Below are 144,179 nucleotides of genomic sequence, written 5' to 3'. Positions count from 1 at the left end.
GTAATGATCTGTTGGGATGGAAATCAAACAGTGCATCTGTGATCCAAAATGCTGTATATTATATCTCCGTTCAATGATTGAAAAATAAGCGGAAGGGGGGCTTTACTTGCAAAATGGAGGATAAGTCCTTCCTGGTAAGGATAGGTAACTAGAGATCTAAATAGAGCCCGGATATGAGCTATTGTACTTGTATTGCTTAGTCAAAGGGGTAAGGCCAGCCGTCACAGACATCTAAATAGCATTACCCGAGAGATAGACATATTACAGGGTTAAAAAAGAACCCATCTATCATCTGATAACAGGTACGCCATTGTAGTTCTAAGTATCTTACCCGCGTGGGACCGCCATGTCCGCACACACCAGTTCCTAAGTGACTGAATGAGACGTTTCATCCCCCTAATATGGCCCTCAACCCGGCACCACGCCGCGCATGACGTCACGCGCAACGTGGGCGGGTCAGGTCCTCAACTGCGCGCGCATCCGAAGAGGCGCATGCGCAGTGTCGCTCAGACCGGGCCGCAAAGGACAGCCCGGAAAGCGGCCACATCAACGCCAGACGGACAATGAGCATCCGGCCAGCGATGTGTGAGAGGACCACACATCCGCTGGGACGTCTGGATAGCACGCCACCCAGTGGCAGGAGGAAAGACCACACGCATGGATAGCGCCCCGGATGCACTTTGATCGCCAAAGGAATAATAGCATGCATGTAAACAAATATGACAATGGACGTGATAAAGAAATAAAATAATGGCAAAAAAACACCTATTAATATTTGTGTAAAGTATAGGGTTACAATCCTCAATGTAAATGATTGTTGTAGAAGAAACTTATAGGAAACAATAGGTTCCCCATAGTTTCTACAAAAAGATACCATGTTATGGAGTACTGAGATCCTCCAACACACGGGAAATTTAACATCACAAAAAATAGGACATATCATAGTATTAACTACTACAGCAATTGGAGATATAAAATCCCAGAGAGACATCAACTCAGAAGTTGAGTATAGAAAGGGGATAATGTTTTCAGTAATGAGAATAATTGGCAAACTCACCATTCTCCAGAGTCACATCTGCGGTGCCACAGGGGGTGGATGGTCCAGAGATGAATTGTGGGCAAATAAAGGGCATGAACGTCCAGCAACTTACATCGACCGGGCTCAAGGGCAATCCAGAAATGTATATAAAAAGGGGAGAAAAAATGGAGGAATAGACCATTGGGGAAAAGACCTTTTTAACCCAAGAAAGGTTTGTAAGTCAGAACCTCATTGATCCCAGGGGGTATGGTAGCCTCTAGGGATTCTATCCAATACGATTCCCTTTGTAGAATCCGTTTGTCCCAGTTTCCCCCACGGGGATCCTGGGGGATCACTTCCAAAGCAAAAAACGAGACCATGGAGTTATCGTACTTGTGGCAGAAAGCTATGTGACGTGTGACGCTCGTTTGTATGGTACCTCCCTCAGAATGATAGATATGATCACCTATACGCTTGCTCAATTTCTGAATGGTCTTGCCGATATAAAATGCCCCACAGCGACAGCTCATGAGGTAAATGACCCCCTGAGTGTCGCAGTCGGCATAATGTCTGGACTGAAACCACTTCCCACTGGGCAAGTGAATACCAGTACCGACTTTTATCCAAGGGCATTTGTCACAAGACCCACAGCGGTATGTACCTTTTGGGAGACCTACTTTGGTAAATTCTTTGGTATAATGACTTTTAGTTAAACAGTCTCTAAGGGACATTGATCGTCTAAATACCAGACTGGGTCTGGCACTTAGATATTTGTGAAGGGTAAAGTCTTGAGTAAGAATCGGCCAATGGCGCTTCAGGATCTTTCGCAAAACATCATCGTGAGCAGAGTATGTGGTAATACATCTAACACTTTTATCATCTTTTTTGGAGGTGGTTTTATAGAGCAAATCAGCTCTCGAATAGGTAATGGCTCTATTGTAAGCCTTCCTGAGCAGCGTCTTAGAATATCCTCTGGCAAGGAGTCGCTCACGAAGCAGGCCAGCCTGGACATAAAACTTGGCTTCCATGGAACAGTTTCTACGGAGCCTTAAATATTGGGCATAAGGGATACTTGCAATCAAGGGGGCGGGATGGGCACTTGCTGCGCTGAGAATGGTATTACCCGCATTAGGTTTGCGGTAAAGGTCCGTGTCAATGAGGCCATCCGGGGAGAGGCTGATGTTCAGATCAAGGAATGAAATCACGCGCCTGTCAAACGTATAAGTAAATTTGAGATTTAGATTGTTATGATCAATGGCTTTCAAAAAAAGTGAAAGTTCATCTACTGTACCTGTCCATATGATCAACAGATCATCAATGAACCTGTACCAAATTAAAATGTGAGACATCCACTGTTCCATTCTCTCGTCTGAAAAGACCAGCCTCTCCCAGGCACCCAGATATAGATTCGCATAAGAGGGAGCGCAGCAAGTGCCCATAGCTACCCCCTGGAGCTGCAAGTATGTTTGTTCCAAAAAGGTAAAATAATTTCTCGTGAGAATGAATCTTAATAAGTCCCACCAGCCCTCCCATTTTTCTTCTCATCTCCATTTGTTTTTCCTTTCTTTTTCCCCATTCTTCCTAGCTCCCCACCCTTTTCTTTCCCCTTTTTTGTCCCCTTCCCCCATCCCTTTCCTCTCCTCACTTTTGCTTTTCCCCCTCCCCTCTTTTCTTCCCCTTTTTTTCCCCCTTTCCCCTCCCCCTCTTTCTTTTCCCTCTCTCTCTCCCTTCCCCCTCACTCATATGTCTCTCTTCTTTCTCATGTCTTCTTACCCCAGCACCTACCTGTACACCTCGGGTTCCAGCTGTGGGTTTCACTCTTTGGGATACCTTTCCCAGTATAGATCCTATACAGATTAGGGATGTGGTACCTTTCGCTTATAATTCTATAAAACAAACACACTCTTTTAATTCTTTCATATCTTGTCACAATACCACTGATCTGTTCTGCTTGTTCTGACTGTGCCCCACTCTCATGCTGTCATTTAAAAAAAAGTAATAATAATAATTAAAAAAGCATCATCTGTAGCTGGCTTCTTCTTCTTTGTTTCCTGTGCTGGTCCACCAATGGCATCTGCACCAAATCCAATGCTTATGCAGTATACAAACAGAACTTTTAATGAGTTATCAAAATCTGTCTGGATTTGGTTAATGCATGCATAGCTCTGCATCTACCTCCTTGCCACTGGTGACACTAGATGTCATCTGAGGAAAGAAGAAAATGCCTTTGCCAGGAGATCCCTTGACATTTTGCAAAATCTTGTGAATATTCACAATGTATACATGAGATTTCCCTGGAGACACTGGTAAAGTAGCCTTTTCAGGGGGCAGCTATGATACGCTGTCGCTGTCATCAGTGGCAGTGCCCCTTGAAACCAGGAAGTGTAATCTAATTACATGTAGGTAACGGCCAAAAAACTTTTTTTTTTTTTTTTACACAACACACTAAAATGTTTTTATATAACCACCAAAATGTTATACTATTCTTTGTCACCATTAGTCACCATCAAGAGGGCTAAAAGTGGGCAAAATGCTAAATTGTAAGTTTTTAGCAGAAAAAAAAATAGTTTTAACCATTCCCCAGTCCCCACTTTATTAAAAAAAATGTTATGGGGTATTAAACAAATTGCTCTGACTTTAATTATCATCTCCATTTTTGAATTCCTTTTGGTTTTTACATTTTAAAACAGATTTTAAAACAGTTTTATATATGTTTGTTATTTATAAAATCTTTGTTTTACAAATAAATATTTAATACAGCATGTATCAATAACACAGGATTCAAAGAGTTGAATGGGTTTTCTAAAGACAGACTACAGAAGAAACTGCTTGCCTTTTGACTATCTCTTTCTCTTAAAGAAGCAACACATGGCCCGTCTGAACACAGAGAGAAGAATGAGTTACTTTTTAATTATTCACTTGCATGTTTAAGAGTTTGAACTATTGCTCTATGGAAACAGCAGGGCTTTTTTCAATGATCATATTAAGAATAGATAATATATTGAGCTTAGAGCTCCATGTGCAGCTTGACATTGAAGATACAAGATACTTTGCTGTATTTTATGAAGCCCTGGCCAGATTTTAGTCTCATCCACTGGTATCAGGAAGTATCCTCATTACAGGATGACAATGAAAGACAAGCACAGATCTCCAGCAAAATGGCCACCTCCTGTAATGAGGATGTAAAGGAACACAGCTGGGCACCCAGTTAGTGTGGTCTAAAAACACAAAACTTTAATCAGTGGCACACTTACAGTACATGGAAATATCCTATGAGCTGATCATGTAGTGGAAGCGGCAAGCAGGAGCAGCTGCAGGGTATAGGCAGGGACCCACTGTTATATAGAAGTACACAGTACAATAACAAGTCCACAGATGGTCTCAAGGTTTGGGTGGTTAAATCTATTCCTCTTTGCCACTCTTTGGCCAAGAGATTCTAGAGGCTTTGCCGTAGGGAGACCTTCTGGATATTCACACTTATTACTTTGGCACTGAAAGGGTAAATGAGGAACTTGAAATTAAAAACATTATTTAATAATTTCTTGATGTATTATACCATTTCTGGTAGCACTTCCACATTTTGGACATCTTGTTAGTGGTATTTTTGCCTATACATACACCTTACTAGTCTAACTGCACAGTTCTGTTATTATTTTGTTTTATTTCTGTTTCAGTATTTACAGGAAGCTTCCATATAAGTGTGCCATTGATTAAAGTTTTGTGTTTTTACTCCGCACTAACTGGGCACCCTGCTATGTTCTTTTACATCCTCATTACAGGAGATGACCATTTTGCTGGAGACCAGAAGAGAGCAGGACTAGTATTGGCTGCCTTTCTGAGGCTGGACTTTAGCCCCACACATTGATGCAAGCAAGAGAGTAGAAAAAAGAGGATCACAAGGCTGCATGGGGCAAACAGGGCAACTCAAGGGGGTGGAGGTAATTTAAGAAGGAGAGACTATACTTCATGAGTGCCTAGTGGTACAGGCTACAAATGTTAGAATGGGAGTGCCTGTAGAGGTTTTGCGGCGGGCTGAGTAGTCAGAGGAGAGAGAGCTGCAGAGAGTCAGGAAAGGAAACCAGGCTGCAGGGAGTGCTGCTGCTGCTGTGTGTGTGTGTGTGTGTGTGTGTGTGTGTGTGTGTGTGTGTGTGCGTGTGTGTGTGTGTGTCAGAGAACCACAGTAAACGCCAGATTTAAGAGCAGCCTTGGGAGGGGAGCCCCAAAATGCAGTGTTACTACTCACCTAGCCCCCCAGGATTGCTGACCCAAGGACACCCACACAGTACTGTTAAGATGTTGGGCACCTGTACTTGTGCTAAGGCTTGTTTGCTGTTTTAGAACTTTGGAACATTTCCTTGTGGATTACAAATATTCTCAATTTGAGAATAAGTGTTCCCACTATAGTTTAAGCCCTTGCCTATTGAGCACTTTCACCCCCTTCCTGCCCAGGCCAATTTTCAGCTTTCAGCGCTGTTGTACTTTAAATGACTCATATCAAATTTGTATCATATTTTTCACACAAATAGAGATTTCTTTTTGTAGTATTTAATCACCACTAGGTTTTTTATTTTTTGCAAAAAAAAAAAGAAAAAAAGACCAACAATTTTGGGAAAAAAGTTTTCTTAGTTCCTGTTATAAAATTTTGCAAACAAGAAATGTTTCTTTTTTTTCATAAACGTTTTTATTGAATAATAAAGAAAAAGTGCATTTTACAGAGATGAATAGAACAAACAAGAAAAAAAATAAACAACCAATAGTCTTTAACAATGTTATCAAGCAACAGTGAAATGGCATGGAATTGATCCTTAAATGCAAGAGTATACTCTCATTACCTATGCAAGTTATTGACAAAAATCCTAGTGTATAGGATAGGGGAGCTGGGTACAAGTAATTTTTCATGTGCGCTGATAAAGCTGCACTGATTGAAACTGAAAGGCATCAGTGATGGGCACTGAAAGGCAGCACTGATGGGAACTGAAAGGCAGCTCTGATGGGGTGGCACTGCTGGGCACTGATGAGGAGGCACTGATGAGGCTGCACCGATATGGGGCACTGAAGGACACTGATAGGCTGCATTGATGGGCACTAATAGGCAGCACTGATAGGTGGCACTGATTGGAAGCACTGATAGGTACTGATTGACACTGTTGAGGCTGCAGTGATCATCAGAACACCGATTATCAGTGCATTGATTATCAGTGTAGATGTACCATTTCACACTGGCCAAAACTGGCAAGTGTGATTGGATACAACTGATTACATGGTAAAGGGACACTGTGATTGGCCCTTTACCCCAATCTGTGATCAGCTGTGTCTAAAGAGAAATAAGCAATTAATAAATATCTATGTACCAATGTACACATTTACAGGCTGTACATGGAATCAAAGTTTTTAGGATATATACATGCACTGATACAATTATTTGCCTTAAAGTGGCTTATTAAATAAAGGGTTAATACTTACTGTAGTGCAGGCATTGGGACAGGTAAGCATTAACCCTTTACTTCACAAGCAGTAACAATCTGTGCTCTACTGCAAAGTTACACTGGCTGAAGAACCTTCAGTGTCCATCATTTCCAGGAATATCGGCTGCCTGTTTTCATTTTTAAGTTGGATCATAGTTGGATCAAAATGTGTCCGGTTCAGCAGGGACTGGTAGAATTTAGATCCATTTATGGCCATTCTCATTAAAGATGAGTCTTCCTAGTGACCAACTCCTCTTAAACAGGACTGTTGGAAAATTTGTGTTCGATTAGCACATGTAGCCAATCAGCAACAGCACTAATTATTGTATTCGAGCATTGGGAGTCCCACTGTCAGAATACAATAGCACAGCAGGGGGATTCCTTCATTCATCTTGAATGTGTGGATGAGGAAACATTTTTTTTTAATTAGCCAGCTGGCTGATCAAAAACAACAAAATCATGTATGGAAATTGTTAGTGTTCAGACAGGCAGTAAGCTTACAGCGGTTCACTTTTCACAGGGCGGTATAGCAGCTCCTGATACTGCCATCTCTTGATGTCTGTTTTTTTAACTTTTATTTAAATTCCTAAACATCAGTTTTACATTTGGAGACTGCGCTGCAACTGCAAGTCAAGTGTTTGCTTCATTAATGCAGTACAACCTTATTGATCTCAATGGGCTCATTGACAAGCATATTGCCTGTAAAACTCTGCAGGCAGAATTATAAAGGCTCACCAATATTACCAATTTAACATCAGTAACAAACAAATAGCCCCTGTCCCACCTATAACTGGCCTTCACAGCAAGGAGCACATGGAAAGGCAATGCATGCAAACCAAAACCATTGAAATTCCCAGCAACCATAGAAATTCCCAGCTCAACTCGCCAACCAGTCTGCTTAGCAATCTAAATAACCTGTCAAATAATTTGCATTAAAAGCAGGGGTTTAGTTAACACACATTTGCAAATACATGTGTAAGCTGCAGAGCCACTTCACGGCATCAGACTGGTTGGCGAGTTGATACTGGAAAAGAGAAATGGACAGAGGGCGCATCAGCCTAGCGCATTATCTTTAAAACAATTTATTGTAATAGACATATATACACATTATACTCACAAAACGATTATGAAACACGGGCAATAAGCAATGAGCAATGAGGGACCACCAGGGGTCTCCACTGGGCATCCTCAGCTGCCGCAGGCCGTGGAAGGATGTAGACCTCAAAAAAACCTCTTATGCGTTTCAGGGTGTTCCCCCTTCATTAGTGCTCTTTGTACATTTTTGGTTGGCGAGTTGAGCTGGAAATTTTCTTTGGTTTTGTTTTGCATGCGTTGCCCTTCCATGTGGTCCTTGCTGTGAAGGCCAGTTACAGGTGGGGGCAGGGGCCATTTGTTTGTTATCGATGTAATATCAGTGAGGGGACAAACTGGGCACCTTTGCTGCCATTGTGCTATGTGCTGGGTGTCCAGTGTACCCCTGTGCCTTTAAGGAGGGATGAGCTACCTCCAGGCTCACCTGCCCTCTATCTATCCATTAGAATGCATGTGCTTCAACTGTGGAGGCACTCATAAATTTTCAAGAGATAGGACTGAAGATAATACTGGGGTGCCGTGAAGTGGCTCTACAGCTTACGCATGTATTTGCAAATGTGTGCTAGCTTAACCACTATTTTTAACTCAAACTGTTAGACAGGTTAATTTGTTGGCAAGCAGACTGGTTGGTCAGTTGAGCTGGGAATTTCTTTGGTTTTGTTTAGAATTAAAAATGCCACAGCATTTGTACATGTGCCCTGTCAGGCTGACATTTTAAAATTGTGTAGTAAAACCGCAACTTAACCTCCTGTTTTTTTACCATGCCAGCCACCCATGTGATACAGTCCCTATTGCTGTGGTTTCATCCACCCACTCCTATGTCACTAGAGGGCATATTAGTAACATAAGGGCCAGTAGATGAAGCCCAGTGCACAGAAGGGGACTAGGTATCTGACACACCCAGAGGTGTGTGAAATGCTGATGTTTTTCAGCCAGCATAGCTCTGAAGATCTATATAAAAAGTTCAAACAAGCACCAGACCAAAACGATAAAAAAAAAAATTAAAAACAGCCAATGCATTTTGGGGGTTCAAAGGTATCCCCCTTCCTCTGGGCTTAAATATTGTAGAAACCTGGTAGGACCCAAAATGGCAGAATCACCATAATGTTTGATAAAAAAAACATGACAGCAAGACAAATATGACAATGTCCCCATTGGAGGATTTTCCATCACTTATTACTCGGGTGCCAACTTAAAATTTTAGGTGGAATTCCTGTCTTGGTCACTATGGTTTTCAGGACAAACAGAAAAAGTAATATCCCTTTTTTGGGACACAAACAACAATAGAAACTTGTAAAAGGTTCTAATTTTTCCCTACTGTATACAAAAAAAAAATAATTTACAGTACATACACTTTAGATAAAAAAAGGTACAACAGCTCTAGATTCTCTTTAAAATACCTCTAAGAGCTGAAACAGGAGAATAGGATTACAACAGCATATATGATATTAAAAGACATCTTGCCTTTCTAAGTGTAAGATGAAAAACTTGCTGCCCTTTTCCTGTCTCTAATGACATTTAGCAATGTAAGGGATATATTTTTTATCCTTGTTTACTGCGCTGTCATATTTTCTCTGCATATAATTGGTCAGCTCTATGGCATTTCATTTATCTCTCTTATCTACACCAGTCATTTCTCAGAGCTGTCGATTATTCTCAAATGTTCACAAGACCCGGATTTCATCAATCTTTTGGATGCAATACATTGTAGCCACAGGATATTTAAGTACCACTGAGAACAGAATTACCTGTGGCCTACAGCACAGTGTGACATCCAGTGCAACAACACAGAGGCTCTTGAGAAAGATGTTATTTTTGCACATTAACTACTTTCTCGATATTCTGTATCTTATCACTTTTCACATAATAAAGAAGTAAATGTCATCTACCTAAGGAAACTATGAATCCCTGTATGTCATGTGTCTGTTAATATTATGTATTGCATATAGATAAACAAGTCATCATCGTACTGTCAGTCATTTTTACTCCAGCAAAAGAAGGCAAACGTCTGATCTATGGGCTATATCACTCCTTTACTCGCTAATACGTCTTGTGTTCTGAGTTTTATTGTGTTTGGTCATAGATATATCAATTGGATTAGGTCAGTATTACAAAGCTGTCCTTAAAAAATACAATAAATATTAAAACATGTAACTGCTGAATCTTCTAATGTATGGTATTATTAGTTGTTGGAATCCAGTTAGTCAATCACTATCTGTCGCTGCAAATAAAAACAGTGTTAAATTAGGTGATGCTTTTGAAAATTGTGCTTTTTTCTGTAAATATTGGAACTATTTGTATTATAATTTATATTATAGCTACAAATATTAATAATAGCTCCTAAAATTAGATCTATTACCCATGGATTTATTTTGTTATATGTTACATGTGTATTGAAATATACTTTTTTTTCTGATCTTTTTTTTATCTATGTTTGTCCCAAGCCATTTACTGTTGACTGGCTCACTACCTGGCATCAACTACCCTTTCAGTAAAATAATACTCTCTAAGATTAGTTTTGAACTTTCCACAAGTTTGAGGTCATGTCCCTGTGTTCTTGATTTTGGTTTCATATTGAAAATACTGCCCTCCTGAACCTTATTAACCCCCTTGATGTATTCAAAGGTTTCATTCATGTGTCCCCTTTCCCTTCCTTCCTCCAGAATGGACATATTTTGTTCTTGAAGTTGCTCTTGTTATCTTGTTGTCTTGTTTATTGATATGTTTTATCCCCTAGACCTTTCACCATTTTTGTTACCCGTCTCTTTACTCATTCTATCTTATCAATATCTTTTTGTAAGTACTCAATATCTTTTTGTTAGTACGGTCTCCATAACTTAGAAAAGTATTCTAAAGAAACATAGAACAATTATAAAATGGTGCCCTAGAAATGCACCAAAAATAAATAGATATACAGTACATCAATAGAAAACCATACACAATCCAATATAAATCAGTGCAAAAACATAACAATGTCCAATAGTGTATAATCCCAAATTGTCCTCTATAAGTCCAATAAAATGTAATATTTTAAATGTGAAAATATAATAAAGTTCAATGCTGTATGGTCCAAAATTTTCCTCCCCCTTGTGAACGATTAAAAAAAAATCTCTTAGCACCACTGTGCTCCCTCCACCAGACTACAGGAATGCACTCACCAGACAAGTATGCCTATATTGCAACAAATTAGGCAAACTGAGCTCATATTAGATAATCAAGCTGGTATACCCTGCACATTCCCCCTTCTTTTCACCATTTCTCCACAGATCCCTCAGAAGGACACGTCTACCACGTCTACCAAGAAAAATCTTCAATAGAGTAATATCATCCACATAATTTTCACACAAAAACCACTCACATTAGTCAATATGCAAGCAGGCACAGCTACTAGGCTTGGAGCTTCCAATGGTAAGCATGTGTGGCATAGGGCTACGGCGATCCATCAGCTATAGACCGCCAAGCCCCAACACCTTCCCTCCTGCTTCCAAAGCTAGATGGACACAATCAGATGCTCCTCTCAGCATTAGGTTCCACTCCCTAAACCTTCTAGAGGTTGACTTTCTCTCTCTTGATCCTTCTTCAGAAAGTCAAGAGCAAGAAACACATAAGGGTTGGAGCCATAAAGCAGATAAAGCAAACAAAAAGAAACTATGAAGGAAAAACTATGAGTATAATGCATTAAAATAACAAAATCTGAGTAAAAATAACAAGTTAGTGTATCACGACCTGTGAACCAATGACACATTTTTGTATATTGCAGTGGAGGTAAGTGTTACCTGCACACACACCATCCCCCTGCTGTCTTCTTCCTCCGGTCTTTTCCCCCTGCTGTCTTCTTCCTCCGGTGATGTCTTCTCCATTCGCCAATTTCTTTTTATTCTTCTTTCTCTGACACCGTCACTGAAAACCCGCTCAGAGAAAAAAAAGGATGCTGCTCTGACGCTGGCTCCCACGGTTATGTCAGCCGCAGTGTCTGACAGCTCTTATATAGCTATGGAGCATGGCCATCTGGTGACATCACACAGAAACCCTGTCCCCTTGTGTCGTTACCGCCCCATCATGCCGCATTGCACCGAAGGAAGAAGACACTTTGGATCTACCACGGGGGGGGGGGGGCATTATTCCATTAATAAAGGACTTGTCAAAAACTGTCTTTTTGTTTTTTGTAACACTACACTTCTTTTTTTGGGTGAATAGACAAAATATGTATCGCATACTCATTCACATGGGGAGGCGAGATCTGGGAGCCCCTTTTTAAAAGGGGCTTCCAGATTATGGTAAGCTCTCTGTCTGCAGACGCCCACAACCAACGCCCAAAGTTGTCAAAAAGAGGCCCTTGTCCCCATCAACATGGAGACAAGGTGATTTGGGGTGGGGGGGGGGTGTAGAGCTCCCCTGCCCCAAAGCACCCACCCCCCCACATTGAGGGCATGTGGCCTGGTATGGTCAAGGAGGGGGGGAGTGCTCCCCCCATTTTCCTGACCTTCTGAGCTGCGTACTTGGATAAGGGTCTAGTATGGATTTTAGGGGGAACCCCACAGCATTTTTTTTTTGGGTGCGGGGCTTTACCTTAAAATACATACCAGATTTAAAGGGCCTGGTATGGATCTGGAAGGGGGGCAATGACATTTTTTTTTATTTTTTATTTTTTTTTATGAATTCGGCATGAGGTTGCCAAGATAACAAAAGCAAAGAAATTTTTTGATTGGTCAAAGAACAAATGCCAATCATATCAAAGTTGGATTCCCATTCATTGAAGTCACATGGAAGTCGAACATGAATTAGCAGGGCAAAGTCAGATCGGAAGTAGTACTACTTTTGTGTCGGATCAGTGTAAACATAGCCTTGAGCTGTATGTGGTGTTGCAAAATTACAATTTTCAAAAAAGTGTTAGCAACAGCATATTTTAGCATCATGAATTATTAATACAGTATATGATCAAGGGTTTTTTTTTTATCCATTTAAAATGCTTTATTAGGTAGTTTTGCCTCTGAAATCTCCAGCAGTAATGGGCTTGAGTTGACCATTAAAAGTAGCAGCCACAATATATTTTAACACTTCCCACCCGCCATATAGCAGAATGATGGATGCAAAGTGGTTAAGTTATGCTGACTGGGCATCATATGACGTCCAGCAGTATAAGCCACTTGTGGTCACCCACGAGGGCACGCAGAGCGGCAATCGGTGGTGCAGTGTGTCACTCTGACACACCGCATCTCCGATCCCAGTAAGGGGTCTATGGCATATGCTCTTTACCATGTGATCAGCTGTGACCAATCACAGCTGGTCACATTGTAACCAGGAAGTGCCATTTATCTGCTTTCCTCCATTCTCTTTGACTAGGAGCGAGTAGAGGAGAGCCGATCGGGGACTCTCCTGACAAGGGGGGTCTGCACTGATAATCAGCGCATTGATTATCTGTGCAGACCCATCAGGGATGGCCACTAGAGCCCAACAGGAATGCCCACTAGAGCCCACCAGGGATTCCAACCCATGCTACTAGGGATGCCAACCCGTAGCCACCAGGGATGCTGATCAGTGTTAAATTAAAATGCCAATCATTGTCTATTAGAGATTCCAATCAGTGCCAATTAGTAATGTCAGTGTATCATCAGTGCTGCCTATTAGTGCCATCATCAGTGCTGCCCATCAGTGCCGCCTATCAGTGCCCATCAGTGTCGATTATCAGTGCCGCCTATCAGTGCTCATCAGTGCCACCTATCAGTGCCCATCAATGTTGCATATTGATACCACCTATCAGTGCCGCCTATTAGTGCCATCATCAGTGCTGCCCATCAGTGCCACCCACCAGTGCCACCCATCAGTGCCACCTATCAGTGTCCATAAGTGTCACCTATCAGTGCCGCCTATCAGTGCTCATCAGTGCCACCTATAAGTGTCCATCAGTGCTGCCTATCAGTGCCACCAACAGTGCCCATTAGTACTGTCTATGAGTGCCCATCAGTGCGCCTATCAGTGCCCATCAATGTTGCATATTGATACCACCTATCAGTGCCGCATATCAGTGTGGCCTATGAGTGCCCATCAGTGTTACATATTAGTACCTCATCATCAGTGACTATCAGTGCCACCTCATTAGTGTCCCTCAGTGCGGCCTCATCAGTGCTCGTCAGTGCAGGAGAAAGCTTTCTTATTAACTAAATTTCTATCATAAAAAAAGAAAAACATTTTTTCTCAATATTTTCGGTCTTTTTTTATTTGTTTAGCAAAAAAGAAAGTACCCAGAGATGACCAAAAGAAAGCTCTATTTGTAGGAAAAAAATTATAAAAATTTTGTTTGGATACAGAGTTGCATAGCCGTGCAATTATCATTCAAAATGTTGACCTTGGCGGGCACCCAGCGCTCTAGGATCATTTCAGCCCTCCCTGGACATTAGCTTGCAGCAAGCTTTGGAGCGGTGTATACCATTCCCCTCCCCCCTTCTGCTTGTCTTGGTCATTCAAAATGTGACAGCGCTAAAAGCTGAAAATTGGCCAGGGCGGGAAGGGGGTGAAAGTGCCCTATATTGAAGTGGTTAAAGGCAATAAAAATGTTTTCCTCTCAAAAAATAAAACTGAAGTCCCCAAATTGCTACAATTTGACCAGTGGAACAACAGTTTAAAGTGACTGTAAAGCAGTGGCGGAGCTAGACTTTTAAAACAGGGGTGGCAAATGGGTGGCAAGGTATTATTTTGGGGGGTCAATATACATGCGTGTGTGTGTGTATATATATATATATATATATATATATATATATATATATATACATACACACACACACATATACACACATATACACACACACACTTTTATAAATAAATGTAAACAAACATCCTTAGTGCCGGTTCACACTAGGGCGACCTGTGAGGCGACCTGGTCGCCTCACAGGTCGCCGCAGGTCGCCTCCCATAGGGAAGCTGCGGACCCGTTCTAATAGGAGCGACACAAGTCGCTCCGACCTAGAAAAAGGGTCCGGAGCTTCTTTGGGGCGACCAGGAGGCGACCACCATAGACTTCAATGTTATGAAGTCCGTGGCGGCCGCTCCGAGGTCGCGGTGCGAAGTAGCGTCGCTGCAATGTGAACCGGCGCTAAGTGGTATTAAAACATTTTTAATTAAATAAACAATTATCAAAGTAAACATTATTCTTTTAAGGCCGCACACCGATCACAGGGCTCTGCTCTAAAGGGGATCTATGGGGACCCTGCTCTAAAGGGGATCTATGGGGACCCTGCTCTAAAGGGGATCTATGGGGACCCTGCTCTAAAGGGGGATCTATGGGGACCCTGCTCTAAAGGGGGATCTATGGGGACCCTGCTCTAAAGGGGGATCTATGGGGACCCTGCTCTAAAGGGGGATCTATGGCATAGATCCCCTTTAGAGCAGGATCCCCATATATCCCCCTTTAGAGCAGGCTAGGGCAGGTCCCCCAAAGATCCTCCTTTACAGCAGGCCAGGGTGAGGTGAGGTCCCCTATATAGATGCCCCCTTACAGCAGGCCAGGGTCCTCCCCCAGACAGTCCCTCTCAGTCTCCGCACCGACAGGATTGGGTTCGGGAGCTGAGTAGCCAGGGGCAGAGAGCAGCAGACACAGCGGCGGTGGCCATGGCAGAAGCACTGCATGGGGGTGATTAGGGTGTGCCTAGGCACACCCAGCACACCCCGTGCGCATGCCTATGAGTAGGGCTGCACAATATTGCCCCCCATCAATGTAGTGACCAGCATGCCCCCCCCATCAATTGACAATGTAGTAACCAGCGTACCAACCCATCAATGTAGTGACCGCCAGTGTACCAACCCATCAATGTAGTGACCGCCAGCGTACCAACCCATCAATGTAGTGACCGCCAGCGTACCAACCCATCAATGTAGTGACCGCCAGCGTAGCAACCCATCAATGTAGTGACCACCAGCGTACCAACCCATCAATGTAGTGACCAGCATGATTTCCAACCTATCAATGTAGTGACCAGTGTGATTTCCAACCTATCAATGTAGTGACCAGTGTGATTGCCAACATATCAATGTAGTGACCAGCGTGATTGCCAACATATCAATGTAGTGACCAGCATGATTGCCAACATATCAATGTAGTGACCAGCATGATTGCCAACATATCAATGTAGTGACCAGCATGAATGCCAACATATCAATGTAGTGACCAGCATGATTGCCAACATATCAATGTAGTGACCAGCGTGATTGCCAACATATCAATGTAGTGACCAGCGTGATTGCCAACATATCAATGTAGTGACCAGCGTGATTGCCAACATATCAATGTAGTGACCAGCATGATTGCCAACATATCAATGTAGTGACCAGCATGATTGCCAACATATCAATGTAGTGACCAGCGTGCCGTGCCCCCTTCAATCATGCAGAGACCAGAGAGAGAGAGACTTACCTAAGGTTACAGGTAGAAGAAGTGAACGAGAGGGCCCCTGTGTAGCTAGTTCTCTGTGACTGTCTGTGACTGAGCGCGGTGAGCAGCAGCGGTGCCGTGATTTGCTGCACAGCTAACCAATCACGCGTGCCTGCACACCTGATTGGTTCGCTGTGCCGCCACTCACTGTGAGTAGTGGCACAGCGAAGCAATCAGGTGTGCAGGCACGCGTGATTGGTTAGCTGTGCAGCGAATCATGGCGCCGCTCCTGCTCAGCTCACCGCGCTCAGTCAGAGTCACAGAGAACAAGCTACACAGGGGCCCTCTCGTTCAGGTTCAGCTATGCTATGTAATGTTATAAGCATAAGCGAGCGTGAGCGGCAGGGGCATTGCTAGGTGGTAAAAAGACCACTCTCGTGACCAAGCAAACGAGCCAAAAAACAATCCCATCCACCTGGACAGATGACACGAGCGATGGATGTGCTACTAAGATGTGAGTGCAACATTATTAAATGTGGATGTGAATAAAGTTGTTTAAACGTTATCACACTAGTGAAGCTCTTTTTTCTTCCACATGATTTGGAGCACTGTGAGATCACACATCATTTTGGCTACCCAGGATCTGTCCAGGTGGATGTGATTGTTTTTTGGCTCGTTTGCTTGGTCACGAGAGTGGCTAAGCCAGTAGTGTTTGCACTTTTACTCCCCCTCTGAGCATAGTGGTGGCATGCATTGGTGATCCAGTACTACATCTGCACGTTTAGTCATCATCCCAGGACTCTTTAGCAGTTATGGACTTTTAAGCTAATTCTGCTGTTTTGGTGGATTTTATTTATTTTATAATTCATTTTATGATATTTTAATGACAAGCTTTGTTCATATGAGAGACTTATGTGGACAGATTATGCTATAGACTGTGAGTTTATACACATGTGTATGCATTCCTGGTGGTGAGAGGAGTGGGGTAGTGAGAGAGAGGGGGGAGGGGGTGGTGGTGAGGGGGGGGTGGTGAGGGGGGGGGGTAGTAGTGAGAGAGGGGGGAGGGGGGCAGAGCCAGTAACACTTACCAAGTCCAGGAACCGGCGCTGACATCATCCATCCATCCTGTGGCTGAATCCTTCCTGCCCCATCCAGCTTCAGTCAGTTTCTCTCTCTGATTGCAGGGAGGTGGGTGCAGGACTGGCCCAAGATATTATGCTAACTGGGTCCAAGAATTTGATGCTGCCCCCCCCCCCCCCAAAAAAAAAACAAAAATGGAAACTAAAATAAATTTATCAGGAAGCAACCCTACTTCACATCAGGAGTCCCCCCTTAACATCAGGAGCTCCAAACGTAGCATGCCTACATCACCTCCTGTCTCCAGCATCTTCTGTCTCCATCACCTCTTGTCTGCATCCCTCCATCACCTCCTTCACCCATCACCTGTCTCCATCAATCTATCCAATTGTCCATCCTACCATCCCTCTGTTGTAGGTCCCTCCAACCTCTTCACCCTCCATCACTCTCATCCCTCTGTTACTCTATCCCTCCCTCCATAACTCCATCACAACACCCTTTTAGCTCTTACTCCATCCCTCCACCATACCATCCATCCAATAATCCTTGTGCCCCATTTCCCTCCACCCTTTCTATTCTCCATTACTTTCATCCGTATATTATTCTGTCTCCTTCACCCCATCCCTCTATCCCTTTCTCCATCACCCCATCCCTTTCTCCATAACCCCATCCCTCTATCCCTTTCTCCATCACCCCATCCCTCTATCCTTTGCTCCATCACCCCATCCCTCTATCCCTTTCCCCATCACCCCATCCCTCTATCCCTTTTTCCATCACCCCATCCCTTTCTCCATAACCCCATCCCTCTATCCCTTTCTCCATCCCCCCATCCCTTTCTCCATAACCCCATCCCTCTATCCCTTTCTCCTTCACCCCATCCCTCTATCCTTTTCTCCTTCACCCCATCCCTCTATCCCTTTCTCCATCACCCCATCCCTCTATCCCTTTCTCCATCACCCCATCCCTTTCTCCATAACCCCATCCCTCTATCCTTTTCTCCTTCACACCATCCCTCTATCCCTTTCTCCATCTCCTCATCCCTCTATCCCTTTCTCCATCACCCCATCCCTTTCTCCTTCACCCCATCCCTCTATCCTTTTCTCCTTCACACCATCCCTCTATCCCTTTCTCCTTCACCCCATCCCTCTATCCTTTTCTCCTTCACCCCATCCCTCTATCCCTTTCTCCATCACCCCATCCCTTTCTCCATAACCCCATACCTCTATCCCTTTCTCCATCACCCCATCCCTTTCTCCATAACCCCATACCTCTATCCCTTTCTCCTTCACCCCATCCCTTTCTCCATAAGCCCATCCCTCTATCCCTTTCTCCTTCACCCCATCCCTTTCTCCTTCACCCCATCCCTCTATCCCTTTCTCCTTCACCCCATCCCTCTATCCTTCGCTCCATCACCCCATCCCTCTATCCTTCGCTCCATCACGCCATCCCTCTATCCTTTTCTCCTTCACCCCATCCCTCTATCCCTTTCTCCATCACCCCATCCCTCTATCCCTTTCTCCATCACCCCATCCCTTTCTCCATAACCCCATCCCTCTATCCTTTTCTCCTTCACACCATCCCTCTATCCCTTTCTCCATCACCTCATCCCTCTATCCCTTTCTCCATCACCCCATCCCTTTATCCATCACCCCATCCTTTGCTCCATCACCCCATCCCTCTATCCCTTTCCCCATCACCCCATCCCTCTATCCCTTTTTCCATCACCCCATCCCTTTCTCCATAACCCCATCCCTCTATCCCTTTCTCCATCCCCCCATCCCTTTCTCCATAACCCCATCCCTCTATCCCTTTCTCCTTCACCCCATCCCTCTATCCTTCGCTCCATCACCCCATCCCTCTATCCCTTTCTCCATAACCCCATACCTCTATCCCTTTCTCCATCACCCCATCCCTTTCTCCATAACCCCATACCTCTATCCCTTTCTCCTTCACCCCATCCCTTTCTCCATAAGCCCATCCCTCTATCCCTTTCTCCTTCACCCCATCCCTCTATCCCTTTCTCCTTCACCCCATCCCTCTATCCTTCGCTCCATCACCCCATCCCTCTATCCTTCGCTCCATCACCCCATCCCTCTATCCTTCGCTCCATCACCCCATCCCTCTATCCTTCGCTCCATCACTCACAAATACTATACACCAGCACTTTTCATCTAACAATCAGCCTGATCTGTCATATTGCTGCTGCCTCTCCTCACCTGGCATGCTTGGATTTGTAGTGCCCCAGCCCCAGACACATGAGGCGGTCATACAGGAGAGGAGAATGTGCCTGTGTACTGGACTGGTTAGCAGGTAGTGGGAAGGGACTCTAGGAAGGTGTAATAGAGATTTGGGGAGATCTTAGAAAACCTCTTCTCTTCAGAAGCAGACAGACACACAAAACAAAAAAAAACGATCTTACAGCATCAGTGAAGTCTGCTACAGAGAGGCCCCCCTCCTCCCCCTCTTCCTGCCCACTAAGACAAGCCACCGACATCACTACTACATTCAGCCCAGAGGCAGCTTACCTTGTGCTAGGCTGAACTTCTTCCTCCACTCACTGCAGGCTCCACTCCTCCCCCTCCTGGCATCTGCTGTGATGAAATCAAAAGAGGCGCGCTGGGCAAGGGGGAGGGAACAAATAGCAGCAGAAGCACAAGAAATGTTCATTGGAGACTCCACCTCCCTTCCCAGCCAGCTTCTGTTTCTCCACGAGCAAGGGGGCGGACCCCCGCCTCCCGCATACGGCCCCGCCCACACCCGACATCAATGCCTAAATTTGACAGCTGCAATCACTCTCCTTGCAGCTGCCCCCCCCCCCCAATCGCTCACTTATCACTGGCTTGAATGTTAAAATGCTGATATGTAGCCCGAGTTCCCGGCCAAACCCCCCTGCCACTGGTGAGCGGGGTGGCAACAGGGGTGGCAAGGATTTCGTCTGGGGTGGCAACTGCCACCCCAGCTAGCCCTCTGGCTCCGCCACTGCTGTAAAGTCTTGTTTATTGTTCTATTAAAATAACAAACATGTTATACTTACCTGCTCTATGCAGTGGTTTTGCACAGGGCAGCCCAGGTCCTCCTTTCTCGGGTCCCTGGCTGGAGCTCCTGGCCCCTCCTTCCTGTTGAGGGGGGCTGCTACACACAGAAGGCTTTTTATCTTAATGCACAGAAGGCATTAAGATAAAAAAAATAAAAAACTTTCTGACTTTACAACTCCTTTAATAGTATGTTTGTGAACCCTTTTTCTTCACAGTACAACACTGCATTTTCTTAAACAATGTCAAAACAACTCCGTATCCATGCTTTATGGACCCACTCCAGGTGTATGGTTGGTAAAATTTGGCTAGTGACAGGACAGTATGTAAACACTTAAATAGGAAGCAAATAAAGAGTGAACATGTGGGTTTTATCTTGCAAAAAATTAAAAGTGCAGTAACGGAGAGACAATGTTGCAGAATTGACCTAAATGTTAACCTAGGTAGGAATCATTTTCCCACAACAATGTTTTCGTTGGCCGGACATTATGTAAACTGGTTGGTTATGAAAGGGATAGATGAGGCAGATTTTATCTTGATATAAACATTGGAGTGTATTATTTATATGACAAGCACCACAAACATTGTACAGTAAATGCTAAACGAACATCATGTAAGCAGCTTGGCTAGGCTGCAGTATAAGAGGTAAAGAAGTAGCAGATTTGATCCTGAAATAAACATTGGAGTGTATTTTTGGAAGACAAATGTCACACATGTTGTTCAGTGACAGTATAAAAACAGCATGGTACAGCTTTAATATAAAAGGTAGATATGAGGCAGGTTTTATCTTGAAATAAACATTAGAGTGCTGGAGCACCAGAATAATCCACAAAGTTCAAGGGGCAATGCAGATTGATTCTGTTCAGAAAAAGAGTGGTCATCATTGGGTCTCTCTCTCTCTCTGCCTATTGTGGTTGGAATCACTCAGTGTGCGAGTCCACAAGCCAGGAGGATCCTGGACAGCACGCAATGGCAAATTCATTCTTGTGTTTTTAAAGATGTGGTACAGGTCTATGTGGTCTATCTATACATAGGTTAGTACATATGCTTATATGCAATATATTTTTTTTATGTGTACAGGCATAACAATTCTCTGTTTTTGATGTATAACTGTCAATGTTCTACATTTGTAGAAAGCATTTTCACTTTGACCATTCGCCCCTGAAAAAGAAAAAAGGTTTGTTTTCGAAACCCGTCGGGCCATCTTTTGTCACACAACTTTTGACAGTCAATGTATGGTTATCTATGTACCAGTCCACAATGCTGTTGTTTACCACATACATTTTAATTATGTATTTTCTTGTCTTTACAATTTTGAATAACATTTTGTCATAATTTTCTTTTTTCATGATTATTCTTATGCACTTGAAAATCCCTTTAGAGGGTAATCTTGGCCCATATTATTTAGTCATTTTGTTGGGAGTGAACCTGTCCATTTTTCGTGGATTCGCCTCTCCATAACAAAAACTCATGGTGCACTGAAGACTTTTTCAGATAGCTCAATGATTGAAAGGGAAAGTCAAAAGTTTCAGCGCATACTGTGCATACTCAGGCCAATAGTTCAACCTAGACACTCAATAGTTCATGGTGCCCCCATTTATAAGTCTGTATCATCCCTGGACCTGAGGCAGCAACCATGTGGTTCAGGCACTATTTGTGAGTGCTGTCTGAAGTCAGGCCTGGTCACTGTGGTTAAAAAAAACTCTTAAAAGTGGTGCAGAGGCAGCCACTACCCCTGCACCTCCTTTCAGGGATCAGAGGATTGGAGGAATGTTGGTCATCAGAGAGGATTCTGCCACCAATGGCAAATGCAGCAAACAATTCTTATGCAATACCTACTTAAAGTGCCACATCTTGAGATTCCTCTTGCATGCACCCTTGTATAGGGGATCCAATAGGGTGGAAACCCAATTGTGTTTCCTCTCCTTCATGACCAAATCCTGGGGTCCTTGCACAGGAATTTGATCACAAAAGACCCCATTCACTGCACATTGTCTGCAACAAAGGATCCCAAAGCCCTCAGAGTCCTTGAGGACAGCACTGTCCTCAACAATCTCACCCCACCCATGTACAACTGCTAGGATTTGGAAGGGATAAAACGTCTCTCTTTAAAAACTTTACTTTGAGCCTCACTATCTATTTATATAACCACTGATGCAATATCCTGTGTAATTTACACGTATATTCTAATATATTTGATCATATGTTTTTTAATGGATATCTGGCACAGTTGAGACCTCTTCTATCCCCCTTAACTATCTTCTAGCTTCATTTCTTTCTCTTCTTCAGTATGAATATACTTGACGTGACAAAACAGGGTAGTGTAAATCTTAACTAAGCTTTAGTGTTCTTTTTTCTACATTTCACAATCTAAAACAGATGAGTATATTGTGGCAGGACGAGACAATGCCACTGTGTAAAATTGCAGTCAAGGCCAGGATTTGCAGAAAATATGCACACTGATGGCACAGATGTGTTCTGGATTTATAGTAGTGCCAGAATCAGAGTTCAGGCCTCCACCCTGTGTGTGTTCCAAGGGAGCTATGAGTTGCATGGCTCCACCAAGACAGACAAAGGCCCAAGCCTGAGTGAAAAATAGAGCAGGATGGAGCTGCAGGTAAAGGAAAGAGGCAAGCTGACAGAGGTACAGCATCTGTGTATGAGCACTGGGCATTTGTGTTTAGGAGGACCAAAGCATGGGGCCTGAGTGACAGGATTACCAAACAGAGTGAGTTGTGAAGCTGAAATATTTTTGTTGTACAAGTTACAATGATAGTGGACAACTCTGTGTAGGCTACTGATGTCTTCTGTTTAACTTTTGGTGTTTTAAGTAAAAGTGGGCAGAAAGTGCCCTGAAAAGAGTTGCTGAATTGGACTGGACTCACTCTTATGCACTACAATTGAGTTAAACAACACCCAAGTTGTCACAATCAGTGGAAGATGTAGGCAAAAGAGAGTGGAGTTCTGGATCCTAGCACAACAGAACAGTGAATTGCCAGAAACTGATTTGCTCTGCAATGTGTACAGCATATGGTGTGCCTGCAAAGAAATTTGGATTGTGTTGCATCCTTAAAGAGACAAGGCTCTAAAAAAAGATTTCTTATCCATGCAATGAACTGTTGTGTGCCTGAATGCAGGGATGTGGTAGCGGAAATGCAGAGAGGAAGCAAGGTATGCTTAAATGAGAGGAAAGGTATCATCTGAATGGTGGAGCTGCTGTGGAGAGGTGGTTCAGCATCCCCACAAAGAGGGCTCAGATGCCCAAGAGTCTGTTGTGTCTGGATGATGAAGCTACTGTGGAGAGGTGGCCCAAAGTCCCTACAAAGAGGGCTGGAATGCCTGAGAGTCTGTTGTTTCACCCTGTGAATACATAGGGAAGTGTGCCAGGGAAAGTGCGGCAGAGAAATGGCGGCGAAGCATGCAAATCAACATTGCAACACCTGCCAAGAGGAATGATAAGACTGTTGCTGTTACAAATATGAGGCAGCCTGATTATGCAAATAATTCTGGTGATGTGTGAGTAAGTCTGGTGAGGAAATCTACTTCCATTGTAAAAAGAGACTTTCTGCTATGTGATACCCTGTGTAGTAGGCAAGCACAGGTTAAAGCTGAGTACTGAGAAGGATTTGTCTACATGCAGTGCACTGAGTAGCAGGGAGGCAAGTGTTAAATTGAAATATGTGTTGCTTACAAATAGGTCTGAAAATGCAAAAGTGTATGAAGTTAATGAAGTGCCACCAGAGCAAAGTGGTGAAAATGTGATATTGCAACCAGTTATGTCTGAATATATGGTTTTGCAATGTAGTGGTTAAAAACAGGTTGAAAGTTTCTGATGCTGTTGAGCCCTTTGGTCAGTCTATGCCTTCATGGGCAGATGCAGTGCTGCAAAGCACATTCAATTGGAATGGTTGGGCCAAGAGGCTAATAGCAATACTGAGAGAGGGTTCTTTAGGTAATAGTAAGGTGGACACTATTATTACTGTGCCAAGATAAAGGTCTGCTAAACAGCCTGTAGTCAAGGGCATGTTGGCTGCTACAGAGGTTAACCCTCTCAAGACAGAAGGTCCAAGTGAGCACAAACACACAGCAGGAGTTATGCTCACAGGAAAAAAATAAGTTAGGGGTGTTGTGTGCCTTGTGATTAGAGATATCCCAAACTATTCGCCGGCGAACAGTTCCCGGCGAACATCGCTTGTTCGCGTTTGCCGCGGCGGACGAACATATGCGATGTTCGGTCCACCCCCTATACGTCATCATTGAGCAAACTTTGACGCTGTACCTCACAGTCAGCAGAAACATTCCAGCCAATCAGCATACCCTCCCTCCTTGACCCTCCCACCTGCTATAAAAAAGCAAGGACAGCATCCATCTTAGATTCATTCTGAAGCTGCAGGGTTAGTTAGAGCAGGGGGAGTGCTGCTGCTGCTGAATTAATAGCTAGGCCAGTGTTCTGTGTCCACTCCAGTCCTCAAAGACGCATCTGCTGTAAGGACAGTGTGCTGACAGCACCCCAAAAAGACCTTTTTAGGGCTGGTACATCAGTCTGCTTCTTTTTCTATATATATATATATATATATATATATATATTGCAGTTGCCTGCCCGTGTGTGAGAGGCCACAGGCCCACAGACTGTACTGTGTGCACACCACTCATATAGGGTGGCACAGTACATTGCATGGCGCACGCGCAGTGCCCAAATTGGAAGTAAGAGGACCGACCAACCATCTTTTTCCATCTCCCGGTTCCTAAAATCTATTCCATACACCGGCCCCTGATAGGGGACATAACAGGGATTAAACTGATAGGAATAGTACTACTTAACACACCACTCATATAGGGTGGCACAGTACATTGCACGGCGCACGCACAGTGCCCCAAATTGGAAGTAAGAGGACCGACCAACCATCTTTTTCCATCTCCCGGTTCCTAAAATCTATTTCATACACTGGCCCCTGATAGGGGACGTAACAGGGATTAAACTGATAAGAATAGTACTACTTAACACACCACTCATATAGGGTGGCACAGTACATTGCACGGTGCACGCGCAGTGCCCCAAATTGGAAGTAAGAGGATGGACCAACCATCTTTTTCCATCTCCCGGTTCCTAAAATCTATTTCATACACCGGCCCCTGATAGGGGACGTAACAGGGATTAAACTGATAAGAATAGTACTACTTAACACACCACTCATATAGGGTGGCACAGTACATTGCACGGCGCGGGCGCAGTGCCCCAAATTGGAAGTAAGAGGACCGACCAACCATCTTTTTCCATCTCCCGGTTCCTAAAATCTATTTCATACACTGGCCCCTGATAGGGGACATAACAGGGATTAAACTGATAGGAATAGTACTACTTAACACACCACTCATATAGGGTGGCACAGTACATTGCACGGCGCACGCACAGTGCCCCAAATTGGAAGTAAGAGGACCGACCAACCATCTTTTTCCATCTCCCGGTTCCTAAAATCTATTTCATACACTGGCCCCTGATAGGGGACGTAACAGGGATTAAACTGATAAGAATAGTACTACTTAACACACCACTCATATAGGGTGGCACAGTACATTGCACGGTGCACGCGCAGTGCCCCAAATTGGAAGTAAGAGGATGGACCAACCATCTTTTTCCATCTCCCGGTTCCTAAAATCTATTTCATACACCGGCCCCTGATAGGGGACGTAACAGGGATTAAACTGATAAGAATAGTACTACTTAACACACCACTCATATAGGGTGGCACAGTACATTGCACGGCGCGGGCGCAGTGCCCCAAATTGGAAGTAAGAGGACCGACCAACCATCTTTTTCCATCTCCCGGTTCCTAAAATCTATTTCATACACTGGCCCCTGATAGGGGACGTAACAGGGATTAAACTGATAAGAATAGTACTACTTAACACACCACTCATATAGGGTGGCACAGTACATTGCACGGCGCACGCGCAGTGCCCCAAATTGTAAGTAAGAGGGCCGACCAACCATCTTTTTCCATCTCCCGGTTGCTAAAATCTATTCCATACACCGGCCCCAGATAGGGGACAAAACAGAGATTAAGCTGGTAAGAACAGATTTTTTAAATTTACAAAAAAGAGGACAGCCTCTGCAGAGCTGGGTATTTTTTGGCCGCGTTACTGAACGCTCATGCACAATGGCTGTAGGCTCATGCGTCCTTTTGCGGAGGTGACAAACCTGGTCAGTCAAACCCAAAGCAACATCATCGACCTCATCCCATATGCATTTTTTCTGGAGCGTGCCGTGCGAAGAGTGCTGGATGAGGCCGTAGATGAGCATAAAGAGGAAGAGTTGTGGTCACCATCACCACCAGAAGCAGCCTTGTCGTCGTCGACTGCTGGACCTGCGGCAACGCAGAGAGAGGAGTCTGAAGAAGAGGAGTCAGAGGAGGAAGGTGGCTTTGAGGAAGTTGAAGACCAACCACCGCAGGCGTCCCAGGGGGCTTGTTGTCACCTTTTGGGGACCCTTGGTGTTGTACGTGGCTGGGTGGAGGAAGAGCTAGCTTGGTATCCGGTGCATTAAATGGGGAGTTTTGTCTGTCAGAGTTTGGTCTGTCACTGCGAAGCGGGTGTAACCCTTACACTATCTGATCGATACAACATCATATCTGATCATATACACACACTGGATGTTTTAAAGCACGTTATTAAAACCCGACTCTGCGTCAACTACATAATTTTCCATGGGAATTTTGCCATGGATCCCCCTCCGGCATGCCATAGTCCAGGTGTTAGTCCCCTTGAAACAACTTTTCCATCACTATTGTGGCCAGAAAGAGTCCCTGTGGGTTTTAAAATTCGCCTGCCCATTGAAGTCTATAGCGGTTCGCCCGTTCGCCCATTCGCGAACATTTGCGGAAATTCGCGTTCGCCGTTCGTGAACGGAAAATTTTATGTTCACAAAATCTCTACTTGTGATTAGACATGTGCAAAATGGAAACATTTGTTTTGCTTCGGATAGATTCGTTATGTTACTTATTTTGTTTTGTGGATTCGTTTTGGAATTCATTTATTTTGTTTTGTTTTGTTAAATTTCATTTTGTTTATTCATTTTCTAAAAAACTTGACTTTTTTGGAACTATTTAAATTTGGATTGGTCAAAAAATGATTGATCAGTTTGAATTCTGTGTGAAGAATAGCTGGTTGTTACGGAGCGTGCCGGGAAGCCGGCCACTGCGTCCTTAACAAACGATGACGCATTAGCTGTCAGCGGGCTTCCCCGCTGAGAGCTAAGATATAAACAACAGAATGCAAGCAACAGAAAATTCTAAAAAAAAAAAAAAAAAAACAGCGTGGGATCCCCCCAAGGGGTCTGGTATGGATTTTTAGGGTAACCCCACACCAAAATAAAAAAAAAACACGTGGAGTCCCCCCAAAATTCGTAAAAGAGGGGAGTGCTTTGGGGAAGAGGTGCGCTGCCCCCCCACTCCAAAGCTCCTTGTCTCCATGTTGATGGTAACAAGAGCCTCTTCCCCACAACCCTGGGTGGTGGTTGTGGGAGTCTGCAGGTGGGGGGCAAATACACATTATGTGTAATAATTTTCAATATAGCAACTCAATATGACTGATTTCCTCATGAGGTTGTTTTTGGAAAGGCAACTGCATTTTATGTAGCATCAAAAGGTCAGAATTCAGTGGAAGAAGTAGCAGACACTATTGGGACAAAAAATTAACCAAAATAAAAATATGTTCTCAAATAATACACCCAGCCTACTAGCAGCTGAACATATAATAGATAATAAGATAATAATATAATATTATAGATATTAAATAACCTGCTAAAATACATACGGTGTATCACCTTTACACAAACCAAACCATACAATAAACCCTGTGATAATATATGCAGCATATATGCAAGTATTACCACATATGCAAAAAAACATACATACAGTATCTCACAAAAGTGAGTACACCCCTCACATTTTTGTAAATATTTTATTGAATCTTTTCATGTGACAACACTGAAAAAATGACACTTTTCTACAATGTAAAGTAGTGAGTGTACAGCTTGTATAACAGTGTACATTTGTTGTCTCCTCAAAATAACTCAACACACAGCCATTATTGTCAAAACTGCTGGCAACAAAAGTGAGTATACCCCCTAAGTGAAATGTCCAAATTGGGCCCAAAGTGTCAATATTTTGTGTGGCCACCATTATTTCCCAGCACTGCCTTAACCCTCTTGGGCATGGAGTTCACCAAAGCTTCACAGGTTGCCACTGGAGTCCTCTTCCACTCCTCCATGACATCATGGAGCTGGTGGATGTTAGAGACCTTGCCCTCCTCCACCATCCATTTGAGGATGCCCCACAGATGCTCAATAGTGTTTAGGTCTGGAGACATGCTTGGCCAGTCCATCACCTTTACCCTCAGCTTCTTTAGCAAGGGTTGTCTTGGAGGTGTGTTTGGGTTCATTATCATTTTGGTTTTGGGTTCGTTACCTGTAGCCCAGTCTTCGTAGGGAGGGGATCATGCTCTGCTTCAGTATGTCACAGTACATGTTTGCATTCATGGTTCCCTAAATAAACTGTAGCTCCCCAGTGCTGGCAGCACTCATGCAGCCCCAGATCATGACACTGCCACCACCATGCCTGACTGTAGGCAAGACACACATGTCTTTGTACTCCTTACCTGGTTGCCGCCACACACACCTGACACCATCTGAAATAAATATGTTTATCTTGGTCTCATCAGACCACAGGACATGGTTCCAGTAATCCATGTCCTTAGTCTGCTTGTCTTTAGCAAACTGTTTGCGGGCTTTCTTTTGCATCATCTTTAGAAGAGGCTTTGTTCTGGGATGACAGCCATGCATACCAATTTGATGCAGTGTGCGGCGTATTGTCTGGGCACTGACAGGCTGACCCCCCCACCCCTTCAACCTCTGCAGCAATGCTGGCAGCACTCATAAGTCTATTGATAACAACCTCTGGATATGTGAGCATGTGCATGTGCCTGTTCTGAGTGCCACCTGTCCTGTTAAACCACTGTATGGTCTTGGCCACCGTGCTGCGGCTCAGTTTCAGGGTCTTGGCAATCTTCTTACAGCCTAGGCCATCTTTATGTAGAGCAACAATTGTTTTTTTTTTTCAAATCCTCAGAGAGTTATTTCCCATAAGGGGCCATGTTGAACTTCCAGTGACCAGTATGAGAGAGTGAGAGCGATAACACCAAATTTAATATGCCTGCTCCCCATTCACACCTGAGACCTTGTAGCACTAACTAGTCACATGATACCGGGGAGGGAAAATGGCTAATTGGGCCCAATTGGACTTGTTCACTTAGGAGTGTACTTACTTTTGTTGCCAGAGGTTTAGAGACATTAATGGCTGTGTTGAGTTATTTTGAGGGGACATAAAATTTACACAAGCTGTTATACAAGCTGTACACTCACTACTTTACATTGTAACAAAGTGTCATTTCTTCAGTGTTGTCACATGAAAAGATAGAATAACATATTTACAAAAATGTGAGGGGTGTACTCACTTTTGTGAGATACTGTATGTGTTTATATTTATGTATCAACACAGGGTGCACAGCAGAACCTAAAAGTGCCAGGGGAAATAAAGAGATTGGCTAAACCCCTTCCCACCTAGGCAGCCTAGAGAACTAACTAACCAACCTGTAAGTCCCTGCTTACATACTGGTCATATTTGGGCAATGACAATGACCAAATATGGCCATTGCCTAAAATTATCCAGATATTGCCTTTGGATGGGTCTGAGTGTTTTTTTTGTTTTTTTTTTTATAGAAGCCACAAGGGAAATGTCATTTGCTGACAATTTAAAACCATTTTTTCTTTTTCCAAAATATAAATACTTTTAAAAATCACTGCTCCCAGTGAAATGGAATTGTTTAAAAATATTTTTTGCACTAATATATTTTCTCCAAACCATTGCCCACCCTACTATGTTATTTTTTACAACTCTTTACCTATAGCCCAGAAAATGGTCATTTCTGATTTGATAGATTAATGTCCCATTGATTTCAAAAGGGGATTTGGCATCTCAACTTCTTTGAAGCTTTGCAAACCCCACTCGAACTGAGCAAAGTGTATTTGTAATTGTAGCAAAGTGTAATTTCTTCAGTGTTGTCACATGAAAAGATATAATAAAATATTTACAAAAATATGAGGGGTGTACTCACTTTTGTGAGATACCTGTGTGTGTGTGTGTATGTATATATATATATATATATATATAGCAATACATGCTGCGCCAGAAATGATAAAGGTGATATGTAAACTACAAAAAAATACCATAAATGACCAATGTGCACAAATATAAATCATATATATATATATATATATATATATATATTGAATGTCCGTGTCATTAATAGTGAATAAACAATCAAAAATCCCAAAACGTGAAGAATCACAATATTGAGTGAAGTGTGATAATACTGTAAATGAATATACACATGCTGTGTTATCCTCCACCACTTGTGCATCGATCCACCACCGCATTAAAATCTGCTTACCAGATAGCACAGGTAATGGAGCCAAATGGCCACTAGGGTGGAATTCCGATGTTCAACGGGCTCATCAGGACTAACGACATGATGGAGATATAGGGATTATCCCAGAGGAGTACCCACTACCAGAGCAGGAAGGCAGTATATATCACCAATAGACCAGCATTCGTCCCACACTCACGGATCCAGAGGGCTCCAGACATCCGCCATATAAAGAAACAATAGGGGCTCCATAGTGTAAACCAGTTAAAACATTTATTAGAAATAAAAGAAATCCACTTACAATTAGCAGATTGAAAAGCGCTAAAAGAAATGAGCCGGCCGGCTTAACGCTCTACCCGTCCTTCCGGGTAACACTGGTGACGTCAGCACGGCGTGACCAGACGCGTTTCATCACAAATGATGTCTTCCTGGGGTGCCATGTACACATGCATGGAATAGATTATCTAAGCTTGAATGCTCTTCATGTGTAGCAACAGACTGTCTATCCTAAACAATAATCCAATCCTTGCCACCTTGTCAGCATTATAACCTGACATATATATATATTGGGAAGGGTTAAAAGGTACACAGGATTCTCTCATATTCAGAGTGAGGGACTCCAGTGGTACAGTTCAGAGTAAAGAAAACTTAAACTTCTGGTTTTCTCCAAGTTTGTAATTCCTAGATCAGGGTCTGAAGCTAGGAGACTTCAATGAAATTTGGGTGGAAGGAAGTCCCCAAGCCTGTGTCCGGGTCTTTCCAGGGATATTCAGGCTGAGGGTGCAAATGTTTACACCTGTCATAGTCTGCTACCTAACGGTAGATGTCTGGCTCCTGTGTTTACAAGTGTAGAGCTACCCCCAAAATGGCTGCTGGGTTTTGTGTTCCCCCTATTCCTGCACAGCCAGGAAACATGCAATTTCCAGCTTTTATCCTGAGAGAGATATCAGTCCATGTCTTGTTTTTGTTGTTTTATTGGGGAAAACAACTTGAATGTAATAAAGGGATTATGAGATGCCCAACTTGACTCAAAAGAATGACTTAAAGACAACTTCCTTCACTATGTACACCACAGAAATGACAAATCCACAATGTATTCTTTCTGGAACAACAGTCTTTCAGGAGTTGGCAAAAAAATTATCTTTGTAGGAGCTCTATGTCCCCTCTCTTGAAAATACTAGCCCCGCCGGTAAATCTTTCTTGTAAAGTGCCTTGCAAAGTGACCCCGGACAAGAAATTGGGTTTAGCTGTTGGCACTGTCCCTGAAAAGCATGCTGAATATTGCATCTGGCAGTTTTCTCCCTTTTAGGCCCTGGAGGTGTAGAGGTACTCACACTATTCCTGAAAATCCTGCTGCTTTTAAGAAGACTGCTGATCAGGCCTCCTGCTGTCCAGGTCCTCCCATTCTATCCAGGGTGTCTCTTTGAATTGACTGTGGGGTAGCAGAGATCCCTCTATCTTTCTTCCTTCCTTCCTAAGCTTCCAGCCTGCAGGAAGAGCACCCCTCAGCCATGGGCTCCCCTACAAGGCTACACAACAAAGACTCAGCACTCCATCTTCCACACAACTCCCTTGCTGGCCAGGCTTCACCATATTTATGGGCTGACCCAGCCACCCTGCCAGGCCTCCTGCCTGGGGATTGGCCAAATTCCCAAACATGCAGCTCATGACATCTTTCCCTCCACTCAGTAGCTCCAGAAACCTCCAGCAGCTTCTAGAACCAAGGGGAGGCACCAGAGGCCTGACCTTTAGAGCCCTTCAGCCTGGCCTACAGTAACCCCAACCAATTAACCAGACTCACACAGGCTACTGTGAGTCAAAGTAATTTTTCCTCACTCTATGCTGTACACTAGAGGATGCAACACAAGTGACAGCTTGTCTCCCAGCAGCTCCCACAAATATGCAGGAGGAGCTGCGCCTGAAAGTTTTTTTTTAGTTTAACACAGAGAATGCATTAAGGTAAAAAAAAACCTTTAGCCATTAGAACCACTTTAACTCTGCACTCTGTATGTAGTGCACTCTTAAACCATGCACTCTGTACGCAGCAAACTCCTGAAGCCTGCTTTCTGCATGTAGCACATTTCTAAACCCTGAACTCTGTACACTTCTGAACCTTGCTCTCTGTGTAGTGCACTTCTGAATCCTGCACTCTGTATGCAGTGCACTCCTGAACTCTGTACTCTTATGTAGCACTCCTAAACCCTGCACTCAATATGCAGCAAACTCCTGAACTCTACACTCTGTATTTCGCTCATTCCTAAACCCCGAACGCTGTACATAGTGCACTCCTGAACCCTGAACTCTGTACATAACCATACATTCTGTATGTAACACCCTCCTGGTAATTAATGTCTCTTTGAGATCCTCCCACTGTGCAATTTGGCCACACCCACCATTTGATGCACTTTGTCTAGAAGGGAGGGGTGGAGGTGGGTGAGGGGGACATAAGTGTTGGGGGGGGGGGTAGAGACATGGATGATTTCCTGCACCTATTATTTACTTCAATATAGTAATCCCCCACAAACTGGTATTCAACCTTAAAACCTGGTCCTAGGATCCTCACACTTTTCATGGAATTTGGATTTCTTAACTAAAAGACCACCGCCTGTGGGAATGAGGAATTGACTCTCCCCCACTTTCATTTTGAAAACAATACCTACAAGGCTGTGTGCTTAGGCTAGCTCTGTTTACACATGATTGCATCCCTATTCATTCCTCTAATGCTATAGTGAATTTCACAGATAATACCACTCTAATCAGCCTTATACATGACAATGATGACACAGCCTATAGAGAAGAAGTTCAACATGTGCTTGAGTGTAGCACAGACAATAACCCAATATTCGATCTTATAAAAATGAAGAAGAAAATAGTGGACTTCAAGAGACCCAGGAAGTCCATCCATTCCCCCTCTGCATATAAATGGCCCATAATAATAAATATATCCAACCAACATTCAGGATGCAGTGTATTTATTCCAATTTATTCCACTTCCATCAGGAAAAAGATACAGAGCAATCAAGTTTCACACAAAGAGATTGAAGTATAGGTTCCTTTTCACAGCTGTACTATCCATTATTTCATCATATATGAACTCCCAAGAATGGTAATGCATCTTAGTATTTTATATTTCAAATGCAAATATTGCATTAGTATGATTTCTTTCTTTTATAATATTTAATTACTTTGAATAAATTTGGATTGTTTTCAAGCAATATTGCTTACATTTTATATGCATAAAACGTATACCTTTATTGTTGCGTATGTATGTTTGGATATGTATATACATGTGTTTATTATGGTTGTCAGAAAGCTACCATGTAAAAGTTTGCTTTATTGAATACAATGATAAGCTATCATCTTTTCCTGTCTTGGACCTGTCCAATAATGCCTCTTATTAGCTGAAAACATGACTTTGGATATTGTAATAAACCTTTTAAAATGTATATGTAAGGAAGGAAGGATTCACTGCCCATGGCTCTGTGCACAGGGTAACTGCCAGATATGCAATACAGAGTACGTATACACAAAAATTATCGTGCATGCTTATCACTGGTATTGGCTTTGGGTAGCCTAAAAAAAACCAAAGCACTGCAGAAGGAAGTTGCTTTGTGGTCTTCAGTTTGTTCCTGTTTACCCTCTGACCTGTTCTGCACTTTTCTGTCCCTCTCCCCAGGCTTGTCTGCTGATGTGTCTCTGGGCTTCAGCCTCCTTACTGTGACCTTGGCCTACCTTCTGGACTCTGCTTATTGCCTTCTGTCTTGTGCTTTGTTTGCCCAGCTGTTACTGACTTCAGCTTGTTTCCAAACCTCTGTTTTTGCTTCTTGATTTGGTACTTTGCTGCTCGGCTGGTCCTGATCTCAGCTTATGCTCCAGCTCTGCCTCTGTCTCCTGATCTGGTATCCCATTTCCTGGCAGTGTCTGACCTTGGTCAGGGCCCTAGCCTAGTTTTTGTAACTTGCTTGGGCATCACAGTGTTTCTGCACTTGGATCCTGCTCCGTGATCTTCAGTCCTCTGCTCCATCTGGCATCAACACAAATTCAGGATTGACTGCAACTCCAGCACCTTCAGGAGTGTTGGGCAGGAGGTGCAAAAGGTACCCCCTCATCTCTCCTGTTTTTGAATTGTAAAAAATTGCCAACCTATTTTCTGTATATTCCCACAATTTCCTTTTATTTGCCCATATATTCTCACAGTTGACCCTTTGTTGCCTGAGCATTGTAATGATTTCCATTTGTTGCCTGTGTATTTTAACAACTGTACATTCATTGTCTGTGTATCATAACAATTGCTTGTTTCCCTATCTTCATTTTGTGACATTGCCCCTTCATTGCCAACTTATCACTTATTGTCGCTACTACCTTTTTCTTGCCACACATTTTTGGCGATTGTACCTTTGTTGGCGTGTATTGTAACAATTGCCTGTTTTTTTGATAGTATACCGTAACATATGCCAATGTTGCTTGCATATTGTCACTATTGTCCACTATTTTACAACTGCCCCTTTTGTGTCAAAACTGTCATTTTGCTTCCCTCATAATGCCATAAGTACTACTTTGAGGCTTGTGTGCTGTCATCATTGCCCATTTGTAGCCCATATATTTTTTGTTGCCCATAAGGGATGATTACTAACTGTTGCCTTATAATTGTCAAGTGCATGTTATTTGCTTAGAGGATCATAATACTAAAATTTGATTCCCCTGCAGGCTTATCACTATCAGATTTTGACACTGTTATCCCACATGTCTAGCTAAAGAATGTACTATCTGCACCATTACTAAACCTTTTAATCGGCAGCAGTATGTCATTCACAACAAGGGGGTTGTAGATTCTGTGTATAGACCACATGAACGTTTCACATCTGTTATCCTATTGCAATTATTCTTTAGGCTCCCAACAAATTAGTTGATAATATAATGTATTTAGTGTTGAGCGAACACGGACTGTATTATTCGTGTTCGTACCGAATAATTGGATTTTTGTTACCCGAACACGGACCCGAAAACTTTACTGTATGTTCGGGTTTAAAATCCGTGTTCGGTCATTTTATTTCCTGTTATGTATGTAATGGCGCACTTTAAATGGCGGGCTTTCAACAGCCAATCAACAAGCGTTTAACTGGTGTGCGCCATCACAGCCATGCCTACTAATGTATTAGTAGCTGTGATTGGCCATCTGAAGCATGTGACCATGTCTTTATAAGTTCAAGAGCCCCAGCTCACCGCGTCATTCTGCTGTAGTTTAGGGACAGAGCACACATCATACGTGCTGGCTGCTGATTAGGGACAGACAGTGATTCTGTGAAAAATTGTGTCCGAAAAGAATGCAGGGACAGGTCGGAGTGAGGGCAAAGAAAGTTATTAGAGCATTTTAGGGCCAGGCTGGAGATTAGGCAGGGTCAGTCTACATTGATTTTGCTGTGTGGGGGGTGGTGCAGTGAACGATCTTATTGAGCATATTAGGCCCAGGCTGGAGATTAGGCAGGGACAGTCTACATCGATTTTGCTGTGTGGGTGGTGGTGCAGTGAACAATCTTTTTGCCCTCACTTGAGCCCACTGAGGAGAAGGGAGAAAAAAATCTATTTTTATCATTCTGTTGTGTGCAGCGTTCAGCTATATTTCACTACAGATTGCTGTTCTAATCTGCTATTAAAAAATTAATTTAAAGGGGAATTCTTTTTAAGAGCACTTGCCATGCTCTTAACTACATTTTGCTGCCATTTGCAGCACTCTAGCCCTTTCCATTGGTGTTTTAGAGCCATTTTAGTGCCTGAAAGTTCGGGTCCCCATTGACTTCAATGGGGTTCGTGTCCGGGTAAAGTTCGGAAAAAGTCCGGGACACGGACCCAGACTTTTTTTTCAAGTTCGGCCGAACCCGCCGAACACGGACATCCAGGTGTCTGCTCAACTCTAAATGTATTACATTTCAAAGACTCTTTTGCATTCCTTAAATCCCATCAGTATTCTAGCAAGAGAAATGGAAAATAGGTGTAGCGCTAGAAATGTGAAAAATAACCAATGTCCATTTCCAAAGGGAAGATAAGTTCAAAAAAGAGTGTCCAGATGTTCATATCTCGTTTATATTTATTCTAGCAAGACAATTGCAATTGTAATAGATGAAAGATCTGTCTCTATTCCTCAATGTCTAATGCCATGTTGCCCCCTGTGTGGCTATATTTAGTATAAAAGGAGCTTCTGAAACCATCTTTGGTCATGTAGAGCCCATTGCACACTTAAAAAACACGAACACAGCCATAAGGTGACCCTTTCATGAATACCTATGTTACCTGTAAAGAGAGGGAATACTCCTCTTTCACAGTGCCCACACCAAGCTCCGTTCAGTAAAATTGGTCTCCTGAAGTTCACTGAGAGAGCGACATCCTCGAAAAATGTTGCTTTTGACCACTTTTACAAACTGGAGAGCTATTTGGTGTTGCAGGTACTGGGAAAGAAGAGCATACACTATCTTCTTATACATGTAAGGGCTCTTTTACATGATCCGTCTCCGTAGGCAGATCCGTGCTGCTCAGCAGGGGATTGTAAACACAGATCCCCACTGAACAGGAAGGTGACATCTCCCTCCCTGCTCTGTGTGCGGAGAGGGAGATGTCAGAGCCCCATGCATCTCTATGGGGGAATCGGATGAGAGCGGACTGCCTGTCCGCTCTCATCCTAACCCATCCCATCCGATCCCCTGGATGGATGGAAAATGGGGTTTCCATCTGTCCGGATTTCATGGACAGGATCGGATGCGGATGGCAGCGGGTGTCAGCGGACATGTCTCCGCTGACATCCGCTGCCCCATAGGTATGCATGGGGGATCCGATCAGATCCGCCTAAAAAAACTGACAGGCGGATCTGATCGGATCGCTCATGTGAACATGATTTTAATACAATTTGCAACAAATCTGCTTCAATTTAGAAAAATCTGTAATTTTTTTGCTCATGCAATATGGGACTACAGGAAGTGTAGCAAAAAAAAAAAAAAAACACAAAAAGAGCATAATAGAATCAGATCAGATTTTGAGAAGTTTTCACAATTCACTTTGTGAATAAGGGAGGTCAATGTTTTGCTTATCAGAATTAAAAAACATACTCTAGCACAGATGATGAGAGAAACCGTGGAAAATAAAAGCAACCTTCGCTGTTTAATGTGAAGGCTACACCTGACAAACCATCAGCAGGAATAAATCTATGTTGCTCTTCTATCGCTTGTTAAAATCAATTAAAGGCCATCAGATCACACAGAAGGATAAGATGTAAGCCCCACCGCATTGCAATGTAGTCCCTATGCAATTATGCCATATGCACAGAAAAAATACCAACTCCAGCAGGTGCTAACAAGAACTTTTTGCAATTATCTAATTGGTCTTTGATCCCAGTGTGTCTTATTAGGATTTGTAAACATTTTAGTTGGAAAACAAATTGCAGCAAGTCCTTGTTATTGTGAACTAATAAACTAAAATTACTGAATAGTTGCATTCTCTTGTACTTTGCATGTATACAACGTGGGTAAAAATAGAAATTGTTTGTGGAGAATTAAATAATATATTTGAATTCTAAAGTGTTACTAAACCCACAATAGTAAAATCAGTGTGTATATGCAGTAAAGCATTCTTGTTTTCTCTCACTGTGGAACCTGAGGGCTTAATCCTCTGCATTGTGTAAAAATACTGTTTGATCCTGTCTTCTCCGATCCCTCCCTTCTTCGACTGTCCTCAATCTATCTGCTGATAGTACAGAGCCTTGGTGGCATGCTCAGTATGGTATGTATTGCTAGAGAGTTTTTTCTTTTTTTTTTTCTTGGGAGGGTGCATGTGATCAGCATAGGGCCAATCAGCACTGTCCATACAGAGGGTGCAGCCTCATTGGCCAGTCAGAGATGACTGAAAACCCCTCCTACAAGCTTTAACCAGACACTGATAGAAGTCACAAGACTGCTATATACTGCTGATGAGAAAAGGGTATTTAGCAGAATATATTTACTAAAATAATTGCATTTTCATGCTCTGTGTACTGTGGGAGACCAGATATAGTGAATTCAGGGCCCTGGGTTTAGTAGGACTTTAAATAGCAAACCTTTAGTAGTGGTACACGTCATACGTCCCCCGTAGTAAGGATGCCCTGCACATTCTGTTTTTGCCTGTTCTCCCCAACAGCTCATAATAAGCTACTTACATTCCTTTTAATAAAAACAATTAAAACTTGATTAAAACATTTTTTAGAGTAGCTGAAGGTCCCTCTGTCTACCTTTACCTCTGTTACTAATCAATAGCTTTCTATTTACTGCAATACTGACCTTATAAGCCAGCACTTCTCTGTTCCCCACACCTCAAACACACAGCTGTGGGAATGACGTATTAAGTCAGACTCGGACAAATAATAATATGCCACTCGTCAGTATCCTAAATACAATATATTATCAGGATATGACCGAGCAATGTTTACAACATTACACCGATAGAAAGTGTCACCAGTAAAGACAACTCCACCTTCATAGAATTTGTATGAACATGTTTGTCCCCTTTAGTAACACCTACTAGTAAATAATACACATCTCTTAATGTATATATCTGAAGACTGATGTACAATCCTAAAGTTAACCACTTGCCGACTGCTCACACTAATCCTTCTGTGGCAATGCGGCTCTCCTGGGTCCAGCAACATAGACCTACGTAGCTGGAGTTCATGTCACGCGCACCGCAGGAGGCTCGCTCCCACTGTGTTTAGACACAGCGGGAGTCGGGCCTGAGGAGGAGAGGCAGCGATTGCCGCCTCCCTCTCCCGATCATCGTGGAAACGGTGAGAAGACCCGCGTGCTTATGTAAACAAAGCAGGCAGGTCTTCTCAGTGACAGACAGGAGGAGATCACAGGATTCAGCATACCTGAACTTGTGATCTCTGTCTCTGTCACAGAACCCCCCCTCCCCACACACACACACACACACATTTCAGTAAGCATGAGGCATACATTTAACCCCTTGATCACCGACAGTGTTAACCCCCTTCCCTGCCAATGGCATTATTACAGTAACAGTGCATATTGTTAGCACTGATTACTGTAGTAATGTCACTGGTCCCCCCAAAAGTGTCAAAAATGTCAGTTAGGGGTCCAATCTGTCCGCCGCAATGTCGCAGTCACGCAAAAAATTGCAGATCGCCGCTATTACTAATAAAAAAGAAAAAAAACAATAAAAATGACATAAATCTTTCCGTAGTTAGTAAACACAATAACTTTTGTGCAAACCAATCAAAATACGCTTATTGTGACTTTTTTTTACCAAAAATATATAGCAGAAAACAAATTAGCCTAAAATGTTAAAAAATTTAGATTTTACATTTTTTCTTTTTGGGAATGTTATATAACAAAATGTGAAAAATATTGTTTTTTTATTCAAAATTGTCATTCTTTTTTTGTTTATAGCGCGAAAAATAAAAATCGCACAGGTGATCAAATACCACCAAAAGAAATCTCTATTTGTGGGAAAAAAAGGACATAAATTTTATTTGGGTACAGAGTTGCATGACCGCACAATTGTCAGTTAAAATAACACAGTGCCAAATCTTCCGGTATTAACCACTTAAGCCCCGTAAGATTTTACCCCCTTCCTGAACAGGGGGTATTTTGCGCTTCGGCACTGCGTGACTTTAATGGACAATTGCACGGTCGTGCGACGCCGTACCCAAATGAATCACCACCATTACTAGTAAAAACAATAAAAAGTCCATAAATCGATCCCATAGTTTGTAGACACTATAACTTTTGCTAAACCAATCAATGTACACTTTTTATTTTTTTTCTATTTTACCAAAAATATGTAGCAGAATACATACTGTCCTAAATTGATGAAAAATTAGATTTTTTTTTAATTTTTCAATTGGTAATGTTTTATAGCAGAAAGTAAAAAAAATATTGTACTTTTTTTTCAAAATTGTCGGGTTTTTTTTGTTTATAGCACAAAAATTGAAAATCGCAGAGGTGATCAAATACCATCAAAAGAAAGCTCTATTTGTAGGGAAGACATACATTTTTTTAGGGTACACAGTTGCATGACCACGCAATTTTCAGTTAAAGTAACGCAGTGCCGCATCGCAAAAAATGGCGTGGTCATTAAGGGAGTAAAACCTTTCAGAGCTGAAGTGGTTAACCACTTGCCGACCAGCCGCCGTACTCATACTGTGGCAGGTTGGCTCTGTCCCGTGAAACTATGTACCTGTACGGCGTTTTGCAGCTAGGGGAGCACGCACGCACCACGGGGGGGGGGGGGGAGAGTGGTGGTGCGTGCAAGCGCAATGGCAGGTTCGCCCACATGCCGATTGGCCACAGGGGGAGCCAATCAGCGGGTCTGTCAGTCGCGATGTCTGCCGGGCGCCCGCGATTGCTCCCTGCTCCTCTCCCGATGTAAACACGGCAGACCATTGTTCTGTCAGTAATGAACACAGGCATCCTGTGTTCCTCCTATTTAGGAACACAGGTCTCTTTGTTCATCCAGCAAGCCCTCCCCCCACACAGTTAGAAAGCATTCCCTAGGGACACATTTAACCCTTTAACCTCCCTGGTGGTATGATTCTTTTGGATTTTAGGTGCTGAAAGCGGTACCATTATTTTGCATGTAATTCTTGTGAATGAGCAGTCCAAACCAACTGTATACATTTATTATATATATATTATATATATATATATTATATATATATATATATATATATATATATATATATATATATATATATATATATATATATATATATATATGTATGTATACATATATTATGTATACATATATATATATATATATATATATATATAATGTATACAGTTGGTTTGGGCTGCTCATTCACAAAAATTGTACGTGTATATATATATATATATATATATATATATATATATATATATATATATATATATATATATATATATACATATATATATATATATATATATATATATACATATATATGTATATATGTATATATATATATATATATATATATATATATATATGTGTGTGTGTGTGTGTGTGTGTATATATATATTTACATAAAAAGTACAGTAAAACTGCAGGAAAGGGCACTGGGGGGCAATGTAATGTGATTTTATTTTATTTTGAACGGTATCAGTGTGTTTGGTGCATTTTACATTTGAATTTGCCGCCGGTTCCACCCCCCGGCGGACGTCACGTCGCTGGAGACGGAAGCCGGGGCTCGCAGACGATCGGGAGAGAGCTCCGCCGCCGCATACCGCTCGCAGTCTTCACTGGATCCCAGAGAAAAGGTAAGTAAAACCTCCTCCAGCATCCAGCGATCTTCTTAGCGCTACCCCGAGTGTGACTCGGGGTTACCGCTTTTGGCACTAAAATCTTACCCCGAGTCACACTCGGGAATACCGCTAGGAAGGTTAATCGCCCCTGGTGTTAACCCCTTCTCTGCCAGTGTTATTAATACAGTAACAGTGCATATATTTAGCATTGATTTCTGTAGTAATGTCACTGATCCCTCCAAAAGTGTCAAAAATGTCAGTTAGCGGTCCGATCTGTCCGCCGCAATAGCGCAAATAATTGCTAATCACTGCCATTACTGGTAAAAAAAAAAAGAAATAAAAACTACATACATCTTTTCCCTAGATGGTAGACGTGATAACTTTTTCACAAACCAATCAATATACACTTATTGGGAATTTTTTCACCAAAAATATGTAGCAGAATGCATATTGGCCTAAAATGATGAAAAAAATTAGATTTTTACACTTTTTGTTTTATTGGGAATGCTTTATAGCAGAAAGTAAAAATTTTTTTTTTTTTTTTCAGAATTGTCACACTTTTTTTGTTTATAGCGCAAAAAATAAAAATTGAAGAGGTGATAAAATACCACCAAAAGAAAGCGCTATTTGTGGGGAAAAAAGGACATCAATTTTATCACGTTTTTCATCTACTTAAACTTGTATTCTCACCTTTTCAGCGCCAGGATCCTATAATCCAATGATTAACCCTATTACTGAAAAATGTTTTGGGATCAGGATCCCAGTTCCAGAGTTTCTGTTATGAGAATTATAGTATACTGTAAATTCAATTAACACCGATAGCTTTCCAGAAGGAAATAAGAGATGAATAGCTAAAATACCTAAACATGTTTTTGTTTGCATTTTGGACTGTAATAAATGACTCTGTATAGCTTATTTAACATCCTTATTTGAATATGGTAATATTTCCAATAAAAAAATAAAAAAAATTTAAAAAATGAAATCTACAGTTATTTTGTGCACAGTGAAACTGTGAATGAATGTGAATTATGAATGATTGTAGCTTTATATTCCACTTTAAGCTAAAATTTGCAGCACTACACATTTCTGCAGAATTAAATTAAAGACAGCTCTCATATAAAAACTGTCAAGGTAAAATTGTTTGAGCATATGACCTGCTAAACTGATGATGGATGAAAAACAAAGTGGAAATTCAACAGAAGCTGACCAAACGGATGTATAAAAATCAATTTACTAAAAAGCTTTGTTCCAAAGCAATATTAGCCATAGGCTTGATGTGACCTACTGCAAGTGCTTATGCAGTGGACTTAACTGAAGACCAGAGCTGATGACCTTGCCTTTTATATTGAACCTGCAAACATACAGTTCAGTGACTATCTCGTATAATGTAGTTCAGCAAACACTGCTGCTTTTATGTACAAAAACAATATGGAAAATGCTGTACCTATAGAATAACTACAGTATATGATGAAAAAAATAATAGTGTTCTAGTAAACTTTTGATCTGCACTGAAAACTTTTCTAAAAACATTTGCCATTTCCATGCTGCATTTTCATGTCACAATCTTACTCTATAACATTAATAAAACAATACAAGAAACAAATATTTACTGTAATTCTACTGCTAATGCAATAAAAAATAATATTTTAATTTTTTTTTTTTTTTGCAGAAATAAAAAAAGATTTTACACTTATTGCACAGAGCGGCACCTTAGCTTCTCTTCTGGAGTCCCCTGTTCGGGCTTCCTTCTTCTTACGAGTGCCCCATGGCTCCTATACTGTATTTAGACAATATTTGCTTTAATTCTAAACTTCAGAAAAAGAACTGAATATATATATATATATATATATATATATATATATATATATATATATATATATATATATATATATATACAGTATATACTGTTTTATCTGACAAATTACTTGTGTTCCTGTCCAACCTGACTTGAGATTTATATAACTTTGCCAAATAGCATAGCCAGCCTGGTGGCTTAACTCTTTGCTACTGTAGGTAAGCTACATAGCTGGGTCAATTTTGCAATCCTGTTCTGTGATAATTGGACAGTAAAACCTAGCATTAGACTGATTGGATTATTTTTGTTTTTTCCTTCTTTCATAATATTCTCTGCATGTATTAAGCATGGCCTCATCAGCTACTAGTGCTGCCCTTCCCTCCTCCAATCTGAGAACAAATGTACAAGAGGTTGATATCAAGTAAAATTCAGTTATGTGTACTAGCCACATTTAAAAATACAATTAAAAAGGAACTTCAACTTGAGTTTTTTTTTTAAGGTCAGCAGCTATAAATACTGACTGCTACTGACCTTTAAAAATCAGGTACTTACCAGTGCCTGAGATTTGGCTTTGTCCTCCAAAGCTAGTTCTTCTTCCTAATGCTGTGGGTCACCAGCGCTGCCCAATACATAAAGTGGCTTCCTGAGGAACCACGTTGGTTTCCCAATTTACATGCACAAGCTCATGCAGCGCTCCTGGGACATGTGCAAGAGAAGAGAGGGAAGAGCAAGGGACACCATTCTTGCCTAGATTGTGGAAAAGGGAGTGAGTACCAATAAAATCAGTACTCGCTCCCCCCTAAAAAAAAAAAAAAATCTGAAACTCGCTCAAAACCTGGGAGGAGGGAGCAAACCAGCAGGACTTTACTTTTTGAGAATGATTAATGTCATGGCGTTCTCCAGTATAGGTGGGTGGTGTAGAATGGGGGGGGGTGATTCAGGCAAAAACAGAAGAAAAATAGGGGATTCCAATAAGTGGTGGAGGGGGCCACGTTCGGCTGGAGCATGGAGGGGCTCTGAGGAATAGAAAGCAGGAGAGAGCGGCACCAGCTTAGTGTAGCATAAAATGTAAAAATAGATGATAAACATAGTGACTTACTCTGAGGTAAGGATAAAACTGTGTAAAGGGTACTGTAGGATCATCTGTATTTTTCTCCTCTGTCTTGTGCAGTGAGGGATGGTAACGAGGGATGGTAACAGGGTGCTGGCGTTCCCGTGGGGAAACTGGTGTACGACAGCTTGTCCGTGGCTTGGGCGGAGGTGGAGGACTCTCGGCGAGGCTCCGACTTCCTGCTTCCAGTCTTGCCAACGTCACATCCTGTAATGAGAAGACAGGGGTTGCACGCGTTCGGAGCATCCATGCTCCTTCGTCAGGCCGCCCAACCCATGGACAAGCTGCTGTACACCAGCTTCCCCATGGGAACGCCGGCACCCTGTTACCATCCCTCGTTACCATGCCTCGCTACACTAAGCTGGTGCCGCTCTCTCCTGCTTTCTTTTCTTTTTGAGTGCAGCTCTGCATTAATGATAATGCTAATATACTGTATATATATAACATAATGCATTAATTTTCATTTTTTTAATATCAGCATGAAGTTTAGTGTTAAACTTACTGCTGTTCCCCTAGATATACAGTGCAATCTTTGGACTGGATTTATCATTTATTACCTAATAAAAACAATCTGGTAACATAACATCACAATTCAAATACCAGTAAGACAAATGTCTTTTTAGTAACATTGCCAAAATAAACTCTTTTTTGCACTGGATACATTTTGAGACCTGGGATCCCATTAGGTACAACAATTGTCCATTGGGAAACACATCTTTCGGCATATACAGCTTAAGTGCATTCCAAAAATATTCATGCATATTGCAGGATTACAGAGTGGAGGATGCATTTCTTGGAAAATTCTACATCACAGATAATGTACAAAATAAGGTGTAATACAAATGTCAGAAACTATGGCAACAAAATAAAACACAAATTCCTTCATATGCAGAATATCTAAATCATTATGCCCTCATTCTGTCATTTATGCTATAAATACGGATTGGTTTATTGAAAGGCCTAACCTTAAACTGTGCAGTGCCAGCAGTGAGAGAAACATAATATACTTTTGTTCTTGGGCATAGAATATCCATCATTCCATCAAAATAATAGAGAAAGAAAGAGATAACTATTTCCTCTTGACTTAACAGAAAAACTGTGACAAACACTGAAAAACAGTATTGTTATATGCAATAATTTCAAATTGTAAATATATTTGTATCCTCCCATAAGCATAATGCGCTTACTGTATATCTTGTAGTTGTTTGTCAGGCTCCTGAAAGCAACTACAATATACAGTATATCAGAAAAGATGAACAACACTGACAACAAATGCCAAACTTTTGTTCTAATCTTAGTTGTCTAGATATGCCACATATAGGCTGGAATAAATAATTTTCTTTGAAGTCAGTGAACACTAACAAAAAAACACAATTTTAACTAACAAAATAATTGAAAAAAAAAAGGTTTAAAGATGATCAGTGGTTGTTATTTGTTTCTAGCAGCTTGTGTAACTCACTACCATTCAATGTGAATTCAAGGATCTTATGCTTGCTGAATCATATATAAATGATATCCTTGAACACCCAGAGATACAAGTACAGAAATACAACATTTGTTTGAGATCCACACTACATATAAGTATTTATGAATTTGTGTGCGCACGGATCAGAATGGCAGCTTTGATGATTGTCTATTTATATAAAACTTTGGATGCTAAAGCAACAAAATTATGATACATTAATTTGATGCAGACAGCTTCAGATTGAAAGGACTGCTAGCTTATGTAGAATCTTGATATTTTTTCACTTTGCAATGGAATATCTCTTCTTTAAAGCCAAATTAACCACCAAAAAATTCTTGACAAATTGGGATCCCTGGATAAAGGATCCACGGAGCAAGAAACTAAACTGATTTCATCTCTCAATCATTTTGTCAGGATCACAGTTGATAGTTTCTAGATATTTCCTCAGTTTGTACCCAATGGGGTGTCTGGGTCTTGGGTGGCACACTCAAATTCACCACTGGGCTATGGATCCCTCTACATATTATGAAAACTTGATCTAATATTGCAATGTTTGTCAAGATACTGCACCTAATTTTCCTATTTCTGTAATGTTTAATTTTCTGAAAATTTTCAATAAAATATGTTTGTTAAAAAAAAAAAAAAACATCCGGCAACTGTGCTCATATAGGTGTGTATGTCACTTCCGGTAATTTCCACTCCTGCCCTATGTGTTACGTCACAACCACGTGACTTCTTCATGGGATGTGTCATAGCTTGTCATGTGTGTAGCACCATGGCAAATGCAGATCTAAACATAAGCATCGTTGTCAGCAGATAGGAGGTTTTAGTATAGCTTTAAGGTCATCCATTATATTGACTTCAATGGTTCAAGTTCATATTTGTGTTGAAACAAATCATAACTACTGTATGATTTAGATGAGATTTCCTTTTACAACCAAAAGGGTGTGATGTGACTTTAATGGGTTTTATTTTTCCATGTACAAAAAGCTATTTTCTTGAAAGTTTTTCTCCTATCACTTCTGGTAGAATCTGCCATAGCCCATATTTGTAGTACTGTAGTTTCTAGGGGCTTGTATATAAGTGGACACAAATGTACAAAGGCCAACAAATCTCTGTCCTTAGACTCCTTCTATACTCTACCTACATCTCCACTCTTGATTAGGTAATTGTCCCTATGCTCACAACACCCAAATCTGACTCTCTTCTCTTTCTCACCTCTTCAGCCTTCCCGCACATTGTTAATTTCCTGACTGACATTCCTCTCTTTAAAACTCAATTCCTAATAAAAATGAGCTCAAAGTATCCCCCAAAGCCTCTTCCCCTTATTTTTCCATTAATCTAAGCAGTGCAACTATAAGTCCTTCCCCTCTCATTTAGTGTATGCCACCTCCTTTTGCCAATTCCCCCACTGGCTGTTGATTGCCCAATGGATCAACTTCAATATACTAAAAACAACATACAGCGCCTTCAAAAACTCTACCATAAGTTATATCAAATATATTATTTCAAAAACACCCAGACCATTATTTTCATTCTTCCAAAAACAATCAACATGTGTCTATTCTCCTTGACAATCCACACTGAGCTGAAGAAAAATTTTAAGTGAAAAAGTTAAAGTGTATGTACAATTTCTAGATCCTTTTTCTCTTGGTTAAAGTTATACAACTAGCTAGGTTCTCCACTTAATTAATATAGGATGACAATAACATTTTCTCTTAGGAGAATATGATAGAAGATCCTTTTTAAAGTTCCTGCTCTGAAAAAACTGAAACTTAAACATATTAACTGGCCCAGTAACAAATAAAAATGCAAAAAATAACATCAGGAAATACAAAAGAATTCAGTATCTAACAGTTTGCATTTATCTATTCAGAAGCAGAAACTTTGCTAGGATTGAAAAAGACCCGAGGCACTTTTGGGTACCCAAAGGAGAGCAAAAATGTGGCACACTATTCCCATCACACTAACTAGAGTGTGGTCAAATTGTATTAGGGGTGGGAGGGGCTTAAATGGACATAGTTAAATAAACCCCAAACCTAATACTCATGAAATATGTTTTGTTTGCTAGACTACAAGCAAGAGTCTGACATACAGTGCCTTGCGAAAGTATTTGGCCCCCTTGAACTTTGCGACCTTTTGCCACATGTCAGGCTTCAAACATAAAGATATAAAACTGTAATTTTTTGTGAAGAATCAACAAGTGGGACACAATCATGAAGTGGAATGAAATTTATTGGATATTTCAAACTTTGTTAACAAATAAAAAACTGAAAAATTGGGCGTGCAAAATTATTCAGCCCCTTTACTTTCAGTGCAGCAAACTCTCTCCAGAAGTTCAGTGAGGATCTCTGAATGATCCAATGTTGACCTAAATGACTAATGATGATAAATAGAATCCACCTGTGTGTAATCAAATCTCTGTATAAATGCACCTACACTGTGATACTCTCAGAGGTCCGTTTAAAGCGCAGAGAGCATCATGAAGAACAAGGAACACACCAGGCAGGTCCGAGATACTGTTGTGGAGAAGTTTAAAGCTGTATTTGGATACAAAAAGATTTCCCAAGCTTTAAACATCCCAAGGAGCACTGTGCAAGCGATAATATTGAAATGGAAGGAGTATCAGACCACTGAAAATCTACGAAGACCTGGCCATCCCTCTAAACTTTCAGCCCATAAAAGGAGAAGACTGATCAGAGATGCAGCCAAGAGGCCCATGATCACTCTGGATGAACTGCAGAGATCTACAGCTGTCCATAGGACAACAATCAGTCGTATACTGCACAAATCTGGCCTTTATGGAAGAGTGGCAAGAAGAAAGCCATTTCTTAAAGATATCCATAAAAAGTGTTGTTTAAAGTTTGCCACAAGCCACCTGGGAGACACACCGAACATGTGGAAGAAGGTGCTCTGGTCAGATGAAACCAAAATCAAACTTTTTGGCAACAATGCTGTTCACAAACGCTCTCCATCCAACCCCATTGAGCTCAAGCTGTTTTGCAAGGAGGAATGGGCAAAAATTTCAGTCTCTCAATGTGCAAAACTGATAGAGACATACTTACAGCTGTAATCGCAGCAAAAGGTGGCGCTACAAAGTATTAACTTAAAGTAAAAAACTTAAAGTAAAACTTAACTTTTGCACGCCCAATTTTTCAGTTTTCTATTTGTTAAAAATGTTTGAAATATCTAAAAAAAATTGTTCCACTTCATGATTGTGTCCCACTTGTTGTTGATTCTTCACAAAAAATTAAAGTTTTAAATCTTTATGTTTGAAACCTGAAATGTGGCAAAAGATCGCAAACTTCAAGGGGGCCGAATACTTTCGCAAGGCACTGTACATGTATACCCCTTTACAAAAGATGACGTTACTGCATTATATAAGATTTTGTCCACCAAACACTTTGCCTGAGCCTACCTTAACTAATTCTGGCCTGGCCACTGTTAATATACAGTCAGGTAGGACAAGTGCCATTTTGGGAAGACTTCCCACCTACCCCACCACATGTTCATCCAGTTTTGGGGGTATAGTTTTTTCACAGGAATTATGTTTTTATGAGATCTTGTCTTTGTTTCACAAGCTAGGAACACTCTGTAAGCATAAAGTATGAAATCTGCTGTTGGTAACTTATGATACCATTTTATATGCTTTTAAATGCTGTTATTTTTACTACAGATCACATCATACTATCTGCAGAGTTACCCCTGAAGAAGGAGCTATTCAACTCTAAAACTCGTTGGAGGCCTACAGTATCTCACAAAAGTCAGTCCACGCCTTACATTTTTATAAATATTTTATTATATCTTTTCATGTGACAACACTGAAGAAATGACACTTTGCCCCAATGTAAAGTAGTGAGTGTACAGCTCGTATAACAGGGCAAATTTGCTGTCCCCTCAAAATATAAAAACACATAGCCATTAATGTCTAAACCACTGGAAACAAAAGTGAGTACACCCCTAAGTAAAAATGTCCAAATTTGGCCCAAATAGCCATTTTACCTCCCCGGTGTCATGTAACTTGTTAGTGTTACAAGGTCTCAGGTGTTAATAGGGAGCAGGTGTGTTAAATTTGGTGTTATCGCTCTCACTCTCTCTTACTGGTCACTGGAAGTTCAACATGAGGATCTGAAAAAAATAATTGTTGCTCTACATAAAGATGGCCAAGGCATTATCACCTTCTGTGGTACAACCACCACCAGAATATGTTCAACCACTCACCAGAAATAATGGCTGATAATGAATTAGCAAAAGTGCATTTGCATACACATGTAGTTCTCACAAGGGAATCTTCACTAACAGCCATCTCAGATGCTCATCCAACAAAAGGTAAACTCCATATTCCAGTCGATGAAGCGTATGGGGCGAGGCCTTTGGTATGACACCACCATGCATGCCAGGTCTGGGCTCACGGTCAGTGGATGCAGCTGGAGTCGGACTGGTAAAATCTTTTGAGCATAGCAAGCTGATATTGTGTATGTGGGTGGTGTTGTTGTATTGAATAAACTGTTTTTTATTGGTTTTACACTATTGGCTTACTTTTTTCTTCCTAATAACCTGTTTTGGAATATGGAGTTGGATGAGCATCTGAGACAGTTGAGAGGAAAGATTTCCTATGCCCCTGTGAGCACTACGCGTGTATACAAATGCTCATTTGCTGATTCATGATTAGATTTTGCTGCACCAGAATTAATTGGTTTCATACATATTGCCTCTATTTTCTGTGGCAAGTTTTATTATTATAATGTTTCCACTGAAACAATTTAGTACTGCCCATGATACATTTTTTTTATTTGCACTAACACTTTTTTAGGACAAGTTTTTGGGGTATGTCCCCTTCTTCAAGGTCCTAGCAGTACTGATCCACAAAAGTATTAGCAGAATGTAAAGAAAGAGACAATCTCTGAGGGAAAGGAAAAAAACAAACAAACAAACACACAAATGCACATGGCTATGGTAATAAAATAAGTATACTTAGTGAGATAAAAAAAAAGGGAGAGCTATAGACAGATGAGGGGGAGGGGGGGTTAACAGTCACAGAGGGGGTTGAAAAAACTGTTGGATAATGAGTGGGGAAACCCATATCTAAATTCAAGCTGTTATTTTTTGTAAACAGTTGTATAAAGAGCTGTGCTGAACGCATGATCAAGACCCAGCTGGCGGAGTCTGCAGGACGAGTCTACACCCCAGACATAGTACCTGTCTATGAGCACCTTTTAATCCTTCATCTTGAACCCCTATGAGATGTACTGTTTGTGGGAGGATCCTTGCCTTCAGTGTTCCGTGGATAATTCTGACATTCATCCTTGCTGTGTTGACTTGATGAGGTTATGATACCATCTACACTGACAGCATGATCAAAGGTCCCGGCTGGGTATTAGCCGCAAGTGTGTTTGACCCTCTGTGATGGGGGGTCCATACCATCCGGTAAGCGTGCCCTTTTTAAAGGTGGAGGTTACACTCGGAATGCGGTGATTGGATATCCTAACACTGGAGGAGTCCCTTTTATACTTTTTTCAATATTATATTTTTTCACAGTTGATGTGATAAGCATTTGTGTTTATCCAAAAGACTGATTATCCTTCATTTGGGCCTTATACATTATTGGAATTTACTTTTTAATGTTTTAAATTTGTTGATCTTTTTCAGTTTGACACTATTCACACGTGTGTGTTCAGCGCAGTTCTTTATACAACTGTTAACTTTTTTCACTGTGCCTATCTCACAGCTGAGTTGCTGCTTTAGCTTATGTTGTTTTTATATTATTTTTGCGCATTTTTTTTTCTCTTCTCATGTTGTTATTTTTGTGTCAAATATAACTATTATTCTTAGTTTAAAAGTTTTCCTTTCTTGCATAGTTTTGAAATTTCCTTTAAGAACTAAGACATTAAGGTCTTCTATAGTGTGGTCAGGTTGTGAGAAATGATGTCCCACAGGTGTACAGAACTCATCTTCTTTATGTGCCTTGGTGGTGAGTTTGAGCAATTTCTGTCCTGTTTCACCAACATAAGATCCTTTGCTAAATCTTTTGCATTGGATGAAGTACAGCTGTATGATCCTGTTATATTGAAGGTCCCTTTTGTGTATTTGCCATTTTAGATAGACTGATTTGGTTGCACAGTTTGCAGCATTTTTTATTGCAGGGTTTGCTTCCATTTTTTGTGATGTGTTTAAATGACAATTTTGTGGAAAACAAAAAAAGTCTCCACTGTCCAAAAAAGTGACAAAAAAATTACAACTTTAAAAAACTTACCATGCCACCTACTAAACACCTTGGACTTTATATTTTCCAAATAGGTATTTGGGGGGAGGGGGGGGGGGCGTATTTGTACTGTCTTGGCATTTTAGGGCCTCAAGAAATTAGATAGATAGTTGGTACATCAGTACCATTGTTTTTAAAATCTATAAATTTCACACAGACTAAATCAATTACTATCAGTACTTACTATTATACTTTTTTTTATTTGCACTAACATACAATTTTTCAGGACAAGCTTTTTTCAAGGTTCTAGCAGTACCGATTCACAAAGGTTTAGTGGAATGTTAGGAAAACACAATTTCTGAGAGAAAGGAAACATTTTTGATGCGGGGGGATGACAGTCACAGAGAGAGTCTTAAAAGTCAGAAGAGAAAATCTACTTCAATACAAAGAGAAAAAAATAAATAATTCTGTACCTATAGTAACGCCATATAATCCAGCACTAGAAGGGATAAGAAAGCTAATCGAAGATTTACAACCCATCATAACAGAGGATAAAACTCTGAAAGAAATATTACAACAACCTCCAATACTGGCTTTCAGACAACTACCCAACCTCAGACATAAACTAATCAGCAGAAAACTTCATTCTGATTATGAGGTCACAAATAATGGAAGCAAACCCTGCAATAAAAAATGCTGCAAACTGGGCAACCAGATCAATCTATCTAAAAGTGTCACACACACAAAAGGGACCTTCAATATCCCAGGATCATACAACTGCACCTCCAGTAATGTTGTGTACCTCATCTAATGCAAAAGATGTAGCAAAGGATCTTACATTGGTGAAACAGAACAGATGTTGCTTATATGGATGAATTTGCACAGACACACCATCAAAGACATAAAGAAGATGAGTTCTGCACACCTTTGGGACATCATTTCTCATAACCGGACCACACTATAGAAGATCTCAATGTTTAAGTTCTTAAAGGGAATTTTAGAACTATGCAGGAAAGATTGCTAGTTTTATTACAATTGCCATGTACATTTGTTTGTGTATGTTTGTTTTTCTTTTTTCTTCCTTTCCCTCAGAGATTGTGTTTTTTTTTTTAACATTCTGCTAAAACGTTTGTGAATCATAGCTGCTGGGACCTTGAAGAAAGAGACATACCCTGAAAGCTTTTGAGGAAAAATTGTATGTTAGTGCAAAAAAAAGTATTACAGATAGTATTAAATTGTTTCTGCCACAAGTGCATAAATACGGCTACAATCACCTCACACGGACTAAATAATATACACTGGTTTGGTTTATTTTTTACCCATAAAATGTAGCAGAATACATTTTGGCCTAAATTCATGAAAAAAGATTAATTGTTTGCAGAATTTTAAACCAGAAGCTAAAAAAAAAACTTTTTTTTTTCAATTTATATAGTAAAGAATAAAAAGGAAAAGAAAACTTTATCCATCTAAAAAAAGTGATACAATTTAATTTTGGCACAGCATTGCATGACTGATTAACTTTCATGCAAAGTGTGACAACACTAAAGTTGGAAAAAAGGCATGGAAAGAAGGTGGTGCAACAGTTTGGCCTTAATGTGGTTAAATAAGAACTTCATTAAAATAGTCAGAGGCTGTTTAGCTTCCAGCAACTGTTGAGAAAAGTTACACTTTGGTCATAAGAATGTAATGTACAATATGGTGTATACAATGCAGGGGTCAAGAGCGTGCAATGCAAAGAGGGCAAGAGTCAAGAATATGTTATGCACAAAATGCAGGGTCAAGAATAAGTAATGCAAAGACTGCAGTGTTCAGGAGCATGTAACACACAAAATGCAGGGATCAGGAGTATGTGATACACAAAATTCTGTGGTCAGTGCTGGATTTAGGAGTAACTAAAGAAAAGAGTGAAGAGGTCAAATATTTAACACTCAAAGTGCAGGGGACAGAAGCACATAATGCAAAATACTGCATGGCACTAGTTAATTACCCACTTGCCAACCACCCCACACAGATTTACTGTGGCAGGGCAGCTCAGCTGTGCATAATCACATAGATCTACATGCTTATGTGCACGCAGTTTCTGGGGCGCGTGCCGCCAGAGCCGCGCTCCCGCAGTGATTAGACACAGCAGGAGCCAGACCGCAGGGGTAGCTGGCTTTATTGCCGCCGGCCTCCCGTGATCTTCGGCAATAATGACAGGAGAGCCATCTGGTATGTAAACAATGCAAGACACCTCTCCTGTCAGAGAGGCAGGGAAAGATCGTATGATTCAGCTAAGCTGAATCACCGATCTCTCTCTGCCTCTGGTAAATCCACCCCCAAAACAGTTAGAAAGCACATATAGGGAACACACTTATTCCTTTGATCACAAACAGTGTTATCCCCTTCCCTACCAGTGTCATTATTACAGTAACAGTGCATATTTTAGCACTGATTACTATAGTAATGTCAATGGTCCCCCCAAAAGTGTAAAAAATGTCAGTTAGGGAGTCCGATCTGTCCGCCCCAATGTCGCAGTCCCGCTATAAATCGCAGATCGCCGCCATTACTAGTAAAAAAAAAGACATAAATCTTCCCCCTAGTTTGTAGACACGATAACTTTTGCACAAACCAATTATTATACGCTTTTGGGGGGGGGGGGGGTTAACCAAAAATATGTAGCAGAATACAAATTGGCCTAAACTGATGAAAAAATTAGATTTTTAAAAAATTATAATTGGGAATATTTTATAGCAGAAAGTAGAAAATATTGGTGTTTTTTCAAAATTGACGCTCTTTTTTTGTTTATAGCTCAAAAATGAAAAACCACAAAGGTGATCAAATATCACCAAAGGAAAGATGGTACGGCATCGTACGACCGCGCAATTGTCAGTTAAATCAATGCAGTGCCAAATCACAAAAAGTGGCCTGGTCATTAAGGGGGGTAAAACCTTCCAGTCTGAAGTGGTTAATGAGTAGATAAATCTTGTAGGTGTCAAAGCCTGGGGGAAGTTTTTAACATTCTGATTATAATTTTTCTTTTAACATTTACAACTCTGTTCAAAACTAAACAAAAGACTTTCCGTTTTAGATAAGGTTTATGTTTTGGTATAATAAAAAAGCAGGTTTGGTATCTAAAATTTTAAAACAAGTTTTGTAATTAAATGTGTTTTCCTTTTAGGTTTGTAAAAAATACATTCTCTACATACTGTTACTGTGAAGGTGAGAACATTATCTTACGGTAATAGCTTACCAAAACAGATGCCTTGTAATGCCACATTAAACTAATCCTTGAAAATAGGAAGGTGATACACTTTGTGTTTATTTCCAATATCAATCAGTAGGTTGGTGATTGAGTGAATGTTTTCATGGTAGAATGCATTAAAATTATAAAGGTGGCTATCATTACATTCTTCGGGTAACGTTTCCCACATCTTTTCATTGCACATCTGAGAGCAATATGACATTTCAAATTAATTTAATTCCATTTTACCTGCTTCTTTCACAGTAGTCTGGTTGTTTTCTAAGCAATAAAACTGATAGAAATGCTGTTTTGTACAATATTTCTCACCGTATGGGCGAACAGGTCCCATAGTCATCCATCTAAACAGTCTGCAGAATGAGCAAAACAATTTTCATTTCAATTAAATCTGAATTTTGAATGACAGGATTTCAAAGTGTAATTGATTTTCTGATCCCAAAGTGAAATAATGCCAATAAGATTTAAAAACAAAAGCCATGACTTTCCAAAAAGAAAATATAACGCCTTCAAGAAACATTTTAGCAGTAATTCATCCCATCTCTAAATAAAGTCCTATTCAAAATATATTTATCTGGTAAGAGGTTGTCAGTCATAGATAGATGTACTTTGTGTGCTCTGTATATGTGGAGAAAAGGCACTGTTTTGCAAATTCTAAGATAGTCTAGGGATAAGCAAAATTAGGAGTTTTTGCTTTTAAACAAAATTTTGAAGCTGAACTCTCCAAACTTTTTTTTTCTTTTTTTTTTTTACTCGCAACTTTCAGAGTTTGTAAAGACACCCCAAACCATACATTTTTGAAAGCATACATTGAGTAGAATAAAAAGATGGTGCTACTGACTGTGTAAGTCCCATGATAGTTAAGCAAATGTTAATAAAATACAATTGTGAAAAAAGGGTGAGGACAGCGCTCAATCATTTTCTGTGTGTGAATCTAATTCTAATCAATTATTCCTAATAGATGAATAAATAAATATATATATATATATATATATATATATAAACCACAAATCACAAAAAAACTATTAAATAAGCCAAATGGGTTTCCCCCTAAAGTGCTTAAACTTTAAAGTGGTTGTGCATATAATAAATGAAATTATATTGAATATATAGTGCCTTGTATCTCCAAAGTGCAAGTGCAAAAACTTGCAGCAAACAAGTCTCAGTGAGTGTTATTAAAGTGCTTAATGTTCAGCAAAGCTGCATTTCTTCATGCAAAATAGGGGAACGGGGAATCTGTCACCGAGTGCCCAGCCCACTTATCGAACGACCCCTTGGGGTCTAGCGTAGGTAATGGGTATCTTTTAAGAATTCCCGGTATCTTTTTCAGACTTGCGTCTCCCCTCTGTACTATATCCAGGATTTCCTTCTGCTGGTTTGGAAGAGGGCTGGATAGGAATTCCGGTATACACCCCATTCAGACCACGTACGGTGGTTTCAGTGTGTCATAAAAAGCAAGGAAGCTCATGATGTAGCATGTATAAACTTCAAGATTTAATAAAGCAGTAGTCACTTACAGTTCAGTATCGGAGGAACAGCTAATTCTGTAAAGCAGCGCCGCAGCCGGTTTGCGTTCCGGCTGCGTTCCAGAAGGCGGAAGCGGGCGGGATCTGATGCGTTTCGTCATCAAGTATATGACGTCATCAGGGATCATGTGAACGTGACGTGATCCCTGATGAAATCATACGCTTGATGACAAAACACGTCGGATCCTGTGCTACGCCCTACGTCACTTCCGCTTTCTGGAATGCAGCCGGAACGCAAACCGGCTGCGGCGCTGCTTTACAGAATTAGCTGTTCCTCCGATACTGAACTGTAAATGACTATTGCTTTATTAAATCTTGAAGTTTATACATACTACACCATGAGCTTCCTTGCTTTTTATGACACACTGAAACCACCGTACGTGGTCTGAATGGGGTGTATACCGGAATCCCTATCCAGCCCTCTTCCAAACCAGCAGAAGGAAATCTCGAATATAGCACAGTGGGGAGACGCAAGTCTGAAAAAGGTACCGGGAATTCTTAAAATATACCACTTACCTACGCTAAACCCCAAGGGGTCGTTCGGTAAGTGGGCTGGGCACTCGGTGATGGATTCCCCTTTCCCCTATTTTGCATGAAGAAATGCAGCTTTGCTGAACATGAAGCACTTTAATAACAATCACTGAGACTTGTTTGCTGCACGTTTTTGCACTTGCACTTTGGAGATACAAGGACTATATATTCAATATAATTGAATTTATTATATGCACAACCACTTTAAAGTTAAAGCACTTTAGGGGGAAACCCATTTGGCTTATTTAATAGTTTTTTTGTGATTTGTGGTTTATATATATATATATATTTATTTATTTATCTATTAGAAATAATTGATTAGAATTAGATTCACACACAGAAATTTATTGAGCGCTGTCCTCCCCCTTTTTTCACAATTTTCACAACCCACTGTTGTTTTTGACTAGCTGCTCAATTTCTTTTGGTACTTATTTATTTGAATTATTTACAAATTTAATACCTAGGCGTGATCACGTAAGTAATTATTATTCACACTTTGTTCCAATAAAAAACAATTGTTTTGACAAAAATACACTAAAATCACTATTAGTGCTCGCAAAACATAAAACTTACAAAATTCCTCCTAAATTTATACCAAATCCAAAAACTAAAATTGGATAGACTTTATACATTTTGAATTGTACCTTTTTGAAACACAGGGAATTCGAAGGTACATGAACTGTAAATAAGTTACACAACAAATCTGGAGGTTGGCTTCACACCTACAGTATGTTATGTAATGTCATCTCCATAGTGCCATGTGTACCCTGCACTGGTGTGCATTGCAATTAATTATGAAGGCATACATGTTGTTGCAATGCAGCACATTACAATGATTGGCATTATGTCACAACATTGCTGCTGCACATAGGGTTGGAATAATATCCTTTCAAAATGTTAAAAAAGAAACAAAATGAAGCACTGTAATGCATTGTAACAATGAACTGTATCACTTGTGCACCATAATGAATGCCCGCTGATGTGAATGGGTCTTAAGTGTGTTGGTGCAGAGCACGAACTCACATAATGTGCATTACAACTGCATTTGAATGTGTATGTTATATGTATGTGGGGGATGTTTTAGGCCTCCTTCACATAGCCACAATAGGCCATACGCAGTTACAAGTGTTTCCGTACAGCCATGGGCAGCAGTTTGTACAAATCAATGACCTGCTGAGAGACACACTGCTGCTGTGTATATACACCCGCACATCTGAGCACTTAAATGTGTATAAGGATGTATCAACAACCCAGTTTGCATTGAGGATGTACAGCTACTGTATATGAATGCAACCTATCTTTTAGCCTGTCATTTGTACAGGCTGTTGCGTGCAGCTGTGCACAATCACCTGTGACTCCTGGACCCAGACGTACGTTCTGTGTGAAGGCCCTATTTCTGTTTTTAAATGTATTTTGAATTACTATTTACATTTTCATGATCATTTTCTTCTTTTCCTTTTTTTTCTCTACATTTCTTACTGTCCATTTGGGATAGGGGTACTTTGGTTAAATATCAGGAGTCTAAACAGCCCCTTGGTGCTTCACTTCTGTAGCTTCACTCAGTGAATGAAAAAGAAGTGCTCTGTAAAGAGGCTTCCCATTCACTCATTAAGGGAAACTGAAGGACAAAGTAAACACTATGCTTCAGTTATGAATGAACACAGTTCTGATCAGTACTGATCATTCACAGTGTTTAATAGGCAATGAAAGTCATGGTTACCCACCCAGCTCTCCATCCTAAAATGTGATCCTCCCATTGTGTGCCTATAGCTGCTGACAGGGAGGGAGAGGAGAAACTTGGACAGCTGCAGGGAGTGTCCCTTGGGGATTGTGTGATTGGAGAGATGAGGCGGAAACCTGAGGAAATTGGAAGACACATAGACATGGAGGTGGGGGACAGAAGAAAGTACATGTGGGACACAGGCATGCACCCTTTGGCCACACAGGGCAGGAACACAAGGTGCAGTACAGGTGGTGAAGCAGTGGTAGTGGTTGTGGGGGGGTGGTTACATTATTTTTTGTTCATTGCTATTCCTTTGTTTAGCAGCATCTGGGGAACCATTTTGTCAAAGGTTCATAGCAAAAGCATGGCACACAGTAGCATTTACTGTAACCTGCCAGCTTGGGCATTAGCGATATACAGTATCTCACAAAAGTGGGTACATCCCTTACATTTTTGAAAATATTTTATTCTATCTGGCTATAAATTTTGTCTGCTAAACCTGTTAGTACAAGTATATTCTATGTATGCCTTTTAAAGGTGGTAGCCCATTTGGCAAATCCCTTGATAAATTCTTCACAGGGGAAAGAGGTTCTCCTAACCCAGAAGAAAAAGCCTTTTACTGCTACAACTGCTATTTTTGCTTAGCGGAAGGGATCTTTTTGCACTCTCCATGCATCACCCTAAAAACCAAGATTTACCACTTCCTTTCATTATAAGCCCTGGACTCCTAAGTCCTCCAAGCCTACCCAGAAACACTCTTTACAACAGAGGGATGCCCCCCACCTCTCATACTTGGGGGATGTCTGTTGGTGTTTGTGCCAGTATAGATCCAGGATCCCAGTCCTCTAGGTCCAATCTATCATTTCAAAGGGGTACAGAATAAAGATCTCACGGAGTTTTAGTGTTGTTGCTTGCTCGGTATCCCAATGAGGAAGGTAACCTCACTAGCTTATAAGTGGCTGAATGCTACCCACCCAGACTCCCATGATCCCTTTAAAAGTATCTGGGAAAGAGACTTTGGGGAAAAATTTACAACAGCACAGTGGAGGAGGTCGTGTGTCTTTTCATATAAGTGCTCACTCAGCACTAAAATGCAAGAAAACACTTTTAAAATTAAGAGGCAATGGTACAGAACTCCAACCAAACTGAAAAATTGGTATCCCACCCTTGCTGACAATTGCTGGAGATGCGGCACATCTCGAGGAAGCTTTATACATGTGTGGTGGTCATGCCACAGGATTAAACCCTTCTGGAAGTCTGTGGCCTACTGGATCAAACACATTACAGGCTTGGAGCTTAATTCTGATTTTCCCACCTTTCTACTGCATATTAACTCTTTTTCATATCAGAAATACAAATTCTCACTAGTAAGACATTTGCTAAACACTGCTAAGTGTTTGATACCCATCCATTGGAACTCTACAAATATCCTGTGTCTCAGTGACTGGATCACAAAAATGGATCAAGTCTATGAGATGGAGAAGACTGCAGCCATGAGATACGAGAGGAGTGACAAATTTCATAGGATGTGGTCCAACTGGTCCTTTTTTTCGACGACCCAAGAGTACTATAACCTGAAACAAAATAGATAAATAATATCTACTCCTAATTTTAGCTGTAAGACTCTTACTCCTATTCCAGGAGAATGATTTCCTGATATATAAATAAGTGGAATTCCCACCCGGTTGACCGTTATACCACACATACCCCCACCCCCCCTCTCACTCCCTTCCACCCTCCCTTCCCCACCTCATCTTTCCTTTCTCTTGTTCTTTTCTTCTCTCTCCCTTTCCTTTTTTCTTTTTCTTTATCTCCACCTTGTATTCATATACTATCCACTTCCTCTCTATGCAGGACAATCTGGTCCTGTACGGAGAGGGAAGTTTTATATTACACAATGCCATTAGGCAATCAATACTTACAGTATTGAACAACGGTTCTTTCAACATTTACACCTCCTTACTGTTTGAGTTAATGTCTTTGACTTATCTAACCCAAGGTGTGTAGGTTATATTTGCTGCTCTTCAGTAGATAAGGTATGTTTTAACACCTACATTTTTATGGATGTGTTGCTCCCTTATCCTCTGTGAATAATAAGCTGACGTTCTTCACCTCAAACTATGCATTTTAATGTTACTTGATTGTTCTTTTTTTCTGTTACATGTCTTGATTACTTGAAAAAAGCACCTTTTTGTGGGAAAAAAAAAAAAAAAAGAATAAAGATTACATTTCTCCCTCCTCCTTGCTTCTTGTCTTCTAATTTGTCAACATCATATCATATAAAAGCAGATTTATTGACCATTTTGAGCCAACTTCAGTCTGGTTGGACCAGTTTCTTTGAAACAATGATTTCAAGGTTTCTATTCAAACCAATTTACAGTTCTGAAACCAAATGGGGTTATTTTTCCAAGACTGACACTTAAATCCCTTAACATATCTCTTAATGTTCCCAAATTCTGGAATTAACAAGATCTGTCATTGCTTCACTTAGACAAGGGAAATTTATTGCATTACTAGACATTCATTATCCCTGTTTACAGATTCCCATTTTTTTTGCGCATCAACATTTTCTGCATTTTTCTTTGGGAGGTACTCTCAATGAGTGGTCAAAATAGTGCTATCCTTATGTAGCAAGGTTTCCAGGTCTGTGGTCTGATGTGGGTCTGCCATTAGTACCGGTACTCTCTCCAGCCCATGTGAGCTGTGACCCTGGGTGTGACAACTGAAGCAGTGACAACTCCGGCATCTTTGTTTGTGGTTTTTATTTAATTTAAGGGGAATGGGAGAAGGGAATAAGTGGGATACTACTTAAAGGCTTGAACTAATTACATGTGGGACTTTACTCCTGAAAAATGCCCGTTGGCGCTTCTTTGACACCAGCCGGCGCCAGCCAATGCTCACTAACACTGTGACTATCCTGTAAAACACAGAAGTGCTGAATCCTCGACTATTAGTCCAGAAGATCCAGGACTGAGAACTGTAGAATAGGGATGATCGAACGGTTCGGGTCGACCATCGGTTCGACCCGAACATTGGGTGTTCGAAATTCGGCAGAATTCCAAACTTTTTGCTGTAAAAGTTTGGAATTCGGCCACCAGAACCGCCCAAAATGCAATGGGACAGGAACTGGGCTTTGAAAGCCTGTGATTGGCCCAGAAACATCAGTAAAAGCCAATTGAGTGGCCAGGAGTCTGCTAGGAATGTGATTGGAGTGATTACGGGGTCCAGAGGCCAATCAGTAGTGAATATGCCCCCCAGTATATAACATAGCCCCGCCAAACCTCTAGCACTGTAATACAGGGGCTGTGGAAGCATTTGTGTTTCTCTGCTGTATGGAACTGTTCTTTTAGTGTGAGGAAAGGGATATGCAGTGTAGTTAGGGTACTATATACCACTATAGATAGATTCAATAATCTAGTTTTTGTAGGGATAACTTTAAGTGTCAGGGTGACCGTAGTGTAGTTTAGGTGACCTGACTCTGCCATGTCAGGGTGACCGTAGTGTAGTTTAGGGTGAACTGACTCTGCCATGTCAGGATGACCGAACTCTGCCATGTCAGGGTGACCGTAGTGTAGTTTAGGGTGAACTAACTCTGCCATGTCAGGGTGACCATAGTGTAGTTTAGGGTGAACTGACTCTGCCATGTCAGGGTGACCAAACTCTGCCATGTCAGGGTGACCGTAGTGTAGTTTAGGGTGAACTGACTCTGCCATGTCAGGGTGACCGAACTCTGCCATGTCAGGGTGACCGTAGTGTAGTTTAGGGTGAACTGACTCTGCCATGTCAGGGTGACCGAACTCTGCCATGTCAGGGTGACCCCACTATGCAGATTCTGGGTTAGGGGTATATATATATATATATATATATATATATATGTGTGTGTGTATATATGTATATGTATATATATATACACACACACACACACACACATATATATATATATATATATATATATATATAATCATGCACATATATATATATATATATATATATATATATATATATATATATATATATATATACACATACACACACATATATATATATATATATATATATATATATATATATATAATCATGCACATATATATATATATATATATATATACACATACACACACATATATATATATATATATATATATATATATATATATACCCCTGTACAGAAGTTCAGATGTCCTGCCTGCCTCCAAACGCCTTCAAAAAACACCCAAAAACCGCCTGGAAAATGCCTGAAACAAAAATGCCCAGGTGTGAAAGGAGGATAACACCATCCCTGCGCTACTGAAATTCTAAGAAAAAAATTCTGCTTTTTTTTTTTCTGGTTCTGGACATGCTACAGAGCTGAAACGTCACAGGTACACTTTTTAGACCCCACAGACACTAAATCCAAAGAAATCTCATTTTTTTTTCCTATAATTTTTTCAATAATTGGCTCTCTATCAAAAACGACAATTTTTAAGAACTTTATTTTGCCTGATTCATAGTCCCTGGGGCATGACCCGGAACCCTAGGCACTTTTTAGGGGCATTTATTGGGTTTTAGGGCTTCAAAATGGTGTTTTTTGATTCCAGAAGTTCGGGTCCCATTGATTTCAATGGGGTTCTGGAATCCAAACCGAACTTTCTGGAAATTCGGGTGTTCTGGTCGAACCAAACTTTTCAAAAGTTTGATCATCCCTACTGTAGAACTCCTGACACTGTTGTGCTGTAGAAGTCACTGAATACTGTTCCCCGCTTTGACCAGCTTGATATAGTATGAAGTAGAACTCTGTAAAGCTGTACTTGCAACTGACACATTCTGTACAGTTCAGGGCCCAACTGCAGGTGCCCCCTTTAACTGGAACTCTTCAGGGTCCACTGACTATGTACCCCCTCTGTAGCCTCAGGGTCCTCAACCTAGGTACCCCCTTTACAACTAGCTGGCACTGGATCCCAGAACCTCTTCCGGAGCGGTCCCCTCTAACTTTAGGCAGACCACCAGGGGCAATCCTCAGTACTCACGATGTGACTGGACCCCTTTCTCTCTTTGCAGGCTCTCTGCACACCGGATCCCCTCAGCTCACTCAGCACACTCTGGATACTCAGGCAACACCCCGAGACATCCACCTTCCTCAGACAGGAGGAGAGACAGCCACACTCTCCTTCCTGGGACTCTTCTCCTGCCAAAGACAATGTGTCACACACTTCCCCCAAACTTATACCCACTCCCAGAATCCTTTGCAGCATAATCTGCCTTCTGGGGAAGTTACAAGCTTGGATATGTCCCCTGATTGGGTCTCCTTCACTGCCCAATGAGAAGCCTCTCACAAAGCCAGTGAGGAGACTCCCCTCTCAGCAGACACACTTGGTAGCCATGACAACCTACATGCACAAAGAAAACATGGCTCTGCTGTTAGGCAGACAAAGCCCACTATATTTTGCCTAGCACCTACCTGCTACACCTACCTCTGACTTTTTTCCTGACCCTAGGACATTTATGTCACAGGGTACCAGAATGATCTTTTCCTGAAAGACTCCTTAGCCACAACCTGTTCTGCCAATATCCAAAGGACTATTCAGTTCATTCAAAACTTTGGCTGGATAGTTAACTTTCCAAGAGTTCCTTAAACCTTGCGCTGTTTGTGGGCCTTTTGGCAGTTCTGTTTCTTATGCTGCCCACCCCTCAGTTTATTACTTTTGGGGCATCCCATGGTCTATGAATACAAGGTCTCTGTTTTATGCTGTAAAAGTAAGATAATAGTAATTTTGATGTACCTGTAAATTCCTTAGCTTGTAGTACATTATATTACAGGACACCTCCCCACTGTGTCCTGATGACTCTAGATTATGAATAGACCATGTGTCCTGTATACTGTACTGTACGCTAATATAAGGAATTTACAGATAAATTATATCAAGACATTTCAGTGTCCCTTGTACAACATTATTGTCTGTCAAGTTGAACTCTGCTAAGGTAATTAGTGCCATTAATGCAGTTATCTTCAAACTGTCAATGTTTCTTTATGTTCCCATTGACCAGAATCTACAAAATGGGTTTTCTATGTACACAATTAAATTAACAAACTAAATTTTTTACAATTGTTACGTATATATTTTTTACATATATATACACATAATTATATATATATATATATATTCTTTCACATAAAATAATTTTGTGTCATATCACCCACATTATATTTTCATTATCACCATATAGAAGTTCTTATGGGTTCACATGCATCACCTGCAATTAAGAAAAATGGTTCATTATTCTATTTGCATCACCTGTTGTTAATTGATAATTGGATATTTGTGTGTGTATATATTGGAGTGTTATATCCATTTTTCTTTGTAATGATTAAGCACACATTGTAGTGTGTGAAACGCATCTACCTTGTCACTATTGTCACTTTGGGATGTCCAGCGAATAAACCTGGATTTTGACCTCATCTGGAGTGCAGCCATTTCTTTTTCTTTATTGATTATCCACGGAGGGAAGCCGGGTTTTGCACCGGTGTGTGTCATCAGGCTTCCATACCACCTTGAGCAGTGAGTTCCTTTTCTTTGATTAGGTATATAAGCTACCATGTGTAATAGCACAACACCATCATTTTGCCCCTGTACAAATCATTAGTAGGACCTCTGGAATATGCAGTTCAGTTTTGGGCACCAGTTCTTAAAAAGGATATCGGGGAACCGGAGAAAGTGCAGAGAAGGGCAACCAAACTGATAAGAGGCATGGAGGACCTCAGCTATGAGAAAAGATTAGAGGAAATGAATTTATTCACTCTTGAGAAGAGGAGATCAAGGGGCGATATGATCAACATGTATAGATACATAAGGGGTCCATATAGTGAACTTGGTGTTGAGTTGTTCAGTTAAGGTCAACACAGAGGACAAGGAGGCACTCTTTACATCTAGAGGAAAACAGATTTTGTCTCCAAATACGGAAAGGTTTCTTCACCGTAAGAGCTGTGAAAATGTGGAATAGACTCCCTCCAGAGGTGGTTCTGGCTAACTCACTAAATTGCTTTAAAAAAGGCCTGGATTTTTTCCTAGGTGTACATAATATAAATGGGTACTAACATTTTTTTTAGGTAAAGTTGATCCAGGGAATAGCCGATTGCCTCTTGGGGGTTCAGGAAGGAATTTTTTTTCCTCTGCTGTAGCAAATTGGATCATGCTTTGCTGGGGTTTATTTCCGCCTTCCTCTGGATCAAGAGCAGGTATAGGATTGTGCATATGGGATTGTATGGTTGGGTTTTAAATACTGTTTTTTTTTTTTTTGGTTGAACCGGATGGACTTGTGTCTTTTTTTAACCTGACTATGTAACATAGTAAGGCCCTGTTGCGTTAGAAACAGGCATTTCAGGTGCATTTTTGCCACTCCCCAAATGCCTACCAAAGCATTATACAATGGATAATATGGACAGTGGACAGAGCAACTCACGTTTGATAAACATGGAACATTTGTGTTGCTTCAAATCACTGTGTGGCAAAAATGAAGCTACATGTCAACAAGTCCAGAAGGAAGTTTGTCAATGCCTTCTATTAAAGTTTCTAGTAATGTGCCATAAATACACTTAGACAACAAAAAGTGCCCAGCGCTAAACTCTATGGCAAAACACACTGTGTACTGTCTCAAACCAATCTGCAGCTTTTGGAATAAGTACAAATGACCAAGCAACCAGGAGAGACAGCGCTATCCGGATATGGGTGCTATCATGACAGTTACCAGATAATGGAAAGGCCAGTGGAGATGGTAAAAAGTTTATTGTGGCAACCAGTCAGTGTAGAATTGGGTAAAAGGTAGATTAAAATGCTGATACGATACCAGGCTGACCTAGTTTGTGTGAAAAAAACATCAATATAAGTGAAAAGATAACTCAAGGGTAACCAGAACAGCGGATGTGCAGATGCACACAATGGTGCACACCGCACAGACATATCCGCAAACCCTTTTGTTGACACTAAAGGCAGATCTGTAAACCTATTGCATCTGATGCCTCTTGGGGCCCAGTATATATAGAAATACAATGTATTTAAACAATAGTATGTATTTAAAGTTCCTCATTGAGGCCACAAAGGGAAAAGAACCCAGATTTGAAAATCTAAAAGGTCTCCCTCTTGCACAGGAGGGGGAACCTTTAATTTTGGGTCAAGGTGCCCTTGGGGATGGCCTCAATCACCATGACCTCCAGGCCACTGATGTCCTTTTTTGTTTACCTGTAAGAAATGGTAGGGGGCACTGTGTTTGTCACAACCCTTGCTGATGAATCTACAATATTCCCCAATGCGTTTGTGCATGGTGCGTATTTTGTGTCCTACATATAGGAGATTGCATGAATACTTTAAAACATAGATAATGTATTCCGTTAAACACATAATAAATTGTTTAATATGAAAAGTGTTACCTTTGGTATCATTGATGGAGGAACGTCCATGCGTTACAAATTGACATGTTAGACAGCCCCTTTTCCTGCATTGAAACACCCCTGTCCTATTCTCAAAGTAGAATCTGATATCTGACAGCCCCTTTTCCTGCATTGGAACACCCCTGTCCTATTCTCAAAGTAGGATCTGATATCTGATAAGGGCCTATCACCGGTATTTTTAAGTTTACTCGGAGCTAAAATGTTTTTTATAGTTGTGCTAGCCAGAACATGACCTGTGATGCGGACGGTAAGGTAGGACCCAGTCTCTGATCTAATTTTAAAATCTTAAAATGTTTGTGGATGATTTTGGAAATTGATTTGTATTAGTCATTATAAGTGGTGATGAATCTGACTGTGTTGGTATTCTCTTTAGGTGATATGGATTTGTTGGGATATATAGGTATTTTGTGTAAATCAAAGGCCTCTTATTTAAGTCCCTGGGGGTACCATTTTTCCAGGAACTTGGGAAACATAACTATTGACCTTGGAACAATTCCTTCTTAGTCTATCAAATTTACCGCTGTGGATATTTTTCTTCCATGCCGGGTGGTGGGAACTGGAAAAATGAAGGTACGAGTTTCCTCCAGTAGGTTTTACAAGATTCCTGGTGGTAATGAAATAATCATTGAGAGCTAGGACTAGATCAAAGAAAACTAATTCATTGGTAAAAGACAAGCCCATTGTGTTATTATTGCAATGAGCCACAAAGGAGGGAAATTCATCTGGGCCACCATCCCAAATTAGCAGGACACCTTCAAGGTACCTGCCATAGAAGATGAGATGTCTAGTAAAGGGATTATTGGCCCATATGTGCTCGTCCTCTGAGTAGCCCATGGTTAGGGTCGCATATCCCGGGGCAAAATTGGCTCCCATGGCCGTGCCTCTAAGCTGTAGATGGAATTGATCTAAAAATGTAAAATAGTTGTGGGTTAAACACAATTCAACAGTATCAACTAAGAAATTTGCCTGGCTAGAGTTGAAATCACCACTCTTTGTCAAGAAATATTGTACCACCCTCAAGCCTATCTCATGCAGGATGGACGTGTACAAAGAGGAGACATCCAAAGAGGTCCACAAATACTGATTCTCCCAAGGATATTGTCTAAGCATATCAATAACTTGACTGGAGTCTCTAATCTAAGAGGGTAAACTCTATATACATTCAGAGACCACTGGTGAAACTATCCATACTGGCCACTATGGGCCTCCCTGGGGGGTTAACGAAAGATTTGTGGACCTTAAGGAGGTGATAGAAATATGGGGTGCTTCACACAGAAGGAAGCAGGAAGGACCTTTCCTTATTGTCGAGTGCCCCATCCCTCCAAGCCTCGTTGACCAGGGTTTTTAATTCAAACTGGAATGTTGGAAGGGGATCAATTGTTAGTGGTGTATAGGTATTTGGATCCATTAGGAGTCGATGGCTCTCTTGAATCTAGTCTTTCCTGTTTTGGACTAAAAGGCTTCCACCCTTGTCTGTGTGTTTGGCTATAATGTCTTTATTGATCATGAGGTAATCAAAAGAGTCGGTTGTTCCAATCTGGTTAGATTACCCTGCATTTTATCCCATGGGGCTTCACATAATTTGACCAGATCCCTGTAAACCGCTTGATAGTAGGTGTCTATATAAGGGCCTTTGGAAAGGACTAGATAGAAGGTAGACTTGGGTCTGAGGTTGGTATGTCTGATGTCTGGGTCAGGTCCAAGAACCCCCCGGGGACTTGATTGTCCAAATTACCTTTTGACCAAAGTTCCTGTAAAACTGAGAGAATGTCACGATTACTGGGTCAGGCTCAGAATCCAGTCGCAGGAAGCAGCACAACCGTGGTCAACAAGCAGGGTCTGGTACACAAGAGATCAGCCGGAGTGAGGGAACAAGCAGAAGAGTAGTCGTTGTCTTAGCCAAATATCGGTACACAAGCAGTGAAGAGCAAACTGGCAGCAGGCAGAGGGGTAGTCCTGGAACGTAGCTGGAGGTCGGTACACAAGTAGAAGATTCAGGAGGATGAAGCACACTAAGCTAGATCTTGGCAAAAGCACAATAATCTGGGATCAGGAAGTTTCCAGATCAGGCTTAAATAGGAAGATTTAAGGAGTGGCCAAAGGTTCAGAATTCACAGGAGGCTGGGCAAGGAACTAGACAGGAAACTGGACAAGGTCTAGGTCACCACATAGATCTAGAATGCATAGATATCAGCTGCTAGATAGCTCAGCAAGAAGAAGCACTGCCAGAAGCAACCAAGGACCTGGCTTCGGATCTGGGCCCTGACAGAGAATGTCATCATCTAGTGACACGGTAGCCTCACTAAGCATCGCTGAATTGGGGAGGACATACTTTGTTTTACCATTCTCTGAGTAATCCCTCTTAGGAGTCAATGATTGAATGAATTTATTAAGATCTTTGAAAAGACCAAATTTATTTTGTCCGGTGGAAGGAGAAAAGCTTAGTCCTTTCTTTAACAGGGCAAGTTCCACACCAGTAAGGGAGTGTGAAGATAAGTTGAATACTTTCATGGTACTCTTAGCTTTATTGTCTCTATTTTTTCTTCCTTGTTTGAACTTCTGGTATCTGCCTCCTCGTCTACCTCGTCTATTTTTCTTTTTGGACTCCTTTTGGAGATGTGCTAAAAAAAGTCTCATCTGCTGTGTTTGGACCATTGGTGCAGCTCGAATTGCCCCCCTCCAATATATAGTTATCCAAGTCATGTGATAACAGACTATATCTGTTGTGTATTGGTAAAGAAAAATTGGTGGTATTGCCCGTGCCACCAGCCGAATTATGTACTAGTGGTACCAGCATCCACTGGGGCTGTTGTAATAACACGTGGTTGATTGTTTTCACCAGTTAGGTTCATGATCTGTGTTTGTGTTCTAGTGGTGGGATGAATGGATTATAATGTTGATGTAACAGGGTTCTGAGATGATGTACCCTGGGGAAGGGGGGGGGGGTTAAGACTTATTTTGTCATTTCATTTTTATCTTGTCCCTATTTTTCTAATTGATTATTATGTTAGAGTTGATATATGTCCTTGTAGCATCTACAGTGCATTTAACATGCGTTGATCAAATTTCAGTGAGGTGGAAAAAAAAACACTTCCCCTTTGATACAAAAATTGCTTGGAGGGCATTTGGGGTGTGTTTTTTAATGTGCCTTAAATTTGTTTAAAAAAAAAAACCTAATTTTAGAAGCCTACAAAAATGTGCATTAACTCTACAGGTGGGTTTGTGTTAATGTCAGCATTAGAATTTTTTGCAAGTGGGAACTTAGCAAATTGTGCTTTTATACTTTTTAAAATAAACCTGTATTTTCCTGCATAGAATTAAGCAGGTTGTAAGGAACATTGTGCAAGTCATCAGGCTAAGACGTACTCTCTGACATAGGCATAGACATAAGCATGCACATTTCAATGAGCATAGAAAATGTTTTGCACATACATCACTGTCCACAAATATGAGCATGAACACCCAGACGTGAGTGCATGTTCAGTGCCACCACATGGTCTATTTAAACCTGAAATCTGCACTAGTTCTTTGTTGTATGGTCCTAAGCCTTGTTCCTGCGAGCAATTCCTGACACACATCCTTGATCCTGTTACTGAACCTGCTTCCCCTTGGATCTTGGTCTCAGATTACCCTTGCCTGCTGATGTTTGCTGTCTGCTACTGACCCCAGCATTACCACGCTTCTGCCTAGTTAATCTGCACCTCACTGCCTGATTTTTGATGGCTTCTGCCTGTTCTTGACTCTGATTCTGCTTATGTCCTGGTGTCCTTCCATCAGGCTGGGAGTGGGACTTGACTTCACTATCAACTCTACTTGGCATCTTCACAATGTATTACCAGTTTTTTTAAAACATAAAGTTCATTTTGAATTTTCCATAGCACAAAATAGAAAGCAGTACAGTGGCTTGTAATTAGTACATTCCAAAAATAAAACAGATTAATACAACAGTTACATAGGTCACGAGAGTACAATAAATCAGAGATAAGGTTGGCTTGTGAGATAAAGGCAATCAAAAGTGGTAAAGCATAAATTTATCGCCCCGCTTGGGGAACACTCATATTTTCCCAATCAGGGCACAGTCAAAGCTGGTTGTTAAGGAGTGGGGCCACAGCATCCTTAACAACCGATGACAGGTCTTGTATTGGATTTAAGGGGAAACCCATGCCAAAATAAAAAAAAAAACTAATTGGGCCCCCCCAAAATCCATAACAGACCCTTATCCGACCCTTCAGCCTAGCAGATCAGAAAGCTCTGCCCCCACCCCAAAGCACCTTGTCCTCATGTTGATGGGGACAAGGGCCTCGTCCCCGCAAACCTGGCTGGTGGTTGTGGGGGTATGTGTTCAGAGGGCTTATCGGAATCTGGAAGTACTCTTAAACAAGAGGGCTCCCCAGATCCCAGCCCCCAATGTGAATGAGCATCGGGTACATTGTACCCCTAGCCATTCACCAAAAAATATGTATGTATGTAAGTATGTATGAAAAAAAAACCCATAGAGACCCTGATTTAAATCCATTGTTAAATCCATCGCCGGCTGGACTACCGACCCAAGAAAAAAAAAATGCTCCTGCTGTCCATAAAGGCTGGCCACCTACTGCAGGCTCAGCCATTTGACAGTTCTTATATAGATAAAGGGCCAGCAGGTGATGTCAGCAGGTGGCCCCACCATCACCTATATAAGAACTGTCAAATGGTGGAGCCTGAAGTAGACGGCCAGTCTTCATGGACAGCGGGAGCATTTTTTTTTCCTGGTGCGGCAAGCATCATAAATGGTGATTGGATTTACATTGGGGAACACTGTTTTTGATAAGCCCCCTGCCCGCATACCCAGACCACCACCCGCCAGGGCTGTCGGGGATGAGGCCCCAAAGCACCCCCCCCCCATGTTGAGTGCATGTGGCCCGGTATGGTTTAATGCTCATTCACCCCTCCCATTTCCTGACCTGCCAGGCTGAATGCTCAGATTTTATTTTTTGTTGCACTTTAAACATAATTAAAATCACTGCTCCAGAAAGAAACAATTGTTTTTGTGTTTTAAATATTTGCATTGATACCCCAGACCCCCATATCCCTTTTATGGCCAAATACTTGCATATAATCCTTCAAAATAGGCACTGTTTTCATGTTCAGCTCCAATAGACTTCACTAGGGTTCGGCGTTCGGTTTACCACTTTTTCCCTGTTCTGCCCATCACTATTAGTGAGGTGTTAGACATATAAAGGAGGTAAAACGGTACTTACAAGTTAGCACTGGTATAGTATAAAGGCATTATACAAGAGGGTGTTACAATTGGGTTTGGATAAAGCATAAAAGCATCAGACAGGCTAATGAGGTATGGAAGGTTCAGACAGGGGGAGTGTTTGAGCCAAAGTTCCCTTTGTTTTTGAAATGCTGGTATTTGTGGGTGTGCCTTACCTTTACATATATTCCATCAAACAATGGTTGTTCAAGACAGAAACAATTTCCAAAATGGATGGGGAGTGGGGGGCTTTCCAGTTTCTGGCAAAAGCCAGACAGGCCACTATAAATACTTGAGAGATGATGGTGTGGGAGAATCAGGGCCAGGTATCTACAGTATATCCAAACCCAATAGAACCATCTGTGGCAAAAGGGAAAAAGGATTGGTATAATAAACGAGAGAAACTTAGTAAGAGTGGACCAAAATCAAGTTAGCACTGGACAGTTCAAATGTGTAGAAAAGATCCTGGATTTCCTGGAGTTTCTCCAGCATAAGTTAGTGGTAGAGGGGTAAATGCGAGTAAGTTTTGATGATGTAAGATACCAATTATGAAATACTTTCTAGATGGATTCCCAGTGTAGTATGCTGCAGAAGGTCTTTAAGGGGTATGTGATGGGAACAATACCATTGTTGGGGAGTGCAGGAGCATTGTAACAGTTGTTCCCAATGTTGTATCTATGGGGGTCTTCAAGTTGTGGGAAGCATAAGTGAGGAGTTTTCAGATAAAAATTACCTTGGTGGTGGGGAGAGACCTGTTTATAGATAGGGATGGACCGAACACCCACTTGTTCGGTTCGCAGCATAACTCCCGAACAGGGAAAATGTTTTAACCCAAACAGTGAACCCCACTGAAGTCTATGTAGCCGAACAGGAAAAATCAAAAGTGCCTATTTTGAAATCTTATATGCAAGTAACTGGCCATACAAGGGGTAGGGGGGGCCTGAGTATGGCCCTGAGGGACATGTATCAATAACAATATTAAAAAAAAAAAATGTTTTTCAGGAGCAGTGATTTTAACTATGCTTAAAGTGCAACAATAAAAATGAAAAAAATCCTTTAAATATAGCGCCTAGGTGTCCACTTAATGTGCGTGTAAAGTTGTGCATCTTTAGCATGCATAAAACACGCTACAGCAAAAATTTTATTTCTAAAGAAAAAAAAAAGGAGTCAAATCCCATTTAAAATTACTCGCAGTTACAATTGGGGGGCATGTGGCCTGGTATGGCTCAGAAGGGGGGCTCGTCCACCCCCCTCCCTTTCCTGACCTGCCAGACTGCATGCCCGGACAAGGGTCTGGTATAGATTTTGGGGGGGGGAGGACCCCATGCTGTTTTTTTTTGCGTAGTTTCCTTTCAAATCCATATCAGACCCGAAGGACTGGGGAGGGAACCCCCGCACTGTTTTTTCTTTTCTTTTTTTTTTACAGCCACTTTTTTTTTATTCAGCTGTCAACGGGGAAACCCACTGACAGCTGATGACTCATCAGTTTCCCGGTTTCACGGCCCCGTTCCTTAACAGCCAGCTTACTCTGCACCCTAATTGGGCAAAAAACAATCAGGGTGCAGAATTTACTGTGCAGCGCTCAGTGTATTGCAGGGTGTTCATTGCAGGCGCGAACACTCAGTGAACACCCTGCAAATTTGGGTGTTCAGAAAATGACCGCACAGGCAAATGTTCGGCCTGAGCTCATGCTCGGGCTGAACCGTTCATCCATCCCTATTCATAGAATTTGATCAGATGCTAAGGTGTGAGATCGTCAGACAATGTTGCATGAGAAAAGGCTGAGTAGATATTTGAAAAAGTCTTTGGAGGTGAGGTTTGGCTAACCTGCAGATGCTGAAAAAAGAGCAGTAGAGAGTCTCTTTATAAGTCAAGAGACATCAGGTGAAATAACTTGCAATGCAGCCAGAGGTATAAAGGAAAGCAGACAATATGGTACACCTTTGGTGCATTGAAGGACGACTCTCCATGTTTTGGCTGTGGCATTGATAGCGGAGGTGGGGGACTTGAGTCACATGACTTGACTTAAGTCAGACTTAAGTCACCAGTTTGAGGACATGAGACTTGCTTGACTAAAATGAATAAAAGACTCGACTTGGTATTCATGACTTGAGACTTGACTTTGACTTGAGACCTATGACTTGAAATGACTTTACTTTTTTAAGTTATTAAATATTTGCATTTTTTCAAGATGTGTTAAAGCAAAATTAATGTGCCTGTTATTAGTGGTGGACGAACATCTGCCGGTTCACAAACGGTTTGTGCAAACTCGCTCAAATGTTCGCGAACCACAGATTCACAGCGGCCCCCATTTATTTTAATGGCAGGAGAACATGAAAAACCTCCAGGTCATATTTGCAGCCACAAAATACTTACTAGCTGTGCACACATAGTCCCACAACATGGACACTGACATACCAGAAGTATTACTATTGGAAAAGTTGCCAGAAAATGTTTTTATTATTTTTTCATCAAAAAAATATATATTTTATTTTTCTAAATCAGCCAGAGCTGACAGCAGCCGGTAAATACATGTCAAATACATATAGGGTCCATTCACATGTCTATAAAATGGGTCCGCATCCGTTTCACAAATTAGCGGAACGTTTACAGACCCATTGATTTTCAATTCCAGTCTGAAAAATTAGGCATTCACAGGATACAGAAGTAAGTGTCGGCCAGTACAGGCACCAAAAAGTAGCCCACAGGCGTTCACCTGACAGCAAAGAACTTTGTATTCTGTGGCTGGAGGTACATTAGCCAGTCACAGGATACAGAAGTAAGTGTCGGCCAGTACAGGCCCCAAAAATTAGCCCACAGGCGTTCACCTGACAGCAAATAACTTTGTATTCTGTGGCTGGAGGTACATTAGGCATTCACAGGATACAGAAGTAAGTGTCGACTATTACAGGCCCCCAAAATTAGCCCACACGCATTCACCTGACAGCAAGAACTTTGTATTCTGTGGTTGGAGGTACATTAGGCATTCACAAGATTGTTCTGATTTTTAGGACACTGGCTGTTTAACAATGGAAATCCTTAACATGTTTTTAGTGACTGTGGTGTTAAAACATGACCAGACAACGGATTTTAAGCTGTTTAGGTATTCAAAGTGTTTCTTTAATATGCCAAGAAAAGAGCACTAAGCAGTTTTGTTAATGTTGAAAATAAAACAAAATCTTTCCTGACCACTGACTTTTAACTGATTTAAAGGTGAAAATTGGGGTAGATCAGTATTTCGACTTGATTTGTGACCTGACCAAAATAAATGACTTGACTTGATTTGCTTGACTTCTAGCAGTGACTCGACTTGACTTGCTTGCTTTTCACCACAGTAACTTGGGACTTGCTTGAGACTTGAAGGTTAAGACTTGAGACTTGCTTGTGACTTGCACATGTGTGATTTACTCCCATGTCTGATTGATAGTATTGAGGTAAGAATGCACTCCATGATATTGTAGGAGTAAGGCACCAAGGATCAGCTTAGGTTGGGAGGTTATAGCCACTTTCTCTATTTGGAGCCAGATAGTTTGTTGGGTGGGTTTCCACTAAACTTTAGCTTTGTCAAGAATGGTTGCTTTATAGTAGGCTTGGATGTTCACTGCACCATTCCTCCAGAAGAAACAGGCGTGCATAGCTTACTACATTTAAGCTAAGAGCATTTTCCATTCCATATGAATGTGGTTATGACAGTTTGGCATTTATAAAGTTGTGATTGGAGGAAAGGGAGTGGGATAGTTCAAAAGATGTATAGTATGTACGGTAGTAGATACATTTTGGTAAATGCGATTCAACCTGCCTATGAGGCATGAATATGTTGAACATTCTGTAATGCCTTTTGGAGTTTTGAGATGAGCTTGGAAGAGTTAAAGGGGTTGTTAATACTGATATCAATTCCTGCCAGCCCCTCTGCAATAGGAAAATATACCATAGAGTGTATGATTTTATTATTTTTTTTTAATTCAGAAGCTAAATACCTTTTTTTCATATCATTGATGTGCAGTCACGTGACCACCCACTACTCTTCCTCCCCAATGTATGGACTACAGTGGGAGGGGCTGAGTTTCCCCTCTGACTTCACCTGGGCGGTCTGCTCATTGGCGATATGAAAAAAGGCATTTAGCTGCACAATCTAAAAAGAAAAGAAAAAACACACTAATACATATTCTTATTCCAGAGGGGCTGGCAGGAATTGGCAGTAACATTTTACAGGCAAAATAGCGGCAGGAGGGGAGGGGGGGGGGTACGAGGAGGAGAGCAGAGAAAAAGAGAGTTGAGGGGTGGGAAGGAGAGAAGAGGGGAGTGGAGGAGATCATGTTCACACTGCTGACAAGAAAACTGACTGGGAGAGGGAAGGGGATGAGGGGGTAGATGCAGATACGCACAGGGGAGAGCTGTTATGATGGAGGCATGTAAATTGACCACACTTTCATGGCTCAGCAGCCAATATAAACAGGGTCAGCTCACATAGAGAAAGTCAGAACCAGGCAGAATCATCCAGGTACTGTAGAATATAGATAGGGGCAATTAAAAAGGCAAAAGCGTTATGCTACAGCTTGTACCTTAAAGGAACAGGAGCATGATTTTTTTGGGGGGAGGTAACAATCACTTTAAGAGAAATTAATCAAGAGGAATGGGAGACTAGTTGGATACCTAGATAAGAAATGATAGAGTAAGGGGCCCACAGGAAAGATGTACAGGCAGCAATGTTATGTTTACAGACTTGTTCAAGGCTTATGCCCAACATACTAGATTCTGAATAGTTTAATCCTATACTGTATAGAGGGGCTTTAATAAATAAGTCTAGGGGATGATGAAGTTCGGGAAGTGACTTCAAAGGGTCAGTCAGGTATACACTGTCCCCTTATCTGCATCGAGGGAAATGAGCAGAGAAAGCATTCAATGATGCTCTCTCCACTGTTGTAAGTCAATAAATCTATGCATACCATCCGATGCTTGCCTGCTAGTCACAAAACCCACCTAATCAATATGCACTAGGTGTAGGATGATATTTGGGAGCCATATGGCTAAAAGTTTGGCATCAAGCTTAGTATCAGTGTTCAGTAGACAGATGGGTCTGTAGCTGGCAGGGTCATTGGATGGCTTACCTGGCTTTGGATTGGTGGTTATAGTGGCTTGCAGGGATTCCACTGGGATGGAGCCTATGATGGCAATATAATTAAAATAGTGACATAAGTGACATACTGTAAGTGTGGGGTGAGAAGTTTGGAGAATACTTTATAATACTCATTGCTAATGCCGCCAGGCTCTGGAGCTTTATGAAATCATAGGAAGCAATAAATGTATCAACTTCTGATAGAGAGAAAAGAAATAGGAGAGATTTTATCTGTTCTTGTGATAGTGAGAGTAAGCGTAGGTTGTTTACGAAAAGTTCAGTATGATCAGGTGAGGGTGGTGGGACTGCTCCAGCAGACGTCCTCTGATGAAACGCGTAGGGCGGAGTATATTGCATCATACGTCACTTCCGGTTCTTGGAGCTCGGGCCGTGGAACGCGGAAGCTTCCCGGCTAGACTACTGATCGAGCATAGCCTACTCCGTGAGTCCCTACGTTTCCTATTTGATCTGATTGCATTGTATACAGCATCATGGGGTCTCCTCTTTTATTTTTGAGGAACTAGAGAGCCCGCTCAGGCTCATCCCACTGGAGGAACCCCTGAAAGTTTTTTTCCTACTTCACCGCAATTGCAACAGACAGGTTGTATGCAAGGTGCGACACCTAGTGGCCACACTGGTGGATGCAACCTTTTCTTTTTCACCTATTGGAATTTTCTTTCCTTTTGAGTGTTTGCACACAATAATTTCTCAGGAGGAATTCTTATATTTATTGATTTAATTTATTTTCATCACAACTTCATATAAATTATACAATTTATTCCCAGTAAATATTATTTTCTCACTGGTAATTGCACTGTATAGTGTTTTTGTTTGTTTTTTTTATTTGGAATAAATTATCACTGCTTCTCCATTTCTGTCTATTTATTGCACAGCACTTTGCACTTTGTCACTGCATCTTGTTGGGTTCAGGATAATAATCGGTCATTTCCTTAGACCATTTGGGTACACAACATCATTTGTGGACTTTATTTTGATTTATTTATTTATTTATTTATATACCTCATTAACTGTGGGTATTACCATTTGATTTGGTACACTAATTTATTTGGCACACAGCCACTCACAGGTAGCGCCGTTTCAACCTCTGTGCACCTACCTCAGTAGTATTGCATTGTCTTTTCTCGTGGGCCCCTAGTTTGGTGAGCAGGCCTCTGATGTAGGCTTTGTGGCCATTCCACTGTGGAGTTATTGACAGACCCAGTATTGATATTAAAATAATTCAGAATTTTGGATGACATCTGTTTTTGATAATGAGGGTTAGAGATAAGGGAAATATTAAGTCTCCAATTCATGCCTTTTTTGATGGGATGAGCTGGATAGATTTTCAATGAAATAAGAACATGGTCAGACCACATGATAAGACCAATTTTGGTTTCCTGGACTGATTGAAGGGTATACAGTACTTGTCAGTCAAAAACAGATCTATTCGAGAGTATGCTTTTTGAGTTTGCAAGTAGAAGGTGTTATCCCTTTCTCTTTCATGGAAACACTTGCATAGGTCATACAAAATTTTTGAGTGTAATAGGGAGGAAAGAGCAGTCGAGCATTTACAGCCAGAGTTTGAGGAATCTAGGGTTGGATCTACTATTTGGTTGAAATCGCCACATGCTGTATGATTGAGGGGCCTTTCTTAAAAAGTTCTAATTTTCCCATTACAGGTTTGTAGAAATGCTTTTGATTGGTATTAGGAGTGTAAATATAGGCAATGGTCATAATGTGATTGTTATTTGAGGCATTAAGGATTATGTATCTGTCATCGGGGTCTACCTCAGTGTGAAACAGTTGAAAGGAGGCTCAGGAGTGTACAGCGATGTTGACTCCAGCTTTCTTTTTAGTGGTGTTAGCAGAAACTGTTTGTGGGAGCAGGGGGGGTTTGCGAGAAGAGAAATGTGTTTCCTGTTCACATATTAGGTCAGAGGTATGAGCCAGGGCTTCCTTCCATACCAAATTTATTTTGTAATGGGAATTCAGACTTTTAGCATTAATGGACTTGATGGTAGCAGACATATTGGGTAGTATCCAATGGAAGGAGGGGAGAGTGTAGGGAATACTCTTAATTAGGGTTGAGCGGACACCTAGATGTCCGTGTTCGACGGGTTCGGCCGAACTTTAAAAAAAAGTCCGGGTCCATGTCCCGGACTTTTACCGAACTTTTCCCGGACACCGAACCCCATTGAAGTCAATGGGGACCCGAACTTTAAGGCACTAAAATGGCTCTAAAACACCAAAGGAAAGGGCTAGAGTGCTGCAAATGGCAGCAAAACTTAATTAAGAGCATGGCAAGTGCTCTGCAAACAAATGTGGATAGGGAAATAACTTAAAACAACAAAAAAAAACAGAAAAATAAAACAATGTTCTTCTTCATCTCTGAAGGACGAGGCCCATATGGAGTAGGAGGGAGGTTGAGGTGGTGGTGGATGTGGCGGTGACATAGGCATGCGCACAGGGTGTGCCGGGTGTGCCTGGGCACACCCTAATCACCTAGGGCACATAGCATTGCCAGTGAGGAGATGGGAAAGATCTCCCTCGGACCTGCTCTGCTCTATTTCTCTTTGCCTACAGGTACATGGCCCCGATACATTACTCTCCCTGCTGGCAAACACATGCATGTGTATTTCAACTTTGGGGTGCACACCTTAATGCAATAGGCTGCGCGCACCTATGGGCGGTGTAGGTGGAAGCGGCGGTGGAGGAGGACCAGGGCCGGATTAAGAGCATCATGGGCTTGGTGCTGAGGATTTTGAAGGGCCTTAAGGGCCGTGCCTTGCCATGCACCCAGAGGAGGAAGGGTGCAGCCATGCATGCCTAATTCAACATGGGATGCTGTCTCTGAAGCCCATAAACACATCCATGCATCGGCAACTGTCCCTCCTTGTCCGGCCTTCGCGCTGTGTGGGGAGGTTCTGAGGGTGCTGCCTGGGGAAGCGAGCATAGAAGCCAGACTTCTGTGTTTACAAGTGACAGAAGAGCGGTAACAGTGAATATGGCCAACCCGGGGCCTATATAAAAGGTAGGGGCCTGGAGCTGCAGCTCCAATAGCCCCTACGTTAATCTGGCCCTGAGGAGGAGGACGAGGTAGCCAACACTGCTTCTTTTCACAAATTTTAAATGAGGGTACACCCCAAAAGAGTGAGAAAGAGCAAAAATGGAACAATGGGTGGGTAAGGTCGGTATCCATTGCTATTCTGCACAAGGTACGGAAAAGTCCCGTGGGATCCATGCCTGGTTCATTTTAATGAACGTGAGCTTGTCCACATTGTCTCTGGACAGGCGGCTGCGCTTGTCTGTTATAACGCCCCCAGCCGTGCTAAATACCCGTTCAGATAATACACTGGCTGCAGGGCACGCCAGCACCTCCAAGGCGTAAAGGGCAAGCTCAGGCCATGTGCCCAATTTGGAGACCCAGAAGTTGAAGGGGGCAGACCCCTCATTCACTACATGTAGGCGTGTGCACACATACTGCTCCACCATGTTGTTAAAATGCTGCCTCCTGCTAAGACGTTCCATCTGAGCTGCTGGTGCTGCTGTTTGTTGTGGCGTGCTGACAAAGCTTTTCCACATTTCGGCCATGCTAACCCTGCCTTCTGAGGTGCTGGCGGTGCCCTGGTTGCGTTGGCGACCTCCTCCTCCTCCTCCTCCTCCTCTGCCTTGTGCTTCCACTGCGGCCCCGCTGTCAGATGGGAATGCCAGCAGCATGGCGTCTACCAGCGTGCGCTTGTACTCGCGCATCTTGCGATCGCGCTCCAGTGAGTGAATTAAGGACGGTACGTTGTCCTTGTAACGGGGATCCAGCAGCGTGGCCACCCAGTAATCAGCACAAGTTAGAATGTGGGCAACTCGGCGGTCGTTGTGGAGACACTGCAGCATGTAAACGCTCATGTGTGCCAGGCTGCCCAGAGGCAACGAAAGGCTGTCCTCTGTGGGAGGTGTATCGTCCGTGTCCTCTGTATCCCCCCAGCCACGCACCAGTGATGGCCATGAGCTGGCCTTGGTGCCACCCTGCTGTGAACATGGTTCCATCTCCTCCTCCAGCTCCTCCTCCTCCTCATCCTCCTCATCCTCCAGAACTGTGCCCCTGCTGGACAATTGTGTCCCTGGCGTTTGTGTGTGCAGGAACCCACCCTCGGAGCCCCTTGCGAATGACTGCCCTGAAAGCCTTGGAAATGTTACCTCTTCATCCTCCTCCTCCTCCTCATCCTGTGCCACATCCTCTTCCATCATCGCCCGAATTGTTTTTTCAAGGAGGCATAGAAGTGGGATAGTTAAGCTGAGAACGGCGTCATTGCCACTGGCCATGTTGGTGGAGTACTCAAAACAGCGCAACAAGGCACACAGGTCTCGCATGGAGGCCCAGTTATTAATGGTGAAGTGGTGCTGTTCCGCAGAGCGACTCACGCGTGCGTGCTGCAGCTGAAACTCCACTATGGCCTGCTGCTGCTCGCACAGTCTTTCCAGCATGTGCAAGGTGGAGTTCCACCTTGTGGGCACGTCACATATGAGGCGGTGAGCGGGAAGGCCGAAGTTACGCTGCAGCGCTGCCAGGCGAGCAGCAGCAGGGTGAGAATGCCGAAAGTGCGCACAAACGGCCCGCACTTTCTGCAGCAGCTCTGACATATCGGGGTAGTTTTTAAGGAACCTCTGCACCACCAAATTCAGCACATGCGCCAGGCAAGGGATGTGCGTCAAACCGGCTAGGCCCAGAGCTGCTATGAGATTTCGCCCGTTATCGCACACCACCAGGCCGGGCTTGAGGCTCGCTGGCAGCAACCACTCATTTGTCTGCTGTTCCATGCTCCTCCACAACTCCTGCGCGGTGTGTGGTTTGTCCCCCAAACAGGCAAGTTGTAAAACTGCCTGCTGTCGTTTACCCCTGGCCGTGCTGAAGTTGGTGGTGAAGGTGTTACGCTGTCCGGATGAGGAGGCGGTAGAGGATGAGGAAGCGGAGTAGGAGGAGTTAGGAACAGGAGGCAAACTGAAGCGCCCTGCAATCCTCGGTGGTGGAAGGACATGTGCCAAATTGCTATCCGCCTCAGGCCCATCCGCCACTGCATTTACCCAGTGTGCCGTTAGGGAGATATAACGCCCCTGACCGTGCTTACTGGTACACGTATCGGTAGTTAGGTGGACCTTGGCACAGATGGCGTTGCGCAGTGCACACCTGATTTTTTCCCCCACTTGGTTGTGCAGGGAAGGGATGGCTTGCCTGGAAAAGTAGTGGCGGCTGGGCACGACGTACTGTGGGACAGCCACCGACATAAGGTTTTTAAAACTGTGCGTCTCCACCAGACGGAATGACAGCATTTCAAAGGCCAATAATTTTGAAATGCTGGCATTCAGGGCCAGGGATCGCGGGTGGGTAGGGGGGTACTTCCTCTTCCTCTCAAGTGTTTGGGAGATGGAAAGCTGAACGCTTCCACGGGACATTGTGGAGATGGTTGTTGGTGACCCAGGTGGTGGTGTTGCTGACAGATCGTCTGTTTGCGGGGTGGCAGGTGCCGGTATCACTACAGATGTGGCTGGAGCGGCCGAGACTGCAGCAGAAGAGGAAGCAGGATGAGCCAGAGACGTTTCTTGGTTTTGAAGGTGTGTACTCCACTGCAGCTCGTGCTTTGCACTTAGATGCCTGATCATGCAGGTTGTGCTCAGGTTGAGAAGGTTTATGCCTCGCTTCAAGCTCTGATTGCACAGGGTGCAAACCACTCGTGTCCTGTCTTCAGCACATTTTCTAAAGAACTTCCACGCTAGAGAACTCCTTTGAGCTGACTTTGGTGCGCTCGTTCCCTTGCTGCGTTGGGCAGTAGCGGGCGTAGTGTCTAGGGCACGGCCGCTCCGCTTCTGCACCCTGCTCCCTCTTCTGCTGTGCTGGTGGCTCTGTGCGACCACCGCCTCTTCCTCCAAACTACTCAGGTCACCTGCATGACGTTCATTCCATGTGGGGTCGAGGACCTCATCGTCCTCCACATCATCTTCCACCCAGTCTTCACCCCTGCCCTCCTTGTCGGTCTCCACAATGCTGAACGCCGCAACAGTTGGCACCTGCGTTTCGTCATCATCGGAGACGTGCTGCGATGATCCTTGCATGTACTCATCTTGAGAAATAAGTGGTTGGGCATCGCTGCACTCAATCTCTTCCACTTCTGGGGCAGGGCTAGGTGGATGGCCCTGGGAAACCCTGCTGACAGAGTCATCAAAAAGAAGAAGAGACTGCTGTATGGCTTGGGGCTCAGACTGCTTGCCTGATTTGCAAGGGGGTGAGGTGAAAGACAGTTGGACATCGGCTGCAGGTGCCAACTGTGACCTTTCTGCAGTAGACTGGGTGGGAGACAATGTGAAGGAACTGGAGGCACTGTCAGCAGCAAACCAATCTACTATCGCCTCCACTTGTTCTGGCCTCATCCCTTCTAGGGGCGTATGATGCCCTACCAAATACTGATGCAGGTTCTGTCGCCTACTCACACTTGAGGAAGGTGTTTCACTTGTGCGTGTAGCTGGCACAGATCGACCACGTCCTCTCCTTGCAACAGGAGCTCTACCAGCAGCACCACGACCCAGGCCACGGCCCTTATTTGACGGTCTCCTCATATTTCTGTAATTTAAGATCTTGCCCTAGAAAGGTTTTTATTGAATAGCGGAATAGGAAATATGATCCAAAAAAGTGTATGTATCTCGCACGTACAAAACCACACTAGGCCCCAATTACTATTGTTTCTACCCCTAAAAGGATGGATGAGGAGTAGGAGGAGTATGGAACAGACAGCACCCTCAAATCTTCAGAAGTATGAGATGAACCTCAAAAACTTGGAAAGGTGGATATCACACGTACCGACACAGACTATCCCGCAATTCAATTGATCCTCAAAGGTTTTTATTGAATAGCGGAATAGGAAATATGATCAAAAAAAGTGTATGTATCTCGCACGTACACCACCACACTAGGCCCCAATTACTATTGTTTGTACCCCTAAAAGGATGGTTGAGCAGTAGGAGGAGGAGTATGGAACAGGCAGCACCCTCAAATCTTCAGAAGTATGAGATGAACCCCAAAAACTTGGAAAGGTGGATCTCACACGTACCGACACAGACTATCACGCAATTTAATTGATCCCCAAAGGTTTTAATTGAATAGCGGAATAGAAAATATGATCAAAAAGAAAGTGTATGTATCTCACACGTACACCACCACACTAGGCCCCAATTACTATTGTTTGTACCCCTAAAAGGATGGTTGAGCAGTAGGAGGAGGAGTATGGAACAGGCAGCACCCTCAAATCTTCAGAAGTATGAGATGAACCCCAAAAACTTGGAAAGGTGGATCTCACACGTACCGACACAGACTATCACGCAATTTAATTGATCCCCAAAGGTTTTAATTGAATAGCGGAATAGAAAATATGATCAAAAAGAAAGTGTATGTATCTCACACGTACACCACCACACTAGGCCCCAATTACTATTGTTTGTACCCCTAAAAGGATGGTTGAGGAGTAGGAGGAGGAGTATGGAACAGGCAGCACCCTCAAATCTTCAGAAGTATGAGATGAACCCCAAAAACTTGGAAAGGTGGATCTCACACGTACCGACACAGACTATCACGCAATTTAATTGATCCCCAAAGGTTTTAATTGAATAGCGGAATAGAAAATATGATCAAAAAGAAAGTGTATGTATCTCACACGTACACCACCACACTAGGCCCCAATTACTATTGTTTGTACCCCTAAAAGGATGGTTGAGCAGTAGGAGGAGGAGTATGGAACAGGCAGCACCCTCAAATCTTCAGAAGTATGAGATGAACCCCAAAAACTTGGAAAGGTGGATCTCACACGTACCGACACAGACTATCACGCAATTTAATTGATCCCCAAAGGTTTTAATTGAATAGCGGAATAGAAAATATGATCAAAAAGAAAGTGTATGTATCTCACACGTACACCACCACACTAGGCCCCAATTACTATTGTTTGTACCCCTAAAAGGATGGTTGAGGAGTAGGAGTATGGAACAGGCAGCACCCTCAAATCTTCAGAAGTATGAGATGAACCCCAAAAACTTGGAAAGGTGGATCTCACACGTACCGACACAGACTATCACGCAATTTAATTGATCCCCAAAGGTTTTAATTGAATAGCGGAATAGAAAATATGATCAAAAAGAAAGTGTATGTATCTCACATGTACACCACCACACTAGGCCCCAATTACTATTGTTTGTACCCCTAAAAGGATGGTTGAGGAGTAGGAGGAGGAGTATGGAACAGGCAGCACCCTCAAATCTTCAGAAGTATGAGATGAACCCCAAAAACTTGGAAAGGTGGATCTCACACGTACCGACACAGACTATCACGCAATTTAATTGATCCCCAAAGGTTTTAATTGAATAGCGGAATAGAAAATATGATCAAAAAGAAAGTGAATGTATCTCACACGTACACCACCACACTAGGCACCAATTACTATTGTTTGTACCCCTAAAAGGATGGTTGAGGAGTAGGAGGAGGAGTATGGAACAGGCAGCACCCTCAAATCTTCAGAAGTATGAGATGAACCCCAAAAACTTGGAAAGGTGGATCTCACACGTACCGACACAGACTATCACGCAATTTAATTGATCCCCAAAGGTTTTAATTGAATAGCGGAATAGAAAATATGATCAAAAAGAAAGTGTATGTATCTCACACGTACACCACCACACTAGGCCCCAATTACTATTGTTTGTACCCCTAAAAGGATGGTTGAGGAGTAGGAGGAGGAGTATGGAACAGGCAGCACCCTCAAATCTTCAGAAGTATGAGATGAACCCCAAAAACTTGGAAAGGTGGATCTCACACGTACCGACACAGACTATCACGCAATTTAATTGATCCCCAAAGGTTTTAATTGAGTAGCGGAATAGAAAATATGATCAAAAAGAAAGTGTATGTATCTCACACGTACACCACCACACTAGGCCCCAATTACTATTGTTTGTACCCCTAAAAGGATGGTTGAGCAGTAGGAGGAGGAGTATGGAACAGGCAGCACCCTCAAATCTTCAGAAGTATGAGATGAACCCCAAAAACTTGGAAAGGTGGATCTCACACGTACCGACACAGACTATCACGCAATTTAATTGATCCCCAAAAGATTTAATTGAATAGCGGAATAGAAAATATGATCAAAAAGAAAGTGTATGTATCTCACACGTACACCACCACACTAGGCCCCAATTACTATTGTTTGTACCCCTAAAAGGATGTTTGAGCAGTAGGAGGAGGAGTATGGAACAGGCAGCACCCTCAAATCTTCAGAAGTATGAGATGAACCCCAAAAACTTGGAAAGGTGGATCTCACACGTACCGACACAGACTATCACGCAATTTAATTGATCCCCAAAGGTTTTAATTGAATAGCGGAATAGAAAATATGATCAAAAAGAAAGTGTATGTATCTCACACGTACACCACCACACTAGGCCCCAATTACTATTGTTTGTACCCCTAAAAGGATGATTGAGCAGTAGGAGGAGGAGTATGGAACAGGCAGCACCCTCAAATCTTCAGAAGTATGAGATTGTGTTCACTGTACCCCACAAAGATTGTGTTCACTGCACCCCACAAAGATTGTGTTCACTGCACCTCAAAAAGGATTTTGTTCACTGCACCCCACAAAGATTGTGTTCACTGCACCCTAAAAGGATTTTGTTCACTGCACCCCAAAAAGATTGTGTTCACTGTACCCCCCAAAGATTGTGTTCACTGCACCCCACAAAGATTGTGTTCCCTGTACCCCACAAAGATTGTGTTCACTGCACCCCACAAAGGATTTTGTTCACTGCACCCCAAAAAGATTGTGTTCACTGCACTCCAAAAAGGATGTTGTTCACTGCACCCCAAAAAGGATTTTGTTCACTGCACCCCAAAAAGATTGTGTTCACTGCACCCCACAAAGATTGTGTTCACTGCACCCCACAAAGGATTTTGTTCACTGCACCCCAAAAAGATTGTGTTCACTGTACCCCCCAAAGATTGTGTTCACTGCACCCCACAAAGGATTTTGTTCACTGCACCCCAAAAAGATTGTGTTCACTGTACCCCCCAAAGATTGTGTTCACTGCACCCCACAAAGATTCTGTTCACTGTACCCCACAAAGATTGTGTTCACTGCACCCCACAAAGGATTTTGTTCACTGCACCCCAAAAAGATTGTGTTCACTGCACCCCAAAAAGGATGTTGTTCACTGCACCCCAAAAAGGATTTTGTTCACTGCACCCCAAAAAGATTGTGTCCACTGCACCCCACAAAGATTGTGTTCACTGCACCCCACAAAGGATTTTTTTCACTGCACCCCAAAAAGATTGTGTTCACTGTACCCCCCAAAGATTGTGTTCACTGCACCCCACAAAGATTCTGTTCCCTGTACCCCACAAAGATTGTGTTCACTGCACCCCACAAAGGATTTTGTTCACTGCACCCCAAAAAGATTGTGTTCACTGCACTCCAAAAAGGATGTTGTTCACTGCACCCCAAAAAGGATTTTGTTCACTGCACCCCAAAAAGATTGTGTTCACTGCACCCCACAAAGATTGTGTTCACTGCACCCCACAAAGGATTTTGTTCACTGCACCCCAAAAAGATTGTGTTCACTGTACCCCCCAAAGATTGTGTTCACTGCACCCCACAAAGGATTTTGTTCACTGCACCCCAAAAAGATTGTGTTCACTGTACCCCCCAAAGATTGTGTTCACTGCACCCCACAAAGATTCTGTTCACTGTACCCCACAAAGATTGTGTTCACTGCACCCCACAAAGGATTTTGTTCACTGCACCCCAAAAAGATTGTGTTCACTGCACCCCAAAAAGGATGTTGTTCACTGCACCCCAAAAAGGATTTTGTTCACTGCACCCCAAAAAGATTTTGTTCACTGCACCCCAAAAAGGACGTTGTTCACTGCACCCCAAAAAGATTGTGTTCACTGCAGCCCAAAAAGATTGTGTTCACTGCAGCTCACACACAGAAAAATGGATGTGGATCACTGACACCTGCCTATCTCCTATCCCACACCACACAGCAATATTGATTGTAGTTTGTAGAACACAGTTTCCCTAAAATTCAGCAGCAGCCTCTCCCTAACAGGATTGAGAAGAGATCTTAGATCGGGACTAAGTGCAGACCCCACACAGCAATATCGATTGTAGTTTGTAGAACACTCTGACCCTAAAATTCAGCAGCAGCCTCTCCCTAACAGGATTGAGAAGAGATCGTAGATCAGGATTGAGTGCAGACCCCACCCCCCACACAGCAATTGTAGTTTGTAGAAGACACTGACCCTATAATTCAGCAGACTCTGTCCCTAAAATGCCTACAACTCGCCCTGCCTAAACACTCCGACCTGTCCCTCAATTCTATCCGGACACAAATGTTTTTTTCCTGCCTGTCTTTCCCTAATCAGCAGCCAGCACGTTGATGTGTGCTCTGTCCCTGATCTAAGCAGCAGAATGAAGACGCTGCGGCTGCCTGGAACTTATAAAGACTTGGTCACATGCTTCAGACGGCCAATCACAGCTACTGAGACATTTGCAGGCATGGCTGGGATGGCTTAAGGCACACCAGTTAAACGATTGTTGATTGGCTGTTGAAAGCCCGCCATGAAAAGAGCGCCAAAGCATGCAAAACCCGGAAATAAAACGACCGAACACGGATTTTTACCCGAACATACAGTAAAGTGTCCGTGTCCGTGTTCGGGTACAAAAAATCCAATTATTCGGTACGAACACAAATAATACAGTCCGTGTTCGCTCAACACTACTCTTAATGTTTTAAAGTCACCAAAATGAACAGTATAACATAGAACACGTTGTTAACAAAAATAAAACTAGGTGATAAAGCATGAGAAATTGTCTGGCACCTTTTCCTTCTCCTTCCATCTTCAAATCACGTCTCAAAACATATCTTTTTAAACTAGCATACTCTGTCTGACTTCATTGGTTTTGTTGTAATTTAATGGTTATGTAATGTATTTGATTTTATTTATTTACTTTTTGTTGCTTTGTTTTTATCTTTGTAAGGTGACCTTGGGTGTTCTAAAGGCGCCTATAAATAAAATGTATTATTAATATTATTATTTTTATTATTATTATTATTATCATTATTATTATCATTATTATTATCATTATTATGAATATAAAGGGTAACTAGCTTCTTGTTTGCTTAGGACATTCATTGAGATAGGGGGAAAAAAAGAAGTGCAGTTACATTATAGTGGAGGTAACGAGAGTCTCTTTACAACTGGAATGTACAAAAAGAGTTCCCCTTAATGGTATGGGACTATAAATGCCGCTGGACACTGTATACTATGTAAAAAATAACTTTATTGATACAAAGGGACATATAGTGAAACACAATGTTGTGAGAAACACAAATACACATACAGGGCATTAAAATTGCATGCATTTGACAGACCGAATACCGAACCAAGATGTGGACACTCAGGTACATAGGGCAATCATGGAACCGGAACCGACCCTACACGTTTCGGGCGTGGAAGCCCTTCCTCAGGGGTCACCCAAAGTTACCAGATAGAGCACCTAGTGTATCTAGAAAAGTAAAGCGATTTAGTAATTTGTAAAGCAGATATCTATGTAGTTGCATATCGCCTAGTGTATCTAGGGAAACAAAATTGCTTCGATATACTTTCAAACAGACATTTGTACAACTATATATTCACAGGCCGACAATTGTAAACTCTGTCTTCTAATATCAGCTCTATGTGGATCAACCTACCCTTTGTGTCCAACCAGTGGATTGGATCGGTCTGTCGGATAAAAACGGTATTGCTACCGTGTGGAGGGATGCCCAAGTTTTCCCAAAGCCCGTGCAGGGCATAGAACTCCGTGAGAATATCAAGAGTATAGTAGCAGTAGCTGCCCGGAGGGACCGACAGGGCACCACGATGACCAGTCAGTAGTGGCTCAACATGGACCGCTCACATGTAGAAGGGTATAAACATTTGTGATACCTAATGCAAAGAATATAAAAGTACAACACCAAAGTTGGAATAGCTAGGAATAATAATTCCCTGTGAATTTGTCTTAGACCCCTTTAAAGACCATGAAGATATTTACCTTGAGTATATGAAGTGAATGTGACCAAAGGGTCAAATAAAGTAGATATGATATAGATCTTATGTTGGCGTAGTCAACATTGTGAAGGTGGTCTGAAAGATATTAAGGGGGGGTATAGAGGCTATTAAAACCCCAATAAATTGCAAAAGTGCAAATAAGAGAAAAAGAGGGAGGTGTAGTGAAATCAACATCCCAGGTTCATGCAAAGAAACCAAGAGATCCATGCACAACACATAATAGTGCAAACAAGAAATAAAGTGCAAACAAAGTGCATGGGATTCAAATGCATATGACATGCGCATAATGGAGGGCATGGACGTGCAAGTGCCTGAATTTGTTCATAATATGCAGCATAACAGTGTGCTGTATTGTCACATTAACATGACTTACAGATAGTCAAAGAGAAAATTAACTCAAGCTGTCCACATTAATGTATGCCATAAACATATGGCCAAACAAACGTGGGCAATCCAGGTTTAAATCCCAGGCAATGTGCATACATGGCCCCCTACACCTACAGGTGAAGCATGCCACATAACTGTGTGATGATGTGAGGAAAAGAGTGATAAATTGTAAGTATTGAGAAAAAAAGTGTGTGGAGAGAATGCCGGAAAAAAGGATGTGTGGTGAATGGGGAAATACATACTGAATAATAATACAGGACATAGAACAAATGGTGCAGGTCGACAGCATGCAAGAGTACAATAAGAGCCATAGTGATAAAAAGCCAAGTTAGTGAACCAATGACATGCAGTAGAGAGAGTTCTGACACTTACTATCCCTGGGTGTTCATGGGCTTGGCATCCTCTGCGGATAGCCATAAGCCCAGACTATTTAAAGATCATCGTATGACGCCGGCGCCTGCGCAGTGGCGACACGTGACGTCAGTGCGAGCGGTCCTGAGAGCCTATCTGGTCATCCGCCCGGAGAGTGCGGGCCCCGCCCATCCCGGAAGGAGAGGCCGGGTCCGCGTTCCACGGGCACCGACGCGGGAAACCAGCTACTCAGGAAGAGAGCTGGAGTAAACGGGGAGCCAGAGCAGCTAGCGCCCCCTACCCGTGCCGGGGGAGCCTGCAACCAACAAAGCAGCAAAAGTAAAGCCAGCGGAACGCTGGTGAACACAGAGGAATAAGCAGGAAGAATATGAGAGAAGGAAAGGAGATAGAAAGAAAGAAAGAAAAGGAAGAAAAAGGGAAGAAGAAAGAAAAAAAGGGGAAGGAGAAAAAGGGAAAAGAGGAAAAGGGAAAGACATAGGTGGGCCGGGAGGAAGAAACCCCAAAAGAAAAAATGTAAAAAATAATTATGTACTTGTCCATCGCGGTGGCACAGTATTGGTCTCTCAATTACATGTTACAGCCAATGTACAGAAACTACGCAAAGCTTATATACATAACTAAGAGCATGTTTTTCCCCCATATACTAGCCAGAAGGGACCATAAGACCATCGTATAGGATAGTATTAAACCCTGCATATAATTAAGTCAAAACATGTCAGTTCATACACAGAAAATACATAGCATATTGTATGAATATATTATAATACATATGAAATATATGATAGAAATTTTGGATAGGCCATTATCACACAGGATAGGATGCACAATATAGGTATCATAATGATGTCAGGCTATCTTAATAAGAAGTCCTGAACATAAATATTGTGTCATAGAACCAACCTTTGACCCCACCGGGTTGTATAATGATGTTAAACTCTACCCCAGAGCATCTACATGGGCAATCTAGTGGGCAGTACAGCCTATTTTAGAGGGAAGGTAAAAGGGGGGGGGGGAGGTTTTTTGGGGGGTTTTTTTGTGTACTTACTCTTAGTTGGAAGTATAGTCATGATCATTGTTCCCAGCCACCCGAAGAAAAGCCCTCCAGAAATGGCCTGAAACTGATCACGTCGTTCAGGCCCGGGGCTGTGGTGGCATTTAAGTCCAGGATCCAACGAGTTTCCCGCTGTAGAAGGGTCTTATTCCAGTCCCCACCGCGGGGACTGGGGTGGACCCTATCCAGAGCGAGAAACTTTGGAACCGGAGGAATACCTGTATGCATATCTCGTACATGTCTGCCAAGTGGCAGATCCGGATCACGTTTTTGCATACTTAATACATGTCGGTAGATACGTTTGTGAAAGGGCAGCTGGGTTTTCCCTACATAGTAGGACCCACATGGACAGGAGAGTAAGTACACCACCCCTGCCGTTTTGCAATTAACAAAGTGATGTGCCTTAAATGTCTTACCGTTGGGGAGACGAATATTAGAGTCTCTATTGATATACTGGCAGTAATTGCACCCTCCACATGTAAATGTTCCGAATCTTTTACAGGGGTCTTTACGGTATTTGCCAACAAATTCACTCCGTGTGAGGTAGTCTTTCAAGGCTTTAGTTCTACGATACGTAATGGCCGGTCTCTGTGTAATATGTGGGCTGATACTAGGGTCGCAACTCAACATATGCCAATATTTTTGAATCGCTTTAAGTACTTGTTGATGCTGTTCCGAATATTGCATTATAATGCGAGGAAGATTCGCATCTACAGTGCCTGATTTGGTTTTTTTCTTGTTTTTAAACAGCAGTTCTTGTCGCGTAAAAGAGTTTGCTCTATTGAACGCTTTTTTGAGGCACGTTTTAGAATAACCTCTTTCGCGTAGACGCGCCCTCAGGTTGTTGGCCTCAGTTTTGAATTGTGTGTCGTTTGAGCAATTTCTGCGAATACGCAGATACTGACTGAAAGGTATAGATCTGACAAGTGGTGCAGGGTGTGAACTGGACGCATGTAAGATAGTGTTCGCGGATGTGGGCTTGCGGTATAAAGTGGTTTGTAAGTTTCCTAAACCGTCCTTCTTGATGGTAATATCAAGAAAGTTAATTGAGTGTGGGTCATAATTCATAGTGAACTTCAAATTGAAGTTGTTGTTATTCATGTGTGTGACCCCCACAATGAGTTCCTCAGACGAGCCGCTCCAAATAACTAAAATGTCATCAATGTAGCGGTGCCAGGTTAAAATGTGCCTGGTCCAACCTGTAGATGAGTCCTCAGATAGCAACTGACGTTCCCACTCCCCCAGGTACAGGTTGGCATACGATGGGGCACACGAAGTCCCCATCGCAACCCCCTGCACCTGGAGGTAGTGGGAACCATCGAAAGAGAAGATATTATTAGTGAGTATAAATCTAAGGCCCTGTATGAGAAACCCATTGAGGTCACTTTGATGTCTATCAAATTGAGACAATATTTTTTGGACTACCTGGATGCCCTGTTGGTGTGGTATCGAGCTGTAGAGTGCTTCTACATCGATAGCCACCAACAGGGCATCCGATGGAATCACTATCGAATCCAGAATCTGGAGTAAGTGAATCGTGTCCCTGACATAAGAGGGTAGACTCTGTACAAAAGGACGTAGTTTTGAATCTATGAACTTACTTAGATTCTCCGATATGCTCCCACATCCTGACACTATCGGGCGTCCTGGGGGTTTGGAAGGGTGTTTATGAACCTTCGGTAGGCTATAAAAGGTGGGAACCACCGGAAATTTTGTCCGTAAAAAATCCCATGTGGGCTTATCTATGGTATTGTAGAGATAGGCGTGGTCCACCATGGTATAGAACTCTAAATTGGATCTATCGATGGCCCCTTTTGAGATAGGCCTGTACCACTCCCTGTTATTGAGGATTTGGAGACACATGTCCCTGTATTGGGAATTACTGAGTATGACTATGTTCCCGCCCTTATCTGATGGTTTGATCGTAAGATCATGTTGCTCTATTAAGGTTTTTAGGGCTATTTTCTCCTCATTAGACAAATTAGAGATGGTATTGGAAAATTTGATTTTATTTATCTCCTGTGTGGTCAAGGAGACAAATGCTGCCAAATTTGGGTTGAGGTTAAGGGACGGGAACATGTCTGACTTCTTTCGAAATATGGGCGTTGTTTGGACTATCGACTGGTCACGTTCAGTCTCAACTAAGTTGAGTAACGAGTCCAAGTCGATATTGTCAATCAGGTCTCTTTCTTCTTGTTCCTCAAGGAGTGATATAAGGCAATCTAGGGCTTCATTTTCCTTTGTAGTTCTGCTGTCTGTATTGGCAAAAGAGAGAGGGATTTTAGTTTTTTTGTCATACTGTGTTTTGAGTAGAACCTTCCTAGCAAATAAATGTAGATCTTTTATCATAGAAAATTTATCTGGTTTGCTTTGAGGGCAAAAGCTCAAGCCCTTTGACAATAAGGATAGTTTTGCGGTGGTGATAGGGTAGTCCGTGAGGTTGATGACGTCACAGTGGTCCTGTTCAGTGTTTATGTTGCTGGGGTCTATGTGTAAGAGTACACTATCTCCCGGTGTCTTGGAGCGTAAATCTAAATTGTGATTTTTGCTTATATCTCCTGGTCCTCTGTTTCTAAAAAACCGTCAGAGTCTTCGTTTTCTGATCCTATTTCTGTTTGGGCCGTGTTGGTGTTTGGGCGTTTAGTTTGTTTAGACAGGGCATTGGTAGAGTCAGATGTGCCAGGCACATTACGCTTTTGGCGGATGTTATATGTTCCTATTGGCGTAGGCAGTGCCCGGTTTCCCTCTGTTATTTGCTTTTTGGGTGGATTTTTAACCTGTTTATTAGGAGAATTACGTTTATTCTTGACAGATTTTCTAGGGACATCCTGTTTAAAGGACGAGGAGGAGATGGATGAGTTTAAAGACGAATTTGACCCGTATTGGTTTTTAGATGGTCTTAGACCCCTAGATAGTTGGTACATTGAATGATTGGACCACCTGTAGGCCACATGGTCACGGAAGGCCACTCTATCCCTACAGATTTTGCGTTCTTTTTTAACAATGTTCTCACTAATAGTTTTATCCAATTGTATCTTGATGTTGGACTCTAGATTTCTATATCTAGGTGAGTCCTGGAAGGGTATCAATTTTTCATAAATTTTATCAATTTTCCCTTCTAATAGTTTGATACGTTTATTGTACTCCTCTATCAATAGTAACATCATATTTTTGGAGCAAATCTGTAGGTTTGATTCCCATCGCTTCTTGAATGTGTCATCCAGATCCTCCATGGTTGGGAAGATCTGGATGCGCAGACCGAACGGATTGATATCCTCCCTCACATACTGCTCAAAATTCTCAATATGTAGATGTAGATTCGTTCTTTTCTCAACCATTTTCTTAAGCTGAAAAAACAAAGAATCTAGTTCAGACTCTTGGGCTTCCTTTTTGCCCTGCTCCCTATAAGAAGACAGAATACTCTCAAAGTTCTTGCCCTTGAACATTATGGGCTGGTAAGTGTTCGTAGGTAAACAAAACTTGATCAAAAAATGACTTAAACTTTAAATAGGATAAGTATAATCTAAATAAACATATATACTCATACACATAAATTGTATGAGATAAATATGGCAGTGAGAATGAGAATACTAGAGGCGGGGAAATGGGTGTCTTCCACCCTAATCGATAAGGATAGGAAGTATTCTCATGCTCGGTGCCCAGTGACAGCGGCCATCATCCCTGATCAGTATGTACAAAAAGAGTTCCCCTTAATGGTATGGGACTATAAATGCCGCTGGACACTGTATACTATGTAAAAAATAACTTTATTGATACAAAGGGACATATAGTGAAAACACAATGTTGTGAGAAACACAAATACACATACAGGGCATTAAAATTGCATGCATTTGACAGACCGAATACCGAACCAATTACTAAATCGCTTTTCTTTTCTAGATACACTAGGTGCTCTATCTGGTAACTTTGGGTGACCCCTGAGGAAGGGCTTCCACGCCCGAAACGCGTAGGGTCGGTTCCGTTTCCATGATTGCCCTATGTACCTGAGTGTCCACATCTTGGTTCGGTATTCGGTCTGTCAAATGCATGCAATTTTAATGCCCTGTATGTGTATTTGTGTTTCTCACAACATTGTGTTTTCACTATATGTCCCTTTGTATCAATAAAGTTATTTTTTACATAGTATACAGTGTCCAGCGGCATTTATAGTCCCATACCATTAAGGGGAACTCTTTTTGTACATACTGATCAGGGATGATGGCCGCTGTCACTGGGCACCGAGCATGAGAATACTTCCTATCCTTTACAACTGGAAGGTATTTAAAGGTAGGAGCAGTTACCATGAGGTTGAGGTAGAGGTAGTTCGCCAAGAATCCTGGATGCGCGTAGGAGGCCATTGCGGTTTAGGGTCAGGTGGATGTGAAGTGATCAGGCCCAAATTTAGAAGTTGCTTGATGCTTCCTTTGGTAGCTTGATTCCTGAAGGTCGCCACTAGACAAGGGCCAAACACACCCTGTTCGGTTCGCAGCAGAACTCCTGAACAGGGGAAATGTTCTAACCTGAACAGCGAACCCAATTGAAGTCTATGGAAGTCGAACAGGAAAAATCAAAAGTGCCCAATTTAACCACTTAAGGACCAGGCCTATTTCTGACACATGTTGTTTACAAGTTAAAACCAGTATTTTTTGCTAAAAAATAACTTAGAACCTCCAAACATTATATATATTTTTTTATGGAAGACTCTGGAGAATAAAATGGCGGTCCTTGCAATATTTTTTGTTACGCAGTATTTGTGTAGCAGTCTTTCAACTGCAAAAAAAAAAAATTAAAAAATACACTTTACTGAATAAAAAAAAAAAATGAAGCAGTAAAGTTAGCCCAATTTTTTTGTATATTGTGAAAGATTGTGGTACGCCGAGTAAATAGATACCTAACATGTTATGGTTTAAAATTGCGCACAGTCGTGGAATGGCGACAAACTATGGTACTTAAAATTCTCCATAGGCAACACTTTAAAAATGTTTATTGGTTACCAGTTTAGAGGTACAGAAGAGGATTTTTTCTAGAATTATTGCGCTCACCCAGACGATCGCGTCAATACCTCACATGTCTGATTTGAACACCGTTTACATTTGAAGGCATGACTTATGTATGCGTTTTCTTTGGTGCGTGAGCTCACGGGGACAGGGGTGCTTTAAAACATTTTTTTTCCTATTTATTTATTTATTTATTTTTTAACACTGTTTAAAAAAAAAAAAAAAGATTACTTTTATTGCTTTCACAAGGAATGTAATTTCCCTTGACAGTAATAGGCAGTGACAGGTACTCTTTATGAAGGGATCTGGAGTCTAAAAGACCCCACTGCACTTCAAAGTATTCAAAATGCCAAAATCAGCATTTTTGAATACTGACAGTTTTTTTTAATTTGCAGCCGAGTAAACCAGAAGTAACGTTATGACATTGTTTCAGGGTCACATGATCAGGGACCCGATCGAAGCCCAACCTAGCTTCGTTTGGGACTCTACCCAGGTGAGGGATGTGCTGGCTGGTTGCTGGGGGTCTCCCAGTCAGATGAGTGGCGGAAGGCGGCGGAAGGGGGACCTCCCCTCCCGCTCACAGGGATAAAGGCCGAGCAGCTGCTGACCCACATCAGTTGTTATCTCCAGGAAGCCAGCCATCAGCTCTGAAAAACTATACCGGGGTGATGCCTCTTGCTGCAGGCATTACCCCGGCACAACCACTTCTCAAAGCTAATGTACAGGTACGTCAGTTTGCTGGAAGTGGTTAAAGGCTTATATGCAAGTAATTGGCCAAAAAAGGGGTATGGGGGCCTGGGTACTGCCCTGGGGGACATGTATCAATGTAAAAATCTTTTTTTTTTATTATCATTTTTTCAGGAGCAGTGATTTTAATTATGCCTAAAGTGCTACAATAAAAATGAAAAAATCCTTTAAATATAGTGCCTGGTGGGTATCCTTAATGTGCCTGTAAATTGGGGCATCTGTAGTATGCAAAACAAATGCTGCAGAAAAAATGACAAGTCCAATCCCATTTAAAATGACTTGTGGTTACAATTGCTAGGACCCAGCTATTGAAAAAATAAACGTAAAAAAAGCGTGGGGTCCCCCTTAGTCCATACCAGGCCCCTTCTGGTCTGGTATGGATTTTAGGGGGAACCCCACACGTTTTTTTTTTAAATTTTGGTGTGGGGGGGGTCCCCTCCAAAATCAATACCAGACCCTTATCTGGGCATGCAGCCTGACAGGTCAGGAAATGGGGGGTGGGGACGAGTGGACCATACCAGGCCACATGCCCTCAACATTGGGGGGGTGGGTGCTTTGGGGAAAGCATTATTGGACTTGATAGTAGCAGAAATATTGGGCAGGCAGATGCTGATAAGCCCCCTGTAACAAAGGGGCCCCCAGATTGGGGTCCCCCCATGTGAATGAGTAACAGGTACATCGTACCCCTACGCATTTACCAAAAAAGTGTCAAAAAGTAATAGAAACACAGAGACAAGTTTTTGACAAATCCTTTATTAAAAAATAACAAAATAGCATCCCCGGATGTAAATCCATTGTCAATCACGCTGACTGTCAACTCTAAAAAAAATGCTCTACCTTTCTGGATGGCCTCCCGCCGAATGTCTCCTCTGCGCTTCAACATTTCTTATATAGGTAAGGGGCTGGGCCACCTGGCTATATCACCGTGTGGCACCACCCCCTTTTGATGTCACAAACTGGTGCATGCTAAGCCTGTGACATCACAAGTGTGCGTAACCACGAGGGGACATTGCCAAGTGGCCTAGCCTCTTACTTATATAGAAACTGTCAAAGCGGAGGAGGCATTCTGTCAAACTGTCAAAAAACTGTCAAGAAACTGTCAAAGAGGAGGCATTCAGCGGGAGATTGTCCCAGAGGGTGGAGCTTTTTTTTCATTTAAAATGACTCGCAGTTACAATTGGGGGGCATGTGGCCTGGTGTGATTCAGAAGGGGGGCTCTTCCACCCCCCTTTCCTGACCTGCCAGACCGCATGCCTGGATAAGGGCCTGGTATGAACTGGGGGGGGGGGGGCACACAGTTTTTTTTTTTATTCTTTTACCAGCATTTTTTTATTATTTAGCTGTCAGTGGAGAATCCCATGGACAGCTGATGACTCATCGGTTGTTAGAAAACAGTTTACACTGCACCCTGATTGGGCAAAGCTTTTCCCAACCAGGGTGCAGAATGCACTGTGAAGTGCTCAGTGCATTGCAGGGTGTTCTTCAGGGCGAACACCCTGAAAATTTGAGTGTTTAAAGAATGGCCGAACAGGTAAATGTTTGGGCCAAACTCATGCTTGGGCCAAACTGTTCACCCATCCCTAGTCACCACTAGTTTAGCAAGGAAACCCCATTTACACTGGATGTTGTGATCATGGAGAACATCAGTAACTTGAGAGAATTCTCTACGCTTTTGAGCTGTGGAGGCAGAGATGTCTATGTTTAGGGAGACAGGTGAATAAGGATCCAGTAGTGGAGATACGGATCTAGCTGCAGCCATGAGCCACTCTTTAACTTGAAAGAAATGAAAGCTTGCCAATACATCGTATGGGACAGATGCAGGGAAATAGCTAGGCATGACAATTCTGTGAGCACGATCAATGATTATGGTGGCTTGGAGGGAGGAGTATGAGGAATAGTTGTTGGAGGTAGGAGACCAGGTTCGGAGGTTTCTGGTATGCCCCTAAATTTAATGCTATGCGATGGGCCACCCGAGCAGAGCTGCAGCTCTGTGTGTCCATGCAGACACAGAGCTGTTCTCCGTCCCCGACCCCCTCTCTCTCCTGATTGGCTCACTGACTTTGATTGACAGCCAAGGGAGCCAATGGCTCCGCAGCTGTAACTCAGCCAATCAGGAGGGAGAGTCCCAGGGACTCGTGGACATCACTGGACAGAGAAGGGGCACAGGTAAGAATTAGGGGGTGCTGGGGGGGCTGCTAAACACAGAAGGCTTTTTATTTAATACATAGAATACATTAAGATAAATAACCTTTCTGACTTTACAACTCTTTTAAGTATTTCCTTGGGGAAATGCAGACTAGAATACTGCAATTACTGAGCAGCAAATTATATCACCTGTGATGTTTTTCAGTTATCTTGCAAACATGGCCCTGTTGGTTTTCCTTAGGCTAGGAGTTGAGAACCACTGCTTTAGAGTGTGCCCAGATGCTGGTTGATCAGTGACAGGGAGGGCAGCTGAATCAGAGTGATTCTCCTCAGAGCCTTTCTACTGAGGTATCTCAGTATTGGGTGCCTTAGTAGGGGAGAGCGTTGGTGATTGTGCTGCCTGCTAGTGCCTACATCTATCAGCGAGTGATTGCTGAGAGGAAGTAGGGTCAAGGATCAAGTTGGCCCAAACAAACAATTTCCATCAGTAAGAAAAATAAATTCTATCAGTGCAGCATAAACTGTATGTCACGTGATCTACATACAGTATACAGTGCTGTGTTCTATCAGCAGCTCGAGGACTTCCCATCCCATTCCAGAAAGAAAATAAAATTAGGCTGAGCACTGCCATAGCCATTCACAGGAAGCTTTGCATTTCTCTGAATAAATACATGGCTTCCTCTGATTGAAGGAGGAGGGATTCCTAAGGTGGATTTTGTGATGTAATCTGCACATGTTGACTATGACTTATTCTCCTTCTTGCCATGTGACAGTGCTAGTATGTGATGATAGGCCTCTCAAACACCCAGCACTGTCATATAGGATATGAGAGAGAGTTTTCTTAGCCCTGTGTAATTATAACTATATTTAAAAAAAAAAAAAAAAAAACTATAGCATTAATTTGTGTAGGGATGTCACTGTCAGTGATGTATTTCAAAAGCAGAAAAGTGACAAACATTCAGTGAATCAATTGATTCCCACATAATCCTAAACCATCTAAAACAATACTCAAAATGTATACTATTACTTTAAAGAATTATGGTTTACAATTTAATGATGGCCTTTTTATTTTTTATTTTTTTATATGTGCTTCACAATTGCCCACTTCAATTGTAATAAACATGGATACCTCATGAATTTTATGATATATCTTTAACAATTAATTTGGGATCAATAGACATCATTTTCCTGAATCTCAAGTGAAAGTTCTTTCTGTTAACCTAGTTTTATTATTAGCTTGCAGCATACATCCCACAACTGCTGTGGGATGTGTTGGTGTGTGGAGGATGACATTTGTATTAGAAACTCAAAGTGGGAGGTCAGTTTCTTTTTGCTGCAAACATACAGTATTGCACTTGGCTACAAATATATTGTATGTTTGTAAATGTACACATCATGAATTAAAAATGCTCCTTTCTTCAAGAATTGTGACATTTCTTCTTGGATCCAAATACTATTTGAAAACATTTAAAAGGAGACCAGCAAAGCTCACATTGTATATGAAACAAAATGCAAATCCCTGTGTCCTTAAGAGTCCATTCAGACTAGCGCGACTTGTCAGGCCACTTGGTCGCTTGACAAGTCGCGGTCAGTCGCTCGCCATTGAGTAGTACAGGACCCGTTCTAATAGGAGTGACACAAGTCGCTCCGACTTAGAAAAAGGGTCCTGTACTACTTTGGGGCGACCTGGAGGCGACTTGCATTGACTTCAATTATATGAAGTCCGTGCAAGTCGCGCCGAAGTCGCGGTGCACAGCGTGGCCACAGGTCGCCCCACAAAGTCGTGTCGCGCCAGTCTGAATGGGCTGTTAATGCATTGTATGGTTAAAAAAAAAAAATCCATAACATTTTGGGCCTAAAACAGGAAAATTCTGTCTGTTGCATAATGGAAAAAAATGTTACCTTAAAGCGGAGTTCCACCCTGGGAATACATTTTTTAATAAAAATACCCCAGGGACAGTCAGGGCTAGTACATTCCACAATGGCTAGCCTCTGATCTGTCCCGGGTTGCACTTACCTTTTAGGAGAAATACTTACCTTGAAAAAGTATTGTCCAGCGCTGCCATCTCAGGTGTGGGCAGCTTGAAGCCAGCGCGATCCTCTTCTGCGTCCTCTTCTGTCTTCTTCGGTCCCACGATGCACTGCACCGGCCCCGACGTCTCTTCCGGTGCAGCTCTTCCTAAACGCTCTTCAGAAGCTGTTTAGAAGGGAATGACGCGCGCACACCAGAACTGATGTCGGGGCCGGTGCAGGCGCATTGATTCCTGGGAGCGATGATGTTCAGCTCCCAGGAATCATTGCAAAGCCAGGAAGTGACGAATTGCCGTGGCCGCCGAGGGGAGGAAGAAGGAAGTAAGGTAAGTATATTTTCTTCTATACGAGGTAAGTAAAAAAAAAAAAAAAAAAAATTGCGATTATCCATTTGTTTTTCAGGTGACCCGGAGCGAGAAGATGGAGGTAAGTATAAATTTAGGGTGGAACTCCACTTTAATAACAAACAAGCAGTGGGGGTTTTTAGGCCCGCACAGGACTTTTGCAGTCTTAATTTGTTGTACAGTAGAGACTTGCTTGACCTTAAAAAATCACTCCCCACATGTGCAGACAAAGTGGAAGACTTCGTAGTATAATACATTTAAAAAAACATTTATGAAAAGCACAGATTACTTTTACAGTTAAGTAGAATAAAATCAGTGAAGCAACCACACTAACACACACGGCAGAGGTCAGCATCAGCATTCTCGTGTGGAATGACGTCACAGAAATTGCTTAATTCCTGTGACATCATTCTGCACCAGCAGGCTGGTCCTGACCGCTGCCGTGTGTGTTAGTATGCTTGCTTCACTGATTTTAATCTGCTTAATTGTAAATGTAATCTGTGCTTTTAATAAATGTTTTTTTTTTAAATGTATTAAACTACGGAGTCTTCCTTTTTCTTTGGGGAGTGATTATTAGCTGACCTTTTATTATCTGACACCTTGAAAATATCAGTTTGATCACAAGTGGAATGGAAAGTCCTCTCAGCCTGGCAGTTGAATCCATTTGGATACTCTTAAAGCGACTGGGATCTTTATAACTTGAGATCAGTCATTTCTGGTAAGAGGCATGCACTATATGTGGTGAAGGCTTTCACCTGAACACCATCTGTCATGTTTGGTCTATGACACATACAGTATACACATTGGAATTTGGCCATAGGATCGGATGTTTGTTTAATTGCATTTACACATGAAGTGTCGCTTATGAACTTTTATTTTTGTAAAGGAGGTCTTTTTAGATAAAAGAGTATTTTTGAGTTTTTGTTTACTTGTTTGACTTTGCAGTATACATTTAACACCTCATTTTTATTATTTTTGGTATATTATATTATGTTTATGCTTTGAATTCAATCATGGTTTGAATTATATGAGGAGCATACCAATTATCCTAATACTTACCTGAGCCTGATCTTCCTCCAGCGATGTGCACAGGAGCCTCGGCTCTCCGGGGACTCTCCCTCTTCATTGGCTGAGACAGCAGCTGGAGCCATTGGCTCCCACTGCTGTCAATCACAGCCAGTGAGCCAATGAAGAGAGAGAAGGGACAGGGCAGAGCTGAGGCACTGTGTGTGAATGGATATGCGGAGCCTACTTGGGTGCCCCTATTGCAAGCTGCTGCTCTGGGGGCACTCAGTAGGGGGGAGGGGCAAGGAGCGCCGATGAGGGACCTGGGAAGAGGAGAATAGTGGCTGCTCTGTGCAAAACCACTGCACAGAGCCGGTGAATATGACATGTTTGTTATTTTTTTCTTTTCAAGAAAGTCTTTAATATCTCTGTTTTTTAGTGTTTTAGCCATTGTACTTTTATACCCTTTTTGGACCAGAGCAATTTTCACATTTCCATTGTTGCCTATTTATTCTGCAACAATTTCTCTTTACCTATGATAACAGTAATAAATTCAGTGTTTTTGGGGAAACAAGCTAGGGTTTCTTTTTTCCCATATTGTCTCTCAAAACTTTTTGTATGTGATCTTTACATTAAAAGACAAAAATTATAAAAAAAAAAACATTGTTTTTCTATTTTTAAAGTGATTTTTAAATAGTTGTACTGTTAATAGAAAATATACATGGTATTCTATAATTGTCCCCTCTAAAACTACACTAAAATGATGTTTCTGCTACGAAGCATGACAATGTTATTTGAATTTTTTATTTTCATGTCTGCACATTTTTTTATTACAACATTGCATTGTCACATTATGTTTACTTAACGGCCCCTGCAAACTATCAGCAAATGTCTTTTTACATTGGAGTGGCTGCATTTTTTAAAGTCACTTCAAAAAGCCACTTTTTTGGCTGTTGTTTTCTACAGCTGGTAATTGCCAGGAATAGTGATAGGGAAGCTGTGCCAGGGGGAGAACAGCTGGATCTAAGATATGAATTTGAATAACTTAATTTAACCACTCACGGACCGCCCACCGCAGTTTTACGTCGCTACTTTGACGGTAAATAATGGGGTTATAGCAGCAGATAGCTGCCATTAATCCTGGTATTTTTTTACAACCCTAGTATTTTTTTATTTTTTACTCTTTCACATAAAAGTGGTCCCAGCGGCAGATTCGCAGCGGGATCACTTTTATCAGCGGCAGGAGTGGTGGCCCCCTCCCGCCGCTTCCCGGTCGTTTTCCCCGATTACCGGAGCCATCAGTAGTGGGAAAAATGATTTCCCCTTCTAGGCAGGAAGTTCCTTATCTATTTAATGTACTCCATGGGACTGTAATCTTCCTATAGAGCTGCTGCCTTGTTTATATGTTTTCATTTGTGTTGTGTTGAATTTATGTCTTGAGCGCAAATATTTTTTTCTTTTTTTTAGGAAGTTGAATGAGGGCCAGCATGCCCCCACTCGACTCTATGGCCTTGGAGGACCAGAGTGACGTCATCTGTCGCTTCCTCCCAACGAGCTTAAAGGGTCCTTTTTTTTGTAATGATGGAAAAAATTACTTTTTTTTTTTTTACTTTTTAGTATAGATGTGAGGTCTGAGGTCTTTTTGACCCCAGATCTCACATTAAAGAGGACCTGTTCTGCTTATTTCTATTACAAGGGATGTTTACATTCCTTGTAATAGGAATAAAAGTGATAAAAAAAAAAACATTTTTAAAGGGAAACAATTATTTAAATAATTAAATAATAATTTAAAGTGCAAAAATAAAAAATAAAAGGTAAAATAAATACGAAAAAAAAATGTAAAGCGCCCCATCCCTCCGAGCTCGCGCGCAGAAGCAAACATATACGCAAGTAAATGGTGTTCAAATCACACATGTGAGGTATCAATGCGATCGTTAGAATGAGTGCAATATATCTAGCCCTAGACTTTCTCTGCAAACCTATAGACATTTTAAAAGCGTCACCTATGAAAATTTTTTAAGTACCAATGTTTCTCGCCATTCCACAAGCGTGCACAATTTTGAAGCAGGACATGTTGGGTATCTATTTACTCGACATAACATTATCTTTCACATTATAGAAAAAAATTGGGCTAACTTTACTGTCTTCTTATTTTTTAATTTAAAAAAGTGTATTTTTTTTAAAAAAAGTGCGTTTGTAAGACCGCTACGCAAATACGGTGTGACATAAAGTATTGAAACAATCTCCATTTATTCTCTAGGGTCTCTGCTAAAAAAATAAATAATGTTTGGGGGTTCTAAGTAATTTTCTAGCAAAAAATACTGATTTTAACTTGTAAACAACAAGTGTCAGAAATAGACCCGGTCCTTAAGTAGTTATAGGAGAACTAAAATATGTTATTTGCATAAAGCACTTGGTCCTGTTCTGACTGGTGGCCCAATTATCCCCTAAACACATCTCCTAATGGCTGGCACCCAGTATTTGAAATTTTTATGATGGCTATTGCCACTTGCCATTTGACATTGCCTTGAAAATTAATGCTGTACAGCTAGATTTTGGGACCTGGACAAAATTAGATCTCAGCTTACAATGGCTGAATAGAGTCTCAGCCACTTGGAAAATGAGAGGGCTGAACACACCACATTTATTTACATAACTCTCTCATTATTTTATTGTGGAGAGACAACGTAGCTTAGTATGCCCCTTGCCCTGTACAATGATTCTTTCCCTGCTGAATTTCAGAGACCAGGATGAGATACTGTGAGCACCCTGTGCCACTGGCAATTTGAAATACTAAAATGTTAAATTACCGATTTTTACTAACAATTTCTTGAAACACAGAAATTGGTCCTTCAATGCTGTTAAAATGCTTGTAAACTTTATAAAAAAAAATAACAAACAGGTTTGCTACCTGCTTACCTCAAAGGAATTGCACAGAGTAGCCCCAAACCACCTCGTCTTTGATATGCTGCTGGCGCTCCTGGCTCCTCCTTTTCTTGGTGTGCCCCCACTATAGCTAGCTTTCTATAGGGGCTCACCTGAGGGCTCACTCCTGAGCTGTGCTGCCTATGCCCATGGACATGGACATAGACAGCACAGCTTAGCCTCACCTACTTCTCCCTCATCACAGGACTTCACTGACAGCCTCAGCAAAGCATGTGAGAGCTGCAAGAGCCACTACAGATGAGTAAAGTGCTGAATAGAGGTGGGTATATAAGGTAGCATACCGCTACCTAAACATTTTTTACCTTAATTCAGGGAATGCTTTAGGTTAAAAAAGCTTGGGCTTTAGAACAACTTTACGGTTGAGCTACATTTCAAAGGGAGAAAATACAGTTTTATCTTCCCTGCGAAGCTACAGGTACAAGATGGTGAGACAGTTTGCTTTTTCACTACCATTAGGGATACTTCTGCCTGCCTGGGATCACTTCCACTGCCAAGGTAAACAGTGCCGAGCCACCAGGCTCCCTCACCAACCTCAGGACCTTGGTCACACCCTGGTAGCACCCTGTGTAGGGGGGGATTAGAGCTGGAGACCTCTTCTTTAAAGCAAATGTTGCCCCCAGAAAGACCTGGGGATCCTACATGTTTTTGACTGATGTTGTTTTATTGAAACATGTTTTTTCTGTTGTTACCTTCTTTGCTCTAACTCTGTTATTATAACCTGCTGGTGGTACCTCTTTCCAACTATTCTGGAGATCCCTGGCTAAAGTTACCCAATGTTCACCCTTATGTTGGTAACACAATTAAAGATTTGTTCCACTGGCCTGGAACAGGAGAATTACTGCAGTGATATTGGAACTAATGCATTCCCATGCTTGTTCAACCTTCTCAAAATTCTTTTATTTCTAAAATTTAACTAACCCAAATGTCTTCTGGAATTGCCCTACCTGGGTACCAAGGCCATTCTTTAGATATGTGGACCAATGTGAAAGTTCATTTAGATAGAATAGTGCCCTCCTGAGATTGTCGAAATCTACCATACATCTACCTGTCCAAAGGTGAGAGATAGCCTTACCAAACTGTCCCGGTTATAGTTAGGTGGTGGTTTTGGTTTGCACAATCTCTATATAATGCAGCAGTGTTTTTGGAAGCTGCCTATCTGAGATCTCTTTCAGAATTTATCAACTTAGTTTATTTATGGCTTCCAGGTCCAACTAAGCCACTCTTCCAGTGTGGGCCTGTGTTTGAGTGTTCTGGACCTTCTGCTGTGGTATGAAAACCCATCAGAACATAATGCCCACTGGAACAATCTGAACATTCCAGGATTTACCCTGTATGTTCAATTTACTTCACCAGATGTTTTTCCAATATTCCCAAATACATCATGCTGCTAGGTTCCAGTTTCAACATCTGCTTGTATTCCAAGTTGATTCATTAGTGAGCCCTTTATCCCTTGATACTCTCCAAAAGCATCTCTGTGTATGCTTTCCTTCCCTGTGTAGATTCACCTGAGAGGGATAGGTTGTGGGAACAGTAGAAATTTGACATTCCCACTCTGGACAAAGAGAACTATCTAGGGACCTGCTGGTTGTCTCCTCCAAGAATAAATTAAACCACTCTAAATGTCTACATAGAATAACACATATATTACATCCATCAAAGGTTACACAGGATTTATCCTCAAAGGTCTCCTATCTGCCCTATTTTCCAGGTAGCCCCTGGAACATATTTGCATATGTTTTGGACTTATACCAGACTCCATCACTTTTGGAAATAAATATTGGTGTTATTAATACCCATCTGCAAATGACTCTTTTGGTATCTCCTGTGATGGAACTCTAGGGTATACATGAGGATGAACAGAGGACTGACCACACTAATTTACTAACTTCATACTTAATGTATTATGCAGATTTGCCAAATTACTAGATGTGGTACCTCGTGATTGGTATTTGTACTGATAGCCATACCTTCACAGTTGTTTGGATGAATATGTTACCTATTCTACAGTATGTGTAACAATACAGAAATTCTTACCTTTGGAAAAAAGGAAGTAAAGGCTTTTAACCTTTTTCCACTTGCACTGTTAAATTTAAGTTTTCGCACTGGCTCCGATGCAAACTTAGAAAGAACCCACTAATATGTTTTTAAAAGGAAAAATGTAATACAATTGTAACAACAACACCAGAAATTACAAGACTACATTGCTACCATAACAATAACGGCTAAACAAATATTTCTTTACTTCCAAGAAAAAAAATATCACATCAATCTAGAGGTTAGTAAGTAATATTATTCCAGCATTTAGTTTTATTATTTATTTTTTTTTTCCAAAAGCATTTTTGTTTAGTTTCAAAGTGTAGTGTCATTATTAAATAAAACAAACTATACGCACATACAAAATTGTTCTTTTTTTCATCTTTTCTTTTTTTTTTTTACTTTATCTTGTAAGCGGCTGAAACATCTCAAATAGCCCATGGGGATTGCTTCAGAATCTTCTGTTTTGATTGTTCCCAGAAAATCAATGTAAAATTTAAAGCTTGAGCGTTGTTCTTGTTCGAAATCATCTAACTACATCTAAAAATATGCAAATTAAAAGAGACACTTGCCTTAATATTATTTCTAATCGTTGACCTTAATAGTCATAATCACAGCTGTATTTTATATTAGTCAATGGTGCATAAGTACTGTAGCTAAAACCCTGAGGCTTAAGAGATGTTCCTCTTTCTGAGGAAACACTTTGCATATCAAGATGGTACTGATCTTTTTTGAGTATGTTACTTCTTGACATAAACTATGTGTTGTTTTTCTGCTGGCACAGAACCTGTTTGTCAGCTATAATTTTAAGCAAAGGATGTTTAAGATATAAGAATCTTTCTTCTATGCCTAAACTTCTCAGCGCATCATAATAGTTTAACATTGATAGAAAAAGGGAGGTTAAATAAAGAAAATATAAAACATTTTAAAATGCTTTTACTCACACTGAAATGACATAAATCAGCAGCTTGCTATCAGTGGCGTGTGGTGAGACACACATGGCTCTAAATTACATTTGATATTGCTCGTGCCAGGCTCTTAACAAGTGCTTATTAGCTGCATGTGTATATACATTTATCAATAAACACATTCATATAAAAAACAGACATCAGCTACTGTAAATCTACTATTTAAAAAAAAAAATGTTTGAAACTTTTATTCAGATTACATGCTTTATTATCTGAAAAGGTGAGTTTTAAGGGTGTGGCCTTTAATAGAACATTAATCCCTATGCAGAATTGCAGTTTTTATTTTCTTGTATAGCACTTATAAATAATTAGAAAATTCTGACCCTAGGGCCCACCTAGCAGGACCTTAGTCTAGGCAGCTATGACATCTGCTCTGGCTTTCAGCTGCATCCTGGAATAGGCATGTAATCACACTGTGCAGGCAGACTGCCCAGTCACTCAGCCTTTGCTCAGCAATCTTACATTGGCTGCAGTATACAATTAGTTGTATGTGTTCACTGAACAGTTTAAAAAATAAGTTTGGAAATTGCAGACTTTCTTGAACCCCACTGAAGTCTAACACTGAAGTGTTAGGAATCCTGCAAATCAAATTTGGCCATTTCTAAGGCTAATGAGAAAGGGACTGTGAAAGAACTGGACACTGCCAGGGAAAACATGTGCCGATGCAAAATCTATTTTTTAAAAATACAGTTAAAAGGGTGCGGCATTTTTGAAAAAGGCAAAAAAAAAAAAAAAGCAAAATTCCTTTAAATAACATACTTTGGGGCTGTCCCTAACCTTCTTATGATGTGAAGCACCTCTATTTGTACTAAAGCAAAACTGACACTTACAAAAAAAAAAAAAAATGTTATTTACCCACTTAACCTTTGGAAGGACCAGGACATTTTTTTTGCTATTGAGCACTGTGCTACTTTAGCTGGCAATTGTTTGGCCACGCAACACTGTACCCAAATGAAATGTATACTTCTTTCACACAAATAGAGCTTCCCTTTGGTGGTATTTGATCACCACTGTTTTTTTTTATATATTTGTATATAAATTAAAAAAATAAAAGCAAAATTCAATAAAAAACAATCTTTTCTACTTTCTGTTACAAAGTAAAACATATCCAAAATATCATATCACATTTCTACCTACATTTAGCGCAAAATGTACTCTGCTATAAGCTTTTGGTTAAAAAAAATCCAATAAGTATAGAAAACAGGAAAAACATAGAAAAGTGACCACAGAGAAAGACAGAGTAGTCCATCGACTCTGCCCAATTTTTTTTTCTTTTTTTTCCCTTTTAGTTTTTTTTTTTCATTAACTTTGTTGTCTGACTATAGATCTATGTTTATCCCATACATGTAAGAAGCCATTGCACTGTTGACTGTCTCACTATCTCTGCTGATAGTTTATTCCAATCATCAATTACCCTTTCAATAAAATAACACTTTCTAAGATTAGATTTGAACTTCCCATTAGTTAGTTTGAGGTCATGTCCCCATGTTCTTGATTTTGGTTTCATATTGAAAATACTGCTTTCCTGAACCGTATTCACCCCTTTGACGTATTTAAAGGTTTCAATCATGTCCCCCTTTTCCCTTCTTTCCTCCAGACAGTACATATTAAGTTCCTGAAGTTGCTCTTGATATGTTTAATCTGCCAAACCTTTCACCATTTTTATTACCTGTTTCTGGACTCATTCTATCTTATCAATATCTTTTTGTAAGTGGGGTCTCAAAAACTGGACACATAATTGTAAATAAGGTCTCACTAAAGATCTATATAGAGAAATCAGAACCTCCTTCCTCCTGCTGGTGATCCCTCTAGTGATACATCCTAGAATTCTATTTACTTTCCCCACTGCCTGGTTACACTGTTTGCTCATTTTGCAATATTCTGAAATAAGTACCCCCAAATCTTTTTTTTTTTTTTAGTGCTGGCAAACACTGTTCCCCCAATTAATATATATAAACAGTCAAATGCCCCAAAAAGATAGGTGTTTAACCACTTTACCACTAGAGCATTTTGCTGTCTTACGTCTGGGCCACTTTTTGCGATTCGGCGCTGTGCGAATTTAACTGACAATTGCGCGGTCATGCGACGCCGTACCCAAACGAAATGTACCTCCTTTTTTTCCCACAAACAGAGCTTTCATTTGGTGGTGTTTGATCACCTGTGTGATTTTTACTTTTTGCGCTATAAACAAAAAAAGAGCGTTTATTTTGAAAAAATAACAATATTTTTAACATTTTTTTATATAAAATTCCCCCCAAAAAAGATGTAAAAACCATTTTTTTTTAAATTTTTGGCCAATTTGTTTTCTGCTACCCATGTTTGGTAAAAAAAATCGCAATAAGCAATAGTGTTTTTTAACGCGTAATGGCGGCGATCTGCGTTTTTTTTGCGGGACTGCGACATTGCGGCGGACAGATCGGACCCTTGACTGACATTTTTGACACTTTTGGGGGTACCAGTGACATTACTGCAGTAATCAGTGCTATAAATATGCACTGTTACTGTAAAAATGACACTGGCAGGGAAGGGGTTAATTTTATTGGAGAGGGAGGGGTTAATGTATGCCTGGTGCTTACTGAGGTGTGGGGGGGGAGGTGACTGTGTGAGACAGGGACAGATCGGATGTCCAGCTATGCTGAACACTCCGATCTGTCACTCCCTGTCACTGAGGAGATCTGCCCACTCTGTTTACACAGGCGGGCGGATCTCCAAACTGGATTCCCCCGACGATCGGGGCAGAGCAGCGGCGATCGCCGCCACTCTTCCCCTGGCCCGACTCCCGCTGTGAATGAAAACAGCGGGAGCGCGCCTCCGGTGGCACGCAAGCCCCGCCTACAGGGGAGGAGTCTAGCGACGTAGGTCTACGTCGCTAGACGATAACAAGCCACTGTGCCGCAGTAGCAGCACAGTGGCTAGTGTTAAAGTGGTTAAGAAATATATACTACAACGTCCACATAATAGACAACACACTCTTCAATCTTTGACCAAGATACACCTCTCATATCCTCTTGGTTTACACTGAGCATTTGTCCCATGCACTTACTGGAGCACTCCATAGACTCAGGTCACATATCATACAGGGCAGAAGGGCACAAACATATTGTACTCTGTTTTGTTGTTTATTTAGAAACCCCTACACTTAAATACACTTAATTTAAAGTTCTAATCAAGACACTGTCTCCTGCTGGCTCACAACCACATATGACACGACTTCAGCTACTCCCTTCTATAGGGGGGGCCTATTGTAATTTTGAATAACAGCAGGTAGGGTCTTTTCATGTTAAGATCAAACATGTTTGATCAACCAATTAGCTGCCTTTACATTTTAGTAGATGGGGGTATATTTTTTGAAGGCATGCTCCAGGATATAATATACATTATTGGATGCATGGACTCCATCTTGGTGCAAAATATGGATCTTAAATACTGTATATACTGGAACGATAGAGTGTCTATATGCTTGCTAGGATATGACAGAACTGGGGAGACCAATAATCATTGTATTATTTTCAAGTACTCTGTTGGCCTTTGTCATCTGTTCTGGGATCCAATAAGCACTACTCTCTTGAAATAACCAAGTTGCTGCCTGGAAATGTATTTAGATTGGAAGAGTTTGTATTCTACGCCTGTCTGTGCACTCCTGTTTCCACAGCAATACTAATAATTACATGAAATTATTAGTCTTCACTATTTATTTACAACAGGAAGGTACCTTTTTAAAGTTCTAACTTTCTGGTGGCATGGATTCTGCCCACTGTCTTCCAAATGAATCCCTAAAGCATCCTGTACTATTAATGAGATACCATCATGGGGCAGAAAAATGGGGCAGAAAAATTATTAGGTGGCTGTATAGAGAGAAATTTGTGATCGCTGGTCTCTATTACTGGATGAGACATATACAGTAAATGGTAACTTGACAGCAGATTTAGGTAAGTAAATGAAGGTCAGCTTTAGGTAAACTGGTAACAGAGTTCTTTTGATTTACTTGAATATTTCATGCAATTTTGCTAATCTGTCAAAAATCATGTGATTTAGGAACCTAGGCATTTGTTATATGATATGATATGATATGATATGATATGATGATAAAAAAAGTTCCCTGCAGATTTAAATTATTTCCACATGCATAAACTCAGACAAATAAAAAATGTACAGTTTGGAAATCCATTCCCTTTTAGTTAGTCCCTTATCTTCCCCTTTCACTAGTTGCTTCCTTCCCTCATGTCAAGTGCCTAGTTTCCTGCCCTCATCACTTTCACTAACCCTTATTTCCAGCTCCCATTACTAGTTTCATGTTTTCTTCTCTTATCTCTAGCCTCTTGTTTCCTTTCCTAATCTTTAGTCTCCTTATTTTCTTACACCATCCTCTGTCCCTTGTTTACTTCCTTCATCTCTAGTCATTTGTTTCCTTACTTCATTATTAGTCTTATGTTTCATTCCCTCATCTCTAGTCTCTTGTTGCCTTCCCTCATCTCTTAGTCCCTTTATTTTCTTCCTTCATTTTCAGTCCCTTGTTTCCTTCTTTCATCTCTTGTCATTTGTTCCCTTGCCTCGTTACTAGCCCCTGTTTCCTTCCCTTAACTTTGGTCCCTAGTTTCCTTCTCTCATCACAAAAACCTTTATTTCCTTTTCTCTTTACTAATTTCTTTGTGCCTTTCTCTTTTTCCCAGTCTTCTGCTGCTTTCCCTAATTTCTTTATCACCCGTCCCTTTTTTTTTCATTCCTTCATCTTTTGTCCCTTGTTTCATTATGTCATTACTAGTCCTTTATTTTCTCCCCCTCTTCACTAGTCCCTTGTTCCCTTACCTAATCAGTGGTCTTATTACCAGGTATGTGTTACAGTCTAGTAGAGGTACATAAGAAGCCTTCTTACATACTTGAATCTCCATCCAGTTATGTGACATCATGGCAGTGAGCTCTGTGTTCACTCGAAATGATTGATAAATATTAAACGTTATTACATAGAAAGTTTAAAATAGTGAGAGGTAAAACAATCCTCACTTGACAAACCATACAATAAGAAATAAATATGAACTAAAAACAATATCAAGAGCAGAAATAAATCATATTGTGTTCGTTAGAACAAATGATTCTACATATTCGATCAATACTAGACTGTTAGAGAAGTGTGCTTGAATAACAGGTCTACGCGTTTCGCAATGGGCTTCCTCAGGACCAGTTTTAATCAAAACAATTCTTAGGGCAAAAAAGAACAAGAATTAGCAACCAATGTAATATTTGAGGAACATAACAAATAGGTCCAAACCATATACAACATGCACACGCATCAAAAATGGGGGACCGACCTGCTCTGGTAAGTGCGGCAAAGAAGTCTCTGCAATGCATGTTTTTCTCTGAGAGTTTGTAGAGAGGTGGTGTCTCTACCATCCGTTCAGGTTTCAGATTACACAGGGCTCTCCCCAGATAGCAAGGATAAATCACTACAAATTTGTGGCAGTGTTGAATTGTAGGTCTTATTAACTTGCTACAGATTTTCACTGGCAAGTTGTACACCTGCAGAGCACTTGAGGCACAAGTTTTCGTTGATATGGTTAGTCTACAGCAAGAGCTCTGCAAGTCACAGTGACCCCTGTGGTGGGATGACTATTGCACAACATAACTGAAGAACAGACTGCAACAAACTTGCAGAATGTTTGCAAGAAAGTTAATCTGGAGTCATGCAATGCAAACTTTCTGCAATTGTGCAACCAATTTGTGAAGCTTAGCAAGTCTAGCAATAGCTTAGCAGGTCATTTTCAAACTTGTAGCTCAATTGCTTGCTATCTGGGTCCTCACTATGCTGTGAAGTGTGTGATATTAGATCCCCACTCCCTCCCTTCTAGAGATGAGAAAAAAAAGCCTTTGATCTGTTCTGATTTCTGTGTTTTAGGAGGATGTAAAAGAAATAAAATGCAGATAAACAGGTACAACCCATGCAGGGGGATTTAATTTTATCTCTGTGTATCATCAGCGGTTAGTCACTTTTGTGGGTATATAAGGATTTACAACCACTTAAAATGAGACTTTGAAAGTACTTTAGCAGCTCTTTTGCTGACATTTCTATTTATAAACAATTCAATAGAGCTAATTTGCTAAGCATCGATTTTATGCCTATGAAAGTCATGGCATTATTTTAGTTCTTTTGTTTGTAATTAAATACCAAGCCTTCAAGAAAAGTATTTATCTGATTTTCATGTATATTGTAAAATAACATTATATGAAAGTTTTTATTTTTTTGTGAGCTGAGAAAAACAATTAACATTCCTTAAACTTTTGAAGAAAATACTTAAGAGAAAATGTATCTTATACTAAATATTTCATAAAATTTATTATAGTAGAACAATGTGGTAATTAAGCATACTGTACGTACACTGAACAAAATTATAAATGCAACATTTTTGTTTTTGCCCCCATTTTTCTTGAGCTGAACTCAAAGATCTTCTTTTATATTATAAGTGTTATTGATTTCATTCAAATTTTACAAAACACTTAAAAAAAAAAAAAGAAAAGGAACAGGAAAGTTTCTTTACCTCCCCCCCCCCTATTTTCCCACCCCAACCCCTCTATTCCCCTTTTAATATCACAGAATACCACCATGTCCTACCCAACTTCTATGTGTCTCCAATATGTCCTACTTATACTGATTGCCCAAATTTCCCCATAATCGTATATATAGTCTCTAGTTGTTTTAAAATCTTTCCACTTTTTCCACTTTATTAAGAAATTATCAACCCGTTCTTCATCCCTGCTACACATGAATTCCATATCATATATATAATCGACTCTCCCACACCATTCCCTAACAGTGGGGGCTTCAGTTTTGAGCCATCTTTTTGGAATCATTCCCTTCACAGCATTAAACAGATTTGGAACTATTGAATTTCTGTAAAGTTTTTGTGATCTATATGTTTTGTGAAAAAGACATACTCAGGGATCATCCTCAACTTCTTCATCTGTAATTTGGTTAATAAGATGTTGTATTCTCAACCAATATACACAGATCTTGGGGCACTCCCACCATATATAGAGCATTGATCCTTCAGCCTAACATCCTCTCCAACACATGCTAGATTTCTCAGGATAACAGTGATGCGCCCTGGCCAGTGTAATATACTATCTCGAGGGGCACTTATAGTTCAACTCAATGGTGTTCATATCTCTAGTGGTGCAGTGTGTGGCTCTCAGCACAATTTTCTCCTCGTGTTCTTCAAATCTAGTTCCTATTTCTCTTTCCCATTTTTCAATAAAAGGAAGTTTCATCTTTCCCTCCAGATCGGTTACAATCTTATGAACTTGAGACAAACCATGTCTTACCTTTGTTGACAGATTGCAGAGTTTTTCCATAGGTTTTAACACCTTTTCCGATCTGATGGGATGAGGCGAAGATCCTACCAAATGTGTTAATTGCATGTGATTCCACTTACTTAGTGTCAACCTACTCAAAGTATTAAGTTCATAAAGTGACCTAATCTTTCCTTTGTGTATTATATATTTTAATATTAAATCTCCTAACCCACCCCCAAATTATTTCTCTAACCCAGGTAAAAAAAAATGTTGTGCCCGCTAATGGTAATAACGGAGAGTTGTATTCCCATGTGGCCTGCTTATAAAAAGCATCCCCATGTTGCAAGGATCTGTACACAATTCCTGGAAGCTGAAAACATCCCAGTTCTTGCATGGCCAGCATACTCACTTGAGATGTCACCCATTGAGCATGCTTGGGATGCTCTGGATCTGTGTATACGACAGCGTGTTCCAGGTCCTGCCAACATCCAGCAACTTCGCACAGCCATTGAAGAGGAGTGGACCAACATTCCACAGGCCACAATCAACAACCTGATCAACTCTATCTAAAGGAGATGTGTTGCACTGCGTGAGGCAAATGGTGGTCACACCAGATACTTACTTGTTTTCGGACCCCCCTCCGGGCCCCCCAATACAGTAAAACTGCACATTTTAGAGTGGCCATTATTGTGGCCAGCCTAGGGCACACCTGTGCCATAATCATGCTTATCATAGGCATCTTGATATGCCACACCTGTGAGGTGGATGGATTATCTCTGCAAAGGAGAAGTGCCCACTAACACAGATTTAGACAGATTTGTGTACAATATTTGAGAGAAATAGGCCTTTTGTGTACATAGAAAAAGTCTTAGATCTTTGAGTTCAGCTCATAAAAAATGGGGACAAAATCAAAAGTGTTGCATTTATAATTTTGTTCAATGTATTAGGAAACCTCACACACCAGTGATAAGTGATGCAAGCAGCCAGTAGCAGATTGCATGACTCAATAAAAAAAAACTTACAATAAGAAGGTGTTAAAGTATATGTAATACCTAATAAAGAACCTAACTCTCATTTGCTACCTTTTGTTTGTTAAAAATACAGTATAAAGTACTTTGTTTCATCTGCTAGATAAGTGAAAACATACCCATTAATCCTGTCAGAAAACCAGTAAGCTTGTAACTTCCTGTTCCTCTGCTTCAGTGAAATTTCAAGAAGTGTTTATGATAAACAATTCAAGATGAGTTCTAGGTGCTAATATAAACCTATACCATGAATATTATGTACACAATTGAAGTGAAAAATCACCCTTGTACAAGTGTACAATAATCACCCTAGTCAGATAATTAGTTAAATAATGTGCATAAACTATAATCAGTCCATCAATTAAAGTGCATAAACTGTAAAAAGTCAATCAATTGTGCCAAAATCCATGTATGAATATCCTTCCAATGTGCTGTACGCATTCCATGCAAATGAGGTTGCCTGTCTCCACTCAGTGCTCCTCCATGTATGCACACAACCTGTCCCCCTGTTCAGTTATGACTCACCAGATCCCTAGACCCAGAAGGAAATTGGTCTAGTAATGCTTGTTGGGAGTCTTAAACATAGTTGGTGGTGAGACCAATGTTCTACTCTCTTTCTCAGCGGATGCCTCAAACGTAGGAGTAAACTACAAACAGTAGGATCATAGTGCAACCCATTTATTATTGAGTACCGGCCTCAAATACCTTTTTTAACTAAAAATACCAATATAATACTAATCCATCGCCCTTTACAGAACTGCTAGTCTCATACTTACAAAGTATACAGTATTGGATTTTAGTAAAAATCTTACTTTTAAAAATGCTGTCTGGGCGCGGCCATCTTGGATGTGGGCATCTGAAGCCGCAGTGTAATCTGCTGTGTCCTTCTTCTTGATTCCAGGGAGTGTTCTGGGAGTTCTTCCTGATTCCAGCCTCATGGGAGTGATGACAAACAGCTCCCAGGATGCAATGCAAAGGCGGAAGTGATGTTAGTGGCCGTGGCCACAGAGGGGGGAGAAGAAGGAAGCACAATCAAAAATGCCCTGAAAATAAGGTAAGGGACTCCCGAAAAAAATTGAAAATGCCCAATTGTTGATCAGAATCACGAGCACTCCAGGAATCACTAAAGTTGCAAAATAGGCCAGAACTCTTCTTTAAATATCATGGCCAGAGAAGTAAAAATTCCCACTTGCATATAATCATGCCCAAGCCGACACTAGAATGATCCAGCAGTAGGAGGGCTACTATGTAGGAATGAATAGGATTTTAGGAGATACTACTACCTACCAGAAACTGAGGAGTAATCCCAGTTGTAAACTAAAGCACACATTAAAAGAATATGTGAGAAAGAGATATAAAAAGAATATCTTAAATCTCAAAGAGAAGAAGTATCTGGTACCTGAGGCACCTTGAGTGCCTGTGATGTACCAGGCTCCCAAGACACATGAAGATGCCCAAAGACCCATGGCTCTTTATTAGAGTAGTAGGTTCTTTATTCCCCAGATTGTGAGACTATTTAGATATATTTTTGCAGCCCTTGGCCAGTAAGGGCACTGTATATCTTAAAGATATCAGGGACCTAATTATATTATTACAAGCTTTGGAGGTTGAGCATCACAGTCTACTCATTACCATAGATGTAGAGTCCCTTTATACTAATATACAACAGAAGGATGCTCTGGAAGCAGTCAGATAGACATTATTACATTGTTCAGATATTAGGAAAGAACAACAGGAATACATAGTGGAAGGGTTGGATTTAGCTCGGAGGAATAACTTCATTTGGTTTGACCATGTCTACAATTACAAGTAAAAGGAGTAGCCATGGGGGCCAAATATGCCTCCCCAGTACGGCAAATATATATTTTTTGAATAAGTGGGAGCAGGGGGACATTTTTGGATCCAGTTGGCCAGCGATTACATTACTGTATATAAAAGATACATTTATGACATTATAAAGGTATGGCAGGGCTCAAGGGAGGATTTGGATCTATTCATCTCCTATATAAACTCCAAAAGATATGGGATTAAGTTCACTTTGAACATTCAACAAGAAAGTGTAAACTTCCTAGACTTGGTCATTTTGAGTCACAAGAATCCTTATGTACAAATACCCACTTTAAGGAGACTGACAGTAATGGGTATGTACCCATAAATAGTTGTCATCATCCCAAATGGAAGAATGTGATTCCTAAGGGAAAATTCATTAGGATAAGAAGGAACTGTGACAGAATTTTAGATTATCTAGAACAGGCCAACATTCAAAGATTGTTAGACAAAGGATACCAGATGGATAAACTAGACAGGTACATATACACAACGTTCGACCTGCGCCAGTGAAAGAGTCAAGTACATTCGATCTTATGAAAAAAGTTTCAACTGTGGCTGTAGTTAGTCTTTTTAGGAAGTATGCAGGATAGTTCAATCCCTGGGGTTAGTGGAGATGGATGGTGGAGGTGGCTACAGGCTTCATACAGAGCTAGAGGGACTCTGCAACAGACAAAAAGGAGTAGGAGAAGAAAAGCAGCGCCACCTCAGTGTAGATTGAAAGGTTATTTATTACATAAAAACAACGTAGTAACTCACACAGAGGAAATCGTTGATCAGCAAATGGTAATAGTTCTTCTGCAACACTCCAGGGATGTTCGGGAAGTACACTGTGGTGGCCGTGGTCCTGGCTGTGCCGGTGGAGTCCGACACTTCCTGTGGTTCTGGCAGCGTTCAGTATCCAGGCTTACATCCAATAGTGGCAGGGGGGTGCTCGCGTTCGGAGCATGCGTGCTCCTTCCTCAGGCTCTACTAATAATTCTAAGAAAAATTATCTTTTTCTTATGGCGGTCACCCTGACATGGATGAATTCGGTCACCCTGGCATAGCAGTCAGAGTCAGTTCACCCTAAACTACACTACGGTCACCCTGACACTTAACACTTTCTCTACAGAAACTAGATTATTGAATCTAACTATAGTGGTATATAGTACCTTAACTACACTAGATATCCCTTTACTCACACTAATAATTGCTAAATAACACTTTTGCAGCAGGAGTAACAGAACTGCTTCCACTCTCTTTCACAGCCCCTTTATTACAGTGCTAGAGATTTGGCGGGGCTATGTTATATACTGGGGGGCGTATTCGCTACTGATTGGCCCCTGGACCCCCTAGTCACTCCAATCACTATCCTAGCATCCTCCTGCCCCCTCAATTGGCTTTTACTCACGTTTCTGGTCCAATCATGGGCTTTTAAAGCCCAAATCCTGTCCCATTGCATTTTGGGCGGTTCTGGTGCCGAATTCCGAACTTTTACCGCAAAAAGTTCGGAATTCGGCCGAATTTCAAACAGTCAATGTTCGGGTCGAACCGATGGTCAACCCGAACCGTTCGATCATCCCTACTTACAAGTTAAAATCAGTATTTTTTGCTAGAACATTATTTATAGCCTCCAAACATTATACATATATTTTTAGTAGAGACCCTATGAAATAAAATGGTGATTGTTGCAATATTTTATGCCACATGGTATTTGCGCAGCGGTCTTTCAAATGCAATTTTTTTGGAAAAAATACACTTTCATGATTTAAAAAAAAAAACAAAATAAAACAGCAAAGTTAGCCTAATTTTTTTTGTATAATATGTAAGATGATATTACGCCGAGTAAATAGATACCTAAGACGTCATGCTTTAAAATTGTGCACACTCATGAAATGGGGACAATTGCGCAGTTGTGCAATGCCGTACCCAAATTAAATTGACGTCCTTTTTCCCCACAAATAGAGTTTTCTTTTGGTGGCATTTGATCACCTGTGCAATTTTTAATTTTTTCGCTATAAACAAAAAAAGAGCGTCAATTTAAAAAAAAAAACAATGCTATACAAAAAAAATGCTATATAACATTCAAAAAAAAAAAAAAATTAAAAAATCTAAATTTTTTAACACTTTAGGCCAATTTGTTTTCTGCTATGTATTTTTGACTTAAAAAAAATCGCAATAAGCGTATTTTGATTGATTTGCGTAAAAGTTATCACGTCTACTAACTACAGGAAAGATTTATGTCATTTTTATTGCTTTTTTTTTACTAGTAATGGCAACGATTTTTTGTGGGACTGCGAAAATTGCAGCGGACAGATCGGACCCCTAACTGACATTTTTGACACTTTTGGGGGTACCAGTGACATTACTATAGTAATCAGTGCTAAAAATATGCACTGTTACTGTAATAACGGCACTGGCAGGGAAGGGGTTAACCTTGTGGGTAATCAAGGGGTTAAATGTAAGCCTAGGGGAGTGATTCTAACTGTGGGGGGGGGGGGTCTGAAATGACCATAGAGACATGTGATCCTATATAGAAGGATCACATGGGCTCTATGGTCATTGCATGGAGAATCATGGAGATCGTTGCTGTTCAGATACCTTCCTCCATGCCTTATGCTTCACGCCCACAGGTGTGATCATTACTTCCCTCATTCAACCCCGCCACTACAGACGAGGTTGCTACACTACTTGCTAACGTCCACTTAACAACCTGCCCTCTGGATCCTGTTCCCTCGCAAATGCTACGTTCACCTTCTGGCCCTATTCTACGCTCTCTAACCCACACCTTCAATTTCTCCCTCTCTTCTGGCATCTTCCCCAACTCTCTAAAACATGCACTAGTCAGCCCCATACTTAAAAAGCCCTCACTGGACCCAACCAATCTGAACAACCTATGCCCTATTTCCTTGCTCCCCTTTTCATCCAAACTCCTCAAACGTCTAGTCTACAACCGACTGTGCGACCACCTTGCCGAGAATAGCCTCCTTGATCCCCTTCAGTTTGGATTTCGGCCTCAACACTCCACTGAAACTGCACTCCTAAAGCTGACAAACTATCTGCTAACATCCAAAACCAATGGACACTATTCTGTACTCCTACTTCTGGACCTTTCTGCTGCCTTTGATACGGTTGACCATCCCCTCCTCCTCAAAAAACTCCATGCCTTTGGTCTCCGTGACTGTACTCTTCACTGGTTATCTTCCTACTTATCTAACCGCACCTTTAGCGTTACCTACAGTTCTACTTCCTCCTCTCCTCTTCCCTTCTCTGTTGGGGTCCCCCAAGGCTCTGTTCTTGGACCCCTCCTATTTTCAATCTACACCTCCTCTCTAGGTCAGTTGATAGCCTCCCACGGCTTCCAATACCATCTCTACGCTGACGATACCCAAATCTATCTATCCACTCCTCAGCTCTCTCCCTCAGTCTCCTCACGTATCACTAATTTACTATCAGATATATCGGTCTGGATGTCTCACCACTTCCTCAAACTCAATCCATCCAAAACCGAGCTTATAATTTTTCCTCCACCACGTGCCCCTTTCCCTGATTTCTCTGTCAATATCAATGGCATTACTATCAGCCCATCCCCACATGCCAAGGTCTTAGGTGTTGTCCTGGACTCTGAACTCTCCTTCAAACCCCACATCCAATCGCTGTCCAAATCTTGCCGCCTCAGCCTCCGCGACATCTCCAAAATACGCCCCTTTCTAACCAAAGACACAACAAAACTCTTACTTCACTCCCTGGTCATCTCGCGCCTTGACTACTGCAATTCCCTTCTCATTGGCTTACCTCTACACAGGTTACCCCCCCTTCAATCCATCATGAATGCTGCCGCCAGACTCATCCACCTCACCAATCGCTCAGTGTCCGCTGCTCCTCTCTGTCAAGCCCTCCACTGGCTTCCGCTCACCCAACGAATTAAATTCAAAATACTTACAACATCTTACAAAGCAATCAACAGCCTAGCCCCCAGCTACATCACCAGCCTCATCTCAAAATACCAACCTAATCACTCTCTTTGTTCCTCTCAAAACCTCCTGCTCTCTAGCTCCCTCATCACCTCCTCCCATGCTCGCCTCCAGGACTTTTCCAGAGCCTCTCCAATCCTATGGAACTCCTTACCCTTGTCTGTCCGATTATCTCCCACTCTAATAGCTTTTAGGCGATCTCTGAAAACCCTCCTTTTCAGAGAAGCCTATCCTACCAACCCCTAACCAATGTACCTCCTTTTTCTCCATCAACCCATCCCCCATGGTTATTGCCTTTTGTTTCACTTGACCCTCCCTTCTAGATTGTAAGCTCTAACGAGCAGGGCCCTCTAGTTCCTCCTGTTTTGAACTGTATTGTAACTGTATTGTCTTCCTTCACATTGTAAAGCGCTGCGCAAACTGTTGGCACTATATAAATCCTGTATAATAATAATAATGGATAAGAACGGTCGGCTGTGTTTGCAACAGCCGACCGTCCTTCTCTCTCAGCGGGGAGTGGTGGCGGGTGTCAGGCGGCAATCAGATCTGCCTGACCCATGCATCAGTTTCTCCTCTGCCGAGTGGGGGTGGGAGCACGCCGCCGGAGGTGCATGCTCGCCCCCTAGCTTCCTGCGCATGACCGACGTAGACCTACATTGCTTTGCGAAGAAGAAACACCCTGCCGCAGTAAAAAGGCGGCGGGTGGTTGGGAAGTGGTTAAAAAAGCTCCATAGGCAAAACTTTAGAAAAATGTAGGATTTACCCATTTAGAGTTACAGAGAAGGTCTTGTGCAAGAGTTATTATTCTCGCTCTAATGATCACGGCGATACCTCACATGTGTGGTTTGAACACCGAGTACATATGCATGCATGACTTGCATATGTGTTCCCTTCTGTGTGCAAGCACAGAGGGAATGGGGTGATTTCAATTTTTTTTCCTGTTTATTATATTTTATTTTATTTTTACACAGGTACTCTTTATTGATGGATCTGGGGTCTAAAAGACCCTCCTTTGCACTTAAAAGCATTCAAAAAGCCAAGTTTGGCTGTTTTGAATGCTGTCATTTTTTTTTTTTAATCTGGTCTCTTTAAGGCTCCAGTACCAGGAAGTGATGCCAAGACATCACTTCTGGGTTTTTACATTGGAAACCCAATCAAAGCCAAATTCGTCTTTGATAGGGTCTTCGGCCTGCTGGCGGACATGCCGGCTTGTCGCTCGGGTCTCCCGCTGAGACAGGAAACCCCGGCGAGCCACGGAAGATGGTGGGAGGGGGTTGTCCCCTCCCACTCCTTGTAATGACAGCTGAGTGGCTGCTCAGCCACATCAGTTGTCATTACAAGAAAGCCGACCTTAACACCGGTACCGGGGTGATGCCTCTAGCTGCAGACATCACCCCGGCACAACCCCTTCAAGCCGAGGCCGCATATTTGCGTTCCATCAGTGTGAAGGGGTTAAAGACATTTTTATACTCTTTTACAGTAATGTACCAAAACAAAAGCACCTTTCCATTTAGGTTGTATGAACTTTTATGTATACACTTTTACTATTGCATTATTTTTAATGTAAAGTACAACTATTCCTAATTCATATTCCTACTACTTTAACCTCTAACATTTGGAGGGGGTACTGAATGGGTGGCAGGGAAGTTAAAGGGCACCAGAAAAAAAAAAACTCCTATGTAAATAGTATAACAAAAGGTTATTAGATTAATATCAGACAAAGGCCTAAAATGTTACATCTCACATAATTAGCAAATTTGGCAACAACCAATAATGTTACATTCATACATATATACATCAATTAACACCTCCCCCCAAATAAAAGGAGTGTGTATTAGTTTGGCCTATCCATAAAGAGTAGTGTCTCTAGCCACCTTTCCAGGTGTTGTAAGTAGGTTCATTATAAATATGATTTTGTCCTATAGTGTTGTATATATATATATATACAGTTTTTGTGTTTATATCTCTCTATTCCTAACATTAAGGTCCTTTCGATTGTCCCTGAAGAAGAGCAAAGTCATGAAACAAGTTGGACATTTGGACACCGCTCATTATAGGTAGACAAAATTAACCCCCTCCCCCCTTTTTTGTGGCGGGGTTGTAGCTGATATATATATATGTATGAATACAGTATTATTGGGATTTGCCAATTTTGCTAATTATGCGATGTGTAGCATTTAAACCTGTGTTTGATTTTAATCTAATAACATTTTGTTAAACTGTTTATATGTATGAGTTATTATTTCTGATGTCCTTTAAAATTCCTCCCACCTGTTATATTTATATCTTGTGCATAGAATGCATTAAGATAAAAAAAAACCTTCCTGCCTTTATAACTCCTTTAAGGTAAAAACTTTCTGATTGCAACTTTCCCTCCAGACCCCAGTGATCCAGTGATGTACATAAAAGCAGTGGCTCTCTCCTTTCTCATATTCTCAGAGGGAGCCATTGACTGCTGTCAATCACAGCCAGTGAAGAGGGAGCAGGAGGCAGTGCTGAGACACGCTTTTTGTGTCTATAGACACACAGAGCCAGCTTGGGAGGGAGCTTGCACAAGTGCCCCATAGCTTTCTATGGTGGGCACTCAGCAGGGGGACAGGAGCACCGGTGGGGGACCCAAAAAAAAGAGAATTGGAGCTGCTCATTACCATTGCACGAAGCAGGTAAGTATAACATGTTTGTTATTTAAAAAAAATATTTAATAATCCCTTTAAATGGTATTTCAACCTGATTAATAAAAAACGATAGATGTCTCTATGTCTTTTCTGAGTTCCTTTTATACTTAGGCAACTGGAGACACAAATTTCTAAAGGGAAATCTCTGAGCCAGAGTCTCTAAAATACATAAAAGTTGTCAGATAAGTCAAATGTCCAACACATAACAAAATATTAAACATCGGCTATGAGAGGAGTTCTCTTTCAAGTCTTGGAAACTTTGAAGAAGCTTTAAAATAGTTTTAAGTATAAATGTGGGAACTTTGGATATTCAAACTCCATAAAAGCTGTCCTTATATTTTGCATTTGTTGGCTATGTTGACAGCAAGCCTTCTGGATATACAACACACATCCTCTTACTTCATTACTTTTCATTTTATTAACATGTACTGTTAAGAAATCCATTCCTTGGGGTGAATTTGCTCCGAATTACTTACACACTCTGGTATTTTCTTTGAGCCTTGTTCATTAAAGCGACTTCTGCAAGCATTTCATAATCATGTCACAGATTCAGCTTATGAAAATTGAGATGGAAAAAATAAAACGCCAGATTTACATATTAATGTAAATGAAAAACATTAATTTAAATGTAAGCGTTTTACATAGCATGACTAAAATACTTTGAAAAAATTACTTTTTTGAACACACTAAAAGAGGTAATTTTTAGTGGTAGAAACATTTTTAGTACAGACACGACCATTGGTAACACCTTAGGTTCTTAATCATTTTGGTTCAACAATACAGTGTTATGAGGGTTAATCAATCATATGGGTGTGTGTAAGAAAATTGCTGTATTTTGAGTCAGACAGACACATGATGCAAACTATCAGGAAAAAAACATATAATGAGAAATGATTTAATAAACCTGGGAAGTGCAAAATCTGGTGCAGCTGTGCGTGGTAGCCAATCAGCTTCTAACTTAAGCTTGCTTAATTAAGCTTTGACAATAAAACCTGGAAGCTGATTGGTTTCTTTGCAGAGCTGCACCAGATATTGCACTCTCCAGGTTTAATAAATCAGAAACAGAAAAGAGAAAAGTTGAATTTTTAATTTGAATGTGTGTTGGAGATATCTTGCATGATTACCTGAGATTAACGCTACAGAAGTAATATATCTGAGGGTTCTCATTCAGTCAGGTCATAGTTTATCTAGCAGTATTTAGTCACACTCAAATAGACTTGTTCTATAATTTTGAAGACATTTGTAGCTTATCTAAGCAACTTCTTATGTGGCCAGAGTGTTGGAAAACTCAGAAGGATCTTTAACAAGCATTGTATCCATGTGTCTTTCAAACCCAGTAATACAGTGAGGCAGAGGAGTTGATTAACTAAAAGAAAATAGGCTGTTCACTTTGCAAGGGAATTTTCCTTGAGCTTTTTAGTGAACAAGGTGATGGTCTAGAAACATTCATCATCCAATCGTGCAAGCAACAATACTTTTCTTTCTTAAATGTACAATAATTTGGGTATTCTTTGTGAAAAAAAAGTGAATTTTCACCACATTCACTAAGCTAAGGGAAACTCCCTTGCAAAGTGAACAGTCTATTTGCCGATTTGCCTATCTAAAATAACCCACCATCCAAACACAAGCAAAGTACAATTAATTTGGTGCATGCAGTGCAGTGTAGTGAGGAATGCAAAGACCAGTAGGCTGGGCAAATTAAGAATCCTCTTAACCTCCCTGGCGGTATGATTCTTTTGGATTTTAGGTGCTGAAAGCGGTACCATTTTTTTGCATGTAATTCTTGAGAATGAGCAGCCCAAACCAACTATTTACATATTTTTTTTTTTTTACTGTGCGTTCTTCTTTATAACATCTTGGGTGTGATAAAGTTTGAAACACAAAATAATAAATTATAATATAATAAAAAACTATAAATAAGTTAAAGTATGTATGTATGTATGTACACGTATGTATATATATATATATATATATATATATATACACGTATATATACGTATATATATACATATACATATATATATATATATATATATATATATACATAAAAAGTACAGTAAAACTGCAGGAAAGGGCACTGGGTGGCAATGTAATGTGAATTTATTTTATTTTGAATGGTATCAGTGTGTTTGGTGTGTTTTACATTTGAATTTGCCGCCGGTTCCACCCCCCTGCGAACGTCATGTCGCAGGAGACGGAAGCCGGGGCACAGAGAGGATCGGGAGGAAGATCCGCCGCCGCATACATCGCTGGATCCCGGTGACAAGGTAAGTAACCTCTTTTACAGGATCCATCGATGCTTCTGGCGGTACCCCGACTGTGGCTCGGGGTTACCGCTTTTGGCTCTGAAATTTAACCCCGAGCCACGCTCGGGAATACCACTAAGAAGGTTAACAAAGGAAGGACCCAAACTAGGATGGTAATTTTTAATTCGGGTCTTACAAGTTTTGTTACACCTTAAGGAGAAGAGACATTCATTTTAGGACAGTGAGATGCAAATTTTGACAGAGAGGACAGCTGCTTTGCAAATAGCCATTCTATAGTATGTCAGATTGTAACAACTATCACTGAACATGGATGGAGGTCCTCAAAACTCAGTTCATTATTTTTTAAGTAGTGTCACCTATATTTATTTTTTAAGTAGTGCCATTTATATTCACTTCCAGTTTTACATCACATATATTTAAGTCGCTGCACATGGTTATATGTTTACATTTTGGGACATTGGATTAATGTTTCTATATTAATGCGATTTGGTGAATCACATCACACAATAATGTTTTATTTTTAAGCGTATTTTGATCTAGTACTGTTATAAGTATCACTATCACCTGTTTAACAATTTTTCTGACACCTGGCCAACATTAGGATATCCAATCCTTTATTACAAGCACACTACAATATTGAGAATATTTATTCTTTACTGATTGCACACTTTTCTGGGTAGTTTTTACTTTTTATTTTTGCACTATTGCACTTTACCTATTTATTGTATCATCATACTTATTATTTATTGACCTCCAGGCAGCGCCATTTACCTCCTTTTTTCCTTCATGAGTTCACCAGAGCTTCACAGGTTAATTACCACTGGTGTCCTCTTTCACTCCTCCATGATGATATCACGGAGCTAGTGGATGTTAGAGATCGTGCACTCCTCCATTTTTTGTTTCAGGATGCTACACAGATGCTCAATAGGGTTTAGGGCTGGAGACATGCTTCGCCAGTCCATCACCTTTACCCTCAGCTTCTTTAGCAAGGTAGTGATCATCTTGGAGGTGTGTTTGGGGACACTATTATGTTGGAATACTGCCCTGCGGCTCAGTCTCCGAAGGGAGGGGATCATGCTCTGCTTTAGTATGTCACAGTACATGTTGGAATTCATTGTTCCATCAATGAACTGTAGCTCCCCAGTGCCGGCAGCACTCATGAAGCCCCAGGCCATGACACTCCCACTACCATGCTTGACTGTAGGCAAGACACACTTGTCTTTGTACTCCTCACCTGGTTCCCGCTACAAACGCTTGACACCATTTGAACCAAATAGTTTTAATTTTGGTCTCATCAGACCACAGGAAATGGTTCCAGTAACCCATGTCCTTAGTCTGCTTGTCTCCTGCAGACTGTTTGCTGGCTTTCTTGTGCATCATCTTTAGAAGAGGCTTCCTTCTGGACAACAGCCATGCAGACCAATTTGATGCAGTGTGCAGCATATGGTCTGAGCACTGACAGGCTGATCCCCCACCCCTTCAACCTCTGCAGCAATGTTGGCAGCATTAATACGTCCATTTCCCAAAGACAACCTCTGGATATGACACTGAGCACATGCACTCAACTTCTTTGGTCGACCATGGCGAGGCCTGTTCTGAGTGGAACCTGTCCTAGTAAATCTCTGTATGGTCTTGGCCACTGTGCTGCAGCTCAGTTTCAGAGTCTTGGCAATCTTCTTATAGCCTAGGCCATCTTTATGTAGAACAACAATAAAATTTTTTTTATATCCTCAGAGAGTTCTTTGCCATGAGGTGCCATGTTGAACATCCAGTGACCAGTATGAGAGAGTGAGAGCGATAACACCAAATGTAACACACCTGCTCCCCATTCACACCTGAGACCTTGTAACACTAACAAGTCACATGACACTGGGGAGGTAAAATGGCTAATTGGGCCTAATTTGGACATTTTCGCTTGGGGGTGTACTCACTTTTGTTGTCAGCGGTTTAGACATTAATAGCTGTGTGTTGAGGTATTTTGAGGGGACAGCAAATCTACACTGTTATACAAACTGTACACTCACTACTTTACATTGTAGCAAAGTGTCATTTCTTCAGTGTTGTCACATGAAAAGATAGAATAAAATATTTACAAACATGTGAGAGGTGTAATCACATTTGTGAGATACTGTATATTGCTGTTTTAACGTCTTTACCCCAGCATTTTGTCAATGTCATCCCTTCAGCCGCATATATTGAAGGAATAACACCTTTAAAGCCTTTGTGACACCAATGATGAGATTGTGTAGCTAAAACAGGGTGGTTCCACAATTTTTCACCACCCATCATGTCCTTGGATAATAATGTCTGCCTTTCCATGGTTGGTTGTTGGAAATAAAGTCTTGGTGCTACCTGTATGCATATGAAGGCTAAGGTTTTTACTGATACTCATTAAAAATTAGTGACTTGGCTAAATCCTGAAATGTCTTCAACATTAATGAACAGGCCCCCTTTAATGTGACCAACAAATTTATTTTTTTATTAAGGCCTGGAAAAAATATGAAAATATGCAGCTAAAGCAGTATTTGTTCATCAACAAAATATGACCACAAATGGCCAAAAAATATTTTCATAGTTTGCTGCTTAAAAAGTGTGTATGACAAATATGTCTTTTTTTATGTCTTTACTAAGTTGTACACAAAATAAAATGCAAGAAAGATGGGATTCAATGTTACATGATTTTTCCAGACTATTAGTCAATTTTGTGATTGAAGCAAAGAAGAAACAATGGTTAGGAACTGGTGAAAACATCAAAGCATTCTCAAGAAAAAAAAAATAGAACCTTTCAGAGATAGGAATGACTATATAAATATAGAGAGAAACAAACAACATAGACTTGAGCTATTGGAGAAGGACATTATTTCACATGGGAAAAGTATACTATCTACACATATTGTCTCTACAGTGGATATTGGTCAGTTTGAACCAGGAAATTGTGAGTTGCCAGAACATCAAACAGAACAGGAGGGAGAACAAGTAATGAATGATATTAAAGTGGATACATTTATCCTTAACATGAACTATAATTCAGAAGAGAGTTCTATTAGACAGGGAACAAATGCACAGCCATCCAACCCTATTAGGAGATTTGTTAAAAAATGTTTTATGTCTCATGAAAATCTCAGTAAAATTAGAAACTCATCCCAGAATACGCCACTCCCTATTTCACAGCAACCCTCCACTTCTAGGCATAATAGTGTGAATGGGAGTAGAAACACAAATACAGAACTGCACCAATCAGATACAAATAAAATGTCATGTTTTTTTAGATGTGGGGAAAAGGCGAAGAAGTCTAGGAGGGGGTGTAGAGGGGGCAGGCGCTCCGAGCAAAAAACTGAACAACAATTCAAACCAATAGGTATATTCAATCTCAGTTCCCTTGAATTCAATAGACATGAAACTGCCCTAATGTATAAAGGGTTAACATTTTATCCATCTTGAGGAAATAATACATTTTATGTTTATATAGAAGTGAAACAATATATGAGAAAGCTTTACATTAAAAAACATATTTTGAAAAATAAAAGCTCTATTCCATCCGAGGAGAGTACATTTCATCAAACAGATTTCAAACCAAAATCCAAGGTTTCCATACTCATGAGATGAGCAATCCCATGCGTTCTTTCCAGGAGGTAGTGGTGAGAGATGTGAGGAAATCTAAAACTGAAAAAGCTTATTTCATATAATTTGACTACATAGGAGAGACAAGCATTTGGTTCCTTGCAATAAAACACTAATATCATCATGAGGCCTGCAGACGAGGAAGGTGGAATTGTCCTGATGGATGAGACACAATATAAAACAGATACACAATGTTTATCAGGGGATGAATTGACATATTTAAGATTTAGGAATAATATAAGACAACAAACAAGGATACTTACTGATAAAGAATATGAATATCTAGTAACAAACACTCCCTGGATATCAGTCTTTAATTTTTTACTTAACCACTTTACCACCGGAGGATTTTGCTGTCTTACGTCTGGGCCACTTTTTGCGATTCGGCACTGTGCGAATTTAACGGACAATTGCGCAGTCATGCAACGCTGTACCCAAACGAAATTTACGTCCTTTTTTTCCCACAAATAGAGCTTTCTTTTGGTGGTATTTGATCACCTGTGCGATTTTTACTTTTTGCGCTATAAACAAAAAAAAGCGTTTATTTTGAAAAAATAACAATATTTTTCAATTTTTTTTATATGAAATTCCCCCCCCCCCCAAAAAAATGTAAAAATCAAATTTTTTTTTCATTTTTGGTCAATTTGTTTTATGCTACCTATGTTTGGTAAAAAAAAAATCACAATAAGCGTATTTTGATTGGTTTGCACAAAAGTTATTGCGTTTACTAACAAAGGGAAAAATTTCTGTCATTTTTGGTGTTTTTTTTTTAAACGCGTAATGGCAGCGATCTGCGATTTTTTTCTGTGGGACTGTGACATTGCGGCGGACAGATCGGACCCTTGACTGACATTTTTGACACTTTTGGGGGTACCAGTGACATTACTGCAGTAATCAGTGCTATATATATGCACTGTTACTGTAAAAATGACACTGGCAGGGAAGGGGTTAATTTTATTGGAGAGGGAGGGGTTAATAAATGCCTGGTGCTTACTAACGTGTGGGGGGGGGTGACTGTGTGACACAAGGACAGATCGAGGGTTCAACTATGCTGAACCCTGCAATCTGACCCTGCCTGTCACTTCAGAGATCTGCCCGCTGTGTTTACACAGGCGGGCGGATCTCCACACTCGATTCCCCGACGATCAGGGAAGAGCAGCGGCGATCGCAGCTGCTCCTCCCCTGGCCCGACTCCCGTTGTGACTGAATACAGCGTGAGCGAGCCTCCGGCGGCGCGCCCGCGCCGCCGAGAAAGGGGAGTGTCTGACGACGTAGGTCTACGTCGTCAGACGATAACGAACCACAGTAGGCTCAACGTGAGCAGACGGCAAGTGGTTAAAAACAATCCCCGTACACCAACATTTCCGCTTAGTAGTATTGAGGTCATCAGTTTGAATCCCAGTTTTTTCACAGATGGGAGACTTTATCACTTACATTTATTAGGATATATATATATTTATATATATATATATATATATATATATATATATATATATATATATATATATATATATATATATTGTATATATATATATATATATATATATATATATATATATATATATATATATATATATATATATATATTTGTTTTGTACCTTTTAAAATTTTTATCTCTAAAGTCAAATATGTGTGATATCTGTTTGTGTTTGAGCAACTTTCACAAACAGAAAAGAAGTTATCATGGTCATGAATTTTTGATACCAAAGAAAAAAGCAGTAATATAATTATATTTTTTTGTGTACTGAAAACTAAAGGAATGTCTCACTGGCAGAAACACTAAACGGATTACATTTTGAATCACTGGTTTAACACATGTGGAGTACAACGCTTTATTTTGGGGTGTATTTCTAAAAAACATCCCACTGTTATCCATTCATCAAAGCTGCATGTAAACTCATTTTTTGGTGAATGGGGCAAAATCTAATTTTCTTAAGTTAAATTCTTTGCAGATTGAATGTTATTCATTGAAAAGAAAAAAAACAGTGTGAAAGGGGAAAATACCACATTAAGGCAAATTAATGGTGCTGAGTATCATAGGGAATTAGTATCCTTCTCGGCTCCATCTAGTAGTTATAATGTAGTATGTTTCCCAGTATTTTTTCCATGAATAAGATTTGATCTGCAGAGAAAATAGCCTAAGAACATTTGATTTTGCCCCATTTCACACAGAATAAATTCACGTGCAGTTTTGGTGGACAAACAGCTATGCACACTAGAGTTCTTTATGTTGGAGGAGCCTCAGAAAATAATTTGCATACAGCACAATACATTTTTATTACCCAACACAAGCAATAAAGTTACAATCATTGAGAATGGTAGAATGAGTTTTCAGGTTTGTGGCGCTACGCAAAAGGTAAGCAGTTACAGGTATATCAGTATCTAATGGACTTGAAAACTGCCCTGCCTAAACTTTCTGACTTCATGTGGCATTTGGCAGCTCTCAAACCTTATACACTAGAGTACTCTAGAAGAAGAAGTGATACAAATTAGTGCAAGCAACGTTGCATTATCAAAAAACATGCCTATTATAGTTCCTGTATAACAAACAAATGAAAAGTGATAAAAACTGATCAGCCTTATTACCCTTCGAAAATGATGTTCCCTTTGTGATTGAGAATTTATATTATAAATTATGTTCCAGTACATGAATGTTATATGACAAAACCTGCTTTTACTTAAATGTGAGGTCTTTATATAAAATATCCTAATCCAGGAACCAGTTATCAATAAATTGTTTTTTGACATTGTCATATAATCCACTGAAACATGATATACTTATGGGGAAATTGTATTTCTTTTTAACTGAGTTAGCAATGATTGGACTCTGCTTTCAGAGTATCGCCATGGAAACCAGACTGAAATATAGAATAACTGATTTTCCTCAATGTGAAATATTGAAATGTTCAATTGTTGGATTATTTTCATCTGTACAACGTATAACAGATTTTTTAATACTGCTAGAAAAGAGCATCTGCCCAGGGGTTACACTGTTTTTTTTTTTTTTTTTTTTTAAATAATGGCAAGCATAATTTTACTTTTTTTAATGTTCAATATAGAATATCATAGGCACATATTACTGCTGTGCATTATGTAATCTCCCTATCTCTTTGAAACCACATCTCTCAACTGCTTTGCAGTGCCTGGAATATACAGAAAGGCAAAAAACAGTCTGGGGAATTCAATAAAGGCTTAACAGACATTTCTGGCAGTAGGTCACTTTAGAATGAGGTGCACCTAATTCGGGCAAGAATTTGCACCAGTTTCAGTAACATGCAGATGATAAATTCAAGTAGTTTACACTACTGCCATTTTAAGAACCTGTCACTGTGGCATGGACAGTTTCTTAATCAACTACTACTAAGTTCACAGATAAAGAATCTAGAGGTAATTGATACCAGTTCTGAGCTAGCATGCAGAGGTATATCCGTGTTTAGTGTAGGGCAAGTCTGTGCTGGGAAGCTAAATGTAACACAAAGGACAGTAGTGATGTAATTTCCCAAGTATGGCAATGCATATAAGTATTAAATTGAGTTACTTGGTGAAGTCTGATGGGGAACTTAGAGACGAATATTCACAACCATCTAACTGTTGGCCATATCAATAATAAAGAGGAGGCATCTGTCCCTGATAGATAGACAAAAATTGCCAAATAGGCCAGAAAGGAAAGAGGTGGGACTTTGAGTGATGTCAAAAATCATGTAATCAATAAAAGCAATGTTATATAAAAAGTTATAAATTGATTAACATGAGTTAAAACATCCCCACAAAATGGGGCTCAAAAGACAAATGGTTAAAACAACCACATAACCTACAAAACGCATGTAGCACATCAGAGCATGGGCCTGACAGTATTAGTGCACAGCATGGTACAGTCCCATTGGTTCTTGTCCAAAGCTCAGGCATGCGTTCTGTCTTTGAAATTGCCCTGTGGGAGTGGCCAAATGTGTTGATGTAGATTCTGGTTTCTTGGTGACGTCACGGTGCGACTGGTGGTAGAACGCATGGGAATATAGTGGGAATATAGTGCTTTACAAATGTCCCACTTTTGATAAGAGTGATATTGCTCTAGCTTGATATCTCTTACCCTGAATGTTTACATTCATATAATACAATCAACACTCTAACCCTGGTTACTCCCTTTCTATGATTATTTTGTGAGATGGTACAATATTGTTGTCATGCTAGTTGATTTGATTGAGCCACTCCACACACATTGATGTCACTCTGAGCAAGAGCTACCTTTGCCTTGCTTTATGGCTTACTAGTGGAGACGTGTGGGGATAATAAATGAGCTCCCGAAGAAGCTAAATATTGCAAAACATGTCAAGATTCCTTTATTGATGCTGACCAATTCCAACTGCATTGCCTACCACTATTGGTCCCTGGGTTGCCAGTTGACTCCAGTTAGTGTTAGCTTTTGGTTTGGTCAGCTATTCAATTACACCAGTTTGATTTTTATATGGTTTTATATATGATGTATGTATAAAGCATTCCAGCCACCATTAAGGACCTGGACAGCGGGGAAAGAAAAACAAGGAGGCTGATTGTCAATCAAGATGCAGATGATACTAAACTAGGCATGCCAATATCTTCTATGCAGGATGTGGAAACCTTGCAAGCAGACCTGAACAAAATAACGGGGTGGGTAACTACATGGCAGATGAGGTTTAATGTTGAAAAATGTAAAGTAATGCACTTGGGGGCCAGAAACCAGAAAGCAAGCTACTCACTAGGGGGGAACCTCTGGGTGAGTCTAGGATGGAAAAGGACTTGGGGGTACTGGTAGAAAACAGGCTTGGCAGTGGCATGCAATGCCAAGCCGCCGCAAGCAAAGCCAACAGAATACTGGGATGTATAAAAAAGGGGATTCACTCCAGAAATAAAGAGATTATTCTCCCACTCTACAAGACTCTGGTCCGGCCACATCTGGAGTATGCTGTCCAGTTCTGGGCACCCGTCCTCAGGAAGGATGTGCTGGAACTGGAGAAAGTCCAGAGAAGGGCAACAAAAATAATTAGGGGAATGGAGGACATCAGCTATGAGGAAAGACTACAAGCACCTTTTCTCTCTGGAGAAAAGACGATTGAGGGGGGATATGATATCAATGTACAAATACTGTACTGGTGACCCGAGCATAAGGAACGAACTATTCAGAGAAGGAGATACAATAAGACACGTGGCCACTCACTAAAACTAGAGGAAAGGCGGTTTAACCTTAAAGTGCGTAAGGGGTTCTTCACTGTAAGAGCGGTAAGGATGTGGAATTCTCTTCCACAAGCAGTCGTATCAGCAGGGAGCATTGATAGTTTCAAAAAACTATTAGATGGGCACCTTAAAGACCACAACATACAGGGGTTTACAATGTACGGTTAAAAGCAAATACACACACACATCATAGGTTGAACTGGATGGACTGATGTCTTTTTTCAACCTCGCTAACTATGTAACTATACCATAGGAGGATTGGATCCTTTGCTTTATGTGGAGTACCAATAACTACGTTTGGAGGTTGGAGGCGGTGGTTATAAACAGTGGATGTCCCTAGGCTGCTTGGTGTCTGTGAATGGGGTCTAGCGGTCCCTTAACTGCTTACTGCTGTACATCTCTCACCAGTTGGTAAGAGTCAGTGTGTGGTGGCTGGGCTTGTCACGTTTATGCTATATCAAGCACCTGGGTGAAGAGTCTACTGATTTGCATCCCTTGCAATCTACATCATTGTGTATACTTCATATGGACTCTATTGTTTTTATGCTGTAATAATTAGCGCTACTCGTATGTGCATATAATTTTTCAAACTTTCCAGTGTTTGAGTCAGCTGCTGGTGTCCCACAGGTGCGCGGGGTTTATTTTTTTGTGTATATTTATATATGATGTGTATTTTGTTTAATTTTGAATAAACGTTTTGGCTGTGCCTAAAAAGTCCATGTTTCTTTTGTATCTATATACAGTAGTCTAGTAGTCAATAGTATGTGGCACTTATTAGATTTATACATCCACTGCTGGGAGAAGGTTGCTGAACAGTTACCATTTCTAAGTCATATGTGATTGGCCTCTACCCGACCGGCTAAGCACACTTGGACTCCAGTTGCGACATCTATGTCTGGGACGCACAACCCACCTGCTCCATCCTCTCCCGCATTATATTGATCTATATCCATATAGACCTTATTTGCAAAATCTACTGCTCTCTGTGGGTGTTCTACAAACTCCTTGTTTTTAAAGCGGCAAAACTACCGTATATGTTCATATGCTAACCAATCATAACTAACAACCTCCAGCACAATCCCTGAGGAAGAGGTTTTTTACCTCGAAACGTTGGATAAAATCTGGAGTAGATGGTTGAGTGCATTTGCATATTTTATCCATTAGTTTTGCCAATTTTACCTTGTATCTATTGTATTTTTTGTATGTTCTTCTTTTGCATATATTAATAAAATTTATGAACTAAGATTTTTTCTTAATTTTGAGTTGGATATAAATTCCCACCCCTAGGGGATCACACAATTGTTTCTTATATATATATATATATATATATATATATATATATATATATATATATATATATATATATATATATATATATATATATGTAATTTTAACTGAGTACATGTGCATACTATAAAATATAAAGATACCAATTACTATAAGATTTAGGTTCTTGTGCTACATGTGTTTTTGTGCCTCCAGTAAAGAAGTGGATTGAGTCATTGATTTATTCAATCTCACAACAGACTTTTTTCTACTACATGTTTAAAACCCAAACAGCTGTTAATACCTATATGTTTGTGCTACCTGATTTACAAAAGTCATATGCTAATTTTCTAGGTCAGCAATTTCAGGTATGCAGTTGAAACATTCCTGTATAATCATTTGACATGCATGTGCATCTCAGCCTGACAATGTACAGTACATATAAAAATTTGTTCAAATTATCATGGCCATAACTACCTATTCCCATGCTTATGTAACCATATCAAAATGGGTGAAGGCTTGGAAATACTTTTTTTTTACTTTTTAACAAAAAAAGAAAAAAATACAATTTATTGTATACTCAAAATAAAACATCCCATAGGGAACATAAAATAATATTAAAATATACTGTATATATGTAATACAATCCTTATTAGTGAGTTTGGGGTATTTTCTTCTTCAAAATAATATTCATGCATGATATTGAATTATTACATCAATTCCAAAAGGTAAGTCATTCATCCAGATTTACAATTTAATAAACCCTGATGGGGACCCCTTGTGTATCTGGTCACAGAGAAATGGGAGGAAATATAATCTTGGCTGAGGATACAGATTAGGACTCACTTGCCAAAGCATACATTAATTTAAGGAAAGCATACATGCTCATAAATGCAGCAGGGGTTTTACAATGGAATACAATTGAACATATCCATTTTTATATTGTTTAACTGAAATGTATTAACAATTTTTTTTTGTTTTAGTTTTTTTTTGTATTTGTAAAATATCACTATTTCATATTTACTTGTTAATAACATCAATCTTGTTACACAGAAAATATTTAGAAAATATTTTGTATTTTGGAAAAAAAAAAAGAAAATATTTTTTAGAAGTACTTTATGATACTCAAAATAGTATACCTGTATATACACAGTATGTTCCTGTATATGTACTCTATACCATGCATATGTTTTGCTTGATAGTAAAAACTATAAAGTAATATTTAATATAAACTACCTGTAACACATTCAATTCTAACTAAACAAACAATGATCAATTGCTTAATTTGGACCTTCCTTTAAAATGCTTTACTGACAAACCCCACAAACGCAAATAGCCTAAATCAAAATAACTGAAAAATTAAGTTTAACAAAAATGTTTACCTATGTCTCCTGGGGAGCTTGCAATCCTCTGAAAATGCACTCCAGTCCTCTGCAGGAGATTATTCTTGTGGGTATTCTTGAGTACCCAGCTCGTCAGGGAGACAATGGTGACATCACCTGCACCTCTCAAAAATTAAAAAAACTTGGGCTGGGATATTTTTTTTTCTATTTGTTTTTCATGACTTTTTTTTTTTAATGATTATTGGCTTTTAAATCCATGGGGGAAGAGGGACTGTTAGTAAAGTGGACCTTTCATTTTAATGGAAGATCTTTATTGTTAAATGGAGCTTAACATTTCCTGCTAAAGTCAAGGTTATTTGCACCCGCTGGACCTCCCTACTAATTTTAAAGCTACCAATCATATTAAAGATATAACAGGAACAGTGAAGACATGATACGGCATGATGTCAAGCTCATATTTTACAGAACATATCAAAATTTGCATAAACGTTAAGCTGACTGAATCTTTGGATTTACTGATTACTTTTGCATGCAGTGAAATTAACATCTTCACTAAAGGTATCCTCTCCTTGTACATTTTATATAAGTTAGAATTTCCCACATATGTGAAATGTTTGCTTTATTAATCATTATATGAAACAGCTAATGTTAATTTGTATCTATTTGTCACCAGTGAAAGTTTCCCCCTAGGCACAATGTATTGTATAAGAAATATGGGCTTATCAGATGTGTTGCTTGGCATTTCTCGGCCATAGCTTTTGGGCTTGCTTCATTGGCAGCAGCTGAAAAACTGGAAGGTGATTGAAGTAGTACTGCAGAGGAAGAGTTTTTATAGAGGCATCAGTTTGAAGTAAGGCAGCAGAAGTTGTGACACGAAACATGATGACAATTGAAGCAAGAGGCAGAGCATTAACAAATAGGATCCAGAAAACAAACCACAGTTGCAAACAGACTGGAAGGGCAAAAACATTCAGAGAGCCCCATGGTTCAGGTTAGGCTGCTCACCACAGAAAGGAAAACCCTCTAGTAGATACCTCAGCTGGTTACCAGAAGAAAAACATGCACTAATGGAAGGAGGATAAAAGAGACCAGATTTAATTATTTGTTTACTAAGCTGATTGTTAGTTTCGACTATGGTACTATATATCTTCTTATACGATGTATGTACAACCTTGTTTATCAGCAGTATCAGGTGCGGGCTAAAGCCCCTTTGTGTGGATGCCGGATGTCTGTATTTTAGTTTCTCTCAACTGTTGACTGTATTTGTACGTGTGACTAACATGCTTCAATAAAAACGTATTGAAAGTAATTATTTGTTTACACTAAAAAAACATCCAATGCATTTCAGAAAGCGCTTGCTTAAATCCTGTATATTGATCAACCAGAGGGGATTGTGTTTTTCGCATCAAAAGAGATACTGTTAAAACATTATGAAAGGGTTTAACTGGCTACTGGCTTTACCCACCTTTAGGTAAATATGTCTGTTTCAGTTTTCACCTGCTGTCTTGTGTCCCTGCTAAGGAGATAAATTCTCTCTATTAGTCCTGGTGATCATTATCACTGGATTGCAAACTGAGTAAAATCCAAAATTGGAAAAATCCAACTTGTAAGTTGTCACAAGAACAGGAATAAAGAGGAAATCCTTCAATTGGGCCCCAGGTTCCAATGACAACTGTTTAAGAGCAGATTTCCCTCTAAGGGGACATTTCCTTTTAAATGTTTGTTGTGTCTATACAAGAGAAAGTGAAAGGAAAACTCCCAAATTAGACTTGGATAGCAAAAAAAAAAAAAAACAACAACAACAAAAAAAACTGAGAATGGTTTTAACCATTCTGTCTGTTATCCAAAAAAATGGCTTTAGATGTATCTTACATGGATATTAAAGGAAAAAAAGGTTTCTTAATTAAAAAAAAAAAAAGAAGTTATACTTACCTGCTCTATGCAACGAGATTGGACAGAGAGGTCCTTTACCTTTTCTTTGGTGGTCCCCTGCCAGCACTGTCCGCTCCTTCTTCCTCTGGGTGCCCCCTTAGCCAATCACATGCCATGGGGGCACCTATGCGGGAGCACTCCCCATCCCAGCTGTGTATGTCCATAGACACACAAAACACTGGTAAGTATCACCCATTCTTCCTCCTCACAGAAGTTTGACTGATAGACGCAGGAACCTATTGCTCCAGCTGCTGCCAGTGTTTTCTGTAAATCCAGGAAAAAAGGAGAGCGGTACTGCATTCAGGACAGTGCTGGATCGGTAGGAGGAGTCAGACACGTGTTTAGGAATGGAGGGGAAACAATTAGTGAGGTGTTTTTTTTGTACCCTAGTGCAGGGAATGCATTAAGGTAAAAAAACAGCTTTTAGAACCATTTTAAGGCTCAGTTCGCACTTATACATCTTTTAATGCTTCTTACAGAAACTCACTACAGTCCATTTATTTTTACATAGTTACTGAGGTTGAAAAAAGACATCAGTCCATCCAGTTCAACCTATGATGTGTGTGTGTGTGTGTCTACTGTTAACCACACATTGTATACCCCTGTATGTTGTGGTTTAACATTTAACAGGGTTTATTATGGGACACCTTCACAGCTATGCTTTTTTCAGACAATGCTTTTTTAGAAAGGGTCAGGGACTTTTTTTTAAAACCAAAACAGTGCATTTTTGCTTCAATAGACTTCAATGGAGAGGCCTCAGAAAAGCTTGTAGTGCATTTTGGCCATGATTTTACCATAATTTTGCATAGGTGTGAACCAAGCCTAAACTGACCTACAATTCTATCACAGTACAGAATGAAAAATGTTTCAAGGAGTCCTGTTGTAGTGCTGTAGAGGTGATGATTAATTCAACTTGAAGAGGTCTACTCGTTGAAGAAAGTTTTGGGTAGAATTATATGTTGTTAACAAATCCACATTTCACTATGCACTAACAGAAGCAAGGAAACAGTTACCATTACGACTTAATAAAGTCATGACAAATTTGCAGCAAAGAGAAAAGGAACTATTGTTAAATGCAGTGCATTGCTGCTTGGAATAAAAATAAGTAGTATAGCACAAAGCATATGCGATTTAATGGTCCGGATGTATCAACTCACACCAGGAGGCCAATGATATTTTAGAAAGAGAGCCACATTACATCTACTGATTCCCTGAAGACTGACTGAAGATTTAACATGAAAATCCAATATCATGTTTTTTCTTTTGGATTCACTTAAAATCTGTTCGGAAATATTTATTTTAAAAAGCAACTACCCTGTTAATATGCTCTAGACTTGTTATTTTACCTTTGCTTTTATTTAGTTAGTATTTAGTATTTATTACATCCAGCCACAATATATACATGTTTAATTAGATTTTAATTTTATCATCTATCATTTGTTTGCAACCTGTG

This window comes from Pelophylax lessonae, assembly GCF_965119305.1.
Source record: "Pelophylax lessonae genome assembly, chromosome: 7".
In the NCBI taxonomy this organism is placed as follows: domain Eukaryota; kingdom Metazoa; phylum Chordata; class Amphibia; order Anura; family Ranidae; genus Pelophylax; species Pelophylax lessonae.
This window is presented reverse-complemented; position numbering follows the sequence as displayed.